The following is a 114,795-nucleotide window of genomic DNA, read 5'->3' as shown; positions in this document are numbered from 1 at the left end:
TCCTTCAACAATTGTAAGAGACAGAGTCCAAACACTGGACTGTGCTCCCATAAATATTTCATTGAATTACCACCAGATCAAATATTTATGGGAGCACAGTCAGGTATACTCTGTTTGTTGATCTGATGCATGATCTCTTGTCCAGCATCTTGTGTGTGTGTGTGTGTGTGTGCTTTTCTAAACTTTTTGCTGCTATAATTGCAAACTTTGTATAACAATAGCAAAATATCTTGAAGATTGGTGTGTTTCATTTGATAAGCCACTTGCAGGCTGCAGCAGAGAGTAAACCCTCTTACAGGCTACGAAGTGGAAATTAATTACGCTCGGGACAAACTTTAATTTCAGATTTGTAGCCTACAGATTTGATTTTTAATTCTATTTTCTACATTCATTAATCATAATCTAGCCCTCATGAGAGGGTTAACATCAGTGGTTCAGTGTAGGACAGCATGCACATCACATTGTAAAATCTGACAAGTTGATGTACCTTTTTTTAAAAAAAAATCTAGGAAATCGATTGCCTTAAAAAATATAAGTAAACATAACAATTAGTCTAAAATGATGTCAACTCTATTCCTAATTGTTAAATTTACTTAAAATTTATACAAAAAAGTTATACATACTTGATTTTGCAAAGTTGCTGCAACTTAAAAATAACAAATTTAATTAAATCAATCTTATTTAGTTTTAGCAACTTCAGTAACCTATACCAAGTTTTCTGTGCTACATATTTGTATTCTACTGGTTGCAAACTAGTCAATCATATTAGCATTTTCTTTTTAACAAAACAGAACTCATAGATCTCCTAACATCATCTTTGGCCAAATCCTCTTTGAAATGTTAAGTTAAGTCAGACCAACTTGGTTTAACAAGTTGATAGCACTTGGAAAGAACAAGGTGATTTCACATGTCAGTTTTAAGTTGGAAAAAATTGAAGTAAAGCATACAATTAAATACAAAGTACAGATAAATTAAGATGCATTATTATTATTATTATTATTATTATTATTTTATTATTATTATTATTATTTTCAAGGCAATCAGTTTCCAAGATTGTTTTAGGCATGATCAACTTGTCAGATTTTGTAAGGCAAAAACTCTCCAAACATCTCAGTCAGAGACAGCCAATCATTTCCTCTCATCAGATGTGTGTTGTTGTTGTTGTTGTTTTGTGTGTGTGTGTGGGCATTGTGTCTGTCTCAGCATTAATATTGCACACACACAGTGATGTCACCTCCTTCATGTAGCGGAACTTAACATGACCCGCTCTGACACCTGTGGGTGCTGCTAGTTTGCGGAGGGTGCAGGGGGTGCGAGCTGACGACAACCATAAAAAGGTGGAAGTGAAAGTGCCAGTGTCAGTCTGTCACACAGCAGTCACAGACATGGATAAGTTTAAGACGGTTTTGAACATTGCAAACCACCAAACGAACCTGGGCTTCGGGCTGGTTGCCCTGCTGACAGCCGGGGGGGAACAGGTCTTCTCCTCTGCCGTCTTCAAGTGTCCCTGCAATGATCTCAACTTCGTCTACGGCATGGTGTTCCTGCTCGTGCCCGCCCTGGCCCTGCTGCTGCTGGGTTACATCCTCAGTAAGAAGACGTGGAAGCTACTGACGGGTGTGTGCCGGCCGCGGGGCGCGCTGTGCCGCTGGAGGAGGCTGGCCGCCGCCGGGACCGTACTCTTCCAGATCAGCTGCACCGCCGCGGTGGCGCCCTCCAGCTGGATCGCGGTGGCTCTGCTCAACGGGAACTACTACGAGTGCGCGATGACCGGGACCAATGTGAGCGCGTACAACAAGTATCTGTGTTGGAAAAAGGAATCCGGGGTGAAGTGTCAGGAGCAGCTATACAGGTTTCCCTGCGGGACAGGCATCACCAATGTCCCAAGGGAGGACAGAGAGGATGTCCTGCTCACAGTGAGAGCTCAGTCTCAGGTCAGTGCTCCTTCAATAGCAGCACACTGTGCTGACAAGGCCAGCTGCTTTTTTATCCTACACTACAGCCTGTAGTGTATAGTCTACAGGGGGAAGTCAGGTGATCTGACACACTTTTTGGTAGATTACCAAGAAAAATACCCAGAACTCTGAATAATACCTTAAGTGTTATTTTTAAAACTTGTCATGGTCCTTTGCTTTATTTTCATAAAGGAAATATGATGGCAAGTGGCTGCTAATATTTAAAAAGGCCCAGACCTTATTTGTCCCATTTTAGTCGATTTTTCAATTTACCTGACATTACCTTTCTACATAATCACACTGTAGGCCCTGGGATGGAAGACAGTTTTAGAAAAATATATTTGATGAAGTGAAATCAGTTCAAAATCATAAAAAAATGTGCAGCTTTTAGATTTTGATAAAACAGTTTAAGTAATATAATGACTCAATGGGGCATCAAGTGGCCTAAATGATGTCAAATATTAAATGTGTGAATGTAAACATGGGCCAGAACTGCTAAGAGCTTGCAGAAATGGGAGACCTTGTGAACGTGAAAGTTGAAATTTGCACCAAAACTCTTGCCAGTTAAATACAAAAGAACAGAAGTTGAAACCAAAGAACTGACATCAACTATACAATACTGTGATGGTGGCTGTGGTGTGAGTTTTGTAACGTGAGTTCAGATTCACTTTTTGAGCTTGTTTCTGTGTGAACATTTTCATGTTCATTTGTTTGATTGATCTGACATGCCCTGGTGTTTGAGACATTTTCTGAACCTCTGCGATATGTTTACCTTTACAATGTGTGCACTTCTGTTTTGTGTGTAGAAGTCATGCTTCAAATTCAGGCCTGAAAAAAACAAACACTCGATGTAGTCATGGAAACTCACCACAAAGGACAGAGACACTCAGCATCATCATGTTGACATTTCCTGACAGTCCTGACTACTTCTTGTTTTGTTGTCAGTTGGAGACATTTAAGGGACAGCAAATACTTAGTGAGCCATATCACAAGGACTGCACCCAAAGAAAACATGTGCACTGCGTCTTCATCCAACAGTCATGGTACACATTGAAAAATGAAATAACCTCATTTACCAGTGTCTTCCCATATTTTTCCTTATATTTGTACCTAAGAAAAGTCTACGTCTACGTCACCACCCTGCAAATCCCCCAGAAAGGCCATGTGCTGTGTGTACAATCAGAGAGACTGGCGATGAAGAAAAGTTTTTAAAGAAATCTGCAGAAGCTGGAGTACTGGACTCAAAAAAAGTGGAGGTGCTTCTCCAGAATGTGAACGCCAAACTTCATTGCAGTGATACGACTGTCAGTACTGAGGACAGAGACGATGCTGCAGCGCTGTCTGAGGAGTGTGTGTGTGTGTGTGTGTGTGTGTGTGTGTGTGTGTGTGTGTGTATAGAGAGACAGAGGGGTAGAGAAGGTGGCGTTGGACTGTAATTTGTTCATAACTTAATCGGAATGTTGCTTTGTCACTTTTTGTCCCAACCGCCTGTACTACCAGTGATATTGTAACCTTAGTTACTGTATAGATTATATTTTACTTACTTAAGTCACCATACTTATTCAAGTGTAACAGAATACTGTGGAAAGTTGAACTATTATTTTATTTGTATATTTTTATGTGCACCTTTAAGTTTCTATTTAACATCCCTGTAGCATAAAGTGAGAGACAAAGTAACATTAGTTCCTACCTGCCATTGTTTGCAGGGACAGGTGAAAGTGTAACACACTGAGCTGATATGTGCTGTGAACAGAGAAGCTGGATGTCCACTGCCCTGCTCAGATGATGTAAATTAAAATAGATTAAAGCAAGAAAAAATAATAGCCTGCTTGTCACCCACACTTCAGAGGGACTGAGGAATGCTGACATTGGAAGTGAAGTGTGACATTGTAAAACAACAATAAAAAGTATGTGGCCTATCACAGGCAATAATAATAGATAAATCTCTTAAATGAGTTATGGACCACAAACAGCATCAGAGTTTCAGTTCTTCATTAAGTCTTGTGGTTGATTATTCACTTGGCTGATAAAGAGCACTCTATTGTAATAATGAACTGAACAGATATTGGTTTTTGATGGACTGTTGCTGACTCTGTTAAAGGTTTTTTTGGGGGGAGTTTTTCCTTATCTGCTGTGAGGGTCTGAAAACAGAGGGATGTTGTTTGCTGTAAAGCCCTCTGAGGCAAACTGTGATTTGTGATTATGGGCTTTATAAATAAAACTGACTTGACTAGAAAAAAATGATAACAACATTAGGTCCCAGCTGATAGACACTGGGCGGCTGTGGCTCAGACGTAGAGTGGGTCATGCTCAACATGTTGTTGGGCAAGATACTGAACCCTAAATTGCTCCTGATGGCTGTTCCATCAGTGTGTGAGTGTGTGTGAATGTAATAGTGAGAAAGCGCTTTGGGTCCCATGGAGGAATCTAAAGCTGAGACAGATAAGGTCTTGGAGGCAGGCCTCTCAGGACATTGGATCACAAAAACAGAAGAAGAATTTTCAACTGCTCCAAAAGTAAGAAAGTCACTGATCATCATATATCCATCATCTACTGTCTCACAGAACCCCTGTCACGGTATCTGGATTGTTTTCTCAAGAAATTTCTTCACAACATCCTCTCCTACCTTGGAGACACGACAAACATTTTAAAACAGTTGGACTCTGCAAAGAGTTGCAAAGATTACATTCCTGTAACATGTGATGTTATAAGCCTGTACACCTGTATTCCTCATGATGTAGGCACTGACCTGTTATATTATTTGGAAACATGCTCTGCTGCAGAGCTACCTCCTCATGAATTCTTGTTGACACTCACAGAAATGATCAAATAATGATTCCCAATATTCAGGAGCTTATAACCTTGGGATGCAAGGTGTGAGCATGGGGAGATGATTTGTGACGTCATATGTGTGCTTACTAATAAGATTTTGGGAGGATAAGTTCATTGAGGCGACTGTGACTCAAGGGTTGAGTGGGTTGTCCCCTAATCGGAAGGTCAGCGGTTCAATGCCTCCGGCAACATGTTGAAGTATCCTTGGGCAAGATACTGAAGCCCGAATTGCTCCCGATGCCGCATCATGTGAGTGCGTGTGAATGATTACTAAGTAGCAGGTGGCACCTTGTGCATTAACCTTGGCCACCAGTGTGTGAATGTGACAAGGTAGTTTGAGAGTGCTCAATAAAACTAGAAAAGTGCTATAGAAGTACAATCCATTTACTATTTACATCTCAGGGAATAAACCATTCCTCTCTAAGATTTCAGTATGGAAAAGATACACTGATGACATTCTGTTTTTTGCACTACTGATGAGCTGAACCAGTTTGTAGATAACATCAAATCCACCACACAGTATCTGCGCTTCACAGTTGTACAATCCAAAGACAGTCAAGTTTTTTGTCCTGACAATCTACAAAAACAAACATGGGGGGTTAGATACCACCATTTACCACAAACCATGAAGCAGCAGCGCTCTCCTGAGAGCTAACATTCTCTTTCCTCAACAACTTATCAAAACCATTCCTACAGGACAGTTTGTGCCACTGAAAACAAAATGCAGCACAGAGGAGAGTTTGAGCAGAAATGACTGAGCGCTTCCTGGACAGAGGCTATGATAACAGTGACATGGGGACAGCTTATCAGAGGACAGTGTGCACGGAAGGAACCCATCTCCTTGTCAAACTGGAGCGTGTATCTACACTAGAGCCTGACCAATATTCAGATTCAGAATGTTACGGTCAGTCACAAACGCCAGGACCCAGTTGCAGAGTATCAACAAACAAGTCTTTTATTACAAATCCGGAAGCAGTACACAGAAACAAAAATACGAGAAACGGATCAACAAAAAATCACCCGAAGGGAAAAGTAACAACAAAAGGAGTGAACTAAAAATCACCAACAAGATGGGAAAAAACAGCAGATCTAAAAACGACAAAGTAAACGGTGATGATGCACCCAAAACTCACGATCACTAACAAAGGGCAGGAGCGGAACACAAGGCAAGAGGCAGGAGATCGCAGGAAGCACGAGCGAGACGCTGAAACACTGGGGAATCATCTGGCACAGGAGACAAAGGGAGCGTGGCTTATAAAGCCAGCCAATTTGGGCAGAACAAGCTGCAGGTGTGCCGGGCGCCCTGTGCTCCAGGAGATTGCCCCGCCCCTCGGTGCTCACTCTGCAGGACAGGGAGAGGAAAGTCAGACACTCGCAGAACAAAACACAGTCAAATATCAGACCACAACAGTACCCCCCCCTCAAGGGACGCCACCCGACGTCCTACCAGGCTTACCCAGAAACCTCCTGTAGAAATCCCACAGCAGCTGTGGGTCCAGGATGAGGGAGCGCCTGATCCAGGAGCGCTACTCGGGTCCGTACCCCTCCCAGTCGACCAGATACTGGTAGCCCCTACCGCATCTGCGCACATCCAGAACACCGGGTGGACATTCAGGGAGGCAGGGAGGCGGAGACGGACAGCACTGGGGTTTATGATCTTCTCCACTGGAAATGGACCGATGTACCTGGGGGATAGTTTCCGGGAGTCGGTCTAGAGGGGAAGGTCCCGTGAGGAGAGCCACACTTGCTGTCCCACTTGGTAGTTGGGTGCAGGAATCCGATGGCAGTTGGCTAAGCGCCGGTTGCGCTCGGCCGTTCTCCCCAAGGCGGCCCGGGTCTCGCGCCACACTCGTCTGACCCGGCAGAACTGGGCGTGAACAGAGGGCACTGCTGCGTCGGACTCCTGGTTGGGAAACAGGGGGGCTGGTAGCCGGTGTTGATCATGAATGGAGATAGGCCGGTGGCGGAGCTGATGAGGGAGTTGTGAGCGTATTCTACCCAAGGCAGGTGTGTTGCCCAGGAGGATGGAAGGCGCAAGGCGACACAGCGAAGAGAGGATTCCAGACTCTGATTGGCCCGTTCAGTTTGCCCGTTCGACTGGGGATGATAGCCTGAGGAGAGACTGGAGGTGGTTCCCAAGGCCCGACAGAAGGCCTTCCACACTTTAGAGGTGAACTGGGGTCCGCGGTCCGACACAATGTTTTGGGGGATTCCATGCAACCTGAAGACATGTGTAACCAATAGGTTAGCAGTCTCCAAGGCAGTGGGGAGTTTAGGGAGGGGGACAAAATGAACTGCCTTGGAGAATCGGTCTACCACAGTGAGGATAGTGTCGTTACCCTCGGAGGGGGGCAGTCCAGTGACGAAATCCACTGCGATATGTGACCAGGGTCGTGGAGGGATGGGTAAGGGTTGCAGGAGCCCAGCTGGGGGTCGGTGTGAAGATTTGTTGCGTGCGCACTCTGTGCACGCAGCGACGAAACCTCGAATGTCCGCTGCCATGGACGGCCACCAGAAGCGTTGCTGGATGAGAGCCAGTGTGCGGTGGACCCCCAGGTGGCAGGCTATCCTTGAAGTTTGCCCCCAGGTGAGCACTGATGACCTGGCGGACTGTGGCATGAACAACCGACCCGGCGGACACCCGTGTGGAACTGCCTGCCCCCGCAGAGCTTCCTGAACCTCCTGCTCTACCCGCCAGTGGACTGCCCCCAGAACACACTCAGGGTCCAAGATGGTCTCCACAACGGGCTCCCCTCCCTCCAAGGCGAACTGACGGGAGAGTGCATCTGGCTTGACATTCCAAGACCCGGGATGGTAGGTGATGGTGAACCGGAAGCGGCCCAGGAAGAGGGCCCAGCGGGCCTGCCGGGAGTTCAGGCAGCGGGCCGTGCGGAGGTAAGCAAGGTTTTTATGATCGGTCCACACGATGAAAGGTTGAGCAGCCCCCTCCAGCCAGTGTTTCCACTCCTGCAACGCTAGGACCACCGCCAGGAGCTCCCGATTTCCCACATCGTAGTTGCTCTCTGCGGAAGTGAGGCGACGTGAGAAGAAGGCGCAGGGGTGGAGCTTGTTGTCTGAGAGTTGGTGCTGGGAGAGGACGGCCCCAACCCCGGAATCCGAGGCATCAACCTCGACCACAAACTGCTGGTCAGGATCTGGGTGCACAAGAACGGGAGCGTTAACAAACATGTTTTTCAACTTCTCAAACGCTGATTGTTCAACAGGAGACCAGGCAAATCTGATTTTTGATGAAGTGAGGCGAGTGAGAGGGGCCACCAGGCGGCTGTAGTTTTTAATGAACCTACGGTAGAAGTTGGCAAAGCCCAAGAAACGCTGCAACTGCTTGCGGGTGGTGGGGGTTGGCCATCCTTTGACAGCCTCCACCTTGGAGGGATCTGCCCGTAATTGCCCCTTCTCTACCACAAAACCCAGGAAACTTACAGATGAGACATGAAATACACACTTTTCGGCTTTGACATACAGTTTGTTTTCCATCAACCTGTTGAGGACATCTCTAACATGGGTCACATGTTCCTCCATTGAGCTAGAGAAAATCAGAATATCGTCCAAATAGACAAAAACAGTTTTGTTAAGCAGATCTCTCAACACATCATTCACCAGGCATTGAAAAACAGTGGGGGCATTCGTGAGTCCAAAGGGCATCACCAGGTATTCAAAATGGCCTAAGTGGGTGTTGAAAGCAGTCTTCCACTCATCCCCCTCCTTAATCCTGATGAGGTGGTAGGCGTTCCTGAGGTCTAGCTTTGAGAAGACGCAGGTGGAGTGTAAGGGGCTGAAGGCGGAGTCAATCAGGGGGAGTGGGTATTTATTCTTTACGGTTATCTCATTTAACCCAGTGTAGTCAATGCATGGTCGCAGGGATTTATCTTTTTTCTCTACGAAGAAGAAGCCGGCCCCCACAGGAGAGGAGGAGGGACGAATGAGGCCGGCTGCCACAGACTCATTAATCTATTTTTCCATGGCCTCGCGCTCGGGTTTGGACAAATTATACAGTCTCTTAGTGGGAAGAGGGGCCCCTGTAAGGAGGTCAGTGGCACAGTCATATGGTCTATGGGGGGGTAGTGAGGTGGCTGAGGTTTTACTAAAAACCTGTTGGGGGTCATGGTAGCCGGGGGGTACACCAGTCAGATCTATTACCTCAGCTGCTGGGGAGGAATCTGCCGACCTGGCGGGCAGAGCAGAGTGGAGGCAGTGGGCGTGGCAGTGGAGACTCCAGTTGCGGATGGTAGCAGTGGACCAATCGATGTGGGGATTGTGAAGCTTGTGCCATGGGATACCCAGAATGACAGAGTTCAGAGGTGAAGAGATTACATACAGTTCTAAGTGCTTGTGATGGTTACTGGAGAGCACTAGTTTTAATGGTTCAGTTTTGTGTGTAACCAGTTCTATGAGCTTGCCATCTACTGCGTGTACCTCCTTGGGAGAGGTCAGTTCATAAATGGGGATGTCGTTAGCATTGACAAAATCCCTATCAATAAAATTATCATCGGCACCGGAGTCAACCAACACCTGGGCTGGGACTGAGTGTTCGAGTCCGTGAATCATACCTTGTACTTGAATTCTTGAAGCAGAAGAGGAAGAGATGTGGCTCACCAGAGTCCTCTTTTCTACCGGTGAGCCCTGTCTTTTGGCACCTCTGAGCAACGGGAAACAAAGTGGCCCCCCTGTCCGCTGTAGAGGCACTACTGGTCCCGCATCCGGCGTTGTCGTTCAGCTGGAGTGAGACGGGCCCAACCCAGTTGCATGGGCTCATCCGCGGGTGGTGGTCGTGGCTCGTGTGTGTACTGGGAGGTGCCAGGCAATCCCGGAATGGAGTCGGTGGAGCTGGGTTGGGAGCCGGTGGCGAGCCGTCTCCCCCTCATCCCCTGCCGTTCCCTAGCTCTTTCCCTCATCCTGTTGTCAAAACGGATAGCCAGATCGATAAGGGAGTTGAGTGAATTACACTCCTCCCGAACGGCCAATTCGTCCTTTATTTCCCTGGACAACCCCTTAAGAAAAACGGCCTGAAGCGCTGAATCATTCCACCCACTCTCTGCCGCTAAAATGGGGAACTTGATTGCAAACTCTGACACTGTAAGGCTACCTTGTTGCAAATCGAGTAGTCGACTTGTGGCCTGTCTGCCCTTAAACGGGTGGTCGAAAATTCGTCTCATTTCGGCTGTGAACTGGTGAAAATCATTCAATAACTCATGGTTTTGAGAGGAAATAGCTAAGGACCAGGCTGCCGCCTGGCCGGTGAGCAAGCTCATTACAAAAGCTATTTTGGCTTGAGGAGTGGCGTACGTGTGGGGTTACTGACTGAAAACCAATTGGCACTGATGTAAAAATTGAGCACATGTCCCTAAATCTCCGGAATACCTGGCAGGGATGGGGATGTACGGCTCGCGTGCTTGTGGTGCTGGGTCCGGCGGATGGTTTTCAGCTGGATGTTGAGCAGTGGCTGCAGGAGAGGGAGCGAGCTGGTCCTTCAGGGCGGCCATCTGACTGCCTAGTTGGCCGATGTTGGAGCCGAGCTGCTGCATGTGTTCCATCATCCGCGCCAGGGAGGTCTCGTTGTGGTTTACCTTAGCGGCTTGCGTGGCGAGTGCGCGCTTGAAATTGTCTATCTCTGCCGGGTCCATTTTTCTGGCCGCATGATTCTGTTACGGTCAGTCACAAACGCCAGGACCCAGTTGCAGAGTATCAACAAACAAGTCTTTTATTACAAATCCGGAAGCGGCACACAGAAACAAATATACGAGAAACGGATCAACAAAAAATCACCCGAAGGGAAAAGTAACAACAAAAGGAGCGAACTAAAAATCAACAACGAGATGGGAGAAAACAGCAGATCTAAAAACGACAAAGTAAACGGTGATGATGCACCCAAAACTTACGATCACTAACAAAGGGCAGGAGCGGAACACAAGGCAAGAGGCAGGAGATCGCAGGAAGCACGAGCGAGACGCTGAAACACCGGGGAATCATCCAGCACAGGAGACAAAGGGAGCGTGGCTTATAAAGCCAGCCAATTTGGGCAGAACAAGCTGCAGGTGTGCCGGGCGCCCTGTGCTCCAGGAGATCGCCCCGCCCCTCAGTGCTCACTCTGTGAAGACAGGGAGAGAAAAGTCAGACACCCGCATAACAAAACACAGCCAAATATCAGACCACAACACAGAATACTTTATTAGTCACAGAAGGGCAATTCATTAATACAGTCAACCCATCAATAGTAAAATAAATAAATACAGTAAATACTGAGGGCATAACTACAAATTCTTTTTTGAGCATGTGGTCTGGTTGGCTTTTATTATTGGTTGATATGAGCCTTTCACAGACATATTGGAGCATATAAGCATAAGCATATATATTTTCTGATAAGAAAACTTTTTTTACAGACCATAGAAAGCAGAAAAATGAATGGTCAGAGAAGACTGATGCTGAACACATACAGTACTGATGTTTATTTTGTCTTTTATTTATTCTTTATTTTTCTTTGTATGTAATGTTAAATAAGTAAATTGTTCAATAAAAGTTGTTTGTTTAAGAAAGCAGCCTGTTGAGTACTTTTGCATAGTCATATCGGTGCAAAATCAGTGCACACTCCACATAGTAATGATCTATTTTATTCCAGCTCAAAAATTCACTATATCAGTTGCCATATCACTAATGGCAATTTTTTTCACTATACAATTGGGCTCTAATGTACACCACACTTCTGTCTCTCCACTGAGCTCTCAACCATCAGAGGACAAATTAAGAACATGATAAAAAACACTGGCACAGTTTACGGAGCGACGCTGCCCTGAAATCAGTCTGTGCTGAATTCTCACTCAAGGACAGACTGGTTCACACAGTGAGCAATCCCCCCACCAAAATTACCGTGTGGCTTCCCGCTCCCCCCTCAGGTTTCTATCTGTGCGGTCACTGCACTTTCAGAGTAATTTTCAGAATTAAACATGAAAAATCATGATTCAAAATTATTATAATTTTTTTAATTTTATGTTTCTTTTTTAAAATCTAATTTTCTCAGGTTTCAAAGGGTTAAACTGAGTTTAGCCACAAAGATTCAATGAAGAACTGAGCCTCTCATGCTGTATGTGATCCATAACTCATTTCAGGTGATTCTGTATTATTATAGCCTGTGATTGGCTGCGTATATTTGATTGTTTTTTTTGGGTTTTTTTTACAATGTAACACTTCCTTTTTGATTGAGTGCTGTCATTGTATTGGTCTATGGACTGAGTACTTCCCACTCTGATTATACAATGAGAGACTGGTCTCTTTATGTAGGAGGTTATTTAAATGTTTCAGACTGTTTGACTGATGAATATGCAGTGCGCGTCCAAATGTTAGTTGTTTGCCACTTATTAAACATTTAAGTGAATGATGTGCTCACTGTGCTGTAGTATGTTCCTTGGGTGCAGTACTTGTAAAGCGGCTCATTAAATTGTTGGCTGTGATTGGTCCATCCTGTGAGCCCCAACCAAAATCTGTGGAGGAGCTAAATCGCTAGAGATTCCTTCAACTCTGACATTAAAGGGATGGTTGGGATTTTCTGAAGTGGGGTTGTAGGGGTTAGTTATCTATAGTTAATGTATAACACTCAGTAGATGTCAGTCAACACACCTCTAGTTTAGAGAAGCAGCCTGGAGTCCGACATGGAAACTCAGAAATGTACTATGTCAGCAACTACATGTACTGTATTTTAGCCCCCTAAAAAAAATCAATATCTGTCAAAGTGTATACTTTTTTTATACATTATTTCATAAACATAATCATATGTCATTAATGTGTGACAGGTATCTCTGTGATATCTCTGTTCTATCTGACTGGAGGTCTATGTTGTGTGTGGGCACAGATCCTGGGCTGGCTGATCATCGCCTCTGTCATGTTGTCCAACCTGCTGCTGACCTGTGTGGCTCGCTGCACCTCCCCCATCAGCTACCTGCAGCTCAAGTTCTGGAGAGCATATGTTCAGGAGGAGAGCAGCCTGTTTGATTCATACAGCACTAAACACGCCAGAGAGCTCGCCGAGAGGAACCTCAAGAGCTTCTTTACCCAGAAATCACCTGAAAACATCATTACCCCTTCCAACAAGGCCTGGGAAAAGATCTCCTCCCTCTACAAGTTCAGCACCAAAGACCACTACTACAGCATGCTGCACCGCTACGTGGAGGACCATCACGAGACCGACAATGAAATGATGAGGATGGCTTCAGTCAGGTCAAGTGAGCCTGCTGACGACACCCCTCCTGTTCTATGTTTTGTAGATGATGGCAGGATTGCTCTGTGATGAGGATTCTCAGCATTGCAGGATTGTCTGTGTGAGGGTTGGACCAGTTTGTGGATCCTACAGGGATTGCACTGGTAATGTCAGCAGGGGCGGACTGGGATACTAAAATCAGCCCTGGCATTTTGTCCCAGAGTGGCCCACCACAATCCATCACACAAATATAAGTTACATACATATTATATTATAAGAGAGTGTACGCTTTTTTCTCAACATTTTGAAGCAGCAGGTCTGGGGCCCTCTGCTAAGAAATTTTGGGCATCAAACTCTTAGGACCAGATCCACAAAAAATGGACCGCGCTGCTAATAGCACCATAATTTGTGAAGAATTAATACCGGCAATCTGCCCCACTTTAGCTCCCTATCTACAAAACAATTTGCACTGATTATATGCCGGGGCTAACAGGCCCACAAAGTCTGGCAGCTGTGCACAATTTGCCCTCCTTTTGCGATTGAGTAAGTGGATCTTTTCCCAGTTTTTTGGGTTTCTCCATATTTCAGAACACAGATTGGTTCATAATGAAAACTGCAGAGATCACATATGCTGCAGAAAGCATCAGTTTAGTTTGTTGCCCACAGCTGGCTACGTGTTGCAGTTGGCTGCAGCGTCTCACAGCAAACACTGTACATCCGCCTCCAAAATTAGACATAGGCCGTGCGCTTACACACAGTGCCGCGTTTGCTTGTGGATATGGCTCTTAATTTCCCATATTCATTTTTATGGGTAAACCCTAACCTCAATATGTGCTTTTTCTGCATCAATTTACAATGTATATGTGTGTGTGTGTGTGTGTGTGTGTGTGTGTGTGTGTGCATGCATACATGCTTGCAATCATGTGTGCATACTGTATGTGTCTAATAAGTCCGCAGGCACCTCGAACTATTATTATAGTTGGCTTTTTTGAAATTCCTTCTTCAAAAAACGCTGAGTTGTTTCCACTATCACTTATTATTTTGTGTTCTGAATGTTTCATCTGTATGAGAATGATGCTGATGTTTTCTTTTGATACTGTGTATGTTGACAATTTGAAATAAAGACTTTTGCTGACAAGACGACAGTAGATCAGGAGTTGTATTCACAAAGCTTCGTAGTACAGAGAGATACTCCCAGTGACAAAATTCCCCCAAAAATTCTTAGAATTACGACGTTTTCTAAGATTTTCCCCTTGAGACCCTGGCAAAGTTATTCACAAAGCATCTTAGCCCTTAAAAGAGCTCCTTAGGTGAAAAACTGTTAGGGGTAGGGAGGAGGGCTTCTGAGAGGTTTAATTTAAGTTTAGTTTAGTGTAGTGTAGTTTAGTTTAGTTTAGTTTAGTTTAGTTTAGTTTAGTTTAAGTTTCTTATACAGATGAGAAAGTGGCAGGAAGACAAAGAGTGAATGACAGTGTGGTGCAGGAAAATGTTTGTGGTCAGTCAGATTAGAGATGCACTCACATCTCTCACCCAGCGCAGTAACAATATAACACCAGAAATAAATCGATTACAACACTAAGATATTTGGCAAATGTAAAAATGTAACAGTACAGCAGTGTGATCACACAAATGCAGCTTTCACAATTCATTTAATTTCCACTGGCTGTCCACACCTTGCAGGCTCACACAAGAGCATGTCTATGACAACCAATCACACCTGTTAAAAGAATGCATAATACCTAGCAACAGGGTCAACCACACCTCCTCACTAAGGATAAGTGTCTGTCTCTTCCTTGCCCAGAGTTGCTCTGAGAATTTTCCTAAATCACTCTTAGGCTAGGACTCCTTTTTAGAAATGTTTAGGCTGAGTTAGGAGCTCTCTGAGAGGATTTATGTAATGTTTGTGACTATGGCTCCAGGAAACAAGTACTCCTCAAATTATGTAATGAAACAAACAGAAATATCATAGTTGGCATGCTCGCTCATTGGGATGTCACAACAGCTCATTTCTAGATAAATGTGGATTAATGTCAATGTCTTATTTTTTTATACCTGTGTTTTTTCTTTTGTCAGTTTGTCATTTTTCTCTGACTCAGAGGTCTTGCCTGTTTTCTGTGTTTATTGTTTTTGATGTTCTTCGTCCTCTGATGGATTTGTTGTCTGCCAGTTTTTTGACTCTTGCATTAAGTCTACTTTCTTTGTAATTTTTTTTTTAAATCACTCATCACCCAGCTGCCTCCTCTTTTCATTCTGCGTTAAGGATCCCAACTTGCTATTTCTGAACGGTGACATGGCGCCTCTAGCTTAGTTTCAGCCCTGATGCCTGGCGCTGCTCGGCAATTGCCAGCCTCAACCCAGGACTTGTTTTAAATCTTGTGATTTACAAAATAAAGACAAAATTATATTTTTGTAGGCCACTCAGTGGTGTGATTGTCATCCTTCAGCCACGTACCTCGATTTAACAGGTTTAACGTTATGTTACTGATAGGCCTGCTACTCCCGGTAAAAACACTCCTGACCAAACTTTAAGACATTACGCCAGCATTTCACAGGGAATTGTGCAAAGCAGCATAATGATTACTAAAACAAACTATACTGAAATGATTTGCATATGTTGCAGGCAAGCAACTCCACTGGAATGAATAGGTGCCATCTTGCCATCCGGTATCTAGTTTTTATTATAAACTCCCAATGAGCTTTAAAAAGGCTCTACAGATACACATGCATGATGTCATGGAGACTACGCACATTATTTTTACAATTTATGGTGCTGGCCAAAGGGGCACATCAGCTCACTGGGCAAATGCCCAGTATGCCTGGCCCATTCTCATTCCAAAGTGTTCAAAAACTGCCGCTTTGACGGTGATTCCGGTGTAATATCCTGATGCCAAAAGCCACGCAGCCATCATAAATCAGCCATCGTAAATGGACTGTACTTGTATAGCACTTTTCTAGTCTTATGAACCACTCAAAGTGCTTGTCATATTACATTGTCACATTCCGGGGACCTTCCAATTCGAAGACGACCCGTACTACCTCTGAGCCACAGCCGCATGGATTGTATCTATCAAGGAATGGGTTGGAAAGCATTTAAGGACAGTTCAGGCAAAATCAGAGAAATAATAGTGTAATTGACGCGGAGGGGACACTGCTCAGGACCACAACAGGAGAAGTGCGAGAAATGCATAGAAGTGATTGTTTTGTTCAAGCCAATTCAGTTGCCCTGAAGTGGCAATCTCTGAAACTGAGAAATGCAGCCATCAAAAAAAAACACCAAAACCTGCAGTTCCTCTGATGGCCACATGAGACTGGCTCCAAAACAGTCAATCCCCCGAGACCCTCATGTTCAAATGCTCAACTTTACAGCAGAAATAAACATGCTTACAGCCTGGTACAAAAATGCTTTTGGTCTCGATAATGGTCTCTAATTTTAACATTCATTACAAACGTTGTTTTTTTCTTTTTATAAGTTATTGTTGACACTTAAAGTTGAACACATTAAAGGCCAGAGTGACGGTCTCTTGTTGTCTCTACCAGTCGCTACAGTCTGTGACTCAGATCCTCTTCTTGCTCCTTCACAGCTCCTCGTTTGCCTCCTAATGTGGTCACTTCTGGCTCCATAAAACCAAGGTGGCAATGGCCTAAATGTCCAGAATTACAATACTAACACTTTCTAATGGTGGAAAGTGGAATACTTTTTGAGTGGCAGATGAAACTGTTGTGCTTATCTAATTTGGATGGCTATTTTTGAAAAATTATTTATTGAAGAATTTATCTTATAAACTCACATGATGGGAGTAGCAGCTGGCCCCCATGTATTTTCGTATGATCTAATCTGGCCCCCATTCAAAAAAGTTTGGACGCCCCCGCTTTAAGTTCAACTGTGGGCTGAGGCCCATGAATTTGATCATAATCCAAAGTACTGTACAAAGTTAAATTCTGACCTGATGATGATAGTGGATGGAGAAGTTAAGAGATCACCAAAGCTGTGAAGATTCATCATAGTGGGAACACGAATGTTTGATCCATATTTACATAAAACCAGATTTTTTTAATACAATAAGTCCACCTGCTGTATAAAGGGAAACTCGTGAAAACCTAAAACCGAATTAAAGATATAAAGTATGACACAGGAGGACAGCTGGCAAACAACACAACTAAAAGCAACAACAGTGAGTGGCAAGTCATAGATTTATGTGGGTCTTAAGTGCCTCAATTGACTTGTTTTCCTCGTTTGTGTGGGCTGAAACAGGAAATGTGTCACCCTCATCACTTGACCACTGTGTGCTGCTGTTAGACTGCACACACTGTGCATGCACTAATGCAGCATATGAGCATCATTAAATGAGTGTATGTGTTGTATCACCTAGTTCTGTCATTAGACACTCAAAGCGGCACAAAGCTGACTTTACTAATGATGTTACTGCTGTATAGCTGCACATAATGATGTGTGCATGTGTGTTATTATATTATCACTCACAGTGGTTACGTCTGAGTAGTGGAACAGAAAAACCACCAGAGGATGTGATCACTTCCTCAGTCAACTCTTCGCTGCTGATGTTGACTGTATCTCCGTCTCTGCAACAATGGTATGTTCGCCATACAAGCATTTCAGAGCATTAATGATGCTTTTGCTCTATATAATTTCCTGCATGTATGTTTTCCTCTTTGAATATTTTCTCATGGCAGATGAAAATGACTCATTTCATTCTTAGTGAATACACGCTGCTGACATGCTGAATTGAGCATTTTTGTGATGTTTGGTGAATGTGTAATATAAAAAAAAAATCAGCATTTCGTATTTTTTGTTTCATATGAATAAATGATTTCCTCATACAAAACGGAACAGGAGTGATGCATGACACAGTTTCACTTCCTTTGGTGTTGTTTTTTAACCAGCATGACATTGTTTCAGACTGCATTGACATCACTGTTAAAGGAATACCTCACATTAGATGTGTTATCCTTTATTGTCCTTGATGGAGAAAATTAGTTTTTACCATCTGTGACAAGACGGAACTGGAATTGAACCCAAATGCACGACACCAGGTATCAAAAAGTCAAAAAACACTTTATTTTTAAAGGCAGCAGCAAAGTCTTCACAAAGGCAGAAGCAAAACTCAAAATCACTCCGAAGAGGAAAAGTAACAACAAAAAAAATCTCTCAGAAGAGGACACAAAGTATCAACAGAAATTCTCTCTAATGAGGTACATGAAAAAACTAGAGTTCAACAAAGTATCAAATGAAAATAGGTTTCAAACCTGAACAATGCAATAGAGCGAGGAACAACAAAAACTTGACTTGGGCATAAGTATGACGCTGGTTCTCTGACAGACGAGACAAGACGAACTGGCACAGGACAAAGGGAGACGCAGACTATATAACACACAAGGTAAGGGGAAACAGGTGGAGACAATCACACTGGCGGGAAAACACACAAAGGGAGGAGGAAGTAGGTGACCTGAAACGAGAGGAGAGTTAGGATTTCAAAATAAAACAGGAAATCACAAGACAACATAGGCACAAGACAAAAAAAACAACTTAACATAATTTCCTTGACATGACAATTGTCAAGGAAATTATGTTAAGTTGTTTTTTATTATTATTATTATTATTATTATTATTATTATAAATCGTAGTAGTAGTAGTAGTAGTAGTAGTGGTATTAGTAGTAGTCATCACAGCAGTAGTAGTAGCATTACACTCATTGATAAGTATATACAGTATTATGACTCATTATTTATATTCTGTATAAATAAGAATAGTTCTAATAATCATTAATTAAATAACTCTCTGGTGTGAACTCTCCTTTCTCTTCTTTATCAGCTGCAGGCAGGTGTGCACCTAAACACATGCACCTTCATGTCCTCAATACACACCCATTCTTTTAGAGGAGATGCTTGGGAATGTCAGGAGCTTGATTATGTTGGTGACAGTGAGTGAGGTGAAATAGCAGTTGGCACAGAACAGGAAGATGGATTCAATGATGCTTAGATACAGAAAGAGCAGGAGATGGGGTCTGATGAGAGCGCACTGAGTTGGCAGATGGCAGAGTCTTTATTGGTGGTGTTTCTGGATGTCTGTGGTGTAATGATAAAAGCTCAGTTTATTGTCCAGACTGATGCTGAGGTACCTGAAGCTTACTTCACCCATAGAATGCCATCCATCCATTTTCTTCCACTTATCCGGAGTCGGGTCACGGGGGCAACGGTCTAAGCAGGGAAGCACAGACTTCCCTTTCCTCGGCCACTTCGTCCAGCTCTTCCCCGGGGTCTCCTACCAGTGGGACGTGCCCTGAACACCTCACCAGGGAGGTGTCCCGGAGGCATCCTAATTAGATGACCAGGCCACCTCACCCTGGCTCTTCACAATGCGGAGGAGCAGTGGCTCTACTCTGAGCTCCTCCCGGATGACCAAGCTTCTCACCCAATCTCTAAGGGAAAGCCCAGCCACCCTACGGCGGAAGCTCATTTTGGCCGCTTGTACCCATGATCTTGTTCTTTTGGTCACTACCCAAAGCCCGCGACCATAGGTGAGGGTAGGAAAGAAGATCGACCGGTAAATCGAGAGCTTTGCCTTTCGGCTCAGCTCCGTCTTCACCACGACAGATCAGTGCAGAGTCCGCATTAATGCAGGCGCTGCACCGATCCACCTGTCAATCTCCCGTTCCATCCTTCCCTCACTCGTGAACAAGACCCCGAGGTACTTAAACTCCTCCACTTGGGGCAGGATCTCATCCCCGCTCTGGAAGGGGCACTCCACCCTTTTCTGGCTGAGAACCATGGCCTCGGATTTGGAGGTGCTGATTCTCATCCCGGCCGCTTCACACTCGTGTGCGAACTGATCCAGTGAGAGCTGGAGGTCACGGCCTGATGAAGCCAACAGGACCACATCATCTGCTAAAAGCAGGGACCCAATCCTGAGGTCACCAAACTGGACCCCCTCAACACCCTGGCTGCGCCTAGATATTCTGTCCATAAAAATTATGAACAGAATTGGTGACAAAGGGCAGCCCTGGCGGTGTCCAACCCTCACCGGAAATGAGTCTGACTTCCCGCCGGCAATGCGAACCAAGCTCTGGCACCAGTCATACAGGGAATGGACAGCCTGTGTCAGGGGGTCCGAAACCCCATATTCCCGGAGAACCCCCCACAGGACTCCCCAAGGGACACAGTCGAATGCCTTCTCCAAGTCCACAAAGCACATGTGGACTGGTTGGGCAAACTCCCATGGTCCAGAGCTGGTCCACAGTTCCACCAGACTGGGGCGAAAACTGCATTGCCCCTGCTGAATCCGGGGTTCGACTGTCTGGCAGACCCTCCTCTCTAGTACCCCCAAAAGACCTTACCAGGGAGGCTGAGGAGTGTGATCACCTGTAGTTGGAACACACCCTCCGGTCCCCCTTCTTAAAAAGAGGGACCACCAGCCCGGTCTGCCAGTCCAGAGGCACTGCCCCCAATGTCCACGCAATGTTGCAGAGTCCAGCCACGATAGCCCCACAACATCCAGGGCCTTAAGGAACTCAGGGCGGACCTCATCCACCCCCGGGGCCCTGCCACCGAGGAGCTTTTTGACCACCTCAGCAACCTCAGCCCCAGAGATGGAGGAGCCCACCCCTGAGTCCCCAGGCCCTGCTTCCTCACCGGAAGGCGTGTCGTGGGATTGAGGAGGTCTTCGAAGTATTCCTTCCACCAATCCACAACGTCCCGAGTCTAGGTCAGCAGCACCACGTCCCCACAATACACAGTGTTGACAGAGCACTGCTTTCCCCTCCTGAGATGCCGAATGGTGGTCCAGAACATCTTCGAAGTTGTCCAGAAGTCGTTCTTCCATGGCCTCACCGAACTCCTCCCATGCCCGTGTTTTCGCCTCGGCGACTGCCATAGCTGCATTCCACTTGGCCTGTCGGAGTCCCACAGGTCAAGAAGGCCCGATAGGACTCCTTCAGCTTGACGGCATCCCTTACCACCGGTGTCCACCAGCTGGTTCGGGTGTTGCCGCCCCAACAGGCACCGACCACCTTACGGCCACAGCACCAGTTGACCACCTCAGCAATGGAGGCACGGAACATGGCCCACTCGGACTCAATGTCCCCCGCCTCCCCTGGTCCCACAAGTCTGACGATACAACTACAAAGTTGATCATTAAACTGCGGCCAAGGGTGTCCTGATGCCAAGTGCGCGTATGGACACCCTTATGCTTGAACATGGTGTTTGTTATGGACAATCTGTGGTGAGCACAGAAGTCCAATAACAAAACACTACTCGGGTTCAGATCGGGGGGGCCATTCCTCCCTATCACGCCCCTCCAGGTCTCACTGTCAATGCCAACATGAGCGTTGAAGTCCCCTAACAGAATGAGGGTGTCCCCAGAAGCAGCACTCTCCAGCACCCCCTCTAAGGACTCCAAAAAGGGCGGATACTCTGAACTGCTGTTTGGACCGTAGGCACAAACAACGGTCAGGATCCGTCCCCCCACCCGAAGGCGGAGGGAGGCTACCCTCTCATTCACCAAGGTAAACTCCAACGTACAGGCACCGAGCCAGGGTGCAATAAGTATTGCCACCCCTGTCTGGCGCCTCTCACCAATGGCAACTCCAGAGTGGAAGAGAGTCCAACCCATCTTGAGAAGACTGGTTCCAGAGCCCATGCTATGTGTCGAGGTGAGGTCGACTATATCTAGTCGGAACTTCTTAACCTCGCGCACCAGCTCAGGCTTCTTCCCCACCAGAGAGGTGACATTCCACATCCCCAGAGCTAGCTTCTACAGCTGAGGATCGGACCACCAAGGTCCCCGCCCTCGGCTGCCGCCCAACTCACACAGCACCTGACCCCTTTGGCCCCTCCTACGGGTGTTGAGCCCATGGGAAGGAGGTCCCACATCGCCTCTTTGGGCTGTGCCCATGGGTAAAGGCCCGGCCACCAACCAGCACTCGCCATTGAGCCCCACCTCCAGGGCTGGCTCCGGGGGGGGGGGGGGTGGGGGCCCGCGTCCAGGCGAGGGAAACTCTGAACCATTCTTCTTTTTCATCGTAAGGGGTCTGTTGAGCTACACTTTGTCTGGTCCCTCCCCTAGGACCTGTTTGCCATGGGTGACCCTACCAGGGGCATAAAGCCCCCGACAACTGAGCTCCTAAGATCACTGGGACACGCAAACCCCTCCACCACAATAAGGTGGTAGCTCAGGGAGGGGACCCACAGAATGACCATTTATAAATCAATTAGTCATGCTGTGTTACTAGTATAGAGAGCTGATTTTCTTCCCATGCTTCCGTAGAAAATGCCAAACATATTGATTTCTTTACAGAGTGTAAAGAAAGAGGTCCACGTTTCAAGCTGCATTTTGTAGCAATTTGGTTTCTAGCGCTTTGGCGTCCACTGAAGGTCTCTGAATGCAACACCACTGTGGTAAAACACACATTTTTAGCTGCATCTGTAAATTTCCATATGGTTTGTGTGCAGACATCTTAATTTATACAGTAGTTATCTAATAATAGTAGAGGAGTAAAAAGTCAAATATTTTCCTCTGAAGTGTAGTGGAATACAAGTGGACAGTGGCATGAGATTAAAATACTCGAGTAACATTAAAGTTTCTCAGATTTGTATTTAAGTACAGTACGTACATGAATAAATGTATTTAGTTACATTCCAGCACTGCCCACACAGTGGAACACATAGTAACAGAAATTACAATAACTAGGATCAGTGCACCATATAGTATTTCTTTTGCCCTGAAATTTAATAATCTAGTCATTATCATTACACTAAAACATGATCTAACTTTGATTATATGATAATGTTTCTCAAATATAAGACTTATTTTTCCTTGTGCTGGGCATACATTTTTGGCCTGTGAAAATGAGATGTTTTTATCTTATCTTGAGTACTCTGGACCACTCATAAAGTTTTCACTTACATTAGAGAACATTGGTGAATCCCAAATATCAGTGAGTACAAACAAAATAAGAACAAATAGTGGATACGAGCAAAACTAAATGAACATTTCTATGTAAATAGTTTTACTTCTATGAGGCCCATTGTTAGCAAACTATTTGCATGTGCATTCATGGCCATTGCTAAATGGCTACATAGAAGAGGACGACTTGACAACAAATGCATTGCATATTTATTTATTTATTTATTTGTATGTAAGTCTCAGACATAGCTGGGGTGAGATGACTTTCAGCATCTGGGAAGGCTTCTAAACATGGGACAATGATGATACGGATAATGGTACCACCTATATGAGAATAACATCTGCAGGGCTGTACAGTCTGCCGTCCACTTATTACTTTCCCTAACGGGCTTCCTCTTAGCTTAAGGCTGGTGTGTGACGTAGTTCTGTAAAGCCGTATGAACTTCTTGCCAGAGAACTGCGGCCACTGGCCAAGTTACATGTTGCTAAAAGCAGCCGACCAGGGCGCTCTATGCGAGAAGGATAGACACCATTCACCCTGTTGAAAGTTAGTGTTTATTAGATCGGCCTGTAAACTGCTATTTGAAGGCAGAAAAGCACCATAATGTTGTTTAACAACAGCAAAACTATATCAAACCATCAGTTTACAAGCTCTCACAAAACTTGCACAGTAAGTCTCTTTATCCAGTTGTACCTTCAGAACTTTGCTAACACATGACTTTTCGCTAAAAAGCTGAACTGAAAGTGAAATTTATTTTTGCTCTCTTCAAAGTCAGACTCCAACACTGAGGTTTTAGCATATTGACTACAGTCAATCAATAAATCAATATGTTATCATTTTGCATGGAAGCATGCAAGAACAAAATTTCTTCAGTAAGTTTTCTTCACAAATCAGCATAAAACAGGATGAGTAATCAATATACAAATGGTCGTTTTGTGGATCAAGTATTCCCTTAACCCTTTGAAACCTGGGCAAATTGGGGTTTTTTTGTATATCTTTTAAAAAGATGGGGAGAGGGCAGTGAGCAACTTAACAATACATGGCCCCACAAAAATGAGCAAAAAAATAGTTACAAGAAAATCACTTGACAATTAACAAAAAAAGAGTAAAAACAGACTAAAAATGACCTAGAAAAGAATGTGTATGTAAGAATGTATTTATTATATGATTGTTAAATATTTTTTTGCAACATAAATTTAAATTTTAATTTTAATTAAAAATTATCATTATAATTAAATTATAATTAGAAAGTTTTGGGAACCTCCCCCCTTATTTAAATAATCTTGTAATAATCCAACCCTTTTATTTTAAAACTAATTTATTTTTGTTAATTTTCGTATCACATTTTACAAATTTCTTGCAATTTGTGAGACATTTCTTATCCGGCTAGTCATTTCCTTTTTCCCCCGTGTTTTCAAAAGAAATCAAACCAGTTTGCTCGGTGTTCAAAGGGTCAAATAGCTTGTCAAAGGTGTCTGAACATAGCATAAAAAAATGATATCCTTTCAGGTTTCAAAGTGTTAAATGTACATATACTCAGAGTCATAAAACTAGACCAGCAGGATTTTTGTAAACCCCCTCAACATGATTTGAGCTGGACAGGGAAGCAGAGAAAAAGGGATGTGAATGTGAACAGAGGGGGGAAGTGGAGTGAAGCTGTATCGTTTTACAGCCGGGGTTGTACCTCTCAGAAGTGCAGCCTGGAGAAGAGGTGGATATATTGAGTGGAAAGCAGGGGGTGGGAGGGAGCATGAGACTAACTGAAGGAGGGGCCTGAAGACAAGAGAGCCAGCACAGGGAGGGGCACAGACAGGCTTGGCAGATGTGTTTTGAAAACACAGGACAGGAAATGACTGCAGACTGCTCAGACACTCAGCTTTTACACTTTTCACTCTCTTTCTTTCTCCTCGCTTAATTTCCGACGGTGTGTGCGAAACCGCTGATGCCATGGATAACTTCCAGACTGTCCTGCGTTTCTTCATGAACCAGAAAGCCACCATTGGCTACAGTTTCATGGCTCTCCTGACAATAGGTGGGGAACGAGTCTTTTCCATGGTGTCCTTTCAGTGCCCGTGCAACCGTGACCAAAACTTTGCATACGGGCTGACTTTCCTACTGGGCCCGGCTGCAGTACTGCTGGTTTTAGGACTCTTCTTCAGCACCAGGCTGTGGAGGCTCTACACCGGCTGCTGCCTCGACCCCATGAAGCTGTGCCCCCGGGGGAATTGCTTCGGCTGCCTCAGAGTGTTCCTTAGCATCTTCACTGGAGCCTGTGTTGCCCCTATCATGTGGCTCTCTGTGGCCCTGCTCAATGGGACCTTTTATGAGTGTGCAGTCAGTGGTCTGGATGATAACCTGGTAGTGAATCTGCTCTGTCAAAACCAAACCTTGATATGTCGGCAGGAGCTTGCCCGGGTGCCCTGTGACCGCTCCAAACTGTCCAGTGATGAGCGCATGGAGCTGCTGCTGAAATTCAGGGCTCAGTCACAGGTAAGAGACACTCAGCTAATCTGAGGGAGCATTTAGAGGGCTGCAGATCAACTAACATTGAGGACTAAACTCCTCCCAGGGAGTTCAACTAATCTGATCGAACACATATACCTTTCTCCTGTGTGGATCTCAGGGGTAATCTCAGAAATTTCCAACACAAAATGTTACAGATTGGAGGAGTTCAAAAGATGAGGGTGTTTTCTACACAGGGAGGTCCAAATAAAAGCTGTCAGGTGCAATATGGAAAATGTAGGATCCAGTGTTTTGAGAGTTTGATCCATGACTAAAAGGTAGAAGAAGGTACAAGGTAGATTTATTGGTCATTTTTTAAAAAAAGTTTTCAAAAACTAAATTACATTTGTCTTTGATCCTGCTACAACTTTGAAGTTGGATGTTGGATGAACAGGATGTTTGCCTGTGATGCTTTAATTCTGATGGTTCTTCTTACCTCTGATTTTCTTTTGTCTCTCAAGCCTCCTAACTGTACTCATAGAGTAGCTAAACCCCAGACTTTTTGATTGAGTGCCTCCTCCCTAGAAAAGTCTAAAAAAATAGGCGGGGCAGGGAGCAGGATAAGACATGCCCAGTCACCCAATTGTGCTGCCTCTCGATCCACAGCACCCCCCCCCAAACACACACAGGTAGTAGAATGAGTCCAATCTGTAGACCATAGTTTCATTCCCACTGCACAAAAAACCTGCTACCACCTGCTTACATCTGGCTTTCTAATTCAGTGGGAATGTGCACAATCAACATTCACACCGGGGTCAAATGACGGCATTAGTCATGGGTATTTATTGCTTCTGGCTCTGATTTGCATTGATGGAAACACAACACCCAGGTGAACACACTAATTTCAGCTCCTTAACCAGTGAGATGCAATGCTGCGCTGTCACTAATTACCTTCTGTCTACACCTAAGCAGCGCTCAAAAATCAGTCCAAATTAGTCTGCACAGAGTTTGTAACAGAGACTGAATCAGGAAGAGATATAGAAAGACAAGTAAAGAAAAGTAAAGACAAGTGTGACGTTGCACAGACAGACCAACCTTTAAATCCAACACGTTGCCACTGGCGCAGTTTTAGTTTTTTAGCTTTACAACTCAGTCCAGAACAGCCTCTAAAAGACAAGTTTGTTGGCTTGGATCACCTGCAGTTCAAAAAAATGAACACGTTATGTACGAACTTTAACCGCATTGAGATGAACATGTTAACGCTGACAGCCCTACTTACAGTACAATGCAGTACAGGAGGAATTTAGCACCATGACTGTCAGTATAGGTTGATGATATAGGCTACTTTCTAATTTGCTAGAGCTCATCTTAATGACAAAGGCCAGCTCAGCCTGTTTGCATACAATGAAACCAGGTTAAGCTTGTGCAGGGGACTGAAATCAGCTAACTCTCTTATCCACCATCTCCAACACTTAATTTCATGAACTCTCTACTACACACTAAAAAATGACAAATCTCTTAAGGCTGCAAGCGAGCATAAGCGTAAAGCATCAAGGTCTTATGACCACATTTGAGGCAAATGTTTTCAACCCACTAGGAGGGCTTTCAAAAAAAAAATAACATGTCATTTCCTGTTGCCAGTAAGTGGTGCTATTTCTATCATTTATGATTGGCACATAGATGTCACAAGGCTGGGACTCTTATCAAGCATGTGTAGTTTGGGGAAGATTTGACCATGTACAGTGGAGTTACAAACTAATCTCTATTTGTAGCGAAACATAGATATTTGTCACCTAGGGTTAAAAAATAGTCATAATTACAACAGGGTTCTTGAACCGTTCAGTGCTCGGGCCCTAAATATAATTGATAATTGGACAATAACAACAGTTGTCAGCTTGAGTGTGAAAGTATTGCTGTCAGCCCTGAAGCAGCCTTCAGTGTCGGGGAAGTCAAAGTGGAACGGTATTCATTAGAACAGATATATATTCTAGTGGGATTTCAAAGAGTTAAGTGTGTATCAGTGCCTAACACTCTGTATGTCTGCAGATCCTGGGCTGGTGTATTATTATCATCTCTGCCGTTGGAGGCCTCTTGGGCACCTGCTACACAAACTGTCGCTCCAAAGTCAGCTTCCTACAGCTGACATTTTGGAAACGCTACATGGAGAAAGAGAAGGAGCGTTTTGACACCTTTGCTGTGGAATACGCCTCCAAACTGGCCGACAGAAACCTGCAGAGCTTCTTTGAGAACAAGGACCCTGATCTGTTTCCCTTTCCTAACCACAAGGCATGGGAGGAGATCTCTGCATACTACACCTTTTCCAGGAGTGAGCAGTATTACAGCACCCTGCAGCGCTACGTGGAGAGGACAGACAAGGACTTCACACCAGAGAAGAGACCTGTACTGGACTTGGAGCACGGAATGGAGATGCACTGAGAAAGGCTACACTGTGGTGAGACTGTGAGATTCGGTACTCAGCACTGTTGGTATTTAACTCTTAGTCTATTGTTCGTGCAGGTCTAACTCAGGACTAGCTGTTGCAGGCTGCCTGCTCACTGACAAAGCTGCCTTTCTGTCTGTTTTACTCTAAAGAATGTGACCGTTGCCAAGCAGCAATGGTACAACCTACTCTAAGCACATGAGATCATAAAGGGCGTAACCACTAATTCCCTCTGCCTCTGAAACACTGCATGCATTTGAGGCCTTCTAGTACTGACATTACTTTTGAAATTTTTTGTCTCACTTTGGGTTTGCAAAGTAAGTTATTAACATATTTTATATTATAATATAGGTATACTATGCAGGAATTGTTGGTCAGCCTTCTGTTTGTCAACAGACTTACCAACAAAAGTGCAAACCAACCCCAGATTCACTTTTGTTTAGGAGTGACTTTTGTCGCCATTTTACTGCACTATATTTGCTTTTTTCAGCGCTGTGTCCATGATTATCATAGCTCCCCCTAAGAATGCATGCTGCTTATGGTTTGGTACCTGGTCATTACCATTTTTATGAAGTCCATACCAGCCCAGCTTAAGTGCCCAGGAATATCTAAAGCAAAATGAAAAGAAAAGAATCAAATCCAGGCAGAAGGCAGAATCTCTGCAGATAAATACAACAACACACACTCAGCACATTTACATGATGTTAGAAAAAGTGGAATTATTGTGTTAGTCCGACTAAGACTGGACTTCTACAAAGACATGTCAACATGTTAGTCCGACTGAAATGGTATTAAATCAAATTTCTCAGAGTCGGACTAAAACACCTAGATTATGCGGTTGGGGGTCGATTTACTCTTTCATGAATATGCCTCAACTGGATCGGGCCATTCTGACGTGCTCCATAGTCCCCACGCTTTGACCCAGATATTGAACAGCACAAATTCATAGAAGAAAGCCAGGTAAAACAAAAGAAATACAGGGAAAGAAAACAAAGCAAGACACAGTTATGAATATGGTGAATTTGAGAGGAATAACCACATTTACAGCCTGCTAACTTGTTTGGTGTGTGACGTAATAGGTCAACCGATAACCGAGCTATAACCATTGCTCCACCGAACTGTGCATGCAGAGTGAGTGGCTCAGAAGTGCTGATTGAGAGGGATTACATTTATATGAGCCTTTTGATTTTTTTTTTAGGCAAATCCTGCATGGTTTACCTTTAACTAACTTACAGTAAGTCTATGCATTCAGGGCCATCATGACTGAAAACACTGAGGTCATGATCCTTGCCATTATTTCTAAGAATTTGGGGAGTTCAGCAATAAGGACAGTGGTAGTTCCTTTACTACTGTTGTTTTATAAAAGCCCCTTACATCAGCTCTGACACTGAAGACCTTTGCACACCAAGTCTGTATTTTTTGTCTGAAATTGTTGCACAGTTAAAAATAAACCTCATGTTGTGTCAATCACATTCACACACTGACAATGAAACACTCACTCATGTTTTTGGAACAGATAATATATTCTGTGTTTTTTTCATATTTGTCAAAACTCTGGAGGGTTGTTTGACCAGTAAAGAAAATATGGCGGTGCGGCAGAACAACACAGAGAAACAGGTTGCACACTATCTTTTCATAACCCATAAGAAACCTATTTTCAACTGGTCAGATAGTAACAGTCAGGTGGAGGACGATGTGTTAGAGGATGAGAACCACACACAGACGGAGAGAGAGTAACACTGTAAAAACTGAGGCAGGAAAGCTCCACCTCTTTAGGTAGCTGTGGTGAAAGGGAGCAAATGTGTCTTTACATTTTGTCTTGTATTGGGAATTTTTTGCAAAATATAGAACAACAACAACAAAAAACTGACTCAGTGTTCAGTGTCAGTGTTTTTGTTTTTGTTTTAAGCAACATACACCAAGCAACCTGCCTCTCCCAGCTGTAACAATGTATGATGATGATGTATTGTTCGTGGAGTGACAGAGGGAGAGACAGAAGCTGTACGGCTCACATCTAGAGACATGTCTTCTCACACATTCACTTAGACATGATGGTGATGGTCGGGAAGTGTTTTTCAGATCCTGGTTATGGCCCTGGTCGCATTTTAATGAGTAATAAATCAAAAAACTGACAAAGTGTACGAAATGCAAAAACAAAAAACAGTGCAAAAAAACAGTGCATCAAGTTGCTCTTGTTTTGTGTGTGTGTGTGTGTGTGTGTGCGCGCGTGTAACACGTCAACTAAGGCAGTACTTTAGTAAAAGCTAACATCTGTAAACATGCCTGTGTATAATATGGTAAAGTTTGACAATGAGTGAAGTGTTACTTCCACTGACCTGTGTGTGTCAGGGCTGTCTGGGCTGTGGAATTATCCTGATGCAGTCTTTCAGCATTCCATTGTGTCTGATCCACAGGCACAGACATGAGCATGATGCCCAGCCGTGTAATTACACTGTCACTGTGCAATTTTCATGAAAAGCTTTTATTTGTATCCTTGTATGTCATTAAAATTATATTCGTTGTATATGTATTTTGGCATTTTTTTCTTTTATTTGTTAAGACTGAAGTTTCAGCAAGAAAGGGAGAGAGCAGCAAAGGGCTATAGGTTGGAATCAAATATGCAGCCACAACAATAAAGACATAGACTTGTGTAGATGGGGCACTCACTCTACCAGGTGACCTATAGGTTACCCCCGCCCTCAGCTTTTTCATTGGACCTCATCTGTGTCCCATGCTGTGGATGAGAATATTCAATTCAAGTCAAGACAATTTTATTTATAAAGCCCATTGACATTAATCACAATTAGCCGGAAAAAAAAACAACTTTAACAGTGAAAAAATGGCAGAATTCTTAGAAAGAACAACTGAGGAGTAATCCCTCTTCCAAGATGGACAGACGTGCAATGGATGATGTGTTTACAGAACAGATCACCATTATAAAATTAACATATTGAAAGACTAGGCAGCATTAAAAATTATTCAAATCAAGCACACTCTAACAGGGCAGGCTGTGTTTACATTCTACTTGTTATACACACTAATTCATATGTACTCATGTTTGAGGCTGGGGCTCCTCTGATGCTCCCCATGAGGCAGTTTTGGAACAGAGCACCTGGAGAAAGTCCAGGTGCCAAAGTTGTATAATGTTTTAGCATTAGCAGCACATTAGCCTACTCTAAAATAACATTCCGTGAACATTAAAAAACCACTGCCACTGAAAACATATTAAGAATGTTAGGGCATAATGTTCTAACCATGTTATCGAAAATATCTTTGGAATGGAGTATTGTTATCTATAATTTACAAGTGTTATGCTTCAGTTTGTCAGTAGAGGAGATGCAGTATCATCAGCCAGTACAATCATAGACTCCTCAACCATTGGGGATTATATCCTTTAGGTAATTTCATATCCTTAATCAGACTCACCTACATCTGATTTAGAGTCACCTGTTAACCTGTATGTTTTTGGACTGCTGGAGGAGACAATCCACATTGACACAAGAAGAACATGCAACCCTGCACCCAGGATTTGGTCCCTCTTGCTCTGAGTTGACAGTGCTAACCACTGCACTGTCCACCAATGTGACAAGGAATGTAAATACATTCATCCAATATTCAGTAAAAAGCTGCTTTCATTCTGTTTTTTTTTTTTTTAATAAAATGTATTCAGTGCTTTAGTCTCTAGCAAAAACAGCAACAGGATTTAGAATATAACAGTAACATTTCTGATGAAAGTCATATTAATTTCCCTTTTCTAATATGATGATCTTATTCATTTTAAAAATGTATTTAATTTTTTCATTATTTTAGTTATTTATCTTCCAACTCATAATCCCGCAAACAAAACAAAACAAAACAAAACAAAACAAAACAAAACAAAACAAAACAAAACAAAACAAAACAAAACACTAGAAAATGCTACCATAAGTGGGAAAAACCCCCACCAAAGGCAGGACAAAACCTATAAATAGAAAGAAAATAATATAATAAAAATATGTAATAAATAAATTTAAAAAAAAAATGAAAATAGCAATAATTAAAAAAATAGAGGTAAAGGATAGCAGCACAAAGTAAAATAATAAATAGGCTAAATATTGAAAATACTGAAATGATATAGGGAGAAGTAAAACTGTGAAACAGACTAAAGTATATAAATAAATAGTCAACAGATAAATTAAGTTGAATTAAAAGCCAAACTGAAAAGGTAGGTTTTGAGTTTTGAGTTGTCTCACGTGACAGCAGTATGTCAGCCCCACAGACTGTAAATAAATACATATTCAGGCTATGGTCAGCACTGTGAAGCACACTGGATATAAATTGTTATTGCACTACGCCTTTCACCATGTCAGCCGGGATGGCTGGATGATTTCCTCTCCAACTCTGTTACTGTTATTATCATGGATGTATTGAGTTATTATGGCCAGTGGATGGTGCTGTCGTTTTGTTTGTCAGCTGCGCTTGCGTTAGTCAATAAAGTTTATGGGGAAAAAAATCATGTTCTTCATCAGTGCGTTGCAGACCCAACAAATGGATCCGAAGCTTTTATCGTCCCCTCACTCGAAAGTATGTTTAGAACTACTGAATTAAGCAGAAAGACCTGTAGTCACAGCACACACACACAGTGAGCATATGTTTCAACCACATACTGTATATGAAGATATACACTCTGTGGTTCCCACAGCAGGATCTCCTCCACATCAAACGTTCCTCAGCTGGACTCCTGCACGCTGTCAGACGTGACAGGCGGAGCGAAGATGTTATCGAGCTGGAGCCTGGCAGCAGCACGCAGTTCGCCGGTGTGTTAGCTTCCACAGAGAGGTGATGATCTGTCCACCCTCCAGATAACCTGCAGCCCCGCCAACATGACAGACTACGCCGAGGAGCAAAGAAATGAATTGGAAGCGATAGAGTCCATCTACCCGGACTCCTTCACAGGTTGGTATTTTACTGTGACACGCTCAACACAGCTAGCTCGGAGGCTAGCAGGGTAGTGGGCTGACTGCTAACACTGTCTAACGCTCCTAAATGATAAATTTAACACGCTTAGATAACAGCTTGCTCTGGCACTCGTTACTACACATTCACTGTTGTAATGTTACTCGAGCTAACTGTGAGACATGCAGCAGAGACAGACCAGCTGTACACGGGGCCCTAACTGTCTCACAACGGAGAAGATCAGATGTGGCTGCCTCTACATGTTATTATATATATATATATATATTCTCAAACAGCGAGATGTAGAAATAATGATGATTCTAATCAATGTGTGTGTGTGTGTGTGTGTGTTTGTAGTGCTTTCAGATGATCCCGCCAGCTTCACCATCACTGTAACATCAGATGCAGGGGAAAATGATGAAAGTGAGTATATTGGTAAATTGATTGCATTATTTTAGCACTTTTCTAGTCATTCAGCCACTCAGAGCACTACCAGTTACATTCATCCATACACACACACACATTCACACGCTGGTCGCCCAGGCTGCTGTACAAGCTGCCACCCGCTATTCAGTAAGCATTCATCGACACTCACACTCTGATGGAACAGCCATCAGGAGCAATTTGGTGTTCAGTGTCTTGCCCAAGGATCAACATGTTGACAAGAGTAGCTTGGGATCGAACCACAGACCTTTTGAGTAGAGAACTAGCCACTCTGCTACCTGAGCCACAGCCACATGTGTGTGTTTACGAAATGTCATCCATCCCACACATTGAGAGATTATTGTTGACAGACATTGTTATGAAATCTCACCTTGTTCATTGTGAACTTTGTCAGAGATGTTAAAGGAAATATTCCAAATATGGTGTGAGAGAAAGTGGTTGTGAGTGAAACATGGTAGAGTGGATCTGAGTTGTGAAAGCTGTAAATACCCTGAAAACTAAGACTGTAAGTTGAAATATAGAACATGGAGAAGGTCAGGCAAAATGCATGGATGTGGTTCAGGTTGTTCATTTTTCTTTGGTTCGCTATGCTGAAGGTGTGGGGTTTTTTACGTTGAGGGAGGAATGATAAATGCATACATGTATTAATATATCTGTTATCTGATTCTGTGCTTTATATGGATAATGGTAGGCAGGTGTATACATATATACAATAAATGCGCACATGTATTAGTAATAGTTCAATTACTATTATTATCTGAGTAGGATGATCTTATTCATTTTCACATCTTACATATTTCTGTATGTTTATTTCATTTTACTTTTTTGGACAATCTTTATATTATATGACTTTGACATCACAGGTCATCCTAAGCCAGCCAGGTGGGGAGGGTTACACAATAGATTAATTTTCCTTCTGGAGTTTTGATACTTACAAAATTTTTAAAACATGGACACATATGGATGAGCTGTGGCTATGTATATATGATATATATTAATACGCTGCAAAGAAAGTAAATAAAATACTGATCACATAAAAAAGAAAGTTGGACTATAGGAAACTGTGATGATAGGAGCTGTCTTTTGCTCTTTCAGCTGTGGAAGCAACATTAAAGTTCACATATGTAGAGAAATATCCAGACGAGCCTCCGCTGTGGGAGATCCACTCCCAGGAGAACTTGGAGGACAGTGACGTGGAGGAAATCCTCACCTTACTGCAGCAGCAGGTCTGTCCATCTCAGCTTGATATGATCACCTTCATTTACACTGGTCCCTGCCCCATATCCTCTGAACACTACCTGTCTGGCAAACTGTTCTCTGGAGTGTTTCTCTGGATGCTCTTGCAGATACTTTTTATATCTTAACTACCAAAAATGCAAATTAAATCCCTTGCTGTCCATCTGAAATGTAATGTCATGTAAATAAATTGACTTGACCTTTTCCTGATAAAGAATACATTCACCAGGGCAGAGTGCATGGCTCATGCCAGTTTGCATTTTATGTATGTGCTTAGGTGCAGCTCACTTGGGTCTGTTTAGATAATAGTGTGCTCCTCAGTGCTACTGCTAACAACATTATGTTTGAGCTCATTCCACTGTATGGTCCAGCCTGAAACGACCAGACTCGACTCACTTTTTGTAGTAGTTTGTGTTCATTTCATCGGTATTTGTGCATGTTTTCTGAGAGCTTACCAATACAGACAAAACGGAGAAGAACCACCACTGATTGTAGAGACAGTGAAGCATGGTCTAAGCGAGATATGACCATAGGAACAAAGAAATTTAAATAATGGCAGAACAGAGGAGAATAATTCTGTGAGCGGTGGTGAGCAGTGCAGAGCATTGAGGGACTCATTGATACAAAAGCTATTGTAGAGACCGAGTACCGTACCTGTTAGTGTTGGTGTTGCAATACCCCAAAAAGTTGTTTGCCAACTGCCAATAAACCTCAAAGAAGAGGAAGAAACTGGGGATCAGTAGAGTGGTTGAGTTTATCCAGTGATTCAGTTTGAAAACACACAGGAACGTTTGCTGCATTATCAACGGCTATAAACATTATGATGACCCATGTTTTCTGGTAGTTTACTCTGAAAATCTGCAAGTCCTGCACACGTCCATTTCTAAATTGAAGGTGGGCCTCCAGAAGTGAGCTGCTGGAAATTGTAGGCGCTCATTCTACAAACCAGGTATGAAAACATGTCAGGAAAAGTTACATTTGGCAGCTCGTTAGAATCGCTCAACCACTCCTTGTGTTCATATGGATAGAGAATGTTTAATTCCTTTAAGTGGCGCTCCTTTGCTTCGTTCTTCAGCTTCTCTCAGTGCGTCATGTTGCTCTGGCTCTTGGACAGGCTCATTGTTTTCTGTCTCTCTTCTTCTTCTTATGAGGTTCCACCAAGCATAATGCTGCCTTCCACAGACAAAAGCTCTGGCTGCAGTTGAAAAGTTAAAATAATCTCCTTTCCTAACCATTTTCCTTGACCTACAGAGAAAACAGGTCAAGGAATGATGTGAAGGAGAATTCATAAGGAGTTAGGAAAAGATGATTGCGGTGTTCAGAGAATCCGACTGCACTTCTCCTCGCTCTGTGATGATGCGATGGCGGATGTTATTGACGTGGGTCTGCTGTGATAGAACTGCAGTGTTCACATGATGGACTACAAAAAGCACATCCTCACCGGATTGGATATTATGCAGTATGCAGTGTTTTTTGTAATTGTTTTATTTGTGTTTTCTTTTACAAACTATTTGCTGCCTTCTTCAGGCCCTTTTGTAATGTGGAGCTTAAAAAATGTGCTATAAACATTGAGTATTATTATTATGATCATGACTATACATGCCTATAATTATAATAATTAATATTATTATTGTTATCATTATTACTTTGCTCCGTGCGTACTCACCACATAGTTTAATGCATGTTATAAAGGCTAAATGAGGACAACCCGGTGAAAAATATTACATCCTTACCAAGGTGAGAATTAAAAATAAAAAGAAATATTGGCTCCCAGTCACAAAAGTAAAATGTAACATTGTCACACTCACCCTCCTTTCCCTCATATTTACTGTCATGAATCTTTATATGATTTCATGAAAATAGCCTAATATGAAATATGCATTACCTGTTACATCCACTGTTGTACATATGATCATTCTAACGTTTCAGACATGATGGTAGCCTAAATTCCGGGCAATGATGTGATTATAAGCCAGTGTATATAACAGCTTAAGAAGCAGGACACAGATCTGTAAACAGCTACATGGTGAAGTGATGGTGTTTTTAAGTTATTTAGGCTCATACAGACTGTGGATCTATGATGTCATCAAACATTGATTCCCCAAATAGCGGCAGATGTTGCGCGTCACTTTAAAAGTTGTCACTGCAAAGAATTGTGGGGCGGATTCTCTCCTTTCCTTTGGTAAAGGATGGTCTGGTATCCTATGCTAAAGGAGATTATAAAGGAAGCATTGATGCACCTTCCCTTAATCTTCTTCATCTTAGAACTGATTTAAATCATCATCACTCACTTCAACATAGTTTTATCAGCTCCATTTGGCTGTTTCCAGGCCCAGTTTTGTGACCAGAGGGGATCAGGCTTTTGATGTCAGGGCTCCCAAACTCCTGTAGAGATTACATCATCAATATCTGTATCTACATTTGATTTGTGTAGTTGTGTATGTTGTTTTTATAATCTTGTACCACTTTACTACTAATTGACAGTTATATTATTTTTCAATCGTTTATGCGCTGCTCTGTTTTAATAGGGGTAATAGGGCAGAGTTATGGTTTTTTTGGGGGGGTTCCTTTGTCACTGTAAGAGTCTAAGGTCAGAGGGATGTTGTATGTTGTAAAGCCCTTTGTGGCAAATTGTGATTTGTGATAATGGGCTTTATAAATAAAATAGAATTGAATAGTTATTTAAATACTTTTGCTGTATTTATCTGATTTTATTGCCTTGTAAAGCCTTTTATAACATTTGTGCATACTGCTATATATATAAATCATATCATTATTCAGATCAAACCTCCCTACAAAAATCAAGTGTAATAATTTATGAGGCAAATAAAGGAATAAAAATAAGTGATTATACATAATAGTGCTTTTCTAATCAAAATATTGAAGTCACTGAGTTAGCAGCCTTTCATAGACAACCAGTGTAGTTTGGATCCTCTGCAATAACAGTAGATGCATCAGAAGCTGAGGACACAAACTATATGCTGTCTGCTGATGATATTTAGAATTAGTAATGGTTCCATACATCAGTGCCCAGCATCTCCTGGTCTGTGTGTTACCTGTGATAACAGTATCAACACTGTGTATATGTGCTCACTCTGCAGGCGGTAGAGAACTTGGGCATGGTGATGATTTTCACGCTGGTGACAGCCGTTCAGGAGAAACTCAACGAAATTGTGGATGTGATGAAAAGCAGACGAGAGGAGGAAAAACGGCGAAAAGAAGCAGAGGCAGAGGAAGCAGAGAAGGTAGCAACAGCAAAAACCTACACTACACATACTGTACATTTACCACATTTCCACATGATCCATCAGTCCTGTTCCTCAGCTCTAGTTTCAACATGGACCTAACAGATAGAAAAGGCAGGTTTATATATCCAGGTTTTTATAGAGCACATTTTGGTAACAAGGCAATTTAAAGTGGTCTACATGAAACATCACAAGCATCGAGTATACATTTTCTTTTTTTTTTAAAAAGAATTACATTATAAGAGGACATTGAAATACATTTAAAAAGCCTTTTAAGAACTCAAAAACAAAAAATAAAAACAAACTGAAATATGCTAAGACAGCTTTAAAATACTTGAATGAAAGTGTGAGACATTACTAAATATTTGATTTAACAAAAGGCAGCGACAAACAGAAAAGTCTTTAGCCTTAATTTAAGAGAACTGAGAGTTGCATAGAAACTAAACGCTGCTTCCTCATGTTTAGTCTTAACTGCAGGGACACAAAGTAGACCTGTCCAGAACATCTGAGAGGTCTGAATGGTTCAGACTGTAGATTGGGTCAGAAATGTATTTAGGTTCCAAACCATTCAGTGCTTTAAAAACCTTTGAAAAACCACTATAAAACGTTGTATTTTGAAATCCATTGTCTGAGAGAAAGGAAGCCAGTGTGAAGACCTCAGAGCATTGTTGGTCTTGGTGAGGACTTGAGCAGCAGCACTCTGAATCAGCTATAGGTGTCTGATTATTCTTTTAGTGAGACACCATAGCAGTAGTCTACTCTACTGAAAATGTAATCATGGACAAGTTTTTCCAAATCCTGCCAAGACACAAGTCCTTTTATCCATATGTTCCTGAAGGTGACAGAAGGCTGACTATGTAACTGTCTTAATGTGGCTGTTTAAATTCAGGTCTGAATCCACCACCACACCAAGATTTCTGACTTGGTCTGTAGTTGTCAACATTGTCAGATGACATTGGCTAAGTCCCACCCCTCAACACAGACTGGCCAATCACAGCATAGCATTGGCCAGCTACGTCAAGGCTCTGACAACTATACAGCTAATTTTCATCGACTGCATTCATTTCAGATTTTCTGTATTTTCAGGCTGATTTTGTGGATTTTGAGCTGAACATTGTGCCTGGGATAGTATATAATAATATATACATATCATATAATAATACTCGTTACCCAGAGAGGCTGGAATGAGATACAGGGTTCCCACTGTCACAGAAAACCTGAAAAAAAATTCATGGAATTAATAAAAGTTTTGGAGAAATCATTCAATTCTGTATAATGAAATAGTTACACTAATTTTCCATCGAAAACCTTGCTAGTAATTTAACATAACGACAAATGTATTTTCTAAAGCTGATGACGTCACATAGCTGGAATATGTGTTGATGTGTGTCAGTGTTTTCTTCATTATAATGAGCATTTCTTCATTTTCTCTCTCCATTCCGTGTCCCCATTTATGTATGCCGTTTATGTATGAATAGTGTTTGAATCTGATATTTGAAAATGTCCTTAGTCATGAAGAACTTTTGAAATTTCGTCCATGAAAATTAGTGGGAACCTTGGAGATAAACATTTCTCCCCCGTCCCAAAAGGTTGTTGGATGTTATGTTTAGTATTACGTTGAGGATTGACTGTGGTCAGTGATCGTATATAATGGGGTGTGTGTGTGTGTGTGTGTGTGTGTGTGTGTGTGTGTGTGTGTGTGCGCGCGCGCGCGCGTGCGTGCGTGTGTGTTTGACAGGTGGCGTTCCAGGGCACAGTGGTAACCATTGAAACCTTCCTGCTGTGGAAAGCCAAGTTTGAGCTGGAGATGGCTGAGCTAAGGAGGAAAAAGCAGAAAGAAGAGGAGCAAGGAGGAAAAGCCAAACTGACTGGTAAAGTCTGAGGCTGTGATTCCAACACACTCCTCTGTGGAGGATCAAAACTTGCAGAGTCTGTCAGATACATGGAACTAAAGAAATGTAATCTGCACCACACCAGGTAAACAGCTGTTTGAGACAGACCATAACCTGGACACATCAGACATCCAGTTCCTTGAAGACGGTGAGTGTGTGAGTGGGGACATCTAGAGAGACAGACAAGGACAGAGATAAGAACAGACAGACAGATGGGGAGAGAGAGACAGGCAGAGACAGAAAGGGAAAGATGGCCAGATGCAACAATAAGAAAGGCAGAAACTGATGGAGGTCTCATTAGCCAATCAGAATCTGCACTCTGTGTCTATCCGTGGCATGAAAATGCTGAGTCATTGTTTAGTTTAACTTCTAATTAACAATAATTACTACTTGAAAGATATCAAAAGTCAAAAACCTGCATGTTTTCTTACTGAAATGTCTTCGCCATGAGCGTCCCAACTCTTAGATAGACATGTCTTTGGTGTGGATAAAGTAAAAACTGACTGCTGTATCAGTTTAAAAAGTCTCAATATTTTTGTTTTTGCTTACAACTTGATGGGTGAACTAAAATTTTAGCCAGTGGGGTGTAGACGGATTGCTTGTTGCTTTAATGCAGAAAATGAACCAAGTGGATCTATTGGAGATGAATAAGTTTTTAGTTCCAGCTTTATTCTGACACACTCCTGCTTTCTTCCTCTGCAGCTGGAAACAACGTTGAAGTGGATGAGTCACTGTTCCAGGACATTGAGGACTTGGACTTGGACTTGGATGAGGATGACCCAGACTTTGACCCTTTAGAGATGGGAAGTGATGAAGACTAAAGCAGGACTAAGGACAGAGGACTGTTGAGGACCGATAAGACCATACCCACCCTTCTCTAGAATCTGATTATCTGACCAACACATTTTTCAAAGACTCTAACAGCTAGAGATTAAATCTTTATAAATACAACACACATATACACGCCCAGTACTTTTCACTTCTGTGTCCAAACAATTAAATTGATCAAATAAACCTGACGCTTGGCTGTGGTGTTGTTTGACATGCAGGACATCTCATCTCAGGCTTATCTCTTGGCCAGAGGAAGGCAGTAAAATATCAGGTTTTAAAGTAGCGATACCTCAATTTGTGAATATACTCCACTGCAATTACTGCATTCCAACTCTTCTTGAAGTTAAAGTGAAATGCTCAGTGTTTGCAGCAACATATACGATCAGCTTTGAAAATGAAAAGCACTCTTTATGGAGACTGAGCCTTCTCAGATTGTAGGTTTTATGCCTCCAAGCCGGCAATATTCAAGACCAGAGACATTATGTTTTCACACTGTATGTCCGCCCGACCCATTTTCATGAATGCGATATCTCAACACCTTGAGTATGTTTTTTTCAAATTTAACACAAACGCCGCACTCAATGATGAATTGATTTGATTTTGGTTTTCAAAGGTCTCTGTGACCTCCTCTATCTCATTCTTGTGAACTTGATAAGTCAGGGAGGGAATTTCTTAAAATTTGTGAAAGTGATATCTCAACAACACCATGAGGAAATTTCTTTAAACTGGTCACAAACATTCACTTGGACTCAATGCTTTGGTGTTTGAGGTCAAGATCACTGTGGCCCTGCATCTGCCTAATTTTTAATAGCTGAAGATGGCCTCCAGGGAATGTCCTCAAATTTGGCACAAACCTTCACTCGAGACTTGAGACTGAACTTATTAGTTTGGTCTTTGAGGGTCAAAGGTAAAGGTCACTGTGACCTCACAAAACACTTCTAGACATAAATCAAGTACTCTTAAGCTAATTGTGACAAGTGCTGTCATTTTATCATCCAAAGATCAACTGTGACATCAAAATGTTCTGCAAAACCACTTTATGTCTGTTACTCAACATGATGTCTTGGAACAGAAGGGGAGACATTTGGTCAGATACTGAGCTGGAGACACTGATCTTTAAACTGTGCTGATCGTAGAGATCTTCTGTGATGCTGGGTAAAGCATCATGTTTTCACACATGGATGTAAACTGCGAGTGTAACTTGACTGGGGTGTAGAGGCAAACAAACATGTTGGTATTTCTAGTTTACTGATGTAAAGAGCATTTTTATGTTGGAGTTTATGCAGAGGGAGGTCCTGTGAAACTGTTTGATATACCGCTATTTTTTTACACGAACATCACATTCCATAAACACAATACATCATAAAAACTGATCATATGATTTTTATGTATAAACCTTATCTGCACAGTCATTAGTAGACTTGTTCAAGATGATCCAGGCCGGAGCAGAATCCATCACTGCTGATTTGTGATGCATGCGGATTTGTGATAATTATCCTGACTTGCTCTGACTTCATGCACACGTGGACGATGACCTCACAATATTGTGACAGCCACAGATTTTAGAACTAGGCGCTGCAGTTGCCCTCCACTGACTGTAAGACCCATGTAGTGGACTGCCTTGGCGTGGTCATTACATTTGTCCCTCTGAGGAACTCCAGAGCTCAATGTCCCCTGGGCAAGTGGGGGACACGTCAAGAGACACTGTTTTACGAACCCAAAACATCCAACAGAGGGTTGTTAATTAACTTAACTTATACTCCCTGGGGATGTCTGCAAACACGCTCTGGCTTCTTAAGCCACGGGAAAGTGTTAGTATCTGACACCCTCCATCCTGACATATGGTGGAAGGTAAGCACTCCGAAGGTCCCATCAGCATGTCACAGGATGTAGGGCGTCTGAATGACCTCCTGATCACCCAAGCAATACCAAACAACCATCGTATTGCCTCCCCTGCTGAGATGACCAACTGGTCGAACATTGGGTAAAGTCATTATATAACCCTGTGTTGTGATAAACATCTGACAGAATGACTTGGACCAAGGTTGTAAGTTAAAATTTCCCTTCTTCCCTAATCTTTGTGACTGGGGGTGAGGTTGTCTCCATGCTTCAGTAAACAGATAGGAGCACCTCCCATTCTTTTCATCTCATGTAATTTGAATGAGTTAGGTAAAGTACGTTTTGTTCCCCTTTGTTATAATGGAGCTATACTGCCATCTAGTGGTCTTAGTTATTAGTAAGCTCGTAACCAACTTTGTAGTTATATCGTATTTTGAATTCATTGTATAATGTTAAAAGTAATCCAATATCTAAGTAATCACAAGTTTCTTAGGATCCATGGTACAATGTTATGTTATGTGTGGTCACATATTTCACAAAATTGAGCAAAGGATCTTCAGAATCATGTGTTACGTTATAAATTACTTTTAGGTCTCCTAACATGCATTTGAAGTTACTGTGATGAGACTATAGTGATGAGGAGATACGTGAATTTATACACCACGGGTTAGATCGCGTAATTCGTCATAAAGTTCAGAGACATAAATGTCTCCTAAATTACATTAGGTCTTTTAGAAATTTATACCAGATGCGCGATCGCTCGGTGCAAAAGTTCGCTTACTCCGCCTTCCATCCGCACCCCATAATCGAAAGATAAAAACTGAGTGACTCTCTCTCTAAAGTCAGCTCAGAGCTCTCTCTCTCTCTCTCTAAGCTCACTCTTCTCAAGGCTTCTCCTCTTCTCTCTTCTGAAGTTTTTCTTCGCTCCTTTTTACCGCGGTGCGTCTCGTGCATCCGCGCTCGCAACTTTTCTTTTCTTCAATTTTATAAGCGGAGCGGCAACAGCTCACCAGAGCTTTGCTGAACTTTAACTTTTGAAGCCATTTTCTTTTAAATCTTTTTTGACGCTTTTCTTTATACCAGTTTTTGGTCAGTAAAGACACTTTTGGTAATTCGTTTTTAAGTAAAATCAAATTAATAATTTAAAGTGACTCCCTCAGACCAGTGGGATTACTTTGATTATTTCTGCGAGTTTTAACTGAGAAGGACACTCCGCGATTCGCCATCAACTCTGCCACGGATCCAGAAGCAACACCTGCTGCACAAACTATCAGCATCCGTTGCCTGCCCTTAAGGACTTTGTTCAAAGACTTTTACCGGTTCGCTGAGGCGAACACCGAGGCCAGTTAAAGACCGCCGCACACCGACTCCACCTACCCCATTTTCTAGTGATCAGAGTTGATGTCGTATAGCGAAGCTTTAATGCCAAATTTCTAAATTCTACGTCACCGTTCAGTGCGCATCCACGCTTTAGACGGTCACGTATTTCCTCCACTATCATCCATAATTAATTATTTACATCACCTGAACATACATCACGTAGGTTCCCTTTTATGTATTCTCTGTCTTTTTATATGTCATATTATTTCATCTATTTACTCTTCATTTTATTAGTCTAAATAAATTATCCTCATTTATCGCCAAGTCGTTGTCTGTGGGTATTATTTCATGAGAGAAACAAGATCAATGTATACAGAATAAACGGTACAGACTATGAGATTGATTAAAGTAATGACATGTCTTAACACTATCAAAATTTAAGATTTAATTTTCTCCTGAATGGAGAATGGTGTCCCTTTTACTTTAACGAGTGCAAAATCCAAATTTTAACGTAGTTATTAATAACCGCTACACCCAGGGCATGATGGGAAATGCCTGGCTCTCACCTGATCTAACGGATGATTGGTTCAGATGTTGACTCATTTATATGACATTTTATATAAACTCCTCATTTTTGTTGAATTAGAGATATTTTGTTTTTGTCTGATCACACAGACTAAATTTATTCATATCACATCATTAACTATACATAATCTATTGCATATTAACATTGGACTGTTTGAATTACTGAAATATTTAGTAACGCAGAGACTTGTGGTAAGTGGGATGCTTAAATTAGCATCTGTACAGATTTGAAGCCCTGTCTATATCAGACTCACTTTGTTTCTATAAACAGACGGTAAACAAGCAAATTAGTGGTTATCCAACACCAGATATTTGCTGTTAGGTAGCCGACATGGCCGCAGCAAAGAAGCATTATGTCAACAGCGAGGGTTGCTGCCTGCCCTTTTGCCCTTTTCAGGAGCCGTGACAAGTTGTTACCAGAGACAAGCCATTATTTGTTACCAATGTTAGTTGTTACCGTGACTAGCCGTTACTTTTTTGATGGAAGATGACCAGTTGTGTTTGTGTTATTTCAAGTCAAGTCAGTTTTATTTATAAAGCCCATTATCACAAAACATTGTTTGAGTCAGAGGGCTTTACAGCATATGATATCCCTCTGCCCTTAGACCCTCACATCATCTTTGTATGTATTTTTTAATAACCTGTATGATGTGAGAAACAGCTGGCCTTCAGGTATTTCATATTATCTAATCTGGCTGCCTTTTAAAGGAGTTTGGATGACCCAGGGTTAATGTTTAGTTTCATTCTGTGGTTGAGGGGGACAGGTGTACTAGGCTGATTTATATGAAACTATGACTACTACCATTTTTCCCCCATTGACCTCTGCCAACTCTCTACTTTGATTTCTGCATCTAAGCCATCAACATGCCTGCTAGACCCCATCCCAACTAAGCTACTTAAGGAAGCTTTACCCTTATTGGATAATTCTTTATTTGATATAATCAATGCGTCTTTATTAACGGGCTACGTACCACAGTCCTTTAAAGTAGCTGTCATTAAACCTCTTCTAAAGAAGCCCACTCTCGATCCTGAGATTTTAGCTAACTATAGAGGATATCTAATCTCCCCTTTATTTCTAAAATCCTTGAGAAAGTGGTTGCTCATCAACTCTGTGACTTTTTCGAAGATAATAGTTTATTCGAGGACTTTCAGTCAGGCTTTAGACTTCATCATAGTACAGAGACGGCACTGGTAATAATTAACAACGACTTATCGATTGCTTCTGATTCAGGTCTAGTCTCTGTTTTAATCTTTTTAGATCTCAGTGCGGCTTTTGACACCATTGACCATCAAATCTTGCTGCACAGAATGGAACAGTTAATTGGCCTTAAAGGAACAGCACTAACCTGGTTTAAATCTTACTTAAAAAATTAAATTAGTACATGCATTTGTCACCTCTAGGCTGGATTACTGTAACTCCCTATTATTCCGTTGCCCCAACAAATCACTTAGGTCGCTCCAACTGGTGCAGAACGCTGCTGCACATGTTCTAACGGGAACCAAGAAAAGGGACCATATTTCCCCTGTTTTAGCTTTGTTGCACTGGCTCCCTGTAAAATCCAGGATTGAATTTAAAATCCTCCTCCTTACTTACATAGCTGTAAAAGGTCAGGCTCCTGTTTCTTGTGCTCAGTTGAAATCCCCATCCGTGTGATGGGGAGGAGGGAGAGGTGGCAGAGCTTTCGGCCTGATCCGGTGTGGGTGGTTTTGAGTCCATTCAGACCTGCCACTCTGGCTCTGCTTCCTCTCTCTTTCTTTCTTTTCTATTACTGCTCTCTGGCATTCATATTTGAGTCGTAATTGCTGATCAGTGACTCTCGGATCCTCATTGAGTGCTTATCCTTTTTACTGTTCACCACCTTGGTTCTGTTGAACTGCACTACTCTAATCCCGTTGCCTCTCCGGAGCATTCCTGCTCCCTTGTTTACTAGCTTTCCTGGATCCTGGCTGCAACCCTGGCTGTGCTTGATCGTTGTGATATCTCTGCTGGCGCTGTGACACTGCCTTTGGATGTGCTAATGCTGTGGCTGCACTGATACTGTATCCTCTGCTCGCTCTGATCGTGCTCTTGGTCCTGGTTGCATCGATGCTGTGATCATGCCTTTGGACACCACCATATCAATATATGCATGAGACTCTTATCAACACCCACAATATCATCATAGTGTGCATTTGATAATTTCACACCTATCGTTATTGTATTATGACATGCGTCTGTTTCCATTATTGCTGTGCCTCTCTCCCCCTCTCCCTTTCTCTTTCCTTTTTGCCACAATTTTACTTCATTTGTTATTTACGACATCTATTGCATGTCTGTCCGTCCTGGAAGAGGAATCCCTCATCATCCTCTGCCACTCTTCCTGAGGTCCCCCCCCCCCCCCGTTACAGGGGTTCTTTTTCAGGAGTTTTTCCTTGGGTAATGTGAGGGTCTAAGGGCAGAGGGATGCCGTACACTGCAAAGCCCTCTGAGGCAAACCATGTTTTGTGATAATGGGCTCTAAAAGTAAAACTGACTTGACTTGACTTGACTACTTTATATCAAACTATGATGCTGAACAGAAATCACAGATGAGCATTAAAATGGCTTATGTGTCATAATTAATACAACTGGAGACTATGAACAAATGATATTTGGGTCTGATAACATTTTAATAAACGGTAATCAGATCTAACTAACTCTAGGATGTGAGTGTTTCTGTGACTTCCTGTACAGACAGAAGGCTGCTGTGAACCGTCCAACCAGACTGCCACTTTTTTGCCACTGCCCCCTGTTGCTGCCGCCTGCTTTGGTCCACTTTCCAGGTTAGGTGCAGTTCATCTTGATCGAGTCTTTTAGCTATAAGCTGTCAGAAAAAAGAGGTGGGGTAAAACAAATACACACTACACACACACACACACACACACACACAAAGTACAACTACAGAAGTAGTAATACATCCATTGTACCTAAAAATATTGATTAGTGCAGTTTAAAATGCATTATTTTAGTAGATGTATTTAGTCAACTGTTAAGTTGTGACTTTGCCCTATGTTTGGCTACAACGCAAGATTTCACTTTTGATAAACTGTGAAAGGCTACAGTTATATGTCACCACACCAGATTAAATCACCGATGACAGGTGCACTGCTGAACGATAGTCAATACACTGCAGAATGAAAGACACCAGGCATAAAACACAATTAGATAGACTTCAAAAATATCTTAAACAGTTTTTTGTTTTCAGTCCTTAACAACTTATTATGCATCTTCCACAAAATTTAATATGAGGTATATAAAGGGATATTTCACCCACTAATGGATTTATATCAATCACTCATGCTGTCATCTGTCTAATTTGTGAAGAATAACCAACAAGTAACATATTGACTGACTGGGGTCCAAGTTAAACAAACAATATTAATATCAAAACATCAGTTTACAACCCTCACATAGCTTGTGCAATATAATTTTTTATGGTCAAATTTTTATTTAGTTTCTTTGAGGAGTACTAATAATAAATTATATCAACATAGCTGCATCTCATCCATGTGTGCCCATATGGTTTATAATTTTTGTGGGTATTGAAACTGCAAAAGGAAAACTAAAACCTACTGTGACCTACTGTGTAACCCTCACCTCCCCACCCCAGCTGGCTTAGGATGACCTGTGATGTCAAAGTCATGTAATGTAAAGATTGACCAAAACAAACAAACAAACAAAAAAAAAACATATAGTATAGGTATATGTGAAAATTAATAACTACAAAATAGACTATCTTACTCAGATATTAATAGTAATAGGAATATCACTTATTAATGTGCCTCTTGTGCACATATGCTGTATATATGTATAGACATGCCTGCACACATCCATATAAAGATTCACATATCCACTTTGCAATGATGATTTTTCTATTTTTTGACTCAATGGCCCCTTCTGCTGAAGCACGACTTTTCAACGATAGAGAAGCACTTAACATCTGGAAAAGTTGTGTGGGGTTTGGACAAAATGCAGCAGACTGCGAGAGAATCCCCACCAACAGCATACGCCAAGTGGCCAGTCAGACCAGAGGGGAGAAACAAAACCAAAAATGCTGGACAAAGAGAGGGAAGAGAGCCAGCATCAAGGTGAGGCTGACCCGACTTGGACCCAGAGCTATTCGTCTACCAAGCCTTCTTCTGGTTAATGTCTGGTTGCAGGAGAATAAAATGGATGAGATGTGATTGAGGCTCACTCAGCAATAGAAGATCAGGAATTGTGTGATGCCATCAGCAGCAGCATGCCCGAGCAACCAGATGGATTTTTTTTTTTATAGCAGCTGGTGATTTTAATCATCCCTCAACTCCAACGATGTAGAAAGATCAAATTGTAATTTAATTTTTTAAACTTGGTTTAAAAATGACTAATAAATCTACCTTCTACCTTCTATGAAGAACAAATACATAAAAACATTTATGCACTCTTCCCCAAATGTACAAACCCCCCACATATACAGCAAAGTAAACAAAACAATAATGACCAACCTTATTCACATTGATACATTTCCACCTTCTCCATTGCCAACTTAAACATCCATTCATCCATCCATTGTCGTCTGCTTATCTGAGGCCAGGTCGCGGGGGCAACAGGCAGAGTAGAGCATTCCAAACATCCCTCTCCCCTGCAATGCTTTCCAGCTCCTCCTGGGGGACTCCAAGGTGTTCCCAGGCCAAGATATGTAAACCCCCGTTCTGTGTCTGCCAAGGGTCTCCTACCAGTTGGACATGCCCGGAACACCTCCAGTTGGACGTGTCCAGGAGGCATTCTGATCAGATGAGCGAACAACCTCAACTGGCCCCTTTCGACACTAAGGAACAGTGGCTTTACTCCGAGCTCCTCCCTGATGTCCAAACTCCTTAGCCTATCTCTCTACCTCTGTGCCAAGCCACCATGCGGAGGAAACTTATTTCGGCCGCTTGTATCCGCGATCTCATTCTTTCGGTCACTACCCTGAGCTCATCACCATAGGTGAGGGCTGGGGCATAGATGGACCGGTAAATAAAGAGCTTTGCCTTCTGGCTCAGCTCCTTCTTTACCACAACAGTCCGATGCAACTTTCGCATTACTGCAGACCCCGCACAAAACTGCCTGTCCATCTAACACAAGACCCCGAGATACTTGAACTTCTTCGTTTAGGGCAGCAACTCTCCACCCGGAGGTGCTGACCCTCAACCTGACCGCTTCACACTCAGCCCCATGGGCAAAGGCCCAGCCACCAGACACTCGCCAGCGAGCCCCTGTGAGTGAAGTGTTCCTCTAAAAAAAAGGTAACACAAGATGCAAAAATTACAGAAATAAATTTATTAACAGTAATTCTTTCATCTCAGTTCTAATATTTCAAATTCTGGATGTTTCAGTATGTTCCTCCTGTGACACAGCTGCAACCATATGTTATTTCTGAGCTGAATAGAGTGGTGAAGTAATGAGTCCTAAAACGCAGAAGTCTGTTAGCCTTTTAGCACTTCCGGTTCCCTCTTCTTAAATGAATGGGTTTCTCCCTTCTGAATGGGTTTTCGGTAAAAAGCCTTAAATAAGGTCTGTGGTTAATACGGACTTAAGATCTTGAGATGTTTTGTTCTGCAACATGAAATAAGTCCCCTTAAATCGATTTTTGAACTTTTAAGGTTTTACTCGTCTTAAAAAAGGCGGTTGCTAACAAGTGGCTAAATGGGAGTACAGTATTTGTCGGGGACATTATACATCATCACCTGGATGGACACAGAAATTCATTAAACCTACTTATCCGCCTTTACAGCTTTACAGAGTCGCTCTCGACCTTTTCGATTGTGTTTTAACATGTTTTTACAGTGTTTGTAATGGTGACGTTTAATATGTGCGACCGCAATGTAGTTCATGTATTGCCTAACAATAGCTTATTGCTTCTGGCGATTTCATTTACTCTTCAAAACACACAAAAGTGATGTTCATCTGTGAAGATTATCACACTGTACAAATAGTGTAAGTCTCATAAACTTGCGTTCGCCACAGAGCTTATTTTTGGCAACAACCAAAACCCCATTCAAAAATCCCATAAGGTTTTTGACTAACCTTGGAAACAGTGCGATGCTTACTTCCTAGTTGGCCTACAAAAATACGTCATCCCTTCACCACTCTATGTGTCATGTTGCAGTCTGTAGGTGGGTGTCCATTAACCTCAAATTGAAATTGAGAATATAAAATACACTTAATGGAAACACATCAATTTTGAAAAAAACTCCCATTTGTTGCAAAAAAGTTTTGACGCACCCATGAGGCGGTATTTAAAGAAATTTGGTAAAGCTATATTTCGCAAAACTGCAATGGAAACACTTTTCTGGCTTTTCTAGGCCATATGATGCCATAGCTATGTGCTTGTCAGTAGGGACTGGCTCCCTCCTGATGCAGCAGGCGCTACAAGAGGTGTTATTGCATCACATAAGTCTTCAAAAGTTGAGCGGATCATCTCGAAGTTTTAAATCCACAATTCTTCTGTGAAATTGTGGACTATCACCTCCAAGAAATCCCTCATATGTGGCTGATCCCACGTATAAGGGGCTTGCCTTTCCATTATGGCTCCATAACACGCCTATGTGGCCTTGGATTGGAAATAATGACGGCTAGTGTGGTAGCTGCAATAGAAGTAAAGCTGCTAATGTTTTGAATATCCATCACCATGCTTCTTGGAATGTTATTGCCAGAGGAGAAGTGGCATAACATTGTGAGAAAAGTCACAAAACATCACTCAATGGAAATGCAGTCATCTCACAATTGTTTTTTCGGAAATATCTCTAAAATATTGCTTAATTTTTGTGCAAATCTGTAATGGAAACCCACCCTGCGTTGCAGGTCTTTTTCTATTTTTGTCACTCAAGTCTGCTACTATTCCAAGTCATGGGACTCAAGTCCAGTTTAACTCATGTATCTATGAAAATTGACATAAAAGGGAAGTATCTTTACCATTGTTTTCATATTTTTCTGTAACTGTTAATACCGTCATATTATATTTAGCAGCCATAGAGGAACATAATACTACTTTCGCATCTCATTTACTACCTTCAGATAAACTAAAGTAAGCTGTCCTTCTCAAACCACAACCCATCCTCATTCCAAAGTCTTCAAATACCGCTGCTTTTACAGTGATTTCAACAAAACATCCCAACTCAAAAAGCCACCTTTTGTGGCTGTATAACACGCTGTGTCGCAGCATGAGACACAGATGGGTGGCATCAGTTGAGAACATGGCTGGATGGAACCTGCTGGTCAGCATATGTCACTGGACAGTGTCAAAACACAGCAAATGAAGACTGGCCTCATGGAAAATATTTACTTTTAAGTCACATCCTGTTTTGGTTTCAAATAAAAAGGCGTTTCTGTGAAAAGAAGAAAATAATCCCTTCATTTGTTCATTGGTTAACAAATGGCATCAGAGGCTCACATGTACAAAGACAGTAGTGGAAAGTAGTGGTCATGAAGCTGCAACTGTCTTCTTGTTTAGTCAACTGCTCATTCGGTATCTCTTCTGTCCCAAATAAAAAACAGAGGAAAGTCCTCCATCTCTTTGTGGAAGACCTCGTCAAACGTCTTGTTCTGGGCCACGGTGAAGTGATTCTTCCAGTCACCGACGGTGCCTTATGTTCACAGCACATAAAAGGAGAAGGAACATGATGTATCATTAGTGTGGACATTCAGTGCAATCCAGCAGTTTTCTGGAATAAAGTACATGTTTTTCAAATTATTCCCTTTTTACTTTAAGCCATATTAGCTCCAACTGCTTTAGTCCAAAATGATGTGGGGACGTCCCTGAAAAAGACTCTGTCTGGATGGCAGCATATACTGCTCCAAAACCTGTGTGTACCTTTCAGCAGCCACGGTGCCTTCACAGATGAGAAGTTACCCATGATGCCATGGGCCCTAACACCCCCCAATACCATCACAGCTGCTGGCTTTGAACTTTGAGCTGGTAACAATCTTGATGGTTCTTTTCCTTTTAGGACACGATGTCCATGATCTCCAAAAACAATTTGAAATGTGGACTCATAAGACCACAGCATACTTTTTCATTTTGTGCCAGTTCATCTCAGATGAGCTTGGGTTCAGAGAAGTTAGCCAGGTTTCTGGATGTTGTTGATATCTGGCTTCCACTTTGCATGAACTTGTATTTGTAGTCACAACCATTCAATATTGCTTTTCAGCTTTGCCCCTTATGTGCAGATTTCTCTGGACTCTCTGAATCTTTTGATGATATTATGGATTGTTGATTGTGAAATTCTGAATTCCTTGCACTTCTGCTTTGAAAAACATTGCTCTTCAATGTTTGGACTATTTGCCCACGCATTTTGGACAATCAATCAAACTGAGCAAGTACCTCCTCTGTTACCATTTCTGTGTCTTTTTTAATGTAGAGGTTTTATAAATAACAGGTAATTCCAGAATGTACTGTCAGGAAATGCTATCCCACAACTGAAGTGGCTGCAAGTTTTATTGATATTGTACGTTTTCTTCCTCCTGACATTTTACCTTCCTCCAGTGATGTTATTGTCAACAGTTTTAACAGTAGACACAGGTCAGTGCTCGACACAGTGGAACTTAAGCTTAAAAAACTTACAAAACCAACTCCTCCCTGGAGAAACACAGAAATGATTAGGCAAGGCAAGGCAAGGCAAGGCAAGGCAAGTTTATTTGTATAGCACGTTTCAGCAACAAGGCAATTCAAGGTGCTTCACACAGAACATTGAAATACAACAACAGGGGGAAAGGAAACACATTTAAAACATTAGAAAAGAAGCATGTAAAAGGTGATTTAAAAAAAAGCAAGTGGGAAAACAACAGATAAAACCCAAAAATATAAAAACACATATATTGAAATAAGAGTTGCAGTGCAGAGTTTCAAAGTAAAATATAAAATTTAAGAAGTAAAAAGCCTTTTAGTCAAAGGCAGCAGTGAACAGGTGAGTCTTTAACCTTGACTTAAAAGAACTCAGACTCTCAGCAGACCTGATATTTTCTGGTAGTTTGTTCCAGATATACGGAGCATAGAAACTGAATGCTGATTCTCCATGTTTAGTTCTGACTTTTGGAACACAGAGCAGACCTGCACCAGATGACCTGAGTGGTCTTGATGGTTCATACTGGACTAGAAGGTCTTTGATGTATTTTGGGCCTAAACCATTCAGTGCTTTATATGCTAGCAAGAGAATTTTAAAGTCTATTCTGTGAGAGACAGGGAGCCAGTGTAGAGACCTCAGAACTGGAGTGATGTGGTCCACTCTCTTGGTCTTAGTAAGGACTCGAGCAGCAGCGTTCTGGATCAGCTGCAATTGTCTGATTGACTTTTTAGGCAGACCAGAGAAGATACTGTTACAGTAGTCAACTCGACTAAAGATAAATGCATGGACAAGTTTTTCAAGGTCCTGCTGCGACATCAGACCTTTAATCCTAGAAATATTCTTGAGGTGATAGTAAGCTGGCTTTGTAATTGTTTGTATGTGTTTTTTAAAATTCAGGTCTGAATCCATGACAACACCCAGATTCCTGGCCTGGTCTGAGGTTTTTAACTGAAGTGACTGGAGCTGCATGCTGATTTTAAGACGTTCCTCCTTGGGTCCAAAAACAACTACCTCAGTTTTTTCTCTGTTTAACTGAAGAAAATTATGGCACATCCATTCAGACATTTGCTCCATACATTTACCCAGTGCTTGTATGGGGCTATGGTCACCTGGGGACATTGAAATGTAGAGCTGGGTGTCATCAGCATAGTTATGGTAATCTATTTTGTTTTTTTCTATGATCTGAGCAAGTGGAAGCATGTAGATGTTGAACAGAAGAGGCCCCAGGATGGAGCCTTGGGGGACTCCACATGTAATTTTGGTCTGCTTAGATCTAAAGTTACCTATTGACACAAAATAATCCCTGCCCTTTAAGTAGGATGCACACCAATCAAGAGCTGTGCCAGATAGTCCCACCCAATTTTCTAGTCGATCAAGTAATATATCATGGTCGACTGTGTCGAATGCAGCACTGAGTCCAATAACACTAAAACTGAAGATCTGCCATGATCTGTGTTTAAGCGAATGTCATTAAATACTTTGACCAGAGCTGTCTCAGTGCTGTGATGTGGTCTAAAACCTGACTGAAAGACGTTAAAGCAGCTGTTGACTGTTAAGAAGTAATTTAGCTGTTGGAACACAGCCTTTTTTACAGCCGATTTTACCTAAAAAAGGAAGATTTGATATCGGCCTGTAATTGTTCATTGAGGTCTTTTCTAGATTGTTCTTTTTTAAGAGGGGCTTAATAACAGCTGTTTTCAGGGTCTGTGGGAAGACTCCTGAACTTAGAGACATGTTTACAATCTGTAAGAGATCAGATACCATGACGTGTGAAACTTTTTTGAAAAAATCTGTGGGTAAGACATCCAGACAGCAGTGGGAAGAGCTCAGTTGGTGTAGAATGTCCTCCAGATTTTTTTCATTGATTGGATTAAACTGCGTCATGGTGTTTAAATGGTTTTTAGACAGACACAGCACAGATCCTGAACCTGGTGTTGAAGAATTCACAGCCTGTCTAATATTCTTAATTTTCTCTCTAAAGAAAAAAGCAAAGTTATTACAGGCCCTGGCAGAGTGAAGTTCAGGTGCTATTGATACAGGGGGGTTTGTTAGTCTCTCAACAGTAGAAAACAGTGCTCGAGCATTATTTTTGTTTCTGGTGATAATGTTTGAGAAGAAAGACTGCCTTGCATTCCTCAGCTGTAGATTATAAGTGTCATTTTTCACTGCCATGGCATTTCTCCATGGAGATCTTTTCTTGCTAGAGACAACCTTCAACTTAATTGGAGCGATGGCATCTATCACATTTAACATTTTAGAATTAAGGTTGTACACTAGCTCATTGACTGAACCACAAGGCAGGGTTGCTGTAGAAGAAAAAAGTACATTAAACATTTCACTGGTGTTTTCGGTAATGCATCGCTTCTTGATAAATTCTTTCTGATTACTCCTGTGCACAGAGATAGAGCTCTCAAAGAAAACACAACAGTGATCAGACAGGGCCACATCACTCACAACAACCTTGTGTATGTTTAGACCCTTGGAGATAAGCAGGTCCAGAGTGTGCCCCCTGTTATGTGTGGATTTTGACACATGTTGACTCAGCCCAAAGCTGTCAAGAGTACAGTACAGTTCTTTAGCCCCTCTGTCCTGGGGGCTGTCAACATGAATGTTAAAATCACCAACAATGATTATACAGTCATATTCAATACAGATTATCGACAGCAGTTCATTAAAATCAACGAAAAAGTCTGCACAGTATTTAGGTGGCCTGTAGACATTTACTAATATGGCTCGAGGGGAGGACTTCAGCTGAAGAGCCACATATTCAAAAGTAGAAAAATTACTGAAAGATAATTTTTTAAATTGGAAAGAGTTTTTGAATAAAACTGCCACTCCACCTCCTCTCCGATTCACTCTGGCCTCACTAATAAAACTGTAGTTGGGAGGGGTTGACTCAACGAGAACAGCTGTGCTGTTGTTTTGATCCAACCAAGTTTCAGTTAAAAACATAAAATCGAGGTTGTGTTCTGTGATAAAATCATTGATTAAAAATGTTTTTCCAGCCAACGATCTGATGTTCAATAAAGCAAGTCTTAGTGTTGTAGGAACATCCTCTATAATTGTTGGGACAGACTGTGATTCACAGGGAATGCTTTTTAAGTTTAATAATCTAGTGCCGTTACTTTTGTGCTCCCAGTTTCTCAGCACATTGACCTTTGTTCTTCTATGACTAATCAAGACAGGAATTTTGTAAACTGATAGCATACAGGGCCCCGGCTTGGCCTGGGACGACTCATGACTGCTGGTAATCCTGCAGCCTGGACCCAGAACACATCAGTTTGTGCTTGTAACACAGGCAGCCTTATCATCCTTGTCGGGTTGAGGAGACAGTACAGGATGTTTCCTCGGAGGGGCGGGGGGTGGGGGGGCTGGGCGACGAGTCTTTGGAGCCTGTGTTGGAGGTGGTGGTGGTCGACGTGGTGTGCTTATAGGAGAGAAGATAGGAGAGGGACGGGGGGTACATCTTAGTCCAGCATTGACCAGCTCCTTCATCTGGTCAGTGAACTCCAGGTGGGGTGAGGAGGGAGAGAGGGAGGGTAAGGAGGAGAGAGACCTGGGGCCTCATGTACAAAGGGTGCGTACGCACAAAAACGTGGCGTACGCTCTTTCTCACGGCAAAGTTCAGATGTATCAAGAGTGAAATGACCGTGGAAATGTGCGGTGCCTCACGCCAACTTCATAGCTGGCGTACGCACGTTTCTACAGCCGTTGATACTTTGGCGACACTCAGAGGTGATCCTGGGAAACATAAAATAAACACGTGTAACCAATCCGTCCTCTGAATGATGACTTAATGATGTGCACATCAGAGACACATGAACAATTAACACCAGTGAACAATTAACACACACACACACAAACATACGTGTCTCCAATTACATGAGTGGATATAAAAGCGTGCGCAAAGTGGTGCAAAAAGTACCGCTGAAAACAATGGCAGCTTTAGCAGCATTAGAGGACATTGCAAATGGTGCAATTAGAAGAGAGCGTGTGTTTCGAGACAGAGACGATGTACTGGCACACGATGACGACTGGCTCATCAGCCGCTTTAGGTTCCCGAGGGCAATCCTCGTGGAACTGTGCGCAGAGCTGCGGCCGGCCTTGGAGCGCAACACAGCCAGGAGCCATGCGCTGCCTGTGCCCATACAGGTGCTGACCACACTGGGGTTCCTGGCAACCGGGGCATTCCAGAGGGAGCTGGCCGACCGATCGGGACTGTGCCGGTCGACCCTCAGCCGAGCCATGCCAGCCGTATGGGACGGAATTATCCGCATGTCAGCCAGATATATCAAATTCCCATACCATGCAGCTGAACAGGTCAACATTAAAGCGCAATTTGCAGCGAGAGCCGGTTTTCCTAATGTAATCGGAGCTATCGACTGCACACACATTGCTATAAAAGCGCCGTCACATGATGAATTTGTATACGTGAACAGGAAACACTTTCATTCCATCAATGTACAGATCATATGTGATGCGCAAATGCAGTTAACCAACATTGTGGCGAGGTGGCCTGGTTCAACGCACGATTCACGCATTCTGAGTAACAGCATGGTTGGGAACAGACTACAAGCTGGCACTGTGCGCGATGGGTGGCTTCTTGGTAAATAAATTTGTCGTGTAATTGTCCTAATATTAGTCCCTGTGATGCGCATTGAGCATGTGCGCCCCCAAATCATATCCCGTCTTCACCGCATCATTACAGCGGTTAGAGTTAGTGACTTGCTGTGTTTTGCTGGTTAAACTACAGTTTCAGATCTTTCTAACAAGCCCCTATTTGTCACTGTGCGCAACGTACTCATGTTAATAACCCCGTGCGTAAAGTGTGCGTAAAGACTTATCTGCCTCACCTTCTCCCCGGCGCACTTCTGCACTAATTTGCAACAATAGTGTGTGTTCCGTGTAAGTGTATAAACTTAATGAATGGAAGCTTAAAATCCCGTCTTACTCATCTTTTGTTTCTTATTTTCTGATCGTGCAGAGAGGGGAATCTCAGGTGCAGGGCTTATTTAAATATGATTTGCGTATTTAAATGGGGGCGTGGACAGGGAGTGGTCGGGTACTCCAACATGTGCGCTCAATTCCACGCTGATTGGGATGTACAAAGGGAATGTGCTTGGATTCATGCGTGCGCCCAGATTCATGCATCAGGATTTTTTTGTGCGTACGACGTTTTCTGGATTTGAGTGTACGCCATGTTTCAGTAGGAAATCCACGCAAGTCTTTGTACATGAGGCCCCTGGTGGGTGTTTCAGGGGGTGAGGCAGGTGGACCGTCGAAGGTGCTGTGGTTGTAAAGGGGGATGGAGGCTTGTGGAGACCCCTCCTCTTCTTCACTCTGACGCCTCTTTGGCTCAGAGCACTCCTTGGGTGGGGGTGACTGTTGCTCTCCCTCTGGGTTTTTAATCTGCCTTGTTTTGTCTTTCATCCTGGCTGGCTCGGTGACGCAGGAAGTAAAATAGATTAGCGGCCAACAATTTTACTCCCGGCTTGTTCAAGAAAAGTCCATTCCCTTTGAAAAGGTGTCTTCGCTCACAAAAGATGTGGAAATGTTCAATAAAATTTACTGGATAGGCAGTGCATGCAGTAGAAAGCCACTTACTTAGAGCCCGCAGCCTGCTGAATCTCTCCTCTGCATATCTGACCGGTGGTATAGGTCCGCTGATAAACACATCTGCTTTCACAGAGCTCACTGTTTTCAACAGCTCGGTGAAGTCCTGTTTTAACACTTCAGACTGTTGTTTAGCAACATCATTCCACCCTACGTGTATTATGATGTTCCTCACAGTTGGGTGTTCAGCCACAATACTCAGAATCCTTTCTGTCATGTTGGAGACCACATCCTTGGGGAAGCAGATCACTTTGGTGTTTTTACTGCACACCCTCTGTAAGTCTCTAATAGCATTGTCACCCACAATCAAAGTTTGAGGCCCAGGCTTTAGCTTTCCCTGTAGCCTTTTACTGTTCGACATGCTATCAGTCCTTACCCCGCTGACTGAGGATGGACAGTCTGACGGAAATTCAGGGTCCTTCATCAGTGGAGCGTATCTGTTCCGCAGCTCAATGCTTGATTGTTTCGGAGGTTTGTTGCTCATCCGCCCTTCTACAGTTTTCCACAGCTGTGTCCTTCCAGGTGCGGGGGTTGAGGAGGCACTTTGCCTGGGAGGGAGTGCAGGCCAGCCGGTCTCATCACACACCTCAGCTCGCTGTGCTCTGCCTGTTAAATGTCCTCCCATTACCCAGGGAAATGATTTGTTCTTTGGCTTTGCTCCAAGGTGGTTCCAGGGAGGACTACTACTTGTAGATTTATTAAACAGAACAGAGCCTACCTGTTTCGCGGTAGCTTTGTCTGTGCTCGTTAGCCGTGTGTTAGCTAGCTCCTGTCCACTGATTTGAGGCAGGGGTAAGGTGGTGTCAATTTTCTGTAGAAGTTTGGCGTAGTCGTCTGCAGATAGTGGAGGCATCTTGAAGCTCGGAGTGAACGGCTTTAAAATAAGCGGTACTCAAAGGTCCCAGTTTGCAACCAGCGGGGCAGGAAAACTCCTCTTCCAGCTTCAAGTGTACAGAGTTAACTTGTATAGTGTCCAGTGTGTGTTTCACTGCCTCTTTCACTCACACATAGACAGAGCTGCAGTTCTGTTCTGAATCAACATGAAGAGTAGATAATCCCAATGCAAAAACGGCAAAGATTATCCTCCAAATTACTTAATTGTTGTAGGAAACCTCCTTAAATATGTTGGAGTTTGTGACAAGAAGGGAAAAAAAAGGAAAAAACTAGGAAAAATAAAAGCGTAGTAGAGAGCAAGCAAGAAGAGCGTCTGCACTGAAGCGAAGCAGGAAGCAGAAACTTAAAAAGAAACTGTCGAAAAGCAGAGAGAACGTGGAGGAAGAACAAATTTGCAATAAACTTTCAAATCTTTAAACAGCAAATAAATATGTATAACAATGGGATGAAGAAAGCAAGAAGGGCTCATTTCTCAAAACTAATCAACGAAAATCAAAATAATCCAAAAGTCCTTTTTTCAGCCATCGATCATATATAAACCCTGATGATCTTGCAGTCCACTTCAGAAATAAAATAGATTTTATTGGATCAAACCTCTCCCACTGTCAGCAAACAAATTTTATCTTTTGGGAATCATTTTCGCAAACACTGGAGAAGTTTGTCCTGGTTGATGCTGAAATGCTTGACAAAGTTCTCTCCCAACTAAGATCAGCAACCTGCCTTTTAGATCCTATCCCAACATCTCTTTTAAAAAAAATTATATGGCTTTTTTACTCACGATCTTCTTAACATAATAAATTATTCACATCAGACAGGTGTTTTCCCCACTGCTTTTAAGACTGCCATTGTCAAACCTCTGCTGAATAGAAACAATTTGGATACATCAACTCCTGATATTTACAGGCTTGTATCCAACCTTAAATTTGTGAGCAAGATTTAACAATAAATTGTTTTTAATCAGTTAAATGATTTTATCAACACAAACAATGTCAGTGAAACTTTTCAATCTGGTTTTAGGAAGAATTACAGTACAGAGACAGCTCTAGTCAAAATTGTAAATTACCTCAGGTCAAACATGGACAGGAAAATGCTCTTGGTTTCAGTTTTACTGGACCTGAGTGCAGCCTTTGACACGGTAGATCACAACATTCTTTTAAACAGACTGCATAACCTGATTGGCATCTCTGGTACTGTTTTTAACTGGTTTGAATCATATCACACTGACAGAACATTTTGTGTAAACATGGGTCACTGCTCTTCCAGGCTTTATGATTTGAAATTTGGTGTCCCCCAGAGTTTGATTTTAGGTCCTACACTTTTTAATATTTATATGCTACCTTTGAAGTGTCATCAGGAGGCATGGCATACACTTCCATAGCTGTGCAGATGACACGCAACTCTACATTGCCGTGTCTCCTGATGACACAGGACCGATTGATACCCTTTTTAACTGCATTTAAGATATTAAATCCTGGAGGACCTGAGTGCAGCACATAATGTTCATGTTTTTAAAAGTAATCTCAAGACGTTCCTTGTTAGTTTACAAGAACAATATTTTACCTCTTGTTAACTTATTTATTGTTTTATTCCTATTTTACTCCCTGTTAACTTATTTAGTTATTGTTTTAATTATATTTTACCTCTTGTTAACTTATTTACTCTTATTCTTTATACTAGTATAACATTTTATTTATTTATATAGTTATTTATTCACTCATTTTTTAAATTAATTATCTTTATTTATTTTGTATTAGCTTTATACTCTCTTTTTATTGTTATTCTTATTCTTCCATCATACCTCCAGTGTTTCCTCATCTGAGATAGCGTTTCCTCAGTTGTTAATGCCTGTTGTTACCTAGTTTATTAATGTAGATGCAGATTAATGTTTTAACCTTGTGCAGGATGGGAGTGGGGGTGGATGGTGGGGTGGTGGGTTGTATTTTTCTTTTATTTCAGGTTAATCTGTCTGTTTGTAAAGCACTTTGTGCTACAATGTTTTTTGTATGAAAAGTGCTATATAAATAAAGTTTGATCGATTGATACGTTAAGTTTGAGCCTAGGTGCTGAGTTCCTGGATTAACTGAAGCAGTAAATGCTTTTACCTTTCCTCATGAATCTTCCCTTGTGGTGGCTGAGCAGCTCACTTGGTACCAGCTCGTAGTTGGCTTGAGGGATCTTTCTCATGCTGTTGAAGGTGCTGTGTTTCACCACATCAGCCAGTTGCTCATCAGTCAGCTCTTTCCCCAGGAACAAGGATATCCTCTCCACTGCTGACTGCAGGTCCTGGACAAAAATGCAGCAGTATTAAAGCACTAATGATGTAGTTTCAAAACTATTTTCAGACTGATACTTCTTATGACAGCTTACAGACATACGGAAAATATTTCAGCTCCTACCTGAATCATCTCTTCATACGTGATGAACAGAATGTTCATGTCTTCCTTATGTGAGTACCAAGTCTTAATATGATCAAACCATCTGCCCCCATACACTGCAATGAATAATGCACACTGTTAGTGCCATACGGCACAGCTGAGAAAATGCCAACAGCAACATTCTATCTACAAACATGGGGCCTCATGCAAGAAACTATATACGAACACATTTTCTCTCATTTTTGCTCGTATCCAGGATTTGTTCTTATTTTGTTAGTAGCCACTGATTTTTTGGGAGTCACCAGTGTTTTCTTATTTTTGCTTTTCTCTTGGGTAAGAGAATTTTTTATGAGTGGTCTGGAGCACAGAACATCCCCCTTTCAAAGGCCATAAATAGTTGTCCAACGCAAGGAAAAATAAGTTTTATATTTGAGGAGCATTTTAAAAATGACATAATTTAATATCATTTAATCAAATTTAGATTATGTTTTACGGGAGTTATAATGACTGGATTATTAAATTTATGGGATAAAGGGATACAAGTATACTCAGTCTGTTGATCCCAATTACTGTAATTTCAGTTACTGTGCATCCCTTGCTGACCAGAGCTGAACTGTAATCAAGTACATCTACTCAAGTACTGTACTTAAGTACCAATCCGAGGTTACTTCATAATCTAAATCTCATGCCACTTACCACTTCTTCCCCACTAAACTTCAGAGGGAATATTGTACTTTTTACTCCACTACTTTTATTAGATAACTACTTCACAAATTAGTATTTTTCCACACAAAAAATATGAAAATACAGAAGTGCAGCTGAAACAATTTTCATGTAAGTCATTTTTCATGCAAAAATGGTTCCGGATCTCATACATACTGTATGTATGAGGCATTGCTGCTTTTTCTTTAAACTGTTTTAATCATTTTTTTAATATTAAGTTTGTTTAAACCTTTTTGCATGTGTACTTAAATGCATCCTCCTGAAATCACATTTACTTTGTGTAAGTTTATCTAACATTATATCAGTTTCACTCCTGCAGAAGTTCTTCTGCTTACAGCCTTTTTTGGTGTCATCTCTCCAGTCTTGTTCATGTGCCTGAGTCAGGGCCGGCTCTTGGCATAGGCGATATAGGCGGTCGCCTAGGGCGCCATCTGCTGGAGGGGCGCCGCCACGCCGCCAGTCTCCCTTGCCCTCGAGGGAAAATAATCATAAAATAATAATTTTGTATGCCCACTGACGCCCTCACTTAGTGCTTTCTGTCTAGAAAAACATATATATATATATTAACATTATAAATAAATAAACAGTGACATGTTCCTAATTATGTGTGAGCACGTGATGTGTCGTTATTGGGTGCGGAGGTGCGGGTCAGGGTTAGGGCGCCTATGGCACCGAACTGGGTAGAGCCGGCCATGGCCAGAGTCGTTGCATGCGGCGCAAAATCTGCCCTTATATAGTGTTTAGGGGACGTTACCTGTGCTAACAGGTAAGTTACGATCAAGTGGGATTCATCATAGAGCCCACATGGGTAACAGCAAATTTCGGTGGTTCAGAGATTTTGGCGCATCTGGAGGTAACTTATATTTTCTCTTACCAGAAAATTAAGAGACAAAAAGAGAAATTTAAGAGAATGTTGCTACATGAGGCCCACTATTAGGTAAATAACAAAAGAGAACTTACCGTCTCCGCTCATGAATTTCTCAAAGAAGTCATCAAAATCCCTTGGAGTTTCCAACATGTTTGCAAGCTTATGGAAGTGGAAGTAAGACACAAGAACATCTTTGGGATTTCTTGCGACATAGATCACCTAAAGAGGACCAGCCAGGACATCAACAGTTTACCACTCCATACTGTTTACCGGGGACTGACTAACTTTAAAACACCGTATTGGATTGTAAAGCTATAAAAGGCTCAGGCAATGTAGGATCAGCTCTATATTATCAGTGTATCAGTGTGTAACTGTGCTGTATATAACACACTGAGAGAGGCTCAGAAGTGATGATTGATGTTGTTGTTCATGAAAATACTGCATTGTATATAGGGATGTCCCATTCACATTGCCCCTGATCTTGATCTGAGTCATTTAATATTGAGTATCTGCTGATACTGAGTCCCACTTTTGTTTTCCTAGATAATACAGATACACAATGCACAATTTAAGATGGCTTCTTTAAAATTATTTTAAAATACCTGCATCCAAGCTGTTTCTTGATGGTTTTGTTTTTTAAATTCCTATTTTTTTTTCTAAATAAAGTATAAATTGACAAACCCTCCTTTTAATCTTGTTGGCCTCATCACTGTCTTGAGAGAATGTCTCTGCCCCTTTAAGAATCCAGTGTTTGTTGCTCCAGCAGCCTGTCTCAGTAACCTAAATGATCTGTTGAGCGTTTATTTTGAACAGTCTGTTGAGTGTTTATTTTCATTGTCTGCACTTCTTTTGCGGTGGTTTACAGTCTATTCTCTTAACTCGTCTGAGCAGTGCGGAGAAACACTACGCGCTGAAGCTAAAAGCAAAATGCGAGACTCACGCTGAGCTGATATGAACCAAGTGCTGATAACTAAATAACATAAATACTCGGTTTTTGTTTATGGTCTGTGATGTTTTGCAGCAAGAGGTTCAGCAGAGAGGAGAGACACAGTAACGCTGAGTGGAGGAGAGTTGACAAAGGCTCAGAGTTTCTCCGCATGAAAGCAAAAACATCTGTCAGCTGACATAAAACAAAGGATCGAATCACTCTAAGAAGTAAATGTAGCCAGTCTCGATCAGTCAAAATATGCATTGATAGGCCCCAATCTGATGTTTGAGTACTTATGAAAGGAGTCTCAAAGCAGCACAAGAAAAATGACGTCACGCCAGGTTTCAAATGGTTAATTAATTTACCAAAAATATTTACATGTGCCTGCCCATATGATATGATATGATATGATGATACAGCAAAACAGCTGTAATCATGTCAAATATGTCTTTATAGGAGAAGTTAGAATTGTTAAGAATTACCATAATAAAGACCTAAAAATGTTCTTATATGTCCTCAGTGTGACATCATAGTGTGTCATGAGTCATGTATTACATGTTTGCCTCCTCCTTATAAATACTAAACAGAGGGACCAGGACAACAGTTTGAGCCATGTTCAGTGTGGAGGGGACATGCAGGTGCTCAGAGCTGACCTTGCCCTTCCTCTGGCTAATAGCAGAAGGCATGAGGTGGAGCTGCAGGTGTGTGACCCTCAGCCTGGGTGACGGCGCCGTGATGAATGTCTCTCTGTTGCCAATCAGCTCAATCCAAGGGACGAGATCACCGTTGGAGTAGTTTTCGTTCTGACTGATGGCGGTCAGATCTCCCTTTGCTTCGAGGAGCAGCAGGATCTGCTGCATCCAGATGGTCCCTGTCAAACAGAACAGACAGGCCTCAGCCCCACACTCTGTGTGCACAATGAGGTCAACTGTGTGTGTGAGCACACCTCTCCTGTTCTGTGTGCAGCTTTGTCTATCCTACTTCCTCTTTGACTGCTTTTACAATACACACTTGAAATCAGTTTGCAACACAAAAAAGAGCTGGACATTTATGTAAACATACTAATCAGGCCTGTTCCTTCCTCTAGGCCCATAGCTCCAAGAATCACACTGACCTCAAGTGCACCCGTCCCACTGTGCCACCCCCTTTCCAACCATCTGTAGTTTGCTCTCACCTGATTTTGGGTAAGTGACGACAAACACATCAGAGTCTCTGATCTCCAGGTTGTATATCTGGTCTACATCATCTGGATCGTGAATGCCACTGATAAGCTTGAATCCTCTGTGTGGCACCAGTTCATAAGTCTTGATATCATTTGAGTCCATGATAGCTAAAGCAAAATAAAAGGACATGCGCTCCTTTACCCACGTCATCCTCATAACTGATACTACAGCAATTCAAAATTCAAACATGGGTAGAAGGCAACATTAACTTCGCAATACATGCCCCCCCCCCCAAACAGAAAGAATGACCTAAACAAGTGCGGAAAAATGTTTTTATTTTATACAATTATTATATTTTGTAACCTAATTTTAAATATAAAAATATTATGATTATAGTTTCATGGACATTTCCCCAATTTCATTGTCACCTTTTACTTATTTCTTGCAAAATTAAGGTCATTACTTGCCAAGTTGCTCGTTGCTTTTTTAGCTGTGTTTTCAAAAGAAATCGCACCAATTTGCTCAGCTTTCAGAGGTTAGAGATCATGTGAAAGACACGAATGGAACAATGAGTCAACAGTGAGAAGCAGCAGGCTGCTGTTCCTCCTGGACACGTAGGGTCACTGTGAACGGCACAAAGCGATGAGAAGCTCCGAGACTTAGTTTGATCAACATGTTCCATACCTGCTGTGGTCCCGCTCTGTCCTAGGCGACTGAACGCCGTCCAGTGTGAGTAATGTGATGTCCTCTGTCCTTTTGCCAGAACACCTCAGACAGACTCACCTGAGCGCTACAAATAGTCTCGGCCGGTTCCGCCTCTCTGCGTCTGCGGGAAACTCGAGATGCACTAAGAGCGCGCGCTGTTCCCAGAGGCTGCTCCTCTGTGAGACACACACACAGCTTCCGTTCACATCACACTCTACGGCAAACACAGTGATGACAGGAAGGAGGTGTGTGTGTGTGTGTGTGTGTGTGTGTGTGTGTGTGTGTGTGTGTGTGCGTGCGTGCGTGTGTGTGTGCGCGCGCGCGTGTGGATCTTTTCCAAAACATACACAAACTCAACAGTCAGCAGTAAAGAGACTTTTTCTTAACTTTTTCACATTTTATTTTTTGCAACATTTACGAGATTACTCCAATCACTTCATATGAAACATACCAGCACTGATATATTTAAATAACACTGGCTCAGTGGTGGAATATAACTTATTGCATTTACTCAAGTGCTGTACTTAAGTACAGATTTATGGTATTTGTATTTTTCTTGAGTCTTTTCTTTTCACCCCACTTTATACTTTTACTTCACTGCATTTATGTGAAAGCTTTAGTTTCTAGTTATTTTACAAATTAAGATTTTGCATGAACAAACACAAGAAGAGTGTAAATATGATCAATCAATACAAGTACAGCCAAAATGATTAGTAGATTCACCAATTAGCTGATGAGCAGACAATTAATTGGCAACTATTTTGTAGACATTTACGAAATTTTCCCTCCTCTTTTTTAAAACAGTTTTTTAAAGAGTTTTTGTGTGACTTTTTTTTAACTGAGTACTTTGGCAATTATTGCAATAAACATTTATAATCCCCCCCCACACACATACTTTTGGTTTTTTACTTTTACTTACTTTAGTTTTATTTTCACAGTGTGGTGTTAGTACTTTTACTTTAGCAAAGGAACTGAATATTTCCTCCACCACTGCACCGAATCCTACACTGCAACCCGGCAGGCTTTATGCCTCCTAAATAATCAAGTCTGTCCAACTCCACACTCTAATTTTATAAATGAGACTTTTGTTATACATTTGTAAAATCTAGGCTGAAGTAATCCTGCTGACATCACTATGACATCATCACAAGACATTTATTTAAACCATTTCACAGGCTGAGTATATGAAACATTTAACATGCAAAAATTACTGCAGTCTCCTTTTGATATCAGGGCAAGTTGTTTGGATTGTGACACTTTAAATTCTTCTACAGGAAACTTTACATCTACAATCAGATGTGAGTACAGCTGGAAAACAAACATAAGTATTCCTCTGCTACACATCTGGACATTTTCCCACATTTACTCTACAGCTGTATGGGGGCTGTGATAGAACAAACATTTATGCCATGTCCAAATACAGACTGTGGAGTGCATGAGGACAAAGCTCCCACTCTGCTGTCAGCTCACAGGGACATCCACCAGCCACAGCTGGGGGCTTTTCTACCACTTGCTCTAGTTTGATTCACAGCTCTGAGTTTGACTGACTTTTCTCAGGGACTGAGGACTGATTAGTTTGGGGTTATGGACTTTTTGGACAGGACACCTCGGTGTTATGATGGCCTGTTTTCAATACACTACCACATTAACCAACTATTGACCCTCTAAAGTGTAAAAAAGTGGACTCTGAACACCACATGCACAGTTTACTCTACAGATAACAGCCTGAAGAATACACAATAAATAAACCCTTTGAAACCTGGAGCAACGTCACTTTTCTTATGCTGCGTTCAGACACCTTTCACTATATTTAAACCTATGAACTCTGAACTTTCTTTCAAAACATGAGAGAAAAAAAAGGCAATGAGCAACTTGGTAAGAAGTGTTTCAGACATTGCAAAAAAAATAGTAAGTTTACAAAAAGCAAGGGAAAAAGTGTCTCAAAAAAAGGAAGAGAATAAAGAAAGTAAAAAAGCATTCATAATTATAATTTAAGATTATGATACAGAATTGTGATTGTTTTAAGCTATTTTTCTCAGTCTTGTTTGCCTTGTTTTGTTGTTTGTTTTTTACTGCTTTTGAGGTAAATTTCTTGTACTTTTTAAAAAAAAATTTTTTTGGCATTTTTGCCTTTATTGGATAGGACAGAGTGACAGCATGAATGGGGGAAAGAGAGGGGACAACATGCAGCAAAGGGCAGTGAGCTGGAGACAAATCCATGGCAGCTGCGGCAAGGACATTGCCTTCATACATGGGGCACCTGCTCTATCCACTGAGCCACTGAACGCCCAATTTCTTCTACTTTTTACAACACACCTTGTCAGGAATATGTTTTATATCACTCATCATCCCCACGTACACATAGATGACGTTGATCAACTTGTCATGTGACTTGTACCAACAGATGGCTGCTGAATGATGATTTAGGTGTTACACACGGAGTGAATGACTTATGCAAACAAATATTTGATGTTTTACATGATTTTAACCGTGTGACTGTCTGACAGCCAGAGGGATCAGGACTCTGCAGGGTTGTTTAAGGACACTCAGGGCTGTTCTGCTCCATTTCCTCACTTACATCAAACAAGCCTGGACAGCACAGAGTTTATTAAAAGATTTATTTCATTATAAAACATAACAAACAAACATAACAAAACAAATGACTACATGAAATAGTTCCTGAAGTGAGCAATTCAATGCATGTTGACAGTAAAAACCAACAGCTGAGATAAAAAATATGCATTCCTGTTCATGGGATCTTTTCAGCACGTAATGTCCTGGAGTTCAAGATGCTCATCTGTCCAAACAAAAACAAAATGTGCTGATAAACACAAAGAACTGCATTGAGTGTAAAGACATGCAGCTCAGGTTCAACCAAAGACAACAAGCAATTGCTAAGTTGATGACATCACAGGGAAGGAACACAACACTACATAAAGACTTAATCTGATCAACACACACACACACACACACACACACACACACACACACACACACACACACACACACACACACACACACACACACACACACACACACACACACACACACACACAGAGCAGTGTCGTATGACAGCTCACCTGTTTGTCCTGAGCAGACAACACGCCCTGCACAGCCACCACCTGGTACTGTTTGTGCCTCAGGCTGCCAGGAAACTTCCTGATATGACGGACACTGGCTGAGACGATGTTCCCGCTCAGCAGCTTCCTGGTGTGTGATGCTGAGGTGCCAGGATCCAGCAGCAGCAGGCACAGGCTCCCGTTCTTCCTCTGCTCCAAGCCCACCACAGAGCGGCGGGGACCTGAGGGGAGTTGGGCCCCGCAGGGGTTTTGACCCCATGGCGGCAACATTGTTTGCAAGGGGGTGGTGGGAGAACAGCGCACATTTTCACATAATCTCTGCTGGGAAAGTGAAATAAAACCCTCTCACCTAAAAATAAAAACAATAGAGCAGAATTGAGTCGATTTCTGGATTTGCTGGTCGGGTCCAGTCTACAAGCTTAAACCGGTTTGATTTATGCAAGCTGGCTGGACCGGAATTTGTCATCATGTCATGTTCTGGCATTTTTAAAAGTGGCCTATGTCACAGCACTAGATCTAACTCAGATGTCATTAGTAATGAGTAATATGACAGCAAGGTTTCTATAATATGTTTTAATATGTTTATAGTATGTTGTTTATAGAAACTTATTATTATTATTTTTTTAAAGATTATTTATTTGGGCTTTTATTGCCTTTAATAGACAGGACAGTTTAAGCGTGAAAGGGGGAGAGAGACAGGGGGCGACATGCAGCAAAGCGTCGAGGCCAGATCAAACTCACTGCGGCGAGGATACGTCTGCACATGGGGCGCTGCTCTATCCACTGAGCCACTAGGTGCCCCATGTTTGTAAACTTATTAATGGAGCAATTAGTGTCATACAGGTTGTGTGTAATTTACTGCTGAGCCAAGGTTGCTGGTGTTGGTAAAATGAAAGAGATCGAATGTCAGCAGAGGGGGGAGAGCGGCACACACTATGTTTACTTATTGATGTTGATGAGGGGAGACGTGGCAGAGAAAGTTAGTCTTTTAAAAAGACTAAAACTACGCCAATATGACAGTTTTGGATTTAATGTCAAGGAAATAGCTGTCCTCACTGGCTGCAGGTGTTTGAGCTGAACTTTCGTCTGACACTGTGTTACTAAATATATATCTGATGCTCACTTTGAAAGCGCTGCAGTCAAAGAGGACCGACTGATTCATGAGGTTGAAATGAGGAATTTATTAAACGAAATCTCCTTTTTTCACAAAAAAAAAACTAAACACAGAGTGAGCTGGCTGGAGGGAGATCACTGGGACGCTGAAAGTTTTTGCTGAGGTAAAAGACCATCTGTTGGTTATATTTAATGTAATTAGGGCTCGAGCACCAACCGGTGAGGGGACCCTATTGGAATGTAACGAATTATTATTATTTTTCTCCCCAATGAATGGTGTTTTTGGAGGCCTAAACATGACCAAAAACCCATGAATCTTGTTAAACTCATACGGCCTAGCAAAAAAATTTCATATTTTGGTGGTTTCAAAACCCACGAGAAGTTGGCCATTTTTAATTTTGTGCTAAATTTTGGCAATTTCGGGCCTCTTACTTGCCATCTTGTCGTATAGGATTAAACATGATCGACTTCAAATGTAGTGTGTCCATTCTCGACCCATTGGTAATTAAAAGTTATCACAGGTCTGCGCAAAACTTTTACGGTTTTCCCATTATGTGGCGTACAATTTTGATGTCTCGTCATAAAACAGGAAATTGTTGTAACTTTGGTGTACATTGTCCGATCTGCCTGAAACTTCATAGGTTTGATAAGGGTCCCGCCCTGAACACATCTATATAACAATATTCATTGGTCGTGATAGCACCACCTAGTGGTCACAGGAAATAATGTTTTTTTTTTTATAGCTAGTTTTTTTATAGCCTACACAATGAATTGGATCCAGTTGAAATTCTGTCTGTATGATCTTAAGACCTTCCTGATTTAAAGTAATCAAAAACTTTGATGCTACATGATAGTGAGACACTAATTTTCTGTTGGGACACGATTCATCATGTTCCACTGAGGTCATATGGGACACCTGGCAAAATTCAGTAAACCAGTCTGGTCAAGTGCTTGGCTTTTTATCAAACTGGTTTGAAAATTTTCACACCAGCCCAGCATGAGTGTCATGTCACTGACCCGCATATTAAACCCACAATTAACTCTGCATGCATTACAACACACTTAAAATAAATTAACTGGGTAGTTAAGTTTTATGTTCTTCTTTGTTTAGACTTCAAAAAATGCTTTTAATTTGGTTACATTATGGGATTTATGTTATCCTCCATGGACTGATGTTCCAAAGTACCATGACACAAAGGAACAGGTTTATTGGCCGAAGCTACAACAGAAGGACTGACGATGTAAAACAACTGTCCTGTCAAGCTTTAGCTCAGGCCCAAAAACCACAGACCGTACACCATAATGGATGGAGCCAGCTTTAAGTTGGTGTGTGGACTTATGTTTTAAGCCTCAAATTTGACATTTCCTCTGTTGCTATTTTAAGTTTTTTTGGAGCCAGAAGTGACTATTTCCTAAAAAGAGTGTGGAGCTGTGGAGGAGTGAGGGGTGGATCTGACTGAGAGCCCACAGACACTATTTACAAGCGAAATGGTTAACCCTTCTACACAGAGATGGCACCATAGAGACTTTTTTACACCTCCTTTGCATGTTCACACAGAGCCAAACAACAGAGGCATCATTCTGCTCTCAGTGTGTGATTTTAAATTGGTTCCAGGATTGTGGGACTATAAGAAGCGTTGTGGATGTGACGTTTAACACAACGGCCTCTTGTGCGACATACACACATTATCAGTGCTGTCTCAACAATAACAATGACATAACATGCCAATCACATTTACTGTCTGTGTTATATGGCGGCTAATGTCGTCCTCTGCTCAAAGGGTAAAAAGCTCCCAAATCTCATTGTTTTCCCGGTTTGTGGACATTTATGACTGCTGTTCTTCCACTGTGAATTAGCTGCTAACTGCTAAAAGCAAACAGCTAACGGCTACTTTTGAAATCTCCCGTGGAGTGTTGCACCCATAAACACGCTGTCGAAACTCCACACGCGCCCAGCCCATGATCATGTCTTTCAGTCATTACGATGCTGTTACTATCTCCTGTCCCAGCTCAGAGGCAAGACCACTCTGTCCCTCCTTTTCCATGATCATACCTTATATACAGAATGGCAAGGCGGCATAACGACGCATTGTTCCTGCCTTGGGAGTGTAACAGCTTTTAACTGCACACATCTTGTTGGTAGCGTATACGACACTCCCCTAACCTTGCAACCACGCCAACCACTAGTACAAGATAAACCCTCCATCACAACGGTTATCTGAACTCTGCTACAGTGTGACACTGTGGTGAAACAGGATTTGGCTGGACTGTGTACAGTGGTTCCCAACCTTTTTTCTTTAGGGACCTCTCCACTTTCATTACGTAAACAGATGACATATTTTAGTTATATTGCATATTACATAAACAACATTAGCATTAGCCATGAGAAAAACATTAGAGAACAACTGATAAACTGTATAATTAACCCAAATGCCTACCACAGGAAGTTTGTGTTAGATTAGCAATTAGGACAAATTTTGAGCAAACATTGCATCAGATCATATTCACTTACAGTTTCAATCAGTGTCTGATTTCTTCTCTCTATAACTGCAGCACCACCTGTTCTGACACTTTGACATGAATTAGTTAATGACATTTAAGGCTTTGTGTGTTACAGACTCTGTCCTCTGTCCAAAACTGACAGAACAACTGCAGATGGCTCTTAAGCTGTCTAGCTTTCTACTTCCACTACACTGCCATATTACACTGCTTACAGAGAATAAGGAATAACTTAATAGTAACACTGGGCTACCAGTGTCTGTGAGCATGTCCACCGTGTGTGCGTCTATTTAACTTGAAAGAATCACAGTCTATGAGGAAACAGCAACGTCACACACCATGCACCATTAGACAGTCACACTGTCCAATGGTGCAACTTTATCAAGTCTTTTGCTCACTCATGCACGTTTCATGTATACTGGGCTGGTCCCACATGCTGCAGTCCAGCCAAAAATATGGAGCCAAATGTAGCTATAATCCATCTTATTATTTGTTGTACAGGAAGATGGGATTTATTTACAAGATGTGACCCTTACCATGACCCTTGCCCTGACCTTAACTGCCTCTCTTTGTTTATAATACTTCATAGCTAGGTAATTGCTAGCTTTATGTTGGTGCTTTTGCTTCCAGCGGCTGGTTGTGGAGTAATGTGTGGGTATGGTAGGCGAGTCATGTAGCTGCTCCACTGCAGTGATTGCAGACACACACCAAAAAAGGTAATTAAGTTAAAGAAACGTATTTATGTGCATGTATATCAAGACACCACCTCACCAATCCTGTACAGCTGTATAAAGTGTGAAGAAGGAATATGACAGATGATGTTTCTGTGTACCTTGGTGCTGCAGGTAGAGCGGGGGCAGGGATGTGCGGATCAGTCTGGGTGTCAGTCTGCTGCTCCTGCTGGACTGGAAGTACTGCTTCACCCAGTCAAACAGCCGAATGTGGGTGTCCCCTGGGCCTGTGGGCTGGTGGAAGTCAATGATGCGGGCACTAAAAGCACATACAACACATGTAGTGTTATCAGGAGCATTCTGGTTTATGTTTACACAGTAGTACTGACTTATCATGTTTGAGCAGGCTTTTATTTATCTGCATTTCAGCTAACGCATTCCACCTCTTTTGCTCTTCACAAAGTACCCTCACTGCAAAATGTTAGAGCTGTAGTGGATGATGAGGAAAACTCTTGATAAGAAGATATTCAAATCCATAAACAAAACGGAAACTTCTTTTGGAGATTCCTTAAAATGACCCTCAGTGTCAGCTAATGGACCTATTTGCCCTGTTGAACTTATGACTCTGGTCAGCAGAACTAAATTACGACAGATTTTACTGCCCAACTGACAGTTTGAGTTAACTTACGACTCATTTGGAGCAAGCAGCTGTCAACTGAGCTCCTGCAAAGACTCAAGGAGACATCAGGAGATTTATTTAATTTATGCTTTTGTTGCACAACCAACAAGTGACACACATCTGCACATCTCCAGACTGTAAGAGAGGACCACACTGACTGATTTTCGTATTCAAAGTAAAATGTACTTTGAAATGTTGTTCCTACAGAACTGGAACTTTGTTTACACACCAAACTCACACTCACACAAGCTGTGCCTCTGTGTGTGTGTGTGTGTGTGTGTGTGTGTGTGTGGAGGGGTGTGACCTTTCATAAGCCCCTGCCAGCAGCATGCTATACACTGAATAGAAAGACTCTTAATACAGAGTTGCATTTTGATATGCATCTCTTTTGAGTCACTTAATTACCCTTCCTTTGGACTGATGTGTACAGATGCTATATTGTTTTGTAATCCTGTGAATTGTGATTTTCCAGTTATAAGTTTTGTTGATAGACCTTTGGTCATATTAAATACTTTCATACTTTGTTATATTTTGATGCTAGTACTTGTTTACCTTTACTCAAATATGATCTTGAACAACCTGTGATTGTATCAGAGTGTTTCGACACCGTAGTATTACACATTACTTATTTTTACACATTTGCTTGTGCTGCAGCCCTGAGATGCTGTGAGCTGCTGTTTATCTACCTTGAAAGAGAGAACTTTTGAAACAGCCCGTGCGACATGTGTTCTAAATGACGATTTAGAACCAAAGGACACGAGAGAGACTGTGAGACAAAGAGAGACTTCAAATGAGACAAAGCCTGATAAGCTTTCATCCTGATCTCATCTCAGCCACATGAGGTGTCAGAAGATGATCCAGCTGTTCATGGAGAGAGAGATGGAGGAAACAAACTCAAGGCGAAGTTGTAATGCCTAAACCGGCCGAGGCCAGCCACCGGAACCACAAGAGCGTAACCGAGCTGTCCGTCCAGTGTCCTCACAAAAGCCACACTGCAACTTTCCAGAGCGAACCGTTTCCCTGGCATCGAGACTTCTGAGGAAGGTGAAACGATCTTTCCTGTGCTGTTATGGGGTTGATGCTCTTAAATGATAGGGACACATATGAAGTGTTAGACCTAGGTTATTAATACAATTATGGGATATTCTCTGATAAGGCCTCTTCTTTATCTTTTCCCTTAATGTTTTATGGGATAGGTTACCTCTCCACTGTTGATTAACACTTGACATTAACTTTTCTTTAATCTTAACTTTTCATCTGCTTGATCATCTTGCACTATTTCAGTGCACTTGCTCAAGTCCTGATGTCACACCTAATTCAGTTCCTCACTGGTTTTCATCCCCTCATTTTTATCGTAGCTTAATTTATGAGTTTGTTGTTCATTTAGTCATTTAATTCACTTTGTGTCTCTTTGCTGTATTCACTGTTTCATCATATGTCTTAAACTCATTCATTTGTAGTCTGTCTAGGAGTAGTTTTACTGTGTAGTGAGTAGTTTAATAAACCTTTAATTTATAAAGACACTTGTACTTAAGTATCATTGAGGTTACACATGACATTCGGCTGCACTGTCTCTGCCCTAATCAATTTATAGTCCGATAGCAATCCTAATCAACAGTCCAGCTCCAAAAGTCTATTTTTGGCAGCAGCTGTTTTAGTTGTGGTGGCCTCAAATAAATAAATGAATGTGTCGGAAACCCTGAATACTCACATTTGAGAAGCTGCCCAGTCCCTCCAGGATTTCCATGGCTGTTTTTGTGATTGTTGTGGCCTGAAATGCCTGATTTCTCAGTAGCTTTTCTAAAAAATTGTGACTCATGTTGCAATATTTTTAGGTGTCTTTTCTATCATAGGAAATTGTAATTTTTTAAAGTTATAATTACATAGGATATACAGTACATCATGATAGGATGCATTTTCAGCAGATTTTGGTGTAAAATAAAACAAATATTTTTTTTTAAAAAAAGGCTGTTTTAAGGCAAACAAGTTTTCTTTGTAAAAGAAGTCAGAACCAGTCAGGGTCAGGTTAAAAACAGCTAGGTCTGCGAGGATAAAACAGCCTGACCTGATTGTAAAGAGGAATAATAGTTTACTTTACAGATGAGGCATTCACAGTTAAGAGCGAAACCATTATGAGCTTCACAGCTTCACCGTCAGGTGATGGAGCACGCAGAACCCTGACCCCTGACAGTTAAACGTTACAAAGCTCCAACAGTTCCTCAATAGAGTGGTGAAGGGATGACGGATTTTTGTTGGCCAACCAGGAAGTTGGCATCGCACTGGTTCCCTCGACAAAAAAATCTTATCACGATTTTTTTTCCTATCAGTTGATATCTATATATATCACAATATACATCATATCACTAAGTGAGATATGAAGATATCATAACCAGTGATGCACGATAATGATTATTTCAACCGATACCGATGAACCGATAATTTCTTCTCGGGTAATAACTTCTCGTGGCCGATAAGATACCGATAACTTATTTTTAATTGTTTTTCATTACCTGAGGGTATGAAAGGCTGTGATCTGGTGAGTACAGATAAATTTAATTTGTGCATTTTCATTAAAAAAAATAAACGACAGACAAAAAGCTGGAAAATCGCTATTTTGTAAAAGAAAGTCATTTTCAAGAACACAATGTATTTCATATTTATATTTAGTTTTTTTTCCCTCTTATCTTATTACGTCAACTTGAATTGTACAAAAGTAATGCCAAAAATAATATTCTGTTCCGAGTTATAGTGGAACTATAGAGTGGAACATTCGGAGACACTGACGGAGAAACTGGTGGAGACATATGCGAAGAATGAGAGCGGAGTGGACATTCAGAGACACCAGCGGAGAATGAGAGCGGAGCGGCATTCGGAGACACCGACTAAGAATACCAGCGGACATTTGGAGACACTGGTGGCGATTAAGAGCGGACATTCGGACACATTGGCAGAGACACCGGTGGAAGATGAGAGTGGAGCAGACAATCGGAGACACCAGCGGAGAAATCGGCAGAGACATAGGCGACGAATGAGAGCGGAGTGGACAACAACGGAGACACCGGCGGAGAATGAGAGAAGAGCGGACATTCGGAGACACTGGCGGAGACACCAGCGGACAATGAGAGCAGAGCAGTCATGGCTGGAATGTGTTCTATCGTCATTCTATTGACTACATCTCATATTTCAATCGAAGAAAAACTGCGATTTGTATTGTCATCGCTTCATCGCCTAGCCCTACTTGCTTGTTTTTTAGCATGATAATCTTCACAGATGAACACCATTTTGGTGTGTTTTGAAGCGTAAATGAAATCGCCAGAAGCAAAAAGCTATTGTCAGGCTATACACGAACTACATCGCGGTCACACGACTTAAACGTCACAACTACAACAAACACGTTAAACCACGATTGAAAGATATAATAAACAGATCAATCTACAAGTTGAAATGCGACTCTGTAAAGCTGTAAAGGCAGACAAGTGGGTTTAATGAGTTTCTGTGTCCGGTGTGATGCTGTCTAACGTCCCCGACAAACACTGTAGTCCCATTTAACCACCTGTTAGCAACCGCCTTTTTTAAGACGATGAAAACCTTAAAAGTTAAAAATCTGGTTAAAGCAGACGTATTTTATGTTGCAGAACAAAACATCTCAATATCTTTAGCCTGTGTTAACCAAAGACCTTATTTTAAGACATTTTACCGAAAACCCATTCAAAAAACCCATAGACTTTAAGACGAGGGAACCAAAAGTGCTACAAGGCTAATGGACTTCCGTGTTTTAGGACTCATTTCTTCACCACTCTATACTACTCTATAGTCTGTCCACTGCTCTAAAGTGGTCTGTTAAATGTTGTTGTGCATCTGAAGTAGTAAGTGTTCCCACTATGGAAGATGTCTCCCACTCTATGCTGCAGGAGAGGGCGCTACGCGGGGTGAGCTGCAGGGGACTCACATGTTTGTGTTCCATTGCTGCTCAAACCGACACCAAAATGGCTCGACACAGTTAATAAGACAGTTACCTGTCACTGTGTGTGTCTCTCCCAGGTGCAGCAGCAGTCTCATAATAAACAGAGTTAGAGAGAAGGGCTGAGAGGATCAATATGCTGTGTGCAACTGTACGATGAAATGAGTCAAAGTGGCAGTAAAGTTGTGGTTATTGGACATAATTGCAAGGCTGTTCAGAATTTACGGGGCTTGGCTAAATTCGCGAGAATTGTTGTGATTGCAACATGGCAAAATCCTGTAGGGACTGATAATCAAATATTTGTTTAAACAAATGACATCAATGATATAATTGAGACAATTGCTGAATTAAAAAAAATAATGGCAGCTTCAGGTTGTAAATTAAATAAATGTGTTTCAGGCTCAAATAATTTATGGAGAAAGGCAGCAATATAAGCAGCAATGTGCCAGCAAAGGGCTGGCGGGAGAGGACTGCTAGCTTGATGCAATCAGCATGTTAGACCTCAAGGATATATACAAAGTGTGCAGCTAAATGTATAATTATCAATAAAAAAATGGTTGGTACATGCAACCCACACAGAGTGGCTTTAGAATATCTTGTTTGAGGTGCTTTGCTCAACTTTGATTGCTGGATGACAAAAAGCAGTATGAGACAAACAGAGGCTGTGTGCTCTAACACACTAATGATACAGAGTGCAGTGCTCACTTGATTCCCAGAGAGGTGAGGAGGGCATAGATCTCTGTGGCTCCGATCCAGGCTCGTGTTCCCTGCAGCCGCTGGTTGAAGTGGGACGCTCCCTGTGGATCCAGCCCTTCTTTCCAAGCCTCCTCAATCAGACTCTGCAGCCGAGGGATACTTGGCACCGCTTTCTCTGGAGGAGGACGAGAGTGTCAAGTCAACGTAAATGGGACCAACTGAAAAACACGAAACCATTCAGGAAGTTGTTACTGTTTTGCTTATTCTCAGTTTGTTATCTGCGATCGTAGCTCACATTCCTCTCGGAGTATCATGTGGTCAGTCTGGCGAAAGTCAGCCTAAAACATTTTGACACTTGGATCTTAATTACCATTCTTTTCTGTTGGTAAATTTGTAGTTTCTATCATTACACATGGCTAATTAGCACACTGCCAATGATGTGATGTCACACCAAGATAGTTCCAGTACAGTTAATGTGGTGTTTGATCTGAACATGACAAACATCTTGCTTTCTTTTTGCACCTGCTGACAACAATCCTACTGTGGGAGAGATACTTATCAACAATAGTGTCACCAGACCAGAATGCAGAACAAGGACAAGACATGATGTTCTCTGAGTAAGCAGCATGATTGGAGTCACACCCCAAGCTTCATGAATGTGAAATGTATTATCCTGTTTTTATTATGGCAACTTACCAAAGGAAACATTGGTAAGAGTTGTTTGATGTTTAACCCTTTGGATCCTGAGCAATTTGGCTTGATATCTTTCAAGAGCATAAGCAACAAAGGAATAAATAACCCAAAAATTAGCAAGAAATTAGTGAAAAGTTCAAGAAAAATAATCAACAATCAATAATCAATAATCAAACAAGACTTGGCAGAAAGTGCTTATTAAATCATATAATTCTATAACCTAATTTTAAATATGTAATCATGATAATTAAGAATAGATTTTCCCTGGCTCTCTCTCTCCCTCCCTTTGATGCATGTATGCATATACATGTGTCAAGTTGTGTGAGAGCAATCCTGAAACTTTATTCAGGATTGCTCTCACACAACTTGACACATGGCCTAATTCCTGTTGAGCCCCGCCCTTTGCGAAAGACATTTTGATTGATTGCAGTCATGTTTTTGACCAGTGTTGCTCATTTAATAGAACTGTGTAGCGCCACCCACTGTGGCCTTTTATTGTTCGTCTGTTAATTATAATGCCACATCAGGTGGATTGGAATCAGTTCTGATATAAAGCATTAGAACATTATTTTAACTTATAGTGCCAAGTTTAATATTTCCAGTTCATTCCAGCACAGAGCAAATTGAGCAAAGGCATAACAGAGTATGTACTGCTAATAAGGCCATGCCCACACGGAACAGTTGTTGTGCTTTTTTTTTTTTTGTTGTTTTTTTTTTTATTCAAAATTGGGAGTTGGTGATCCTTATGAAGCAACTTTAAAATAATTTCACATGTGGTTCAACATTATTATGAAAATATACTCTTAGTTTTATAATGATTGGACAAACAATTTGTGAGTTATAGTCTGATTTGTTTCATGCCATACTCATTTCCCCATTTGGAGCTCTGTGAATGGTCAATCTGAATGAAACTTTCAGGGGATGTTTCAGGTACTTGTGTGGACAAGTTTTGTGATGGCTCAGCTGTTATGAAGACAGGTTTATTTATGTGCTGAGTTACTCCCCTTATAAAGTTAATTGGTCACTATCTTTAAAACCGAATGAGATATCAACAAGCTTCTGATAACTTTTGATAAGCTTGGTAAAACTACAAATCCACAGAAAATTTGGCAAAAAATCAGACGTACTGTTTAGGAGATCAAAAAAATGTGTTTTTCAAAAAAAAAAAGGGTAAGGGTAGGGTAGCACATTGAGCTGGAAATTTAATTTTTGGGCCGAAAACAGAGCGTCACCATCAGGCCAATTGGGGTCATATTTCTTGGGCCATGTTTGCAGACAACTTCCAATCAATGATGAAAAAAATTTAAAAATCATACAAAAACAATAGCCCCTAAGGCTGAGCCCACAGATATAGCCACACCTGTCAATCTCAGGTACAAGCCCTCTGTTAATATTCAAATTCTTTTGAAATGACTTAAAGGTGATATCAGTTTATATGCAACAGCATCCTCTGTGGCGCAGGCAGCTAACAACTTGTTGTGTGCTGTAAAGCAAACTTTACCAAACCACCTATTATATTTAGATAAGAGAAACAAAACTGAACACAGTTCCGCTGTGGTGAATATTACTTCTGTTCACCAACTGAAAGAGTATCCTTTTCTTAAGACCTTAAGTGGCATTTTTTCTGTAGAAATAAGGCATGTATGACTCAGGACTGTAGAAAGCAAATAGTTGCCTCAACCTTTTTATGAATTATTGACTATGGTGATAGCATTTATATGCACTCTACTATTGAGACGGCACTTGCAAAAATTAATAATGACTTATTTATCGCTTCTGACACGGGTCTGGTCTCTGTTTTAATCCTATTAGATCTCAGTGCCGCATTTGACACCATTGACCATCAAATCTTACTGCTCAGACTTGAAAACTTAATTGGCCTTAAAGGAACGTCACTAGCCTGGTTTAAGTCATACTTATCAGATCGTTCCCAATTTGTTCACATCAATGATCAACCCTCCGCACATACTAAGGTCTGCTTTGGAGTGCCACAAGGTTCGGTGCTTGGACCAATCCTTTTCACTTTATATATGCTTCCTCTAGGCAACATAATTAGAAAACACTCTATAAATTTCCATTGTTATGCTGATGATACGCAATTATATCTATCTATGAAACCAGATGAAACTGATCAGCTATCTAGACTTCAAACATGGCTTAAGGATGTAAAAGCCTGGATGAGCTGTAATTTCCTGATGTTGAATTCAGACAAAACTGAAGTTATTGTTCTTGGCCCCAAACACCTCAGAAGCTCCTTTTCCAACAAAGTAATTTCTCTAGATGGCATTACCTTGGCCTCTAGCACAACTGTAAGGAACCTCGGAGTTTTATTTGATCAAGATTTATCTTTTGCCTCCCATATAAAACAAACTTCAAGGACGGCTTTCTTTCACTTGCGTAACATCGCAAAAATTAGACATATCCTGTCCCAAACAGATGCTGAAAAATTAGTACATGCATTTGTCACCTCTAGGCTGGATTACTGTAACTCCCTATTATTTGGTTGCCCCAACAAATCTCTTAGGTCTCTCCAACTGGTGCAGAACGCTGCTGCTCGTGTTTTAATGGGAAGCAAGAAAAGGGATCATATTTCTCCTGTTTTAGCTTCTTTGCACTGGCTCCCTGTGAAATCCAGGATTGAATTTAAAATCCTCCTCCTTACTTACAAAGCTCTGTATGGTCAGGCTCCATCCTATCTGTCACAGCTTATAGTTCCTTACCAACCCTCAAGATCACTGTGCTCTGAAAATACAGGATTACTTGTGGTTCCCAAAGTTTCCAAAAGTAGGATAGGAACCAGAGCCTTCAGCTACCACGCTCCTTTCCTATGGAACCATCTTCCAGTTTCGGTTAGGGAGGCAGACACCATTTCAACTTTTAAGGGTAGACTTAAGACCTTCCTCTTTGATAAAGCTTATAATTAGGGCTGGCTCAGGCTGCCTGGACCAGCCCTTAGTTTGGCTAACATATGTTTAACCTGCCGGGGGACTTCATCTGATACGCTGAGCTCCTTTTCCTTCTCTCAGTGCCGCCATCTGAAAATCATGCATATCTGTCAACTGCATTGCCATTTGCAAGATTAGCTTAGCCTCAGTAGTTTAGCTTAGCCTTACATCTGTGATAGCCATGTGGTACTCTCACTACCTGGGGCTCGCGATCACAGAGCCTGGGTCTGTTGATTTGCACTACGCTAATCCTGTTGCCTCTCTGGAGCGTTCCTGCTCCCTTGTTTCCTAGTTTTCCTGGATCCTGGCCGTAACCTTGACTGTGCCTGACCGTGGTGATAGCTGTACTGGTGCTGTGACCCTGCCTTTGGTTGTGCTCGTGCTGTGGCTGTACTGATACTGTGCCCCCCGCTCGCCCTGATTGTGGTCTGGTCCTGGTTGCGCCAATGTTCTTGCCTGTGGACACCTCCCTATCAGCATATGCATGAGACTGTTGTCATCACCCTCAACATCATCATAGAGTGCAATTAATAATTTCACAACTACCGTTATTGTAATATGACATGCATCTGTTTCTATTATTGCTGTGTCTCTCTCCCCCTCTCTCTTTCTCTTTCCTTTTTTGCCATGATTGTATTTCATTTGTTATTTATGACATCTATTGCTCATCTGTCTGTCCTGGAAGAGGGATCCCTCATCATCCTCTGCCGCTCTTCCTGGGGTTTCTTCCTTTTTTTTCCCTGTTCAGGGGTTCTTTTTCGGGACTTTTTCCTTGGGCGATGTGAGGGTCTAAGTTCAGAGGGATGTCGTACACTGTAAAGCCCTCTGAGGCAAACCATGTTTTGTGATAATGGGCTCTATAAATAAAATTGACTTGACTTGACTTGACTCTCCGGCCTCTACTCTTAAACCTTTCCATGCAGTCAATCAGTTCGCCCTCAGGTGTATAACTGGGATGGCTTTAGAATATCGGCATTAGGAAGAGAACAGCACTGAATATTGTTTTATAATAAAGCACTCAGAGGCAAACTACCTGAGTATCTAACATGTCTTTTCACCTACAGATCTAATTAAACACAGTACTATGTCCCAAGACTATTCGGTTCTAGATCATCATGTTAGAAAGAAATGACTCTTAAATGCTATGCACCACACAAGTAGAACAATCTGCAGAAGCTTGTTAAATTAGACAAGCTTAAACCTTTAATCAATTTAAATCCCTTTTGACTGACTCAGAGCAGTGCGAATGCACCTTTTCTGTGAATTAATGTTGCTGATGCTGATGTCCTTGTCCGGTTACTTGTATAATTTGTTGATACATACTTCTATTGTTTATAATTTGTTGATGTATACTGTAATTTTTGTGTGCTTCCATTGTTTGATGTATACTGTAAGGGGCTGCACACATGCCGTGTCTGGAAAACATGGGATCGGGCACTGGGTGCTACGCTTGTGTCCACACTGTGCCAACTTTAATTAGCGCAGAGGCAGATTGCGTCTGAGGTGAGGTTGCTAAGCAACCCTGAACAGCATCGTATCATAGCCCTCTTACCAGAAATTCTGAGTGGAGAGCTGATCTTCGTCCAGCTGTTTTTTAAGTGTGTATGGGGCCTGAAATATAGTCCCTGGAGAGAAGTATAGCTCAGACAGATATCACAGACTGATATTTATAGAGGAAAGGAGAGACATCTGTCCGCTGTGATTGGCTGTTCAAAGTCACATGATGTGCGGCTATGTGTTCCAACAAATGAACTGTGTTTATCTCAGGGTGCAGCTGTTGCACTCTGAAAATCAGGCGCTGTGGAACACGTGTGCATCGCGATGGCGTTGGCGTGGCCTGCTGGGCATCTCCATTGAAAAAAATAAAAATGAGCCAGCAAAATATGCAACATGTCTACATCCCCTGATCAAGGCGTCCATGGAAAATAGAGTTTGCTGTCATTGAGCCTCATTCACAAACAGTGTGTACACACAAATCTGTGCTTAAACCATGTGTACGAACATTTTAGTAAATATCCGGTATTCATCAATATTTTCTTACATGATTTTTTGTTGTACTCTCCAAACAAATTTAAAACTGACTCAGACCATTCCTATGGACAAATGATGAAGCCCTGATTGTCTGAGGAAATGTAAAAACACACCTTTAATCAAAATGCAGGGCATATTAAAACTATATTTATTCAAATATAATAGACAATATTTAAATCCATTAATTTACCAATGCATTGGTAAATCGGATCAAAAAACTATGACATTGACGCCCGTTCATCCTCACCAATTGTTAATTTAAAAAAAAATCAACTATGAAAACTGTCGATTGAGAGGTGGCTTGCAATGGGTGACTAGGTCTATCTTAGCCCCCCTTCCAGTGGGGAGGCATCCAGGCCAGAAGTGAAGGGTTTAGACTTAATAATAATGATAATAATAATAATAATAATAATAAACTGGCACAGCACAAACTCAACAGGGTTCTAAACCTTTGTGGCTTGAATTGTAAATTTAGAGTTTTGGCAAGAAAAGAACCCGATTCAAGTCAGATAGTGTGCAGTGTGATTGTGTACCTTGTAGGAAGGGAGCATATGCATCTATTCTGTGTAGAGCAGAGAGGAGCATCTGGAAGTTTCTGTATCCACAGCCCCAGCCTTTATCCCCGGCTGAGGAGCAGTAGTGGTCAGTGTCAGCACTCAGCCACACATGGACACAGTCTCTGCCATCAGTCTGGTAATATTCAGATAATGCTGTTACCACACCTATACAAAGAGGAAACAAGTTCAGTTCAGAATATCCCAACAGTGTTACTGACACAGAGCTTAACACACATAATTTAACACACAGAGCTTAAACACAGAGAGCTTAACACACAGAGCTTAATACACAGAGCTTAACACACAGAGCTTAACACATTCTATTTCCACACCAACATTGCTGCTAATCACTGACATATCCCAAGTGGTCATCTTCAAAAAAAATCTACTTTGCATTAAATATATTGAAAGTAAATCATTTTTTGTCAGATTTTTGTTGTTAAATCTAAAAACATAGTGGCACCACGACATAAACCTGGCATTTAAAGGGTTAAAATTCTGAAAACTAATAAATATTTGATATTCATGATTAGGACTGAAGTTGGTTAAAAAAAATAAACCATTGTGGAAGCATGAACCTGACATTTAAAGGGTTAAAATTCTGAAAATTAACAAAAATTTTATTTTTTATGATTAGGACTGATATTGGTTAAACAATTACCTCAATGAAAGTAGAAAATAATATTAATGCATAAGATTTTTTATAGTCTGATTTAGGAAAATGCTTTGGGCTTCATTCTGTGCTTTTACCTGAGAAATTGTCATTTTTAGTATTTTCCCCCTGATGATGTATTTTTTTTTTTTTTACCATATTTGGCATACAGAAAAACTAATGCTATTTCCACTAGGCGCACTGTCATAATCAATATCGCTGCTAATCATTGACATATTCCAGGCTGTGACCAAAAAAAAAAAAAAAAATCTACTTTGCGTTAAATATATTGAAAATAATTCATTGTTTTACTATACTACTATTTTTAAAAACTTACTGGTATTTTAACAAAAACCTAGCATTTAGGGGTTAAAATCCTGAAATCTAATAAATACCTGATATTCATGATTAGGACTGAAGTTGGTAAAAAAAAATCAACTCAATGAAAGTAGAAAATAATATTAATGTATAATATAATGTTTAAAGCTTGATTTTGAAAAGTGCATTTTGTGTGCAGAGCAATACAAGTGGGTGTAATATTAAAGCATGCCCTAAGGGTTAAATTTCAGAAAGTCATTGAGGAATTCCGCAGTGGTCTTAGTCACGTTTCACTCAACACTGTGTTGGTGTTGTGTAGTGCATGAAATGTCAGAGTGAGAGATAGGGACACATGGATGACTGTAATCGATGACTGAGTTAACTTTTGTGTATTTATTTAAACCAGCAGTGTGTCTGTGTTGATTTTGCTGAGTCATGGTCGCAGAACATATCCAAACATACCCTGAGTTCTGGTTCTACCATCATCGATTCCTGATGCCAGGGATTCCATCATCTCGGCCCTCCCACAGTGAAACTCCGCTGGGCTCATGAGGCCCCTGTCCACAGTTCTCTCCATGGTCCTCTCCATCTGTCTGCTGTAGCCCCCTCTGCCATCCATTCCAAACTGCCTCTGCAGAAACAGACCACACAGCTCAGGCTGACAGGCTGGAGTCTTGTCAAAGTGCAAGACTGAAAGTGCTCAGATCCCCAAACGTTATACTGCATTCCATGCACACAGAAAAAACACAACCTCAGACACTAGCTAAAGTCAAGTCAATTTTATTTCTAAAGCCCATTTTCACAAAACATGCTTTGCCTCAGAGGGCTTTGCAACATACAACATCCCTCTGCCCTTAGACCCTCACATAATCTAAGGAAAAACTCCTGAAAAAGAACCCCTGTAACAGGGGAAAAAAGGAAAGAAACTCAAGAAGAGCAACAGAGGATGATGAGGGATCCCTCTTCCAGGATGGACAGATGCGCAATAGACATCATAAATAAAAACTACAGGTCTTGATGCCCAATTCTGATTTTTTGCCTATATCTGATTTCTTTTAACCAACTGCTTAACATCTACTCAAATCTGTGACTCAAATCCAATATCTGCATTTACACCTGCTTCAACTTTATGTACACTTGACACAACGAGCATGCGTACAAGAACACTGAAATGTCCTAATAAATGGGCTTGTTTCAATACAAACCCTGTATTTTCGCCTGGGTGGGAGCTGCACTTATGTATGCAGGTGTGCAAGAGAACAACAACAGCCTGCTGTATCTGCACACCAGTGTTTACATGCTACCCGGAGGCCTCCCCTACACACAGTAGTTTTAAATCCGACAAAGGGACTTACTGCTTGCTGCCAACTCCACAAGTCTCTCTCTGTGTAGGGGAGGCTTCCACAAGCTCTTACTGGCCTTGCGCGAGTGTGCATACGTTAATAGAGCTCCCACACTGGGAGTCAAGGAGAAGGCCAAAAACATGACGCCGGTGATGTTTTTCAAAACAACTTGGCACATCAGGAGACATTTGGTGATTTAATTATGTTTGTTTTGTATTTTTTACATTTGAATGCTGGTCCCCATTTGCTTCAATTGTGTGGGAGATGAGTGTAGCACCCTTTTCCTGTGAACCTACGGCAGTGTTTTGTGGACTATAAAACTTCACCTGACTTTCCATCTTTAAACACCAAATTCTAAGCAGCTCATCGTTGAGCCACATAGTTGTTTGCCTCCAGTCAAGTTGCATTTTACATTCATGTCTGTAAGAACATGGATGCTTCACACACAAAATGTCTATACAATCAGCAGTTTCAAAGTGGTTCTTGAGGGTTCTTGAGTTAAAACAAAACAAAGGTTGTATGAGGTCACCATGACGTTGACCTTTGACCTCCAAAATCACTTTAGTTTATCCTTAAGTCGGCTTGAATGTTTGTGTCAAACGTGAAGAAATTCCCTCAGGGTTTTCTTGAGATATTGCGTTCACAAGAATAAGACAGATGAGGCCACAGTGTCCTTGACCTTTGACCTAAGAGCACCAAAATCTTACCAGTTTACCATTGAGCACAAGTCAATGTTTGTACTAAATTTGAAGAAACTCCCTCAAGTGGTTTTTAAAAATATCAGGCTCACAAGAATGGGCTGGACGTAAAGCTCAAAAACAGCGAGTTTGGTCTACTGGCAATGGGAAAAGAGTATTGACTATTATTAGCAAGGTTTCACATGTTTATAAAACCTGCATACACACTAATTTTGGTGGGAAAAGGGAACTATGGTCTGCAGAATAGTTGCCCTGTAGTGTGGAATCCAGACCTGCAGCTTCTTGAACTCCTCTCTCTCCTGCTGGTCCTCCTCCTGCCTCCTCCTCTGCTCTTCCTCCTGCTGAAGCCATCTGGCCAGCTTCAGGTCTGACCCAGGGCTCCCTGCAAAGACCCATGTCAATCCAAAGCTTATAGAGGCAGAAGATTAGAGTGCATCACATCAGACAGATAGGTATTAAACAGAAGGAAAAATCACTTTGAATAGTGCAACAGAATGTGCAGGGAGGTATATGCCCACCTGCAGAGTTCACCGCTGCTCTGTCATCTAAATGCAGTTCCACATGTTCCTGCAGAGAGAAGCTGTCACTGCAGACCACAGGGCACATGGGGCACTCAAATCTTTTCTCTCCTACAAAACATATTGGAAACTCCGTGTTTGCAGGCTTATTTCATAAGACAGAGACAGATAGGATAATGGTCTCTGCTCCCGTCTGGGTTATCCAGTAATCAAGTAATCAAGTCAAGTTAAATTCTGTTTTGCCACAGTCTGGGTGAATCCTAAAATCAGATAATGGACACCTATCAAGTAGTTCAGATAAAACTGTCTGTTAAGCGTTCTAAAAATATGCACCGCCTATATAATAGTATGAATAACATTCATACCAGGGTTGCACATTTCTCACATACAGCTCCTCCAGGTAATGTCCAGATAAGTTCAGGGTTGCAGTACATGTGTGAGAGGGCCTCTACAAAAGGAAAGCACCTGCTTTTGTGTGTGTGCATGCATGTGTCTTTTTTGGCAGTAAAAACTACATTCATGATAATCAGAAGGAATCCTACAGATCTTTTAAGCCAACACAAACAATCTTACCAAAGACAAAAACTCTCACTGAGATGGGAAGACTAGCTCATGATAGTTGGCCTCTATCCACCACTCCTCCACAAGTGGACCATACAAGAGACCGACCCACACCACCGCACAAGGCTGCAGCGTGAAGCTCTTGTCTCACGGCCTCTCATCTCATGTCCTCTCGCCTCACGGCCTCTCGCCCTCTTGCCTCATGCCCTCTTGCTCATACCTGAGCAGGTACAACAGTAAGTCCAGTGTGAAAAACCCAAATTTGCTAATCATTTTCAAGATAGTCACAGGGGAGTTTGTACGTTTGTTGCAATCCATTTAAAAATGTTTTACCTCTAAAAATAATTATTTTTTGGCCATATAGTTTGTAGATTTCTAGATGTTTCAGTTGTGTCCCTATAACCTTTCTCTAAAAGAAATAATTATAACAATTACTTTCTTTCTGCATCAAAATAGTCCAGCCTTAACTGGGCCATAGGCGTGTTTCACACAGCGTGCGTCAGGAGAGCGTGAGCAGCACTGAGTGTGTTGTTTTTTTATTTCGGCGCCCATGTTATCAAATAAGAGCATGCACACTGCCCGCCTGAGTAGCGCCTGTCAGGACCGTCTGAGCTGCGTGTCAGATGCAGCCCATCTAGAGAAACGATGGTTCGCTGATTTTTTTACACAACACGTGCGTTTGTCAGCACAAATCAACAGTGAATATGGTGTTTTGATGATTATAATGACTCGATACCACTTTTTAAAAGTCTTTCTCTGTCACAGAGATGAGTAAATACAAAGACGACTGTTTTACTCCAATTTCCCTGCTTCCCTTTAAAAAAAAAAAAAGCTCTTAGACAGCCACTGTGGACAGAATCCCATCAGTTTCTGATACAATGCATTTTACTTTGAAACATGCACAGGACCATGTTGTCAGCTGTGCATGACCTTGCATGACTTAATAAATGAGTGGAATTTGTGCTTTTAAATACATAAATACAGCACTTATAGCAGCAGGCGGTGGTGATGTGTATGTGTGAACACCATGTGCATGGCACACGCTGCTGCTCGGTGAGGCTGACGCCTCGCGCTCATGTAGCGCATGATGGGTATTAAATGAAGTACTCTGTTGGTATCAGTATCACTTATAAGGCACTGGTATTGATGCTGGTTTGGCCATGATTTAAAGGATACCCAGCCCTAAGACAGATCGTCTTCTTGTTCTAGTTACTACCCAGCAGCCATGACTCAAGTACTGTGCCACATGAACTGTAAAGGTTCTTTCAGAGGACACCAAGAGACACACCTGAGAGGCTTCTGGCTGATGGTGATGTCCTGGCTGGTGAACACGCCTCCAGTGCTGACCCTGAACAAACAGTCAAAGATACATAATGTACACATCTGTGGCTTATGGTGTCTCATTTAAAGACACAATAAACTATTTCATCTTCAAATCTCTGCTGACTGAATTAGTATTCATGCCATGGAGAAATCTGCCTCGATGCTACAAATTAATTATGTGCTGATGACAACAGGTGACTAAACATGGTGTTTTGTACATGGCAGCAAAGAAGCAAATCTAAAAGGCAGAAAAATTACCTTCAGCTGAGTGCTGATCCTGCAGATGCAGCTCAACATGCTCCTGTAGAATGAAACAGCTGCTGCAGACCAGTGCACACATGGGGCAGGAGAACAGACTCTCTGCAACAAATACACCACCATTAAAGTCGACTGTGACTTCACAGTTCAAAGTAAAGCTTGAGAATTGAATTACCTTTTCCTGGTGAAGACAGTCGCTTCTGCTTGGCTTTACTGTGCTCAGGTTTAGTTTCACTGCTGTCCTCATTACAGTCCCCGACAGATATCTGTCTTGTGTCAGGGATCTGTGCTGTCAAAGTGGAAGTGATGGGTGCAGACTCTGCAGCTGATGGACCCCCACTTCCTACTGTACGGTTCTGTTTCTGTCTCTCTGAGTCTGTGGTGACAGTAGAAGCAGAAGTAGGTGTTGCTTCACTAGTTGCTGAGCAGGACTCTGGTGTTTGGGGCTTTTTGCACTTAGTTCCATCTGAGTCTGCTGCAGAGAAGCAGCCTGAAGGCACTGTAAGGTGAGCCTGATCCTGCGCTCCGTGCTGTTTCTCTCCATGAGCAGAGCTGATGTGGAAGCAGAGTTCATCGAAGGACACTCCAGACAGGGAACACAGAGGGCAGTGCATGCCATTTTCCAGGTGGCTGAGAAGGAGGTGTGACTTCATGTCCTCCTCCAACATAATGTCCTCACCACAGTTGTCACAAGTCAGCATGGCTGCAGCATGCACACACAGACAAGTTACTCTCACTTTCCTGTGAAATGGCTAGTTATCACACCACAGACAAAGACAGTGTCAGAAACACTAAGCATGGAAAAGTGTTTGAGAGAAAAGGCTGGTGGGAACATAGTTAAGAAACAGAATATGAACAAAGATCCATTTAATTACGTTCGTGGAAGTGTGAACAGATGCACTTGCACATGATTCACAGACGCCACGAAGAAGTAACACTTGTTCCAGGGGAAACATACAGGTTTGTATTAGGAGGCAGTGAAATGCTGACAAGGAGCCAATCAGTGTCTACTATTGATCACAGCAGCCGTGAATAAGCACGTGATTGACCGGAAGCACACATATGGGCTGCACTATTAAACACATTCGTACGCTTTGATTGTGGATTTGGAATAATGGTGTCACGTGTGTCCCACAATGCACAGAGACAACCAACCACACACACACGCCGTTCACTCTTTACACCGCCGGCTGAAAATACTCACGGTTAGTGCATACAGCTCGGTGTGAGTTTCGGTATCCTTTCCTCAGCTTTGAAACCGAGCAGCCGAGCAGGCTGATGGCGCCACTGCTACACTTCTGCCCCAAACGTTCGCAATAAAATTAATTCAGTTTCACTTGAAAGTAGGGGACGAGACAAAAATCTCAATAACTGGTTTATTAAACCATTAAAAACGCTGCATACGAAAACACACAATATGTCGTAAAGGTCTCACAAAAAACAGCCTCCTCCTCCTCCTCCTCCTTCTTCTTCTTCTTCTTCTTCGGGATTTATTGGCGCTTGGCAAACCTACTTTCCTGTGCATACCGCCACCAATTGGACTGGAGTGTGGCGCCAGCGATTAGGCAGTAAAATAAATAAATAAATAAATAAATAAATAAATAAATAGATTCTTTTATCTAACTCAGTTTCTCTCAGGAACTTAATACTGTCATGCTTTGTTTTACCTACTGATTTCCCCAAGAGCCCTGTTAATGTAAAGTTGTGGTGTTTGGCCTTCTTTAGTAACTGAACAAGATTCTTTCTCTGGCTGGTTACAGTGTATGCAGTTTCCAGTTGGGTGCTTGCCTATTTTGTGTAATGTGTGATTAAGACCTGTATGACCTATTCTCAAGCATGTTATAATATTTTCTTCTCTGTGTCTGAGGCCTATTTTCCTCCCATTACCAGCCTTCGGGTGAGGGGACGGATCCTGACTGTTGTTTGTGCCTATGGTCCAAACAGCAGTTCAGAGTATCCACCCTTTTTGGAGTCCTTAGAGGGGGTGCTGGAGAGTGCTCCTTCTGGGGACTCCCTCGTTTTGCTGGGGGACTGCAACGCTGATGTTGGCAACGACAGTGAGACCTGGAGGGGCGTGATCGGGAGGAATGGCCCCCCAGATCTGAACCCGAGTGGTGTTTTGTTACTGGACTTCTGTGCTCGCCACAGATTGTCCATAACAAACATCGTTTTCATGCATAAGGGTGTCCATATGCACACTTGGCATCAGGACACTCTAGGCCGCAGTTCAGTGATCGACTTTGTAGTCGTATCCTCGGGCTTGCGGCCATATGTCTTGGACACACGGGTGAAGAGAGGGGCGGAGCTGGACGAAGTGGCTGGGGAGAGGGAAGTCTGGGCTTCCCTGCTTAGGCTGCTGCCCCCCGCGACCCGACACCGGATAAGCGGAAGAAAATGGATGGATGGATGGCACCCACATGCCTTTGTATTTCATACAGGTGTCTTCTGGTTTCAATGATGTCAATATTCACAATATTCACACAGGACAATATTCCTGCCATGCAGATTGTATATATTTCCTAATGGATGATTTAACTTCAGATTTGCTTAGTGGAACTTGCATGTCTATCTGTGTAACTTGGAGTGTTTGCTTAGCTAGAATATCCACCTCTTAATTTCCTTCCACACCCACATGATCCAGATCCAGATGAGTCAAGTGAATATGCCCTGGCCCTGACTCCTATACATCAATAGGAATATTCTATTGATTATATCCATTCTGGATGCTGATCTGCCTGATCTTATGCTTAATAATGCAGAGAAACTGTCAGATACAATAACTGTATTTTGTAGTACCTTCTCCTCTATCCACTGTAATGCCAAGACTACTGCCAACAGCTCTGTGGTGTATACTGACAGATGGTCTGATACTCTTTTCTTAATACGCTGTCACACACCGGGATATATATTGCTGCACCTGCACACCCTATATCTGGGTCTTTAGATCCATCTGTAAAAATAAACACTGAATTTGAGAAATGTTGGTTACAATAATTCTGCACTATGCGCCATTCAGGAAGTTGTTCTGATTTTATCTTCAGTTCTTGATGTATACTGAGGTCTACATTTGGCAAAGGGAATAACCAGGGAGGAATGGAAGAAAGAAGACTGTGGGGCTATACTGTAATTTACTTTTTTTTTTTTTTCTTTTTAACCTGTCCTGTTCGGCAGCTTAGGCATGCAGTATGAGAGGTCTGGATGCCTTGAGGTGCCATAACAGATTTGCTCTGCAAAGGAGGAGTCTGACATACTTCTTCCTGTTGCAGTCCGTACTGAGATTTATTGGCAAGGCTACCGGACAGCACAACGTTAGAGTGGATAGGGAGAGAGAAAAGAGAGAGCTTGGGGGACACAGAGGGGAGGGGAAGACACAAGAGACAACAAAAACACAGCAACAATAACAACAACAACGACAATGAAAATGATGACAACAATGCTAACTACAATAATGACAGCTGCAAGTATTTACAACAGTATTAATGGTGGAAGCAGGCAGAAAATGAGTAAAAAAAGAGAAAAAAGAAAAAATAAATAAATAAGTAAGTAATTAGAGAGAGAAATTTTTTTTAAATAAAATAGAATAAAGTAAATAATAAATAAAATAAATAAATAAACAAACAAACAAAAGAACCCCCCCCCCAAAAAAAACCCCAAAAAAAACAGACTGCAATACTTACCCAACATAACCTTGACATGGATAACATTCATATTTGTAACTGTTGTATGTGTGTGTGTGCTGTGTGTGTGTGTGTGTGTGTGTGTGTGTGTGTGTGTGAGGGTTTGTCATTGGATGTGGTTTGTAGTTGACGGGGGGGCCGTAACAACACCCCCCAAACTCCCAGGGGCAAGCAGGCCAAGACCCAAGCCACCAGAGCACCCAACAGCCCCCAGAACACGACAGAGATCCAACACCACATGCCCCAGAGACAGCCACGCGCCTCCCGGCCCAGCCCAAGGCCACCAACCTCTGCACGATCTGAGCCCATAGCTACAGGGCCCCACCAACCCGAGACCTGCCCCGACCCCTGGCGGGGAACCCGCCACGCACCAGAGAGCCCAGAGCCCCCCCAACCCTCGGCCCCAACGGGGCAGGCCACGGCCCACCATGACGACCCAGCCCACCGCCCCTGGGCCAACCCGTATACCCTGTGGGGAAGACGGTGGGGGGCTATAGCGGCCCCCCCCACCCCCACCCCAGCCAGGGGCGGGGGGGCCGTAACAACACCCCCCAAACTCCCAGGGCAAGACCAAGACCCAAGCCACCAGAGCACCCAACAGCCCCCAGAACACGACAGATCCAACCCCATGCCCCAGAGACAGCCACGCGCCTAAACCAACCCTGCACGATCTGAGCCCATAGCTACAGGGCCCCACCAACCCGAGACCTGCCCCGACCCCCCGGGGAACCCGCCACCCCAGAGAGGCCAGAGCCCCCCCAACCCTCGCCCCAACGGGGCAGGCCACGGCCCACCATGACGACCCAGCCCACCGCCCCTGGGCCAACCCGTATACCCTGTGGGGAAGACGGTGGGGGGCTATAGCGGCCCCCCCCCCCCCCCCCCAGGGGCGTCCCGCAGGGAGACCGGGGAGAGCAGGCCCCCGCCCAGAAGCTAAACCCTCCCAGAGCCACCAGGGCTACCCAAACCCCTGGCAGGGCAACCGCCACACAGCAGCAGGGCACCACCCAGTCCCGGTCCCGCCCGCAGCAGAACCCACCCAGCCCATGCCATCCCCACACCCCCCAGCAGAACTGATGCCACTCCCCCAGACCACAGACCCCCCGTCCAGCCCTGCAGGGCCAGGGACAGAGGCAGTCTTATGAGTTGGGATGTAATGGGATAGGGGGTCGACAAGGAGGTGAAGTGGGGGCTGTCCCCATGTGGCCAGCTTCCTGACTGGCCCTGAAACTTACCCCCATCACTTTCCCCACCTGGCCAACAGGGAGTCAGGCCTACCGGCCCAAGGGCCACCAACCCCCCAACCCCCCAGAGTACCCCCCCCCCACATGAGGATAGTTTTCTTGGCAATGCTTAGAGCTGCAAGGAGCATGTAGGATTTGTTAGTGTCCATATTGATGTTAGTGAGATCACCTAGCAAACAAAGTGAGGGGGAGGCAGGGATTGGGGCGTCCTAGACATGTCGATAGGTCTTCACAAATCTTTTGCCAAAATATGTTGACCGGTGTACAAAGCCAAACAGCATGCATATATGTATCTAATGGGCCACCCATGCAGTTCAAACAGACGTTTCTATGTGTAAAGCCCATCTTGAACATCCTTTGTCCTGTGTAGTGTGTTCTGTGGAGAACCTTGTACTGTATGAGTTGTAAGTTGGCGCTTTGGGTCATTTTGAAGGTATTTGAACAAATTTGCATCCAAAAATTTGGGTCTGTGTTGATGGATAAATCTTTCTCCCATTTGGAGATTGGAAGAGAGACTGTTAGATATGTTTTAAATAATAATAAATTAATTTTGGAAAGTAATTTTGGAGGTGAGAGCTTTAGAAAATCTGTTATTATTGGTGGTAGCTCTAAATCCAATTGGCTAAGGTTAAACCTTGCCTGAATTATGGATTTAAGTTGAAGATATTCCAGAAATTTGTTCTTGTTAATACCATATAGTGCTACCAGCTCATTAAATGGAATGAAGTTACTGCCTTGGAGGATATGCTCCAGATGTCTTATCCCTTTATCGTACCATGTTGTGAAGTTTATTGTTTTTTTTATTTCGCAGGATATCAGGATTGTTCCAGATGGGCGTATGTCTGCATGGCATGGGTGAAGACCTATTTATTTTAAGAAATTCCCACCAGGCTGTCAGAGAAGTGCTAATATTAATGCTCTTAAAGCAGCTATGTCCTTTGATAACGGGACTGATAAATGGCAGGTCAGCGATTTGGGTTTCTTTACAAAATGTCTGTTCAGTATCTAATCATGCTTGATCTAGTGGACTTTTTGTAATCCATTTTAAGATATATTGTAGTCTATTGGCAAGGAAGTAATTATAAAAATCTGGTAGCTCCAAACCACCGTGATCTTTAGCCTTTTGAAGAGTTTTTAAACTTATACGTGATGGTTTAGTTTTCCATAGAAATTTGGAAATGCTCGAGTCTAATGATTTGTACCAAGTGGGGGGGGGGGGGGTTGAGATGGAACCATTGAGAAGATAGAATTTATTTTCGGCAGGACCATCATTTTAACTGTTGCCACTCTTCCCATAAGCGATATGGGCAGATTCCTCCACCGAGTGAGATCATCCTCTATTGTTTTAAGTAGGGGAATGTGATTTAGCCGTGTCAGGTCAGACAGCCTGGCGGAAATGTTGATACCTAGGTATCTAATGTTTCCCGATTGTAGTGGGGCGGTTGACCCACCCTTGAAGTTAGAGTTTATAGGTAGGACTGTTGATTTGTTCCAATTAATAGAGTAGTCTGAAATAGAGGAAAATTTGTCTATAAGTGCTGTTGTCTCAGAGAGAGAAGCTTGTGCATTTTGAAGGAAAAGTAGTACATCATCAGCATAAAGGCTTATTTTATGGTTCACATTTGCTGTTCGAATCCCTTTGATATTATTATTTTACCGAATTGCAGCTGCAAGTGGTTCGATAAATAAGCAAAAAGGGATGGAGATAGTGGGCCAACCCTGCCTGGTGCCCCTTTGGAGATTGAAGCTTGGAGAGGTTTGATCATTTGTTCTGACACAAGCACTGGGTGAACTGTATAATATTTTGATCCAGAATAGAAAGTTGTCTCCAACCCAAATTTTTGTAATGCAGCAAAGAGAAATTTCCAATTCACCCGGTCAAAAGCCTTTTCAGCATCTAATGAGACTATTATGGCTTCCTTATTCTGAATATTACAGTAGTCTATCAAATTGATTAGTCTGCATGTGTTATTTGTAGAGTGTCTGCCCTTGATAAACCCCGTTTGGTCAGGATGTATTATGTGAGGTGTTATTTTTTCAATTCTTCTAGCCAGCGCTTTGCAAATGATTTTTAAATCTGCATTTATAAGTGATATTGGACGATAGCTAGATGGGAGTAATGGGTTTTTATCTGGTTTAAGGAGGAGGCTAATGTTTCCATGGTTCATGTTAGGAGGGAGTATGGAAGTTTCCTTAATTTCGGCAACCATTCTGTTGAAAATTGGTGCGAGCATTGGCCAGAATTCTTTGTAGAATTCTAGAATTCTGCTGGAAAACCATCGGGTCCCGGGGCTTTCTTGTTCGGCATATGCTGGAGGGCTTCATGAAGTTCCTCTATTGAAATAGGTGACTCCAAAGCCATGATCTGTTCATTATTTAATTTTGGTAGTTCAACTGCACTTAAAAAAACATCTATGCTAGAGTTTAATGGATTCATTTGTGATGAATACAAGTTTTTGTAAAAATCCCTAAATATGTTATTTATTTCTTCTGGGACACGGGTTGTTTTCCCAGCAGAGTTCTTTATTGAGGAAATTGTTACTTTTTCTTTATTCTGTTTTAGTTGGTTTGCTAAGAGTCTACTGGATTTGTTGCTGTGTTCAAAGTTCTCCAGGCGTAATCTCTATAGCTGAAATTGTGTTTTTCTGTCAAGTAATTCATTTAGTTTCAGTTTTAATTTTCTCAATTCACTTAACAAATGTTTATCTTGGGAAGCGGCATGAGCTGTCTCCAAAGCTTTAATTTGCTGTTCTAATTCTATTTCAAGAGCTTTCTCCTTTTTTTTCTTGTATGCGGAGTAAGAAATTATTTTACCTTGCATGACTGCTTTTGCCGCCTCCCAAAGAACACATGAGGAGATGTCAGGCAGGTCATTTGATTCAGAGAATATTGTCCACTCTTTTTTAAAGAATTTAATAAAGTCTGGGTCCTTAAGCAATGATGTATTAAATTTCCAATGTCTAGATGGTGGTGTGACTGTTTTCTTAGTGATTGTCAGAGTGACTGGAGCGTGGTCGCTGATGGTGATAGGGTGAATCTGTGTGTCAGAGATGTCCACCATAATTGAGTTACTTGTTAAAAAGTAGTCTAAACGGGAATAAGAGTGGTGGACTGGTGAGAAGAAGGTGTATTCTTTGAGCGTGGGGTGACAACAGCGCCAAGCATCGCAGAGACCACAATCACTCATGTATTGTTTTATTATATCACTTGATTGCCAGTGGCGATGACTACCTGCTCTGCTAAGTCTGTCAAATTCTGGATTGAGCACCAAGTTGAAGTCCCCTCCCACTATAAGTGTTGTGTCTGAGTGTGCCGAAAGTACAGTGAAAAAGCTGTGGAAGAGGAGGGGTCATCAACATTTGGACCATATATATTGGCAATGCATAACTCTATATTATGTGTCGATATATTGATTATTATAAATCGTCCTTCTGGGTCTGTGGTAGTGTTATTGCAAGTGAAATTTATTTTTTTACTAATGAAAATAGCTACGCCTCTTTGTTTGGTATTATAGCTAGCTAAGTATGTGTGAGGAAACTGTGATGAACTAAGTTTATGATGTCCTACTTTGGATGTGTGAGTCTCCTGCAGTAGAACAATGTCTGCCTGAAGGTTATTAAGGTGTTCAAAAATTTTGAGTCTTTTTTCATGCGATCCAATTCCACGCACATTCCAAGTGACAAACCGTAACGTGTTCATATCTAAACTAACTTATTGAGTGTAATTGTAATTTAAATAAGTGGAGGTGTGCGTGTGTATGTGGGTGTGTGTGTGTGTGTGTGTGTGTGTGTGTTAGATGTGTGCAGCTGCCTTTCTGAGGAACCTGCATAAACAAGTTGTTGTATATTTGTTTTCTTGTATGTGTGCGTGTGTATGTCTGTGACAAGTGTATCCTTGTAAAATATGTAGTCGGACTGAGCATCATTGAAACACGATGGATTTAAGCATAAGTGGTGACACATTACAACAACTACAACAGGAAACAACTGTAATTTACTTAATCCTATTTTGTATTTTTAGTTTCGTGCTTTCATGTCACCAATCCAACCAAAGCTCATGAAATTAATTTCATTGTGTTCCCAGCAGTCTGTTAAGACACTCTTGGCAGGATGTTTGTCACAATGCCCCTGGAGATTGACCCAGTATGCCAACATTAGTTTTAGTCTCCTGATTCGCAGAGGCAGCTCTCCTATGTCCACCTGCATCGCTGACACTGGGGACATTTTAAATGCTCGACTACAGATTCTCAGGGCCTGAGCTTGCAAAACATCCAGCTTCTAAAGATTTGATTCTGCTGCTGACATGAAAGCTATACACCCATAATCAAACACCGATCTCATGAGTGCCCATATTTTGTAGAGATGATATATTTGCTCCCCACTCCTGTCCTGCCAAACAATGCAGTACATTGATGATCTTCTTACACATGCTTTGAACTATATCTAGGTGAGTGCTCCGTGTGAGCTTCTCGTCAAACCAGGCCCCAAGAAATTTGATGGTTTTTACTTGTTCAAGAAGTTGTCCATACAGTTTTAATGAGAGGGGTGCAATTTTTGGACATCTTGAGAAACACATCACTTGGGTTTTTGTTACCGACAACCTGAATCACCATTCACCTGCCCATTCCTCCACCTGAAGTATTGCAGCTTGCATTTTCCTATTCACATAAGCCAAACTGCGGCCTCTTGCCCACAAAGCCCCATCATCTGCGCATAACGATTTTCCTATGCTTTGTTCAACCTCATTATGTTGAACAGTACTGGACTACATACGCTACCTTGTGGACTACCATTCTCCACCTCATACACACTTGAATACTCTGCAATACTCTGTTCTTTTCTGATGTCTGATTCCAGGCACACTATAGAATCCATTGTATTTTGTACCCCTATGGAACCCACTTTGATATAGAGACAGAAGAGCTTTACTTTCCAGATAACATGTTATCCTTTCTGTTACCATTCGTTCCATGATTTTACGCAGATGTGATGTCAAGGCAGTAGGTCTGTAGCTAGATGGATCAGAGGGGTCTGAGGTGTATTATGCTCCATTTCTTATGGTTCTTATTTTGGTCAGACGAGGAGGCCTTGAGGTCAGAGGTCTAGGGATGGTTAGGCCTGGGATCCAAGTGCGCAGAATACTGGCGCCAGGCTGAAATAACATGGAATGAGGCTCCTTCCAAAAAAGGACATATTTGTGGGGTCTTGTGATTGATTACAGCAGGTGAAGAGTTGCTTTACTGAAGAATGTATTGATGCCTGTACCCATATAAGAGACTTGCATGAGCTGTAGGATAGAGAGATTCCCATTGATCCTGAATCCTCTCCCAGGCAGGCCATGGTGCCTGGTGGATGCTGAACTTTGTTGTAATAAACTGATTCTTATGCAACCAAGTAGGTGTCAGCGGGGGTTTCTTCATCATCTACACATCATTGCTACTTAAGAAACAACAGGTCTTTTCCTGGTTTTTGAACTGGTATTATTATTGCTTGTTTCCACACTGAGGGAATTTGACCAGACTCCCAAATCCTGTTAAACAATCTCAACACTATAACTAGTGCATCCTCTGTCAGGTATTCCACGATTTTGTAGCATACTCCATCTTTCCCAGGAGTAGTTTGACAAGCATTAATAATTGCTCTTCTCAGGTCAAACAAACTAAAAGGCAGGTCTAACAGATCTTCTGACAACTCCATTTTCTCCAATATCTTGGGGTTTGCTATTAAGATTCTACTTCTATTCTGCATGGCCTCCTCTGTGAGATTATCTGAGCTGCAGACTCCCCCCCCCCCCACCCCCATTCTCCTAATCATGCCCCAGATATCTGACAGCTATACTTCCCTTCCAATACTGCTGCAATATTGCCTCCAAAATGTGTGTTTTTGCGTTCTTATTGTTCTCCTTAATATTGCCTGGGCCCTTTTGTACTGTGTCAGAGCATCTTGAGAATGGAGTTGGCCTGATCCACTCCCCCTCAAGCCCCCAGGAAGTGCGCCATGCTCTGATGCAAAATTTACATAGTGGCAGAAAGTGGAATTACACCGTCACATGATGCACACTGGCCCAGAAAGACTTTTCCCCATTTGCTTAACATTGGGAAAGAGACCTTAAATAACTGGATATTTTTTTGAGACATATTGACTTTTCAAAACGCATTTTTAAATAGCCATTCGCTTCGGGCACTCGGGTCATTTGTGTGAGCGAGCCACTGAGATGGAGTCAGCACTAGGGTACAGTCTGTCGCACTTGGCTGCGTTCGGCTGTCGTTAATCACTTCTATGCATGCTCTATGGGCCAGTAGATCTGGGTATTTTACACTTTTCTAAACCCGGAAAAAGAGTTTTCTCTGCTTCATGCACCACTGAGCAGCTCTCATAAGAATGAACAAGGCCCCACCCCCATGGCTATATCCAGATTTCACTGTAATACATCCATACTTCATGCAAGCCCCCAGGAAGTGTGCCACGCTCTGACGCAAAATTTACATAGAGGTCTTATATATCCAGGTCTACTGGCCCATAGAGCATACGTAGTAGAGATTAACAGCAGCCAAATGCTGCCGAGCGCGGCCGAGCGTGGCTGAGTACAGGAGTGGCTGAAAGCAGCCGGGAAAAGTCTTTCAGGGCCAGTGTGCATCACACAATCTACTCAAACAGTGTAATTCCACTTTCGGCCACTATGTAAATTTTGCATCAATGCATGGCGCACTTCTTGGGGACTTGGATTGAACAGCTGGTTGGTTCAAATGTCGATTCACCAATATGACGTGTCAGATTACCTTTTTTAATTTTGTTGAATTTCAGAGATTGGGAATTGATTTGTCTTATTTAAAGGTTTTTTTGTTAACAGTGTACATGTTGTGACTTATGATGATGTTTTGCAGTCACAAAGACTAAAAAAATTAATCATAAACGGAATTTATTGTATAGTATATTAATTAGAAGGAAGGAAAAGAAGGATTAAGGATTAAACAGCTCAACTTGTGGTCAATAGTCTAAGTGAGATGTGAAGATACTTAAAATAACATGTGTACAGATGTGAAGCCCTGACCATAGGATGTCTGACTGATCTGACAGCTGTTATGATGGTTTTGATTTATTGATGTAGTTTGAGGATGACAGAATCTCTCAGCAGATTTATATACAGCAGCAAAATGATATAATGCTGATATACATTAGAATTCATGTAAATGAAGGCTGAACCATGAACAGAAATAGTAGATCGCTTGTATAATATTTAAAGTTTACGCTGTCCATCAATACTAATGATAATTGGAGACTGTAAACAGGCTGATAAATGATATGACCAGATCTGAATGAATAGGAATCCTATCTAACTGGATGTGGGTGCTCCTGTGACTTCCTGTACAGACTAAAGACTGCTGGAAAAGACAGAAATCTGTTCGACTTGATCACAGCTTTTTAGCACCTGCTGCGGCTGCCTGGCGCAGCTCAGCTCAAACAAACCTAATTACTGAGACTCAATCCGAATTTCTTAAAGACAGATTTATACACAGTAATATTAGGCTGGTTCTTGACCTACTTGATTATAATTATTTAATCGAAGACAAAGGTTTTATTTTGTTTTCAGATTTTTATAAAGCCTCTGATTCCGTTGAACATTCATTTATCTTGAAAATATTCGAAATATATTAGTTTGACCTAAATTTATTAAGGTAATTAATATGATTTATAACAACATAAATAGTTCTGTTTCACTTCCTCAAGGTACAACTAAAACATTTGAGGTTAACCGAGGCATACGGCAAGGCTGTCCTTGCTCTCCCTTATTATTTATTTTAGTAGCAGAGCTATTAGTTTTTTTTGTGTTTTTTTTAAAAGTAGCTCAGATATAGAACCCTAAATGTGTTAGGTAATCATTTCTCTATTACTCAGATAGCTGATGACATCACAATCTTTCTTAAAAGTTCACAACAGATCCCTCTTGTAATCAAAAAAATAGGGAATTTTTCAAATGCATCTTGACCGCATTTGAATTTAAAAAAGTGTGACTTAATCTCTATACATGACCACCGTTTGAAAAAGTTATATGAAATCCCTGTTAAAAGGAGATCAAATACTTAGGAGCGGTTATAACTAAAGATGTGAAAGCTGAGAAGAACTGAATTTTGAGACTGTTATAAAGAAATGCAAGTCTATTCTTTTGTCTTGGTTAAAAAGGGATCTATCGATCTTTTGATGTATTCTTATAACCAAAATTGATACACTCTCTAGAATACTGTACCCTGCCTTTTCATTAGCTGTGTCTAATAAATTAATTACATCAGTTAATCAAATCATCTTCAACTTTACCTGGAAAAACAAACATCACTATGTTAGAAAAGGTGATATGGTTAAGTCATTAAAAGAAGGGGGGTTAAATGTGATTGACTATGAAGCAACGGATAGAATGATAAAACTCAAGTGGTTACAACATTCCATGCGTGATAACAGTGGATTCTGGTTCAATATTCCTTAAATATTTGGTAAATGTGGTGATATTAATTTTCTATTGAGATGTGACTTTTGTGTTACTGAACTACCCATTAAGCTGTCAAGGTTTCATCAGCAAGTCCTCCTAAACTGGAAACTGGCTTATAAACATAATTTTACCCCTCATAATTCCCCCATGTGGAACAACAGATGTGTCTTGGTTAAAAGAAAATCTTTACGTTATTGTGAATGGTTGGAGAGATGTATCTGGTCTATCTTACTGGTCTGGTCTGGTCTAAATTTGAAAGAAATTGGTGTTCAACCAACCTGGAAGAGTCTTGTGTAGTCTGGCTGTACAGTCTTAAAATGTATAAGAAGGCCCTAGGCCATGCCAGAGCAAACTATTACTCATCATTAATTAAGGAAAACAAAAACAATCCCAGGTTTCTTTTCAACACCGTAGCCAGGCTGACTCAGAGTCACAGCTCTATAGAGCCTTGTCTCTATAGCCCCTTGCCTCGGCCCTCAGCAGTGATGACTTTATGAGTTTCTTTCATTGTAAAATTATAACTATTCAAGATAAAATCAATCACCTCTTGCCCTTAACCAACCTGACCTCAGACATAGGCAGCTTGGATAAGGAAACATGGCCTGGAATTTTTTTTGGACCGTTTTTCCCCCATTGACTTTCCCTGACTTTCTAATTTAATTTCTGCATCTAAGCCATCAACATGCCTGTCAGACCCCATCCCAACTACTACTTAAGGAAGTCTTACCCTTAATAGACAATTCTTTATAAGATATAATCAATGTGTCTTTATTAATGGGCTATGTAAAGCAGTCCTTTAAAATAGCTGTCATTAAACCCCTTCTAAAGAAGCCCACTCTCGATCCAGAAATTTTAGCTAACTATAGACCACCTGGTGATTAGTTGTCTCCAAAGGTGGGGGAGGACGCCGGTCAGACCTGGCAGACCCAAATGCATTGTGAGGGTCTGCTGGGAACATCTGGCAGAGTCTCCCGTCAGAAGGAGCTTCAACTCCCAACTCCGGGAGACCTTCGACCATGTCTACAGTAAATGGTATGGAGTGTGGATCAGTGAGTTGGGGGGAAAAAACTCATATGCTCCCAATTATGATATGATTCTTCTTCTTCTTCCCTCTTATTATTATTATTATTATTATTATTATTATTATTATTATTATTATAATGATAATAAATTTTATTTGTAGGCACCTTTCAAAACACACATTGCGGGAGTTAAAAGAAAACAATAGTATAACAACAGATCAATTAAATTAACAAAAGCAATGTTTTTTTTCAAAAATCTGTTAAGTGTATTCATACACATATGTACCCATACACATACATATACCTCTAAAGAATACATACATCTACATGAGTACATACATGTATGCACATACATACAAACATGCACATATGAAACACAGCTTGCGTGAATGTCTACAGAAATCCAACAACCTCTTTTAATACACACTTACTTTGCAACAAACTAAAACTAAACTGTCAAAACGGTAGATAAACCATAGCTCAGACACTGATATCCACATATCCAAAATAAATACACAGTAATACAAATGACAAAAATGATATAAATACATAAAAAAGTAAATGAAAAGGAAAGCAAATAATAATAATAATTAAAGCTGCAAGCACCGATGAATGGGCCCTTGAGCCCCCACGCAAGTCGGGGCTACTGGCGGGACTCAGAGTGAAGCAATTGTTAATTTCAGTGAAAGTCGGAGAAAGTATGCAGAGACTTTGGACCCTTAAGTGAGATATTTCACATGGTGTAGTCCTTCCTGTGGCCACTAGGTGGCACTGGAGGCCACACAAGATCTACGTCATCTTGGTCTACATCATTTGTAGACCAAACCATGTAAATTTTACGTAAATCAAAGGATAGTGTTACGAGGCTTACTTCCTGTTGCAAGCAGGGGGGACAGTGAGTATCATAGTTAAATGACATGTTGATGTGTGGTGGGCTGAAGCCTGACCACAATTGTGAAATCTGGGGGCCATTCGGTCAATGCAAAGTGAAGTTACAACAACTTCCTGTTTGGCGGCAACTACTGGATCTCCATGGCAACGGCGTTTATGGAAAACCTATACTTCTATACTTCAGAGGGAAGCATCATTAAGGTCTAAAAGCTTTTGTCACCAGATCTGAAGTCCATCGGATAAAATCGGTAGGAGCAGACCATCAAAGAAGAAGGCATATAATTTCCATGCCATTTCATGTTGCCAGTAGGGGGCGCTATAAGTAATGATAACGGTTGTCATGTAGATGTGTCATCATGTGAAGTTTGGTGCAGATTGGACCATGTCCCTCATAGTTATATAAACTACTTCCTGTTCACTTCCTGGTTAATGGCGAGATATGGAAATGTTTGGCCCAGTAACACCCACGTGGTGTGACCAAAACATGAATTGAATAAGTTTTGATGTCCCAGGCCTTCTGAGAGGATGTGTAAAATTTGAAGTCAATCGGGTGAAATCTGTAGAAGATCGAAAAATTACGACCCCTGAAAATGGCTGACTTCCTGTTGAGTTTAGGGTATGGGTCCAAGAGGCTGTTTTGTAGGTCTTGGGCGGTTACACATGCCTCCCAAGTTTTGTAGCTCTAGATGAAATGTACCACAGGAGCTGCTTTGTTGATATTTTGTAGGGGCGTTACAGAGCCATTTTGGCACATCAGTGCAAAAAAAAAATCATATCAGATATCACAATTTAGGACTTCTGATGCGTGTGCCACGTTTGCTGAGTTTTGGTGCATGCCTTGCCTCTCAAAAAGTGCGTCCAATTTTATGGCAAATAATGTGTAACTTTGGCAACAGCATTTGATGAGATTCAAATGTTTAATTTATTTGCATCATGAAGGTCTTACCAGTGTTCTAACTGAATATGAGGTCAATTGAGTTAAAATGCTATGGGGGAAAAATTAAAGAGAAAGAGAAAAGAAAAGAAAAAAGTAACTTGCTGCTATACCAATAGGAGGTGCTATGACTATAATTCAAAATTGCACTGCAGATGTCTTCAGGTGTGGACATTTATCAAATCTGTGAAATTATGTAAAGCTCTGGCTATCCACCCCACTATGGTAACACCTTTTAACGAAAAGTCACAATATTCATTTCAAAGCATCATCAATGTCTTCGGGATTTTTTGAGACCATTTGAGATTGATCGAGTCAACCTGCTAGGAGTTGGACGTCTTAGTGTAAAACTTTGCCTATCCTGTGCCAATGGCTGGCACTCTCATTATCGCTTAAAATTGTCACATAGATGTGTTCAGAGCGGGACTCCTATCACACGTGTGAAGTTTGGGGCAGATTGGACCATTTACAGCAGAGTTACATACCACTTCCTGTTTACTTTTTTTAATAACTTTCAATTTTTTATTGCTTGATTACAAGCCTCTAAGCAAGAATTACTATACTCAATGTCGTTGATAGTGCTACCGGCTCACTGCGATCAGCTCTCGACTGTGTTGCACCTTTCAAAAAGAAAATATTGAAACTAAGAAAATAAGCCCATGGTTTAACCCCCAGTTCTGCAAATGGGGGGAAACAAATGTCGTGGAAATTTGAAAGAAATTGGTGTTCAACCAACCTGGAAGAGTCTTGTGTAGTCTGGCTGTACAGTCTTAAAATGTATAAGAAGGCCCTAGGCCATGCCAGAGCAAACTATTACTCATCATTAATTAAGGAAAACAAAAACAATCCCAGGTTTCTTTTCAACACCGTAGCCAGGCTGACTCAGAGTCACAGCTCTATAGAGCCTTGTCTCTATAGCCCCTTGCCTCGGCCCTCAGCAGTGATGACTTTATGAGTTTCTTTCATTGTAAAATTATAACTATTCAAGATAAAATCAATCACCTCTTGCCCTTAACCAACCTGACCTCAGACACAGGCAGCTTGGATAAGGAAACATGGCCTGGAATTTTTTTTGGACCGTTTTTCCCCCATTGACTTTCCCTGACTTTCTAATTTAATTTCTGCATCTAAGCCATCAACATGCCTGTCAGACCCCATCCCAACTACTACTTAAGGAAGTCTTACCCTTAATAGACAATTCTTTATAAGATATAATCAATGTGTCTTTATTAATGGGCTATGTAAAGCAGAAGCCCACTCTCGATCCAGAAATTTTAGCTAACTATAGACCACCTGGTGATTAGTTGTCTCCAAAGGTGGGGGAGGACGCCGGTCAGACCTGGCAGACCCAAATGCATTGTGAGGGTCTGCTGGGAACATCTGGCAGAGTCTCCCGTCAGAAGGAGCTTCAACTCCCAACTCCGGGAGACCTTCGACCATGTCGTCGGGGGGGGGGGGGGGGGCGGGGGCATTGAGTCCGAGTGGGCTATGTTCTGTGCCTCCATTGTTGAGGCAGCCGATCGGTGCTGTGGCCGTAAGATGGTCGGTGACTGTCGGGGTGGCAACACCCGAACCCATTGGTAGACCCCGGTGGTGAAGGGGTGCTGTCAAGCTGAAAAAAGAGTTCTATTGGGCTTTCTTGGCCTGTGGGACCCCCTTAGGCAGCAGAAAGGTACCAGCCGGCCAAGCGGAGCGCATGGAGCCATGGAGAATGACTTCCAGACGGCTTTGAAGAGGTTCTGGACCACCATCCGGTGTTTCAAGAGGGGGAAGCGGTGCTCTGTCAACACTGTGTATGGTGGGGACGCTGCGCTGCTGACCTCAACTTGGGACGTTGTGGATCGGTGGAAGGAATACTTGGAAGACCTCTTCAATCTAACTGACACGCCTTCCGGTGAGGAAGCAGGGCCTGGGGACTTGAGGGTGGGCTCTTCCCACTCTGAGGCCAAGGTTGCGGATGAGATCCGTCCTTAGGGCCCTGGATGTTGTGGGGCTGTCATGGTTGACACGACTCTGCAACATTGCATGGACATCGGGGGCAGTGCCTCTGGACTGGCACACTGGGGTGGTGGTCCCTTTTTTTAAGAAGGGGGACACGTGCTTTGTGGACTTGGAGAAGGCATTCGACTGTGTACCTCGGGAAGTCCTGTTGGGGGTACTCCAGGAATATAGGGTATTGGACTCCCTGATACGGGCCATCCGTTCCCTGTACGACCGGTGCCAGAGCTTGGTCCGCATTGCCAGCAGTAAGTTGGACTCGTTTCCAGTGACGGTTGGACTCCGCCAGGGCTGCCCTTTGTCACCGATTTTGTTTATAATGTTTATGGACAGAATTTCTAGGCACAGCCAGGGTGTTTAGGGGGTCCGGTTTGGTGACCTCAGGATTGGGTCGCTGCTTTTCGCAGATGATGTGGTCCTGTTGGCTTCATCAAGCCATGACCTTCAGTGATCACTGGATTGGTTCGCAGCCAAGTGTGAAGTGGCCGGGATGCAAATCAGCACCTCCAAATCCAAGGCCATGGTTCCCAGCCGGAAAAGGGTGGAGTGCCCTCTCCAGATCGGGGATGAGATCCTTCCCCATGTGGAGGAGTTGAAGTACCTCAAGGTCTCGTTCACGGGTGGGGATAGATTGGAGCGGGATATCGACAGGCGGATAGGTGCAGCATCTGCAGTAATGCAGACTCTGCACCGATCTGTCGTGGTGAAGAGGGAGCTGAGCTGAAAGGCAAAGCTCTCAATTTACCGATCAATCTTTGTTCCTACCTTCACCTATGGTCACAAGCTTTGGGTAGTGACCGAAAGAACAAGATCGTGAGTACAAGTGGCCGAAATGAGCTTCCCCCGTAGGGTAGCTGGGCTCTCCCTTTAGAGATAGGGTGAGGAGCTCGGTCATCCGGGAGGAGCTTGGAGTAGAGCCGTTGCTCCTCCTCGTTGAGAAGAGCTCTAATTAGGATTCCTCCAGGACGCCTCCCTGGAGAGGTGTTCAGGGCACGTCCCACCGGTAGGAGAGCCCGCGGAAGACCCAGGACACGCTGGAGCGACTATATCTCTCAGCTGGCCTGGGAACGCCTCGGGATCGCCCGGGAAGAGCTGGACGAAGTGGCCAGGGAGAGGGAAGTCTGGGCTTCCCTGCTTAGGCTGCTGCCCCCGTGACCCAGCCCTGGATAAGTGGAAGAAAATGGATGGATAGATGGATAGACCAATATCTAATCTCCCCTTTATTTCTAAAATCCTGAAGAAAGTGGTTGCTCATCAACTTTGTGACTTTCTCCAAGATAATAGCTTACTCAAGGACTTTTGGTCAGGTTTCAGAGTTCATCATAGTACAGAGATAGCACTTGCAAAAATTAACAATGACTCATTGGTTGCTTCTGATAAAGGTCTGGTCTTTCTTAATCCTATTAGATCTCAGTGCTGCATTTGACACCACTGACCATCAAAACTTACTGCACAGACTGGAACACTTAATTGGCCTTAAAGGGACGGTACTAAGCTGGTTTAAATTTTACTTATCAGATTGTTCCCAGTTCGTTCATATTAATGATCAATCCTCTGTGCATACTAAGGTCTGCTTCATAGTGCCACAAAGTTCTGTGTGGACCAATCCTTTTTACTTTATATATGCTTCCCCTAGGCAACGTAATTAGAAAACACTCACACTGTAAATTTCCACTATGAAACCAGATGAAACTGATCAGTTATCTAGACTTCAATCATGTCTTAAGGACATAAAAGCCTGGATTTCTCGATGTTGAATTCAGACAAAACTGAAGTTGTTTTACTTGGCCCCAAACACCTCACCTCCTTTTCTAAGGATATACTTTTTCTAGATGGCATTACTTTGGCTTCTAGCACAACTGTAAGAAACCTTGGAGTTTTATTTGATCAAGATTTATATTTTGCCTCCCATATAAAACAAACCTCTAGGACTGCACAGTACATGCATTTGTCACTTCTAGGCTGAAAATTAATGTAACTCCCTATTATTCGGTTGCCCCAATAAATCTCTCAGGTCTCTCCAACTGGTGCAGATTGCTGCTGCATGTGTTCTAACAGGAACCCAGAAAAGGACCCATATTTCTCCTGTTTTAGCTTCTTTGCACTGGCTCCCTGTAAAATGCAGGGTTGAATTTAAAATCGTCCTCCTTACATACAAAGCTCTACATGATCAGGCTCCATCCTATCTGTCGCAGCTCATAGTTCCTTACCAACCCTCAAGATCACTTTGCTCTTAAAACGCAGGGTTACTTTTGGTTCCCAAAGTCTCCAAAACTAGGATGGGAGCCAGAGCCTTCAGCTACCACGCTCCTTTTTTATGGAACCATCTCCCAGTTTCGGTACGGGAGGCAGACACTGTTTCCACTTTTAAGGATAGACCTTCCTCTTTGATAAAGCTTATAATTAGGGCTGGTTCAGTTTGCCTGGAACATCCTCTGGTTAGGCTGACATAGGTTTTATCTGCCGTGGGACTTGTTAGTCATTACTGCTCTCTGACCTTTATATTTAAGCCATAATTTCTGATTAGTGACCATAGTTTCTTTAGTGAGTGCTTATTCTTCTCTGGAGCCAAAGTTTCTTGTGTTCAATTGAAAACCCCGTCCATGTGACGGGAGGAGGAGGAGGTGGCAGAGCTTTCAGCTTTCTCTGGCTGGGGTGGTTTTTAGTCTGTTCAGACCTGTTCAGTGCCTGGCTCTGCCTCCTCTTTCTTTCTTCTTTCCTCTTTCTTTCTTTCTTTCCTTCTTTCTTTCTTTCTTTCTTTCTTTCGTTTCTTTTATTGCTCTCTGGCCGTTATATATAAGTCATAATTGCTGATTAGTGACCCCAGGTTCTTCATTGAGCGCTTATCCTTTTCTGGAGCAGAAGTTTCTTGTGTTTTAGTTATACTGATACACTGAGCTCCTTTTCCTTCTCTCTCTCTCTCCATCTGAAAACGCTCATGTCTGTTTACTGCTTTACGCTCACTGCATTACGCCAACTCATTTGCCTCTCCGGAGCATTCCTGCTCTCTTGTCTCCTAATTTTCCCGGATCCTGGTAGCAACATTGGCTGCGCTTTATTGTGGTGAAAGCTGTGCTGGTGCTGTGATCCTGCCTTTGCTGGTGCTGTGGCTGCACTAATACTGTACCCCCGGCTCGCCCTGACTGTGGCCTTGGTTTTGCCACTGCTGTGGTCCTGCCTGAAGCTACGCCTGTGTTGTGGGTCCTGGTTACGCCTATGCCGTAATCATGCTTGACGCAACCCTCTACTGCCTTTATTATGAGCCATGCCTCCACTATCAATATACGCATGGGACTCTTGTCAACACCCACAATATTATCACAGAGTGCATATAGTAATATCACACCTATTGTTAATGTAATATAACATGCATCAGTTTCCATTATTGCTGTGCATCTCTCCCCCTCTCTCCGTCTCTCTTCAACTCTCTCTTTCTCTTTCCTTTTTGTCATGATTGTATTCCAACTGTTATTTACTACATCTATTGCTCGTCTGTCCGTCCTGGAAGAGGGATCCCTCATCATCCTCTGCCGCTATTCCTTAGGTTTCTTCCTTTTTTCCCCACCGTTACAGGGGTTCTTTTTTGTTTTTCCTTAGGTGATGTGAGGGTCTAAGGGCAGAGGGATGACATACGTTGTAAAGTACTCTGAGGCAAACAGTGTTTTGTGAAAATGGGCTTTATAAAATTGACTTGACTTGACTTGACTACTTCCTGGTTCATAGCAGAACATGCAAATTGGATGTCTTATAAGGGTCACACGGTGTGATGAAAACTCATGAATTGAATAACTTTTGCTGTCAAAGGTCATATGAAGGTAGCCATAAAAAAAATAAACTCGAAAAATTACAACCCCTGAAAATGGCCAAAAATACAGAAAAATTAAAACTTTAGGCCTCCAAAGTTTCACAGCATTAGGTCAAAAGTGCGGCAGGGGCTGCTTTGATACATTTCCTCCCACCCACACATGAGACCATTAAAATATCAAATTTTTTACCAGACCTGATAAGTATGCAAGGTTTCATGACTTTTTGAATATGATAAAGCCCTCAAAAAGGCAATTCCTTTGAGAGAAAAATAATAATAATAATTTAAGCTGCAAGCAGCTATGAACGGGCCCTCACACCCTGATGCTAGCTGGGGCTACTAACATAACTCCAACTGTCCTTGATCTTTAATTTTGGTGAAAGTTGGAAAATGCACGCAGATAGTTTGGACCATTGAGTGAGATATTTCACATGGTGTAGTATTATTCTATGACCACTAGTTGGCGCTGGAGAACACAAAATCTAAGTCAGCCTGGTCTACGTCATTTTTAGACCAAAGCATGTTCATTCCATGAAAATCAAAGTATAATTGTGTTACAAGGTATACTTCCTATTTGCACTAGGTGGGGCATTGAGTATCATGGTTAACTGACATGTTGATGTGTTCAGGGCTGCAGCCTGATCACAACTGGAAAACATTTGGGGCTAATTGATTTGTGCAAACTGAAGTTAGAGCAGCTTCCTGTTTGGTGGCGATTACTGCATTGCCATGGCAACAGCGTTCATTAAAAACATATGATCTCCACAAGGAGGCATTATGGAGGTCTTAAAGCAGCTTTTATCACCAAGTTTGAGCTAAATGTGTTCAACCTATAAGGGGATCCACCTAAAAATATAAATCGTGTAACTTCCTGTTTCCAGTAGGTGGGGGTATGCTGGTAAGTCAAATGATTAATGCAGATGTGTTCAGGTCGGGACTCTTATCAAGCATAAGAAGTTTGGGGCAGATTGGACAATGTCTGGCTGAGTTACAACAACTTCCTTTTTCATGGCGAAACATTGAATTGGAAAACCTAGCCATGCCCACACGGATTGATGAAAACTCACAAATTGAAAAACTTTTGATATCCCATGATCTTTCATTTCAGTGAGAGTCAGACAAGCAGGCAGAGAGTTTTGCTCATTCAGTTTGATATTTAATGTGGGGTAATACTTCCTATTGCCACTAGGTGGTGCTGGAGACCACACAAAATGTATGTCATCTTGGTCTACATCATTTGTAGACTGAACCATGTAATTGTCAAGTAAATGAAAGTATAGTTGTTTTAAGAGACTGACTTCCCTTTGCCAGTTGGTGGTGCTGTGTGTATCATACTTAATTGACAATTTGATGTGTTCAGGGCTGCACCTTGATCACATCGGTAAAGTTTGGGGCAAATCCTTTAATGCAAAGTGAAATTACAACAACTTCCTCTTTGGCAGCTAAGACCATGTTGCCATAGCAGCTATGTTCATGAAAAACCTTTAAAAACCAAGGAGGCATTATCAAGTTCTCAAAGCTTTTCTCACCAAGTTTGAGGTGAATATGGTCAACCTGTAAGAAGGTGCACATCAAAATGTAAAACATATAACTCCCTGTCTCTAGTAGGTGGCGCTATCATGATAGCTTGATAGAGCCATGCAGATGTGTTCAGGTCGGGACTCTTATCAAGCATGAGAAGTTTCGGGCAGATCGTATGGTGTTTGGCTGAGTTACAGCAACTTCCTGTTTCATGGCGAAACATCAAAGTTGTTAAAGTGATGAAAACTAAATTTTTTAAATCAGTTTTTATGTCACAGATCGTAAGATCTGACGGACCACATTTGAAGTAATGCCCCAGTAAGTAATCTGGGGCTGGATGCTGCTCTGTTTTTAACTGATTTAAAATTTTTAAAGTTAAGTGGGGTATCCCAGTTTTATCAGGGTGTTTTTAGATCCTGTCTTTTGTTTGAATGGAGAAGGACCCAGAAGTGTGACTCCCTGCACTGGTTGTTGATGGAGCCTTTAGTTAATGGGGCCAGCCTGGACATATGAGGAGCGCTGTGTGGCACAAAGACTGTGTTGCTGAAGCAGTTGGTGGATGCAGCAGGGCCGGCTCTCTCCAACGTCCAAGCCGCAAGTTCTCTGCTGGGGGTACGCTCTGCCCGGCTAGTGC

General features: G+C 42.1%; 5 protein-coding genes across 6 annotated transcripts; 3 read left to right on the top strand and 2 right to left on the bottom strand.

The window, feature by feature from the left end:
- The first annotated feature begins 1,328 nt into the window (after positions 1-1,328).
- calhm6 (calcium homeostasis modulator family member 6) lies at positions 1,329-15,410 on the top strand. Its single transcript, XM_042489884.1, has 2 exons — positions 1,329-1,934; positions 12,649-15,410. The coding sequence occupies exons 1-2, from the start codon at positions 1,386-1,388 to the stop codon at positions 13,081-13,083; spliced, it is 984 nt and encodes a 327-aa protein (XP_042345818.1). The 5' UTR covers positions 1,329-1,385; the 3' UTR covers positions 13,084-15,410.
- A 9,308-nt stretch (positions 15,411-24,718) lies between these two features.
- On the top strand, positions 24,719-30,316 carry LOC121945617 (calcium homeostasis modulator protein 5-like). The gene is made up of 2 exons (XM_042489885.1): positions 24,719-25,400; positions 27,399-30,316. The coding sequence occupies exons 1-2, from the start codon at positions 24,858-24,860 to the stop codon at positions 27,786-27,788; spliced, it is 933 nt and encodes a 310-aa protein (XP_042345819.1). The 5' UTR covers positions 24,719-24,857; the 3' UTR covers positions 27,789-30,316.
- Positions 30,317-32,529: 2,213 nt separating this feature from the next.
- On the top strand, positions 32,530-40,563 carry rwdd1 (RWD domain containing 1). Its single transcript, XM_042489128.1, has 7 exons — positions 32,530-32,727; positions 33,085-33,150; positions 34,267-34,397; positions 37,509-37,652; positions 39,391-39,523; positions 39,630-39,692; positions 40,247-40,563. The coding sequence occupies exons 1-7, from the start codon at positions 32,655-32,657 to the stop codon at positions 40,363-40,365; spliced, it is 729 nt and encodes a 242-aa protein (XP_042345062.1). The 5' UTR covers positions 32,530-32,654; the 3' UTR covers positions 40,366-40,563.
- Positions 40,564-51,488: 10,925 nt separating this feature from the next.
- LOC121945736 (amine sulfotransferase-like) lies at positions 51,489-66,161 on the bottom strand. 2 transcript variants are annotated; one of them, XM_042490046.1, is made up of 7 exons: positions 65,972-66,161; positions 65,299-65,454; positions 64,778-64,995; positions 63,289-63,415; positions 61,627-61,721; positions 61,333-61,513; positions 51,489-51,745 (listed from the first exon to the last, which is right to left on the bottom strand). In XM_042490046.1, the coding sequence occupies exons 2-7, from the start codon at positions 65,447-65,449 to the stop codon at positions 51,621-51,623; spliced, it is 897 nt and encodes a 298-aa protein (XP_042345980.1). In that variant the 5' UTR covers positions 65,450-65,454; positions 65,972-66,161; the 3' UTR covers positions 51,489-51,620. The 2 variants fall into 2 exon arrangements, with proteins under 2 accessions (XP_042345980.1, XP_042345981.1); XM_042490047.1 differs by lacking the exon at positions 51,489-51,745 and adding an exon at positions 55,112-56,464.
- A 2,432-nt stretch (positions 66,162-68,593) lies between these two features.
- On the bottom strand, positions 68,594-91,670 carry LOC121945532 (zinc finger containing ubiquitin peptidase 1). The gene is made up of 12 exons (XM_042489754.1): positions 91,464-91,670; positions 90,764-91,291; positions 90,589-90,690; positions 90,296-90,355; positions 88,447-88,557; positions 88,201-88,310; positions 86,350-86,518; positions 84,894-85,082; positions 78,701-78,866; positions 73,517-73,674; positions 69,073-69,293; positions 68,594-68,789 (listed from the first exon to the last, which is right to left on the bottom strand). Exons 1-12 carry the CDS (start codon positions 91,495-91,497, stop codon positions 68,742-68,744), a joined length of 1,896 nt encoding a protein of 631 aa, XP_042345688.1. The 5' UTR covers positions 91,498-91,670; the 3' UTR covers positions 68,594-68,741.
- Between the last annotated feature and the right edge of the window lie 23,125 nt (positions 91,671-114,795).

Source organism: Plectropomus leopardus, chromosome 7 (genome assembly GCF_008729295.1).
Source record: "Plectropomus leopardus isolate mb chromosome 7, YSFRI_Pleo_2.0, whole genome shotgun sequence".
Lineage (NCBI taxonomy): Eukaryota > Metazoa > Chordata > Actinopteri > Perciformes > Serranidae > Plectropomus > Plectropomus leopardus.
This window is presented reverse-complemented; position numbering and strand designations above follow the sequence as displayed.

What these genes read in the sequence shown, in the direction of transcription:
- calhm6 (XM_042489884.1), top strand. Translation starts at nt 1,386, where the DNA reads ATGGATAAGTTTAAGACGGTTTTGAACATTGCAAACCACCAAACGAAC. An exon ending in CAGTGAGAGCTCAGTCTCAG is followed by an intron (nt 1,935 to 12,648) that starts GTCAGTGCTCCT and finishes GTGTGGGCACAG; the next exon opens with ATCCTGGGCTGGCTGATCAT.
- LOC121945617 (XM_042489885.1), top strand. Translation starts at nt 24,858, where the DNA reads ATGGATAACTTCCAGACTGTCCTGCGTTTCTTCATGAACCAGAAAGCC. An exon ending in AATTCAGGGCTCAGTCACAG is followed by an intron (nt 25,401 to 27,398) that starts GTAAGAGACACT and finishes GTATGTCTGCAG; the next exon opens with ATCCTGGGCTGGTGTATTAT.
- LOC121945532 (XM_042489754.1), bottom strand. Translation starts at nt 91,497, where the DNA reads ATGTGCAAGTGCATCTGTTCACACTTCCACGAAC. An exon ending in CTGTTCACACTTCCACGAAC is followed by an intron (nt 91,292 to 91,463) that starts GTAATTAAATGG and finishes TGCATGCTGCAG; the next exon opens with CCATGCTGACTTGTGACAAC. An exon ending in GCTCTACCTGCAGCACCAAG is followed by an intron (nt 69,294 to 73,516) that starts GTACACAGAAAC and finishes AACTCCCCTCAG; the next exon opens with GTCCCCGCCGCTCTGTGGTG.
- LOC121945736 (XM_042490046.1), bottom strand. Translation starts at nt 65,449, where the DNA reads ATGGACTCAAATGATATCAAGACTTATGAACTGGTGCCACACAGAGGA. An exon ending in CGTCACTTACCCAAAATCAG is followed by an intron (nt 64,996 to 65,298) that starts GTGAGAGCAAAC and finishes TCTGTTTGACAG; the next exon opens with GGACCATCTGGATGCAGCAG. An exon ending in GAAATTCATGAGCGGAGACG is followed by an intron (nt 61,722 to 63,288) that starts GTAAGTTCTCTT and finishes TATTCATTGCAG; the next exon opens with TGTATGGGGGCAGATGGTTT.
- rwdd1 (XM_042489128.1), top strand. Translation starts at nt 32,655, where the DNA reads ATGACAGACTACGCCGAGGAGCAAAGAAATGAATTGGAAGCGATAGAG. An exon ending in TGCAGGGGAAAATGATGAAA is followed by an intron (nt 33,151 to 34,266) that starts GTGAGTATATTG and finishes TTGCTCTTTCAG; the next exon opens with CTGTGGAAGCAACATTAAAG. An exon ending in AGGAAAAGCCAAACTGACTG is followed by an intron (nt 39,524 to 39,629) that starts GTAAAGTCTGAG and finishes GCACCACACCAG; the next exon opens with GTAAACAGCTGTTTGAGACA.